Source organism: Schistocerca americana, chromosome 2 (genome assembly GCF_021461395.2).
Source record: "Schistocerca americana isolate TAMUIC-IGC-003095 chromosome 2, iqSchAmer2.1, whole genome shotgun sequence".
NCBI classification, from domain to species: Eukaryota; Metazoa; Arthropoda; class Insecta; order Orthoptera; family Acrididae; genus Schistocerca; species Schistocerca americana.
Window position 1 is genome coordinate 12,497,243 of NC_060120.1, and position 144,179 is coordinate 12,641,421.

At 43.0% G+C, this 144,179-nt stretch overlaps 1 protein-coding gene across 1 annotated transcript; it reads right to left on the reverse strand.

Moving 5' to 3' along the window:
• Positions 1 to 35,775: 35,775 nt before the first annotated feature.
• Positions 35,776 to 118,134, reverse strand: LOC124596632 (UDP-glucosyltransferase 2-like). Its single transcript, XM_047135861.1, has 7 exons — positions 118,107 to 118,134; positions 100,890 to 101,068; positions 97,290 to 97,468; positions 60,563 to 61,022; positions 55,516 to 55,738; positions 47,242 to 47,461; positions 35,776 to 36,061 (listed from the first exon to the last, which is right to left on the reverse strand). The coding sequence occupies exons 1-7, from the start codon at positions 118,132 to 118,134 to the stop codon at positions 35,776 to 35,778; spliced, it is 1,575 nt and encodes a 524-aa protein (XP_046991817.1).
• Positions 118,135 to 144,179: the final 26,045 nt, after the last annotated feature.

Consider the following 144,179-nt stretch of genomic DNA (forward strand, 5'->3'; position numbering starts at 1 on the left):
ATTAGTGAAGTTCGGTGGCAGGAGGAACAAGACTTTTGGTCAGGTGAACACAGGGTTATAAATACAAAATCAAATAGGGGTAATGCAGGAGTAGGTTTAGTGGCGAATAAAAAAATAGGAGTACGGGTAAGCTACTACTAACAGCATAGTGAACGCATTATTGTGGCAAATATAGACACTAAGCCCACGCCAACTACAGTAGTACAAGTTTATATGCCAACTAGCTCTGCAGATGATGAAGAAATTGATGAAATGTATGATGAGATAAAAGAAATTATTCAGTTAGTGAAGGGAGACGAAAATTTAATAGTCATGGGTGACTGGAATTCAAGAGTAGGAAAATGGAGAGAAGGAAACGTAGTAGGTGAATATCGATTGTGGCTAAGAAATGAAAGAGGTAGAATTTTGCGCAGTGCATAACTTAATCATAGCTAACACTTGATTTAAGAATCATGGAGATACTAAAAGGAATCAGATAGATTATATAATGGTAAGACAGAGATTTAGGAACCAGGTTTTAAACTGTATGATATTTCCAGGGGCAGATGTGGACTCTGACCACAATCTATTGGTTATGAACTGTAGATTAAAACTGAAGAAACTGCAAAAGGTGGGAATATAAGGAGATGGGACCTGGATAAACTGAAAGAACCAGAGGTTGTACAAAGTTTCAGGGAGAGCATAAGGGAACACCTGACAAGAATGGGGGAAAGAAATACAGTAGAAGAAGAATGGGTAGCTTTGAGGGATGAAATAGTGAAGGCAGTAGAGGATCAAATAGGTAAAAAGACGAGGGCTAGTAAGCTCTTGGGTAACAGAAGAAATGTTGAATTTAATTGATGAAAGGAGAAAATATAAAAATGCAGTAAATGAAGCAGGGAAAAAGGAATACAAATGTCTCAAAAATGAGATCGACAGGAAGTGCAAAATGACTAAGAATGGATGGCTAGAGGACAAATGTAAGGATGTAGAGGCTTACCTCACTATGGGTAAGATAGATAATGCCTACAGGAAAATGAAAGAGACCTTTGGAGAAAGGAGAACCACTTGCATGAATATCAAGAGCTTTGATGGAAACCCAGTTCTAAGCAAAGAAGGGAAAGCAGAAAGGTTCTACACAAGGCGATGTACTTGAGGACAATATTATGGAAATGGAAGAGGCTGTAGATGAAGATGAAATGGGAGATATGATACTGCGTGAAGAGTTTGACAGAGCACTGAAAGACCTGAGTCGAAACAAGGCTCCCAGAGTAGACAACTTTCGATTAGAACTACAGACAGCCTTGGGAGAGCCAGCCCTGACATAACTCTACCAACTGGTGAGCAAGACGTATGGGACAGGCAAAATACCCTCAGACTTCAAGAAGAGTATAATAATTCCAATCCCAAAGAAAGCAGGTGTTGACAGATGTGAAAATTACCGAACTATCAGTTTAATAAGTAACAGCTAAAAAATACTAACGCGAATTCTTTACAGACGAATGGAGAAACTAATAGCAGCCGTCCTAGGGGAAGATCAGTTTGGATTCCGTAGAAATGTTGGAACATGTGAGGCAATACTGACCTTACGACTAATCTTAGAAGAAAGATTAAGAAAAGGCAAACCTACGTTTCTAGCATTTGTAAACGTAGAGAAAGCTTTTGACAATGTTGATTGGAATACTCTCTTTCAAATTATGAAGGTGGCAGGGGTAAAATACAGGTCCGAAAGGCTATTTACAATTTGTACAGAAATCAGATGGCAGTTATATGAGTCGAGGGGTATGAAAGGGAAGCAGTGGTTGGGAAGGGAGTGAGACAGGTTTGTAGCCTATCCCCGATGTTATTCAATCTGTATATTTACATAGCAAAAAGGAAACAAAAGAAAAGTTCAGAGTAGGTATTAAAATCCATGGAGAAGAAATAAAAACTTTGAGGTTCGCCGATGACATTCTAATTCTGTCAGAGACAGCAACGGACTTGGAAGAGCAGTTGAACGGAATGGACAGTGCCTTGAAAGGAGGGTATAAGATGAACATCAACAAAAGCAAAACGAGGATAATGGAATGTAGTCGAATTAAGTCGGGTGATGCTGGGGGAATTAGATTAGAAAATGATACACTTAAAGTAGTTAAAGGAGTTTTGCTATTTGGGGAGCAAAATAACTGATGATGGTCGAAGTAGAGAGGATATAAAATGTAGACTGGCAATGGCAAGGAAAACGTTTCTGAAGATGAAAAATTTGTTAACATCGAGTATAGATTTAAATGTCAAGAAGTCGTTTCTGAAAGTATTTCCACGGAGTGAAGCCATGTATGGAAGTGAAACATGGACGAAAAATAGTTTGGACAAGAAGAGAATAGAAGCTTTCAAAATGTGGTGCTACAGAAGAATTCTGAAGATTAAATGGGTAGATCACATAACTAATGAGGAGGTATTGAATAGAATCGGGGAGAAGAGGAGTTTGTGGCACAACTTGACTAGGAGGAGGGATCAGTTGGTAGGACATGTTCTGAGACATCGAGGGATCACCAATTTAGTACTGTAGAGCAGCGTGGAGGGTAAAAATCGTAGAGGGAGACCAAGAGATGAATACACTAAGCAGATTCAGAAGGATGTAGGCTGCAGAAGGTACTGGGAGATGAAGAAGCTCGCACAGGATAGAGTAGCATGGGGAGCTGCATCAAACCAGTCTCAGGACTGAAGGCCACAACAACAAACAACATGACATCCTGGAATGGTAAAGTTTTATCCTTTTCCGCTTCCATTGTGAACTGTATAGTGGGATGGAGCGAGTTCTGCTGCCAGAGAAACACAGGTAATGCCTCTATTCCGTGGGGCAACACCACAAACGTATCGTCTACATACCGCCAGGAGCAAGAAGGTTTGACTTGCGAACTACAGTGCTTTTCGGTCAAAGTCTTCCACGAAATCACGCGACTCAACGTACTGTTAAGATTTAATTCAGATTTTAGCCACACGAGAGTCCGGCAGCACAGTCATTGCCCACGCCGCACGCGCGGAAGGCCTTTCTGCGGCTCCCACCAGAGGGCAGCAGGAGCGTCGCTTTCCTCCGACGGCGAGTGTCTTCCCACGCACGCGGAGTGCCTGTTCCTGGCGTGATAAATTTCGACGCCGCTGCGCGATTATCATCAGTCGCTCCTTGCTGCAGCGACAGTAGTAACTACCACCACTTGAAGATGTCGAGTAGTTCCACCGATGAAATATTGTGCGATTTACACAATACAATCCAGCGGCAAACCAAAGAATTGTACTTGCAACGTTTCCTCATTCACCACCAAACACACGCATGCCACCGTATTCCCTTGCCTACATGTCGGTGCTTATATTCAGAGAGGAAAAGTCACTCTCTCACTTAGTTTCATATTCAAAGCTACTGTTTAACGTTGGTTTTACACTTTAGAAATCATTTTCTTGTGGGATGACAGGAATTTATAAACATGAGGAGATACTGATGAAAGCATTTACATTGTTAATACATACCTGACCTTTGTGGTAGCTCCCCTTCGAATAGTACCTTCTCGAGTTGAAAACAAGCAGGCGGATTGGGTTATTTACTAGTAAATCTTTCAGTGGACATTTGGTGTTTGGAAGCTACGTGCAGCTGTAAGGGACAGGAACATCTCAAAGCACTTATTGGGGACAGAAAGCTAACCCCCCTCCCTATAATTTATGGCATCGGTGTGCAGGCAATGCTTTCGGCCAAAGAGGCGAAATACTGCCTACCTGGCTCCACCTGTTAGGGGTTTCTAAGCACGGCAGGGACAGGAGCGCAGGAGAGAAAGTAGATCCCGTGCCAAGGCGTTTCGACACTGTCGTAAACGCCCGTTGTGTAATCGGCTATATCCATACAAATCTGTGAGTTTCCACGTTCACCTCGGAACAGACGCTATGGCTGATGTCGTCATTTGGTGCCGCTTTTTTAGGAAGCCTCAGGCCTTCAGAAGAACTTTAGGATGGAATGCAACATTTATGGTGGATCTGAAATGGTCTCTATAGGGAACCCTGGTCAGACATGCTCTATTTGTTTATTTATTGTTTCGTGGGACCAAATTAAAGAGAAGTCTCCATGGTCATGGAACAAGTCAATACATGAAATTACAACATGACAGTAGTAACAGATAAAATGAAATATAAATAACATATTCAGGTGACAATTCGTAAGTTTAAATAAAGAAAATCAACAATGTAACACTGGAATCTGCTTAATTTTTCAGCTCTTCCAGGTGCTCCTGGACAGAATAGAAGGAGTGAGCCATGAGGAAACTCTTCAGTTTAGACTTAAAAGTGTTTGGGTTACTGCTAAGATTTTTGAGTTCTTGTGGTAGCTTATTGAAAATAGATGCAGCAGAATACTGCATTCCTTTCTGCACAAGAGTCAAGGAAGTGCATTCCACATGCAGATTTGATTTCTGCCTAGTATTAACCGAGTGAAAACTGCTAACTCTTGGGAATAAGCTAATATTGCTAACAAACGACATTAAAGAAAACATATACTGTGAGGGCAATGTCAGAATTCCCACACTATTGAATAGGGGTCGACAAGAGGTTCTCGAACTTACACCACACATAGCTCGAACATCCCGTTTTTGAGCCAAAAATACCCTTTTTGAATCAGAAGATTTACCCCAAAAAATAATACCATATGACATGAGCGTATGAAAATATGCGAAGTAGACTACTTTTCGTGTTGAACTGTCACTTATTTCAGATACTGTTCTAATGGTAAATAAAGCAGCATTTAGTTTCTGAACAAGATCCTGAACATGGGCTTTCCACAACAGCTTACTATCTATCCGAACGCCTAGGAACTTGACCTGTTCCGTCTCGTTTATAATATGCACATTCTGTCTGATGAAAATATCGGTTCTTGTTGAATTGTGAGTTAGAAACTGTAAAAACTGAGTCTTACTGTGATTTAGCATCAAATTATTTTCCACAAGCCACGAACTTATTTCATGAAGTACATTATTTGATACTGTTTCAATATTACACATGATGTGGACTGCTAAGGCAGCCAGTCCACAGTGACGGGTAGCCGAAAGAAAGGCACGCGTACACACACGCCGACTGGCGTGAAGTCTGGAACAGGATAACTATTGAATGCTGATAAGAAAAGTATGCAGCTCCTCGAATACTTAACTTTAATTCTTTGTTGGCTTATAACGTTCTTCTTGAGACATGTATACGATAATTATCAAACAATGTAAGGCTAATGGCGCCTTGCTAGGTCGTAGCCATGGACTTAGCTGAAGGCTATTCTAACTGTCTCTCGGCAAATGAGAGGAAGGCTTCGTCCGTATAGTCGCTAGCAATGTCGTCGTACAACTGGGGCGAGTGCTAGCCCGTATCTCGAGACCTGCCTTGTGGTGGCGCTCGGTCTGCGATCTCACAGTGGCGACACGCGGGTCCGACATGTACTAAATGGACCGCGTCCGATTTAAGCTACCACCTAGCAAGTGTGGTGTCTGGCGGTGACACCACATTCCTCCCCCGCAAATCGGAGAACGGTCGTGTTATAAGGCTTCCGCCCGCCGTGGGGAGGACCCCATGTTGACGTACGCGATGAGGTGGGGAGCCTAACAACAGGCGAGGCTGTGCCACCCGCACCCGGCCATTCGGTCCGAGGGGAGCTAGGAAATGCCTGAAAAACTAGTCCAGGTTGCACGTCAACATGCGTTGTATGCGCCCGTAATGAGACAGGAGGGGCCGAAGGGTCGACCTCCATTGCGTCGGGGTACCCGACGCGCGATGACGTCATGTGGTCCGGAGCGGGCAAGAGTTCCATGGCGGAGGACAGCTGGTCACGGGACGCGATCGGCGGCGCGTGACCGAGGGAGGCGCTTGGCGGCTGCAGCGAAGCGTCCACTGCGGGCGGCGCCGGCGGGAGAACAGGCGGCGGCGGCGGCGGCTGAGGCGGCGCGTCGCCATGGGGCAAAATGGAAGGCATCGTCGGTAACACCTGGGGATGAGTCGAGCCAGTAGATGGGTCCCCAGGGCGCTGACCGGACGGCACCGTCGCTGAAAGCAGACGGGGAGCGGCAGAACCCGTGCGACGACAGAGGCGCAGCTGATTGAGATGCCGACGCACCTCACCAGAGGCCCCCAAAACCAAATACATCGCGCGGCCGAGGCAGCGAAGAATGCGCCCTGCGAGCAAACGCCGTGAACCTCGATAGTTGCGATAAAATACAACGTCGCCTGGAGCAAAAGCAGGAGTCTGCCGCTGCACAGGAACCTGATGCGGCGGGTGCAGCAAAGACATCAAGGTTCGATGAAGACGACCATGGAGCAACTCAGCCGGCGAGCGACCATCTCGGGGCTGAGAGCGATACGATCACAAAAAGAGCAACAACGCGTCCTCCCGAGAATGCGACTCTTTCAACTTCAACATCTGTGACTTGAAAGTCCGGACCAATCGTTCAGCGGCACCGTTTGACTGAGGCGAAAACGGCGCGGATGTCAGATGTTGAATACCATTGGCCTGGCAGAATGACTGAAATTCTGCGGACATGAATTGTGGGCCATTATCGGAAACAATAGTCTGCGGAAGACCTTCATTGCAAAAAATAGCAGACAACGCTTGGATGGTGGCAGAGGACGTCGTGGAAGACAGCCGGACAACAAAAGGAAAATTACTGAAGGCATCTACCAGAACCAACCATCGAGCATTCCAGAATGGACCAGCAAAATCGATGTGCAAGCGTTGCCAAGGGGAAGTGGCTTTTGGCCATGCAAAGACTTTCCGCGGCGGTGCGGATTGTTGTTCGGCACACGCCATGCAAGAAGAGCACATATTCGTAATCGCAGCAACGATTCCGAACCAAGTACAGCGCTGACGAGCAAGTTGTTTCGTTTGCACTATACCCCAATGTCCTTGGTGAAGAAGCCGTAAAACAGAGGACTGTAACGAACGTGGGACCACGACTCTGGACTGATCATTATCAGAACGCAACAACAAAACACCACGTCGAACAAAAAGTCCCTCCTTATCAGCAAAAAATCGGCGAACCAACGGATCCTCGATCCGAGACTTTGACAAGAGCCATTGCGTAGCAACAAAACGCAAAACGGTAGCAAGGACAGGGTCAGCAGCTGTGGCTGTAGCTACACGACGAAAATCAATCGGAAACGATTCGACCACTTCATCGGTGTCCGCATCAATGAACATGCAAGCAAGTTCGGAAGAATCGAATGCTTTATCCTCAGCAACAGGCAAACGGGACAACGCATCGGCGTTTCCGTGCTTAGCAGTGGACCGATCCACGATATCGTAGCGGTACTGCGAGAGGAAAATAGACCAGCGAATGAATTTCTGCGCTGTACGCGGAGGTACAGGCTTGTACGGATGAAAAAGCGATGTCAAAGGCTTGTGGTCTGTGATGATGGTAAAGTGACGACCATACAAGAAATCATGGAACTTAGTAACACCAAACACGAGAGCCAAAGCTTCTTTCTCTATCTGTGAATAATTTCTTTGCGCAGATGAGAGCAATTTGGACGCAAAGGCAATAGGGCGATCATGCGAGCCAACTTTTTGCGCAAGCACAGCACCGATCCCGAAATCCGATGCATCTACCATCAACAAAAGGGGTTTCTGGGGATCGAATGGCGTAAGGCAAGTATTAGAAAGCAACGCCGATTGCAACTGGCGAAAGGCGCGTTCGCATTCCGTCGTCCAGACGAACGGAACACCCTTGCGGCGTAAGCTATGGAGCGGAGCTGAAATAGAAGAGGCATTGCGCAGAAAGCGATGATAATAGTTAATTTTACCCAACACACTCTGTAGCTGTTTCACATTTTGTGGTGAAGGAAAATCTTGTATGGCACGGAGGTGCTCTGGACTCGGATGTATGCCTTGGGCATTGATGACATGGCCCAGGTATGGTACGCCACGAGCAAAAAACACACATTTATCCTTCCGCAAGCGAAGACCATTTTGTCGCAATACCTGAAATAATGTTCGTAGGTGTGCTAAATGCTCGTCTGCTGTCTTTCCGGAGATCACAATATCGTCCAGATAGTTCGCAGCAGTAGGGACCGACGCACAAACAGTTTGTAAATATTGCTGAAACAATGCAGGGGCGGATGCACACCCGAATGGCAGTCTTTTGAAGCGGTACAAACCAAGATGCGTGTTAACCACCAAGACGCGCTGGGATTCGACGTCCACTGGGATTTGCAAGTACGCATCTGCTAGGTCCAACTTGGAAAAGTATTTACCCGGGCACAGTTTATCAAAAAGATCTTCCGGGCGGGGTAAGGGAAAAGTTGCAGTCACTAGTTGTGGATTCACTGTTGCCTTGAAGTCCATGCAAAGTCTCAATTTCCCGGAAGGTTTTGGCAAAATTACTAAGGGCGGGCCCAGAGAGAAGCTTGCACACGTTCAATGACACCTTGTGATTCTAAATCGTGTAATATTCTTGCGACCTCATCACGCAATGCGTGAGGAACATTGCGCGCTCTGAAAAATTTCGGTTGCGCGTTTACTTTCAGTTCCAAATGAGCTTCATAGTTTTTAGCGCAACCTAGGCCCGGTGCAAAAATGTCTGCAAATTCTTCACATAACCGAGCAACACTGTCTGAAGGCACAGTCTGATTCACTGATAGGACCTGATTTACTATAGACATGTTAAACAACTGAAATAAATCTAAGCCAAACAAGTTCACTGCAGTAGACGAACGAAGAACGTAAAATGACACAAGTTTTGTTTGTCCCTTGTATGTTGCAAGAAGGCTGCACTGTCCTAACACAGGGATCTGCTGTCCTGAATAACTTTTTAACTGAGCATCTGCGGCACGCAACGGAGGTTTGCCCAGTTGTTTGTACGTGTCGTGATTGAGCAATGAAACTGCAGCTCCGGTATCGAGCTGGAATGGTATGACCTTGCCATTAAAGTCCAAATCTACTAAAAGTTTATTGTCCTGCTGACGACAAGAGCGACAGTTTTGTGCAATTTGAACTGATACAGGTACAGCATCACTTGTTAATGGACGTGATTTCCGGCGACGTCGACGCACACTTTTTGTGAGACGAACACAGTCACTGTTAGAGACAGTGGCACTGGACGAAGCGGAATTAACTACATGAATGTCCATGGGGGAGGTCCACGAGCCTGAGTGTCCTTGGTTCGATGCCGGCGCGAAGCAAAGGGCCTGGAATGATTAAGAGTGTCTGATCTGAGCTTTTTCTGGCAAACACTTTAAACATGTCCTTTCTTATTACAGAAAAAGCAAATAGCTTGGCGTGACGGGCAATGTTCACGCGAATGTCTAGTAGCACACCGCGGGCGTGATTTCACTGCATTTGTGTGCTGGCACGGCACACCTGGTTTAGAGCACAGCGGCAGCTGCGTCGAAGTGCGCGAGGGCAGGTTACCGGGCCTCGCAGCGCGCCCAGCGGGCCGGTCAATGTTACACACGGCTGGCGAAGTTTCAAAAGATTCCTGAGCACAGTCAAGTGTGTCTTGCCTATCCAATTTACACACGGCTGGCGAAGTTTCAAAAGAGTCCTGAGCACAGTCAAGTGTGTCTTGTCTATCCAATATGTCTATCACTTGCTGAAGGGAGGGATTAACTAGTTTCAAAATCTGTTCCCGTATGCGAATATCAGAAACGTTCTGTGCAATTGCATCGCGTACCATTGTATCTGAATAAGGAAGGCCACAGTCACATTCGAATGCACAATCCCTAGTAAGGCCTTGCAATGTCGCAACCCACTCCCTATTAGTTTGACCGGCCGTACGTTTTGTACGAAAGAACGTATACCTTTTTGCAACTACACTGACTGTTTCTTTGAAATAGGCGTCCAATGCCGACAAAATTTCATCGTAGGACAGAGTTGCTATGTCGCGTCGGGGAAACAATTTCACTATCACACGGTACGTTTGCACCCCTACACACGACAATAAATGAGGCTGCCGCTCGTTACCTTGACTTCTATAGGCGGCGAGATGAAATCCAAACTGGCGGGACCACTTGGTCCACGATTCCACGTCCGGGTCGTAGGGCCTAAAAGGCGGTGCAACTGCATGTTGTGGCTGCGGTAGCAGTGAAGCGGCGGCTGCCGCATCGGTTTGAAGGGCACGTGGACCCTGGATGAGCTGTCCAAGGGCATCCAGTAACGCCTGCATCTGCTGATTCTGCTAGCGATAAAATTCGGACAGTACATCTGGCGAAGCCATGACACAAGTAAATGTAAGCAATCAGAAAGAACACTTTTCCCTCGTCGCCAATGATGTGGACTGCTAAGGCAGCCAGTCCACAGTGACGGGTAGCCGAAAGAAAGGCACGCGTACACACACGCCGACTGGCGTGAAGTCTGGAACAGGATAACTATTGAATGCTAATAAGAAAAGTATGCAGCTCCTCGAATACTTAACTTTAATTCTTTGTTGGTTTACAACGTTCTTCTTGAGACATGTATACGATAATTATCAAACAATGTAAGGCTAATGGCGCCTTGCTAGGTCGTAGCCGTGGACTTAGCTGAAGGCTATTCTAACTGTCTCTCGGCAAATGAGAGCAAAGGCTTCGTCCGTATAGTCGCTAGCAATGTCGTCGTACAACTGGGGCGAGTGCTAGTCCGTATCTCGAGACCTGCCTTGTGGTGGCGCTCGGTCTGCGATCTCACAGTGGCGACACGCGGGTCCGACATGTACTAAATGGACCGCGTCCGATTTAAGCTACCACCTAGCAAGTGTGGTGTCTGGCGGTGACACCACAACACACAAGATCCTTCACTACCAAGCTGGTGTCATCAGCGTCTAACGTTCGGCCCGTTAAGATAATGAACCCTGCGGTAAATGTGTTGTTCACTTTAGACCTAAACGGAGACTCTCAAACATGCTACTTAAAGCGCCTGTGGGAAACACAATTCAGGAGGTAACGTCTCCTCCTTTCTCTGCAGAAATTTACAAGTCAGGGTCTGGCTGCCTCTCCAGCAAGGAAAGGAATAGTATTAACTTTGGTTAGGATTGGCCAGGAGGTAGAGCAGGTGAGCTACAAGGGACATTTGGAACTCATGGAGTCTAGCGATTTGCATGAAATCCGCATGGGGGAGTTGCGTTTGTGCACTTTTGGAGTTTACCGAATTAGGTTAGCTGGGGACTCTGGTGTGGACAGGCGATTCTGGTCTTGTCCCTTGTTAACAGTCAATTGTAATTGGATACTTGTCCTGAACATGACTTTGCACTGGTACTGGGGAGCCTGTGGTGAAGTCTCAGCTTTACCGACAGTTTAGAAATCAGTCATCTCGGTGACAAGGAGAATCTTAATCTTATCAAGTCTACCACCTTGATACACTCCTGGAAATGGAAAAAAGAACACATTGACACCGGTGTGTCAGACCCACCATACTTGCTCCGGACACTGCGTGAGGGCTGTACAAGCAATGATCAAACGCACGGCACAGCGGACACACCAGGAACCGCGGTGTTGGCCGTCGAATGGCGCTAGCCGCGCAGCATTTGTGCACCGCCGCCGTCAGTGTCAGCCAGTTTGCCGTGGCATACGGAGCTCCATCGCAGTCTTTAACACTGGTAGCATGCCGCGACAGCGTGGACGTGAACCGTATGTGCAGTTGACGGACTTTGAGCGAGGGCGTATAGTGGGCATGCGGGAGGCCGGGTGGACATACCGCCGAATTGCTCAACACGTGGGGCGTGAGGTCTCCACAGTACATCGATGTTGTCGCCAGTGGTCGGCGGAAGGTGCACGTGCCCGTCGACCTGGGACCGGACCGCAGCGACGCACGGAAGCACGCCAAGACCGTAGGATCCTACGCAGTGCCGTAGGGGACCGCACCGCCACTTCCCAGCAAATTAGGGACACTGATGCTCCTGGGGTATCGGCGAGGACCATTCGCAACCGTCTCCATGAAGCTGGGGTACGGTCCCGCACACCGTTAGGCCGTCTTCCGCTCACGCCCCAACATCGTGCAGCCCGCCTCCTGTGGTGTCGCGACAGGCGTGAATGGAGGGACGAATGGAGACGTGTCGTCTTCAGCGATGAGAGTCGCTTCTGCCTTGGTGCCAATGATGGTCGTATGCGTGTTTGGCGCCGTGCAGGTGAGCGCCACAAACAGGACTGCATACGACCGAGGCACACAGGGCCAACACCCGGCATCATGATGTGGGGAGCGATCTCCTACACTGGCCGTACACCACTGGTGATCGTCGAGGGGACACTGAATAGCGCACGGTACATCCAAACCGTCATCGAACCCATCGTTCTACCATTCCTAGACCGGCAAGGGAACTTGCTGTTCCAGCAGGACAATGCACGTCCGCATGTATCCCGTGCCACCCAACGTGCTCTATAAGTTGGAAGTCAACTACCCTGGCCAGCAAGATCTCCGGATCTATCCCCCATTGAGCATGTTTGGGACTGGATGAAGCGTCGTCTCACGCGGTCTGCACGTCCAGCACGACCGCTGGTCCAACTGAGGCGCCAGGTGGAAATGGCATGGCAAGCCATTCCACAGGACTACATCCAGCATCTCTACGATCGTCTCCATGGGAGAATAGCGGCCTGCATTGCTGCGAAAGGTGGATATACACTGTACTAGTGCCGACATTGTGCATGCTCTGTTGCCTGTGTCTATGTGCCTGTGGTTCTGTCAGTGCGATCATGTGATGTATCTGTCCCCAGGAATGTGTCAATAAAGTTACCCCTTCCTGGGACAATGAATTCACGGTGTTCTTATTTCAATTTCCAGGAGTGTATTTGATCTCATTGTGTCCAGTGCCGTCTAAGAGAGTGAAATTGTTCCATGGTATGACCAGCGAACGGAGTGTCACACACTGTTCATTAGAGCGTAATTGGGATCCATCGAGCAGATCGCCTGCCCACGATTTTGCTTATTTCATGCCCACAATAACGAATTACAGGTGCCACACATGACTATTCTGCAGGCACCTGTGTCATGACCATCAACTAAGACAACACTATACATCGAGAAACGGATATAGGTTTTGCTCCTCCAGCTTGTTAGGGCAAATGGAATCAGCCTCGCCACTTATTCTCAACTGCACCAACATAGTTTAACTTGTAAGTAGGCTGTTTATGTTTCCTTATTGGCAATGTTACGTAGCACTCTGTATGAAAATCACTGGCTGTGCTGTGTGCAGTCTGTGGCTTGTTTGCATTGTTGCCTGCTATTGTAGTGTTGGGCAGCGGCAGCTGGATGTGAACAGCACGTAGCGTTGCGCAGTTGGAGGTGAGCCGCCAACAGTGGTGGATGTGGGGAGAGAGATGGCGGAGTTTTGAAATTTGTCATGAACTGCTATATATATTATGACTATTAAGGTAAATACATTGTTTGTTCTCTATTAAAATCTTTCATTTGCTAACTATGCCCATCAGTAGTTAGTGCCTTCCGTAGTTTGAATCTTTTATTTAGCTAGCAGTAGTGGCGCTCGCCATATTGCAGTAGTTCGAGTAACGAAGATTTTTTTGAGGTGAGTGATTTAGTGATTTGTGAAAGGTATAGTTTAATGTTAGTCAGGGTCATTCTTTTGTAGGGAATTTTGAAAGTCAGATTGCGTTGCGCCAAAAATATTGTGTGTCAGTTTAAGCACAGTCTTGTATAATTGTTCAAAGGGGACGTTTCATATGGCGACCCTGCCAGGATTCCTCACTGGAATCTTCTGATTTTTTTCTTGTAGTTTGTGTAATTAGTGTAGCTTTTGTTTATTGCTAGCATGTAATTATAGCGAGAATTTCCTTTGTAGTTGTAGTAAGACTCCACGGGGTGCAATAACAGCGCCAGAGGGACATGGTATGGAATCAATGCTGGCTTAGATATGCTGCTGGGAAACGTATTGCAACGCTGTTTGAGGATACGTTCACGAAGTATCGACAGCGGTTACGAGAGGTTTAACAAACTCAAGTGGCAGACTCTGCAAGAGAGGCGCTGTGCATCGCGGTGTAGCTTGCTCGCCAGGTTTCGAGAGGGTGCGTTTCCGGATGAGGTATCGAATATATTGCTTCCTCCTACTTATACCTCCCGAGGAGATCACGAATGTAAAATTAGAGAGATTAGAGCGCGCACGGAGGCTTTCAGACAGTCGTTCTTCCCGCGAACCATACGCGACTGGAACAGGAAAGGGAGGTAATGACAGTGGCACGTAAAGTGCCCTCCGCCACACACCGTTGGGTGGCTTGCGGAGTATAAATGTAGATGTAGATGTAGAGGTCTAGCATGAACAAGTTGCCGACCGACCATATCCCAGACGTTTTCCGTGAGTGACATGTCAAGCGAACATGCGGGATATGGAAGGAACGATACCTGTCGTTCTTCGAGATATGTTTACACATTCCACACCACATGTGGCCGGACATCGTCCTGCTGAAAGTTTGGTGTGTCGCGCTACCTGCATCTTGGGTTGTTCTTCGGGCTCTAAAGAATCTCTGGTGTTTACACTGCCCTCAACACGTAAGGGCCATCAGTGGAGAAGCGCTGGTACCGTCAGAAACGGCTGATTGTTCTTATGTGAACTAACTGGCCACTGATGCTCATGTAAATGAACTGCACACTTATTATGTTTATACAAGCGTAATTTATGACTAATGGAAACAAATTGCTCACTTGTGCACTAGTTATCTCCATACGAAATGCTTTTATCCTAATCTTAATTACCACACTTAATGATTCATAAAGCTGCCTTATCCCACCTCTCTCCCACTTACGCTCTTGGGTTTATACAAATCTAAATATATGACAAAATGCTATCATCCTAATCTTAAATACCATAATTTTTGATGAAGAATATGGCCATCCTCACTCTGTTAGTTTGGGGGCGTCATCCTATTTATCGGATTTGACCTGCAACACCGGTGTTCCCTACTACTCAACGTGTATGGTAGGCGACGTCATGAGACTCATCGCTCATGCTGTTTACATCAGTCGCACACGACGTAAAATTTGTGAAATGATCGACTCTGGCAGTAGCATTTCGTCAATTAATCATACGTAGTACTGCGGGCATAAACAAACAGCTGGGCTGTCGGGGTTACAATCCGTTTAGGAAAGCTATCGCTCAGTTTCCAACAATTATTAGAACTCGTCGATGAAGTACGCTTCAGACTCTGGATCATCAGTTTTACCTGGCCACTAAATATGTTGGTAGTCATAGGACACACTGTGGAGTTACTCTCAGGATGTCGTTTTTGATGTCCACGCGCTGTGTGCTACGTTATGGTAAAAAAAGACAAATCATCGAGTAAAACTGAAGTGATATCAGGTGTTCCCCAGGGAAGCGTCCTGGGGCCTCTACTGTTCCTGATCTATATAAATGACCTGGGTGATAATCAGAGCAGTTTTCGTAGGTTGTTCGCAGATGATGCTGTAATTTACCGTCTAGTAAGGTCATCCGAAGACCAGTATCAGTTGCAAAGCGATTTAGAAAACATTGCTGTATGGTGTAGCAGGTGGCAGTTGACGCTAAATAACGAAAAGTGTGAGGTGATCCACATGAGTTCCAAAAGAAATACGTTGTAATTCGATTACTCGATAAATAGTACAATTCTCAGGGCTGTCAATTCAACTAAGTACCTGGGTGCAAAAAATACGAACAACTTCAGTTGGAAAGACCACATCGATAATATTGTGGGGGAGGTGAGCCAAAGGTTGCGTTTCATTGGCAGGACACTTAGAAGATGCAAAAAGTCCACTAAAGAGGCAGCTTACACTACACTCGTTCGTCCTCTGTTAGAATATTGCTGCGAGGTGTGGGATCCTTACCGGCTGGGATTGACGGAGGACATCGAAAGGGTGCAAAAAGGGGCATCTCGTTTTGTATTATCAGGTAATAGGGGAGAGAGAGTGGCAGATATGATGCGCGAGTTGGGATGGAAGTCATTAAAGCAAAGACGTTTTTCGTCGCGGCGAGATCTATTTACGAAATTACAGTCACCAACTTTCTCTTCCGAATGCGAAAATATTTTGTTGAGCCCAACCTACATAGGTAGGAATGATCATCAAAATAAAATAAGAGCAATAAGAGCAAACAGAAAGGTTTAGGTGTTCGTTTTTCCCGCGCGCTTTTCGGGAGTGGAATGGTAGAGAGATAGTATGATTGTGGTTCGATGAACCCTGTGCCAAGCACTTAAATGTGAATTGCAGAGTAGTCATGTAGATGTAGATGCATTCTGAGTTGCTTCCTGGGGAAAAGTTTAAGTTTTGTAACCATGGAGTTCTGTTTCGTATGAGTAATGTTCAGACAAGGGTTCGATATACGGCATTTGGATGGGCTCGAGGCCGGCCAGCTTGTGAAATTAGTTTCCTGAAGATCTGACAGATAGCTGGGGGTTACTAACAAAATCCAATACGAGAACAGGTTAACGGATCAGGTACTGGTGAGGCAGGCAACCTACTGAGTCTCAGCACCTAAGAAGAGGCAGCTCAGAAAGACAGTGGAGAGGTTGCTCAAAGATTAGGACATAAGGGCATCCGTTTCTCGTTACGCAGGACCCATCTACCTTCCGAAACCCAACAGTGGGGGATTTAGATTAGTTGTCGATTACCGGCCGTTAAAACAAAAGGTGGTCTTGGAAACGGTTCCTGCGACAGACCTACACAATTGTTTTGCCTGGTTCACTGGTACCAGTTCTAGGCGCTTCAGTCCGGAACCGCATTGCTGCTACAGTCGCAGGTTCGAATCCCGCCTCGGGCATGGACTTATGTGATGTCCTTAGGTTAGATAGGTTTTAGTACTTCTAAGTTCTAGGGGACTGATGACCTCAGATATTAAGTCCAATAGCGCTTAGAAGCATTTGAACCATTTTCAATGGTGCAAGCATCTTCACTCTGCTCGATCTGAAACAGTCCTCATAGCAAATACCGCTTGCAGGAAGTTCCAGACTTTTAAGTGCCTTTTTTACGAACTACATCTGTTCGAAAATAGTAGAGAGCCCTTTCAGCTGTCCACCAGAGCGGCCATCTCATCCCGGCTGTTGGGTTCTGTGTTAGTTCAAACGGTTCAAATAGCTATCAGCACTATGGGACTTAACATCTGAGGGCATCAGACTCCTAGAACTTAGAACTACTTAAACCTAACTAACCTAAGGACAGCACAAACATCCATGCCCGAGCCAGGATTCGAACCTGCGACCGTAGCGGTCGCGCGGTTCCAGTCTGAAGCGCCTAGAACCGCTCGGCCACAGTGGCCGGCTTCTGGGTTAGGCTGCATGCAATTCAAGTGCGTTTGTTTAGATGACATAGTCATCTATATCGTGAGCTTTGACACATATTTTCAGCACCTCAGGTAGGTATTAAGACGTCTGAGAGACGCTTGCTTGACAATCAAACCGACTAAGGTCACACTGGGCCTCATAGAAATATCATTTATGGGCATACTATATCTGATAAAATCGTGAATCTGTCCTGTCTATAAGTTCTCGGTGCTAACTCTGCCCAGCTTGCTCCGCTGCTAAATCAACTATGGCGGAAAGGGGAGGTGTTGCCTTAAAGAGTACACTCAGTAATGAACTTACTTTGTGGATTCCCGATTTTAATAGTCCAGACCGACGCTTCCAACTTTAGAATCGCAAGGGTCTTTCGACAGTAATAGAAAGCAATACGTCGTCTTCTGGCATACGTTTCGAGCGTGTAGTCTGGCCCCAAGTTCAATTAGTCTGTGTATGAGCTTCAGGCAATGGGCATGATTTCACCCTAGAGGATTTCAGATTCTACCTTGAACACAGACGCTTCAAGCTAGAAACCTATAAAGATTTCCTGACATGGGTGCTGGCTAGACCATGCAAAACTTGCTTAAATAGCACGCTGGCCCGTGAGAATTTTCGCCTTCCAGTTTGATGTAGTACATATACGAGGAGCGTAGAACCAAGCAGCAGACCCACTCAGCTATTTGGTCAGCCAGGAAGGGAAAGATGTGGCAGGACGGAAACAGGGAGCGTTGAATTCAGCTAGGCTGGCAGAGGTGCCGGGTTTCCAGGTGGCCGCCATCATCTTAACCGAGATTCCTGAATTGTTTAGCGATCTCGAAGAGACGCAGTAAAAGGACAGCGAGTGTGGGATTATCCGAAAGCATTTGGGGCACGGGCATCTGTTAAGTGGCTATTAGTGGGAAAAGGGGTATTATATACCACACTCGATAGACTGAAAGTTGAAAATAAGTCACCCTAAAATTTCTAAAAGCTTAGTGGAAGCAGTGTTTATTTATTCCCATAAGTTCTTAGGGCTACAGAGAATAAGACGAAAGTCCGTTAACGTCTAACCTGAGAAGGTATGGCTGCTGAGAAACAGGGGTGTCGAGAGTATAAACTGAGGAAGGGCTTTCTGCTATCCGTAAGGGAGTTACGACCCTTAGACAACCTCTTCGTGCTCTACGTAGAACTTCTAACCCGAACCTACACCGGGAATGGCTTTGTCTTTGTCGTCGTTGACGAAACAAGGCGCAATAATTCAGAAAAGAAGAGTTTCGTTTATAATCTCAACTTCAAAAATATTGGTTATGTAGAAAACCTTTTTGTGTTATAAAAAATATTTCACGATCTCATGGAACGTTGAGCGGGAGGGTTTCTGGCGCCAGGCGATATCGATTCTTACTTCCATCTTTGATCGTTCTCCCCGTGCCTTGTTCTCTTTGCAACTTTGAGGCAGGCTATTTATGGTGGCGCGCGTGTGCATGTTGTCGTTGTGGGGAGTTGACGACACCATGTCAAGTGTCACGTCCGTATGCCGTGAAGACCAGTTGAGTTGGAGCAACGAAAAAGAATGTGCCGCTGCCGGAAAGTATGAAAGTTGTGTTGACACGGCTGGCCAGTGGCTACCAGGATTTGCTCATACCTCGAGAGCTATGTGGATGGATGGCGTGTGAATTTCACATGAAGAAGAAGAAATAATGAATCGCCAAGCTTTCGTGGTAGGTCCCTCCTTCTATATACAGGGTGTTACAAAAAGGTACGGCCAAACTTTCAGGAAACATTCCTCACACACAAAGAAAGAAAATATGTTATGTGGACATGTGTCCGGAAACGCTTACTTTCCATGTTAGAGCTCATTTTATTACTTCTCTTCAAATCACATTAATCATGGAATGGAAACACGCAGCAACGGAACGTACCAGAGTGACTTCAAACACTTTCTTACAGGAAATGTTCAAAATGTCCTCCGTTAGCGAGGATACATGCATCCACCCTCCGTCGCATGGAATCCCTGATGCGCTGATGCAGCCCTGGAGAATGGCGTATTGTATCATAGCCGTCCACAATACGAGCACGAAGAGTCTCTACATTTGGTACCGGGGCTGCGTAGACAAGAGCTTTCAAATGCCCCCAGAAATGAAAGTCAAGAGGGTTGAGGTCAGGAGAGCGCGGAGGCCATGGAATTGGTCCACCTCTACCAGTCCATCAGTCACCGAATCTGTTGTTGAGAAGCGTACGAACACTTGGACTGAAATGTGCAGGAGCTCCATCGTGCATGAACCACATGTTGTGTCGTACTTGTAAAGGCACATGTTCTAGCAGCACAGGTAGAGTATCCCGTATGAAATCATGGCGGTGAATCGAGGAAGTACAGTACATACTGACGAAACTAAAATGAGCTCTAACATGGAAATTAAACGTTTCCGGACACATGTCCACATAACATCTTTTTTCTTATTTGTGTGTGTGGAATGTTTCCTGAAAGTTTGGCTGTACCTTTTTGTAACACCCTGTATAGTGAATATTATTGTGTACTTAACGACTGTTGACTGTTGCAGTTGCTCGTGCTAGTGGCCTGTGTAACATTCACTGCGGTGGTGGCGAGGAGAGCTATGTTCTGGAACCCCCATGAAATTATGTTACTAAAGTGGCTAGAAATAGCGCCTCGCATTTGTAAGTTTGGATTTGGTGCTCAGTGGCACGCTAAAGGCAGCTGGTTCACGTGAACGTCATTTCTTAATTTAGTTATTGATTTAGAATTTTCTGCTTTTACGAATTAGTGGTAGTTGTTGTTTCTTAATAATTTCTTGTGCGTATGGAAAGCTAGTGGCCGTGATAAATATAGGTCACATTGTGTTTTATGTACGGATAGAGGCAGTGTGAATTCTGCCTGTGGCCATAGTTGCCGTGCTTATTGCATTAGCGACCTACTGAAGTGACATTAGTTTTCTATTGCAGTTTCAAATACCTATCTGTAGGTTTATTGTCACGTTAGGTACTGCACGTTTGATTTACGTGGTGTCAGCCATTCAGCAAAGATGGATTATCTTGTAATGTGGACCTTAAGTCATTGGGTGTGGACTGACACATCTTTTCACGTAGTATCTAAATGTTTTTTGGATCAAAGGAAACTATGTGTGTGTGTGTGTGTGTGTGTGTGTGTGTGTGTAACTTTTATATACTACAGTGTGTCTGCCGCTCATGTTTTCCTGTTTTCAGAAACGTGTATAGTGGTCGACGCGAGCAAACCTCGGCCCTGGAACTTGCAGTGTGACGGAAATCTCAGGATTTGAACTCAGGGCCGTCCGGACCCAGTTAACGCGCGATTTCTCTATTCTTCAACGAGAGCCTTCTTTCAGGTAGATTTCCTACTACCGAAAGTTGAGTATAAGTTCACCCTTTTGGATCGTGTGTTTGTGAAATCGTAATAGATTAACGTTTGCTCGTGTCCATCACATGTTCATCAAATGGCTCTGAGCACCATGGAACTCAACTTCTGAGGTCATCAGTCCCCTAGAACTTAGAACTACTTAAACCTAACTAACCTAACGACGTCACACACATCCATGCCGGAGGCAGGATTCGAACCTGCGACCGTAGTGGACGCGCGGCTCCAGACTGTAGCGCCTAGAACCGCTCGGCCACCCCGGCCGGCGCATGTTCATCAAATTGACGTTTTGCCTTAAGCTTGCATTAAGTCTAGAATCTTCCGGACGTTGAGTGTAGTAGAATGCTACGTGTAAACAGAACAATTAATAGTACCCTTCAGGTCAGATAGCGTCAAATTAATTTTACCTTTTCAGTAAATGTAAAACTGAATGAGAAAGGCAATAGCCGGCCATTGTAAACATTTGGTTATCTATTTCATCTATCATTTTGGTTGTTGTTACCGGCAAGTAAAGGGGCCGTTGTCATAAGTATGACGGTTAATGTTGTAAATACTAATTGTGGATAGGGCCTAGATATGCTGATGTTGTTAATTGATTAGTACTGCTCATGAATTCATTTGTATGTGTAATCAATAAAGAAGTGTTGCAACTACAAAATGGTTGTGTTACTAGTATACAGGGTTAGAGTGTGCAATCGCCGCACCAAACGTATACAAGGTGACTTTTCAAGGAGATTTTCTTCCACCGGGTACAAACTCTAGGGATTCATGAATGAGAGGATACCGAACAAAAAATGTCTAATGCGTTTATGTAAGAAAGTGCATGATTTTCATGAGGGAGACCATTTTTTCAATCACACTTTCTTACAGAGACTGCTGTCTAATACGCTCTATACCATGCAGCTACGGTTACAGTATGCATCGTTTCCTCCTAGAGGGTCGTACTGTTCCCCATATGCCATACCATAGTGCCCTCTCCTGCCATAGTAATTGTTAATGTTGTGTCCGATTCACTCCTCTTGATGACTCACCTTGTAGTGGATGTGACACAGCATTGTACACAATAGCTCCGTATTTAAATCGAGAGCTTGCCGAAACTGTTTACTTATGGAAAGGCAAGTGGCAACGGACGGCAGGCAGCAAGGTTTTATCAGAAGACCTATCCCCGCCGACAACAGCCTCTGCGTTCAATGTTTGCAACAGTGTTTCGTCGTTTCAGAAAGCAGGAAATCATTAAGGACGTGCCCGAAATGTTCGGGTACCAGACTTGGACAAAAATGTGATTAACACTGTGTAAAGTGACCACATGTCAGTACCAGGCAGCTGGACCACCGGTACAGGTATGGCATACGACGGTGTGGAACATTCTCTGTAACTACTTTTACTACGCTTATAACTTACAATATTACTATATACATACCACTTATTTTATATATATAAATCGAAATTTCGCGCCGTTATCCTGTAAGTTGGAATGCGTGCTAGAAACAGCTTGCAGAATGGCCTGTAGGTGGCAGAGTAGTGCAGATGCACACACACCGTCGCAGTATCAGTATAAAGATGGCCGCCCCACTTGCGACTTGCACCAGGGAAGAACAGCGTTCTGTTATTCGGTGCCGGCCGGAGTGGCCGAGCGGTTCTAGGCGCTTCAGTCTGGAACTGCGCGACCACTGCGGTCGCAGGTTAGAATTCTGCCTCGGGAATGGATGTGTGTGATGTCCTTAGCTTAGTTAGGTTTAAGTAGTTCTAAGATGTAGGGGACTGATGACCTAAGATGTTAAGTCCCATAGTGCTCAGAGCCATTTGAATTTTTGTTATTTGGTATTTGCTTAGTGAAGTTCTGAAACCTATTGAAATTCAACGACGAATGAAGGTTCAGACGGTGATGCATGTTTGTCACAACAGCAAGTCTACGTATGGAGTAGGAAGTTCGCAAATGGTGTGACTTCAGTGGAAGATGCTCCTAGTCCAGGTCAGGCACAACGAGTTGTGACTCAACAGAACATTACAGCAGTTGAATCCATAGCGAAGGAAAACCGCCGAGTGGCACTGAATGACATTGCAGCATGTTTACAGATTAGTTTTGAGTCAGCACATCACATTCTGCATAATACGCTCCAGTTTCACAAAGTGTGTGCAAGATGGGTGCCACGGCAGCTGACTCCAGAAATTAGAGAACGACGTGTTGATGCTTATGAATAACTTCTTCGGCGCTTTGAACGAGAAGGTGATGGCCTCCTTGCAATAATCGTTTCTGGGGACGAAGCCTGGGTTAACTTCCACCAACCGGAAACGAAGAGAGCGAGCAAGGAATGGCGCCATTCCTCATCACCAAAACCAAAGAAGTTTCGAACAGAACCATCAGCAGGGAAGGTTATGCTGACTCTCTTTTGGGACGAAATTGGCGTCATTTTGGAGCATTACATGCCTAGAAGGATCACTGTCACTACTGCATCATACACACATCTCCTAAACAATCATTTGCGGCCTGCAATCAAATCAAAGCGACGTGGATTGCTGTCAGCAGGTGTCCTTGCAACATGACAATGCAAGGTCGCACACTGCCCGTACAACAGTTGCAACAAACACAGACCTGCATTTTGAGTGTCTTCCTCATCCACCATACACACCAGGCCTTGCCCCAAGTGATTTCCATATGTTTGGAGCACTCAAATACGCAATGAAGGGAAAGAAGTTCCGTTCTGATGAAGAGGTACACCACGCGGTGCATGAGTGGTTGCGCGGACTACCAAAAGAATTTTTTCTAAAGGAATTTATGCACTTTGTAAGAGGTGGAGGACTTGCATTGAGCGTGGGGGAGAGTATGCGAAAAGTGATACAGCTTTGTTCCACTTCTGCACAATAATTAATATTTCAAAAAATATTTAATGTTCCCATTATACTCACCCTTATATACAGGGTGTTACAAAAAGGTACGGCCAAACTTTCAGGAAACACTCCTCACACACAAATAAAGAAAAGATTTTATTTGGACATGTGTTCGGAAACGCTTAATTTCCATGTTAGAGCTCATTTTAGTTTCTTCCACCTACGCTCAATGGAGCACGTTATCATGATTTAATACGGGATACTCTACCTGTGCTGCTAGAACATGTGCCTGTACAAGTACGACACAACGTGTGGGTCATGCACGATGGAGCTCCTGCACATTTCAGTCGATGTGTTCGTACGCTTCTCAACAACAGATTCGGTGACCGATCGATTGGTAGAGGTGGACCAACTCCATGGCTTCCATGCTCTCCTGACCTCAACCCTCTTGACTTTGATTTATGGGGGCATTTGAAAGCTCTTGTCTGCGCAACCCCGGTACCAAATGTAGAGACTCTTCGTGCTCGTATTGTGGACGGCTGTGATACAATACGCCATTCTCCAGGGCTGCATCAGCGCATCAGGGATTCCATGCGATGGAGGGGGGATCCACGTATCCTCGCTAACGGAGGACATTTTGAACATTTCCTATAACAAAGTGTTTGAAGTCACGCTGGTACGTTCTGTTGCTGTGTGTTTCCATTCAATGATTAATGTGATTTGGAGAGAAGTAATAAAACGAGCTCTAACATGGAAAGTAACCATTTCCGGACACATGTCCACATAACATATTTTCTTTCTTTGTGTGTGAGGAATGTTTCCTGAAAGTTTGGCCGTACCTTTTTGTGACACCCTGTATATATGCACGAGGGCTATTTGGAAAGTGAGAAACGATCGGTCGCGAAATGGAAACCACTGTGAAAATTCGACGAGACTTTTCACAGACGTTTCGGGCAGTGTCTCTAGTATGCCCGTCGTTCGTATCAAGACGCTCTTTTCGGTTGTGAGTGCACTGTGAGCGAGTAAAGGTGCCTAGAACAACAATGTTCCCGCCAAGGAGAGGGCCTGCTGGGAGGCTTCGCCTTAATGAATGCAGCCCACCTCACACAACTGCCACGCACATCCTTCTACGTGGCAATTCTCAGCCACACCCTGCAGGGGCAGTGAAGACGCTCCTGCAGCCTTTTCGATAGGAAGTGTTCGATCAGCCACAACACAGCCCTAATCGGCTCGTCCTGAGTAGCATCTCTGTTCACATGAAATGCTGGATACGAAGACAACACTTGGGCGCACGCTACGCGCTATAGACTAGCGTAGAGAATTATCGGAAAGCACAGGAGGCTGCCTTCTATGATGATGGTGTTGGAAATTTGGTATAACGCTCCCACAAATGTGTAAGTCGGAGCGGCGACTATGTAGCTGTGGTTTCCATTTCGCGACCGATCGTTCCTTGCTTTCCCCCCTTGTATAAATAAACAGTTCCGTCAGGATCCTCTACTCCGAGGATGCTGACAGAACTGTTTCACAGTGCAAGTACTGAAGGTACTGACAGTGTCAGGACTAGCACTGTAGCACTGTAAAACAATTGTCAACAGTTGTCTCCGCATCCTCTGCTGCGATTAGTCGGAAGCATGGTGGGAATCTGCTGCACTGGCTGGATGGATTAAAGCCCCATCAACACATACAGGAGCTGGCACAACCAGTTTCCCCACCAGCTGACGATTAATAAGATGCACTGCACAGCAACAGTCGACTTCAGTTTTATTCTCAGAGCACTGAAAGTAGTAATTATAGAGTGTCATTTTTCCAGATCACTGATGAAGTTGCAACAAATCTACGTTGCTCGGATGGTGATGAGTCACAGGTATTTATAGAGAATACTGTGTGCGTGTGTTTTGCTGCAACCACGACCAGTTCTCTGACTGTGGGCTCCCAGAACGTAGCCTCTCCACTCACTCCCCAGGATTTGCATCAGGTTAGCGCCTAGGATAAAAATACAATGCCTATCCGAGATATCTTTCCTCACAGTGAGGAAAGATATTGTGACCGTGGTTGCCATCATCACGCATGCAACCATTTGAAACTCCTACTGCCAGCCACAGAGCGGGAAGAGCACACATTAGAAGCAAACACCTGGGCGTACAGAACGACTGTGGCTGCTGTGACGATGGCTGGAATTCGTTGCTGCGATAGGCATTGAGGTTGTTGGTACCCCTTGGTGACCAGCAAACTACAAGTCAGTATCATCTGGAAGGATGGAGCTCATGTGGAGCAGTCTTGCACATGGCAAGAAGACACTGTTTGGATTTCACCAACTGGACTCGCGGACACTCGCATTAATTGGAAATCCAGGTTTGATCCTGATCCAACACAAGATTTTCGTAAGTCACTTTAGGTACTACATCTATACTTATCGCAGTTAAGATAAATTTCAAGAGTTTTAATCGTAGTTAGTCATGAAAAGTAAGTACATACAAAGGCAAAGATGGGACTGTTACGTAATTGACAACAATGGTCCATGACTTCTCGTTGTTTTGATTCCAAAATCTGCATGTGAATCATGAACTGTACAAGTCTGGTAAATGAAATGATAATCTATGAGGAGGAATAGACACGTGTGTGACACATGGAAATTTGGGTTGGTCCAGAGAGTATGTTCAGATAGCCTAAGTGCTAAGGTGACTGCTCATGTTATGCATGAAATACGGGTTTGATTCCTAGTTCAGCACCTATTTTCATATGTCACTGTAGGCGGTTCAGTCCAGCAAATTTGAATTTCATGAATTAATTTCAATATATGAAGCTATAGATCGTCATAAAATATAGATAGCTGCATCTGTGTCCAGCATCACTGTGGTTCTGCCACAAAAGCATGTCGGAGAGCACTGAACTGTGTTTTCTAAACACTAAGTGGTGTTTAAATACTATCATGAGACACCAGTAGTGAAATACCTCGGTATGCTCTAAACTAGGATGCAAATAAGGGAGAATTCTACATGGTAGGAGATGGATAAATAAATACGGGGTATGGTTGCCGGGTGTAAGGCTTGTGCACTGAACATACAGAATACCAGGGCTTTTCATGTGTTACTGGGGTCTTAAATGACTGCAGAAACGATTGCAAGGCAGTACATCGATTACGTGTGCCCGTTACCTTGGTCATGAGAGGGCATCAGCTACATGCTCTTGTGTGTAAACTCTTTTCCGTGGTTCTGTTGATTGGTTAGAAAGCGGAGTATGACGTCCTCAGATTAACATCATGTCCTTTAATACGATCTTCGACAGATTTCGGCCACTTTTGTTACTCGTTGCTGATAACATCCCGAATTTCACCTTGACGGTCTGTCGGATTTTTGTTTCGAAGAAGAAATTTGCCATACGTCTATCAACCAGTTTTATCAGCATCCGTCGTTCACAGAGAGGCTTAATCGTAATCTGCATGCCACACTCGCCACGTATTACCATGCAGACCATACTCAGTAGTATATGCTTTTAACACAGCATTGAAAGAATCAACGAAGCAGATTCCTGTCGCTCTCATATTTTCTTTCAAACCCAACAGGCCCCACGCACATTTGTGGACACTGAACGACTTACTGCTGGAGAGAAGTGATGCTGCACAGATTAGAGACAGTGGAAAGGTGCAAGTAAAGATATGAAGGTCGTCTCTTAGATAATGTAACAGTATAACAATGCTAGGATGTGTCCTACCTACTGCAGCTAAGGGACAGAATGGGGATTAGGAACTTTGATGGAGAGAGCAGGGTGTCAGTAAAGAGTCATGGGGAAATTTCTATGTAGGTTCTTGGGTCCAACACAGATTATGCATTTTGTGATGATGGTAACCTTGGTCGCACAGGTTCTAAACAGTAAGCACATCTTGAGATTACACCTGTCCCAAGTAAAAGCAATCCAGGAGGGATCCGTCGCCAATGAGACATAGATTTTAGATTTTGCACCCAAATGGGCTGGGATAGAGGAAGGGGGGGGGGGGAGGGAGGGAGCCCATTCTTTAATAATGTCTTCAAGGTGGAAGTGAAACCTTCCTTGTCTTTCATGTTAGCTTAAGTTTTGTTGTCTAAGGAAATTGAAGTCACTGACAGGTGTCTTAATACAGCGTCCTTGTTAGTACATGTTGAAAAGTCCCCTTAGAAAAATTAGACATGTCTATGCTTAAACTGACACACAATATTTTTAGCGCAACGCAATTTCACTTCCAAAAATCCCTACAATGGCCCTGACTAACGATAACCTATGCCTTTCACAAATCACTTACCTCACAAAAATCTTCGTTACTCGAACTACTGCAATACAGCGAGCGCCACTACTGCCAGCTAAATAAAAGATTCAAACTACTGAAGGCACTAACTACTGATAGGCATAGTTAGCAAATGAAAGATTTTGATAGAGAACAAACAATGTATTTACCTTAATAGTGTTCAAAAGTCATTATATATATAGCAGTTCATGACATCCAGTTTTACAAATGTACTGTCTCTGATGGACACACGTCCAGATCATCCACTCTCAAAACTCCGCCATCTCTCTCCTCGCATCCACCACTGCTGGCGGCTCACCTCCAACTGCGCAACGCTACGCGCTGTTAACAGCCAACTGCCTAACACTACAATAGCCAACAGCAATGCAAACCAGCCACAGACTGCACACAGCACAGCCAGTGATTTTCATACAGAGCGCTACGTGGCGTTACCAATAAGAAAAACCTATACAGCCTACTTACAATGTAACCTATGGCTCGTCACGTGTTTCAATATTGGCCTGACGTTTTCGTCTACGACGTTCTCCCAGAATCAGTGTCGGGGGTGAGGGTGGGGGGAGAGACGGGAGGTGGTGTCCCGATGCAGGCAATCTATTCACGCTCCACAACATTTGTGGTAATACAGGCTTTACAAAAGAATAGAAATTAATATGTACATCAGTGTTACATGAATTATGACATAATTAATACATAAAAGATCAGAATAACTTTCGAAACATCAACTTCACTCATGAGCATTAAAACAACACAGAATAAATAATGTCTAAACATCTTTAAAAAGTAAATAACATAGTATTAGAAAAATTCTACGACATAACTCTCATCAGATAAACACATAAAGACAGGAAGAACACAAATACACAAGGGTACACAAACACATAGCGGAATAAGACAAAAGGAAAGGACAGGGTTCGTTTTACTGCAGTATTTTCCAAACAAAACTTTCTTTGCTTCTTGGAGATTTCCCTTCATTCATCATTATTCCCAAAAAGTCCTATCTATACCTGCTTTCTGTACTTTTTTCGTGTAACTTCTCAATGCATTTCTTCCAATTCATCGCAACTCATTCTCTTATATAGCCTACGCCCTCTTAAGCTAACTTAAATCTCCTGAGCTCAGATGCTAAACTAAGGGACGAGGCAATGCAGCAGCACTAATAAACAGAAACAGCAACGACAATAAACGCAAATTGGCAAAGCTAGCAGCAGTAAATCTAAATTAGCAAAGCAATTGCAATATTACAACTTATATAAGGCACTGTGCAGCAAACAAGAAAAATAAATCATTAGTAAAACTGGCTTAACAGATTAATACAAAGTGAAATTCAGTAGCACTATGCCTGGCAAACAGCAGCAGCAAATGCAATAACTTATACCTAAACATGATAAAGCTCAAGCAGAAAGAATATTTCAGTAAAGATATGGAATGTCTAATACCTATGTCAGATCTTAACACTAGAATGATGCATCACCTTAACTTACACTACTAAAAAGTTACCAGTCATTGACAAAAATTATGTATGCAATTCCTGTGAGAGGAAATGTCTTTTTGTGCTCCCTCGTTTTTTTTTTAAAGTAGCTCATAAAGTTATTATTTACTGGATCTGTGGGCATAAAATATCCATATTAGTACATCTATCAAATTTTAATCTAACAAATGCTGCAGTGCAGTTAGAAACTAGATATTAAACAAAATGAGTAATCTCTCAACTAGAAAGACAATAGATGTAAAATGTTTCTCATCATTTCATTTGCATTTTACTAAATATCATAAATTAAGAGCTCCACAGTGTAATCATACGTTTTCAAGTTTGAGCGTGTTGGGATTTGGAGACCTAACTTCTACAAATTCATCTTGTCGAGAGGGCCCTGCCTGTTTGAATCCCGCCAGTTCTGATGCAATTCAAGTCTGTCGTTACGATCATATCGTCTGTCGTCATGTCGGTAGATTCCATAGTTTGTTTCTTGTCGGTCACGTGGTGGAGAATTTCTCCCTGAATCGTAACTCCGCGCTGGACCGTTGCGTCTGAAGTTATTCTGTCTTCCTTGATAATAATTGTGACAATCGTGAATGACCGATCACATTCTTTCAGCTGGTTCATTCTCTAAGTAGCCACACATAAATTCTAATCTGTGCTACAATGACCAGTTGGGAGGAAAACAATGAGAGAATCGATGGAGCCACGCTTGTGGATGAATGTCGTTAGCAGAATTCTTAAATGTTTTGAAATTACGTGTAGTAATGAACAGCTTATAGTCAAAATCATCGTGTCGGCGAGTCGCATATCGGTCATTGTTACGTCGTGTCGGCGGTTCCATCTCAAAATTCGGTGCACCTCGCCAATTTCTTTCATAATTTCCGAAATGCCCTGTGTTATTATTTTGCGGCTTTTCCGTATTTCTAAGTCCCTCTTCCCGTGTTGGAGAGCGAGTTCAAGTTGTTCAAATGGCTCTGAGCACTATGGGACTTAACATCTATGGTCATCAGTCCCCTAGAACTTAGAACTACTTAAACCTAACTAACCTAAGGACATCACACAACACCCAGTCATCACGACGCAGAGAAAATCTCTGACCCCGCCGGGAATCGAACCCGGGAACCCGGGCGCGGGAAGCGAGAACGCTACCGCACGACCAAGAGCTGAGGACGGAGCTCGAGTGTCCTCTGAAATATGCGATTTTTGTATTACTTGTTCCAACTGATCTTGTACTTCCCGGATTTCTCTTTTGTGTTGAGTGTTAATTTGATTCTGATTTTGTTTGAATTTCTTAATTTGTTCATACTCTTCTGTGTCAGTGATGGCTACAGGTCTTGTGTCATTCATATCTACCTTTGTAGATAAGTTAGTGAACTGATCCGAAAGTTTGGCTACTTTCTCCGATAGTGAACTTATTTCCTCAGTGTGTTTTTCTGAACCAAGTTTCAGAGTGTACATTTGTGTTGAAATCGTATCTACTGTGTCCTTTAAGTTTTCCTGAGTTTTTGCAAGTTGCGTAACCGAATCGGTAGATGCAAGTGAGTCAATTTCAGCTTGCAAGGTCTCATGATTTTCATGAACAATAGTTTGCAGTTCTTTTATGGCTGCTTCGTGATTCCGTAATGTATACTCATGCCGCGAAAAAATAGGTTGGAAATGCTCACAAATTTGTGTTTTTACGTCATTACAGACTTTTTGACATTTCGATTCGATTTTATGTAACTGAGTAGTTAAAGCGTGGTATGAAGATTTTATTCCATTGCGTCTAACTGTTGCTGTGTTTGTCTCTGATGTTGTTCCATTGTGTCTAACTTTTGAAGATTTTGTTCCATTGTGTCTAACTTTTGAAGATTTTGTTCCGTTGTGTCTAACTTTTGATGCATTTGTCCCATTTGTAACATTAATTGTAATAACAACTCACTGGTGTCTGAAACATGTTCTTCAGTGCTATTCGGCAGTGCATTTGAATCGGCAATATTCGCATTTTGAAAAGCAGAAAATGTGTCTTGACTTATTTGAGAAAACGGTGAGGACGCAAAACCTGAATCTACAGTATTTGCAAGATTGTGTCCTGTCATTTCGGATTCCTGAGGCGAGCTGTTGCCGACCGATCTATCGATAATGCTTCCCTGTTCACTATTTGTTTCACAGTCTACGCCGTTATTTGCCGCCCGCTCCACTTCCCTATGCACAATTACCAAATTACAACTCTGAATGTCTGTTAATTCATCACACAGTGGTGCTGATAAGCTACGCTCGTCGTCACTATTATTTCTCAGTTTACTTTGGAGCCTAGTGTTACGTTTTTCACACGCCATAATAATCAGGTATTTCACACGATAACACAGAAAAGCACACTTTTAAGAGCAAACTAAGAAAACACATTAACATAGCACTGAAAATAATATCTACTTAATTGCAAGCGCAGCTGTGAAATACTTGGTGCAAATCTGCATGCATGCCACAACTGTTTTACTGTACAACAATGAAAAACTACAACTACAAAGGAAATTCTCTCTGTAATTACGTGCTAGCAATATACAATAGCTACACTAATTACACAAACTACAAGAAAAAATCAGAAGATTCCAGTGAGGTATCCTCATCTAAGGATCGACATATGAAACGTCCCCTTAGAAAAATTATGCATGACTGTGCTTAAAATGACACACAATATTTTTTGCGCAACGCAATCTGACTTCCAAAAATAACCTATGCCTTTCACAAATCACTTACCTCACAAAAATCTTCGTTACTCGAACTACTGCAATACAGCGAGCGCCACTACTGCCAGCTAAATAAAATATTCAAACTACTGAAGGCACTAACTACTGATAGGCATAGTTAGCAAATGAAAGATTTTGATAGAGAACAAACAATGTATTTACCTTAATAGTGTTCAAAAGTCATAATATATATAGCAGTTCATGACATCCAGTCTTACAAATGTACTGTCTCTGATGGACACACGTCCAGATCATCCGCTCTCAAAACTCCGCCATCTCTCTCCCCACATCCACCACTGCTGGCGGCTCACCTCCAACTGCGCAACGCTACGCGCTGTTAACATCCAACTGCCTAACACTACAATAGCCAACAGCAATGCAAACCAGCCACAGACTGCACACAGCACAGCCAGTGATTTTCATACAGAGCGCTACGTGGCGTTACCAATAAGAAAAACCTATACAGCCTACTTACAATGTAACCTATGGCTCGTCACGTGCTTCAATATTGGCCTGACGTTTTCGTCTACGACGTTCTCCCAGAATCAGTGTCGGGGGTGAGGGTGGGGGGAGAGAGACGGGAGGTGGTGTCCCGGTGCAGGCAATGTATTCACGCTCTCGATCATTTTAAACTCCCAATGTTGCACACAGTGTGGGAAGAGCAGCCCATTAGAAACAAATACGTGGGCCACCAGAACGCCAGGGGGTGTTTCCACACTAGCTGGGGTCCATCAGTAGGACATTATTTCAAATATTTAAGTTACAAGTGAGACTGTATCCCAAAAAATTGGTAGTCTACAAAGAAATGATGGCGGCCGTGACGTCATGTGATGATGCAATTACACTTATCCAAGACGGCGTCAAACAGTGTGTTCACCACAAGGTCTGCACTTAGTACTCAATACCACCACCAGAGAGCGCTGTCGTCCGTTTCGTAACGTAACCCAAGATGGTGGGCGTAAATGGCGGGAAAACGACTCTGCCTGTGCTGAACATGAGTTTTTATTTTTGAGGCAGTGTCTCCACCATGAGATCTAGACTGCCAACTGAAAAATGTAAAGGAAGGGCAATTTTTATCTTAAACTATCTGAGTACCTGGTTTTGCCCAGGTGTGTACTTACTCCAGTCCTCTATTAATTTAGGTCCTCTGTTCCCAACATCTGTCCATCTCCTCCTCATCAACATGTACTCATTTCGTCCTCCCTACTCCTTCTGACCACCTCTCCAATTTCCCCCCCCCCCCCCCCCCTGTTCCCGTTCTCTGTTCATCTCCTGCCCAACTCTCTGTACATCTCCTCTTATCCCATCTCTGTCCAGATGCTCCGTTCCCCTCTCTGTCCTTCTGCTCCTCCACCCTCTGTCCATATGTTCCCTCTCCCATCTGTCCATCTCCTTCTCACACTGTAAGTCTATATCCCCCTCCCATCTATCCTCTCCTCACAACCTCTGTCTCCTTGACCACCTTCTCCCCTCTCTCTGTCCTTTCGTCCTCGTCCCTTTCTATCCATTTCCCCTCTGCTCTCTCTGATGATCTCATCCTTCCCCCTCCCTAACTCCTTCTCCCCCATTTACTCTCCACATCGTCATCCCCACACCAATAGGAGGTTGCTAGTTCTTACGCCTAAAACGTTTCTTCCTAGATAGTAAGTAATATATGTACCAGATTTGTTTGAAATCTATGCAGGAGTATTTTACCGGTATGCACATTTCACATATATTTCACACTCATTCAGCATAACTCACACATATTTGTACACCACATTTCACCCAGTCTTCAGTTACACGCTGTAGCTACGCAAGGCGGGTGACCTTGAACGGGACTTAGTCGCTGAGCGAGGCAGCCGCAGTATCAGGCTTAGTTTTAACTAAGCGCGATCGGCTGGAAAAGCCTACTTCCGGCGCCGCCATTGCTCTAAACCGGATGGGTACTGTCGCCCGACCGGAAGGGCGTTGGCTCTTATCAGTGCCCGTTTTCGCTTCTGAGGCCGCTGCAGGCTCATTCGACTCGTAGCAGCCGCACAGTACAGACAGCCATGCCTTACCAGAGGAGAAGATACAGAAGAACAAGACTGCCAGTTTACAAGAATGTAGACACGTTTGACATGAAGCCAAAGCAGACAGATCAACATCAACTACTTGGAGGACCTGTTACTTTTGTAGGGTGTAAGATAAATTTTTCTTGCACTACTACAGAGGATGTGAGTGGTAATTCTTGGCTAACTATTGCTGTAGTACGAGGAGGAGATACAGCACTTGCAGGACTTGAGAGCTATAATGAGAGAGATATTATCAGTTATCGTACATTTCTATTGGTGTAATTCCAAACAAAAGTTATGGTAGTTGTGTAGTAACTACAGACAAACCATTTTCATTGTATACGAGGAACAGAAGGAAGATTAATGCCGATGAGAGACTAAATGTATGCCCGCGAAAGGCAAAGGTCCCGAGTTCGAGTCTCGGTCGGGCACACAGTTTTAATCTGCCAGAAAGTTTCATATCAGCGCACACTCCGCTACAGAGTGAAAATCTCATTCTAGATGTAAATATTTTTATAATGTATATGGATGTCGAAATACTGCAATGGAGTCAATTAGACAATAAAGTCTTGTATTGAATAAGATCCTGAAACTCATTGCGAATGCTAATTATCTCTTGCCTATTGTCAGGCTAGACAGTATAACATTTCCCTTTACGTTTTGGTCATTATCTGGTAATACATTTCCCTTTACGTTTTGGTCATTATCTGGTAATAACGCGGAAGAACTAATTAAGGTTTTATTTCTGTTTTCCAAACTAAGATCTACTAGAGCAAGGGAGTTATAGGCAGAATACCTGTGGTAAACTGCAATTAATCTTTAAAATATTCTGAGGGACCAATTCTAATGGCAACCTGGCCTGTCGTTATTGTTGTTAATTTAATATTCACTGAAATCAAATGTGTTCGTATGGAAAGAGAGAGAGTTACAACAAAACTTTTGTATTTGATTTCGGAAGTACAAATTCAAAATCATCAGATAATCATACAAAATACTGTAGCTTGTAAAAAATGAGTGAATATTGCAACAGTACTGATACATAGATTCATATATGCAGTAATATCTTTTAAAATGCTTCTATAAATATCTTTTTGTTTTTCAGGTATAATTTTTATTTGTTTGCAGTTTATTTTGCATTCGAAACTTTCAATACCTAAATTAGAAATTCGTTTATCCAGTACAATCCAGTTCTGTATAAAGGGTATAAGAAAAAGGATATTGACGAACATTGAAAGATTGTGGAAGATTCCTTAAGGAACAAATTGAGTATCAGAAGCCCATGTCAGGGGACGAGATCCACAGCGCTACAGGGCTTTGTCACACAAGGGCGAGTGCCGGTTGCAGGTCAACCATTTTACACTACAGGCTCGCCATGGCGTTTCGCCGTCTTTACAGCGTTACTACGTCAGCAGTGGATGCTTTCGAAGCCGTCTGACGTAGCGAATGCACTCAAGCCAGCTGCTAGAAGTCGAGGTTGCGGTCCGTCAACGTCCTGTGACGCTAGAGGATGTTTCGTGACATGGATCAATGTCTTTATGTTCCTGAAGACACTCTCCGCAATGCTTTCGAAGACTGTCGGTATAGTTTTGTTACACCGAATTACCCATCTCTGTGTGTGGAAGCGATGGACGAGCACAGCTGGACACCACTTATAACCGCTGCCAGATTGCTATCAGGAGATGGCTGAGTTGCACTTTTGATACATATCAGCGTAACTTCGATAGTGTCGTTCCAATGGTGGAACGAGAATCATACCACTCCACAGAAATGGCGTCTCCACATCAAACCAACGTATCTGTGAGGATACGGCGATAAACGTTCGAGGCCCAAGTTCAGATAATTAGAACTGTCTGCACTGCATTTTCAGTGCATCACTGTTTCTTCTGCTTCCGTTTCTGCTTGTTGCCTTTGAAGAAGGAGACTGCCCGCCGCGTGACGAAGTAGACGAGGCAGAGTGTGAGGGCGACGACCGCCAGCAGGAAAGCGACCACGTCGAGCAGCAGCAGCTGCCACCAGTGCAGGTCGAGGGCTGCGCTCCGCAGGTGAGGGGCCCCCCTGTGGCGGATCACGTACTCGATCCACCACACGGCCCGCTCCAGAGAGTCCGCCCTGTGCTCGCAGAACACGGCCGACAGTCGCTTCATGTTATCCTTGTACCTGCAGATAGATAACGGTGATTTTAACAAATGCACATATGTTGAGGTGACAAAATTAATGGCAATTATCTGACTCTGAACGTACACTACTGGCCATGAAAATTGCTACACCACGAAGATGACGTGCTACAGCCGCAAAAATTTAACCGACGTGAAAAAGATGCTGCGATATGCAAACGATTAGCTTTTCAGAGCATTCACACAAGGTTGGCGCCGGTGGTGGCGCCTACAACGTGCTGACACGACGAAAATTTCCAACCGATTGCTGATACACAAACAGCAGTTTACCGGCGTTGCCTGGTGAAACGTTGTTGTGATGCCTCGTGCAAGTAGGAGAAATGCGTACCATCACGTTTCCGACGTTGATAAAGGTGGGATTGTAGACTATCGCCATTGCGGTTCATCGTATCTTGACATTGCTGCTCGCGTTGGTTGAGATCCAATGCCTGTTAGCAGAATATGGAATCGGTGGGTTCAGGAGGGTAATACGGAACGCCGTGCCGGATCCCAACGGCCTCGTATCACTAGCAGTCGAGACGACAGGCATCTTATCCGCAAGGCCGTAACGGATCGTGCAGCCACGCCTCGATCCCTGAGTCAACAGATGGGGACGATTGCAAGACAACAACCATCTGCACGAACAGTTCGACGACGTTTGCAGCAGCATGGACTATCAGCTCGGAGACCATGGCTGCGGTTACCCTTGACGCTGCATCACAGAGAGGAGCGCCTGAGATGGTGTACTCAACGACGAACCTGCGTGCACGGATGGCAAAACGTCATTCTTTCGGATGAATCCAGATTCTGTTTACAGCATCACGGTGGTTGCATCCGTGTTTGGCGACATCGCGGTGAACGCACATTGGAAGCGTGTATTCGTAATCGCCGTACTGCCGTATCACCCGGCGTGATGGTATGGGGTGCCATTGGTTACACGTGTCGGCCACTTCTTGTTTGCATTGACGGCACTTTGAACAGTGGATGTTACATTTCAGATGTGTTACGACCCGTGACTCTACCCGTAATTCGATCCCTGCGAAACCGTACATTTCAGCAGGATAATGCACCACCGCATGTTGCAGATCCTGTACGGGCCTTTCTGGATACAGAAAATGTTCGACTGCTGCCCTGGCCAGCACATTCTCCAGATCTGCCACCAACTGAAAACGTCTGGTCAATGGTGGTCGAGCAACTGGCTCGTCACACTACGCCAGTCACTACTCTTGATGAACTGTAGTATCGTGTTGAAGATGCATGGGCAGCTGTACCTGTACACACCATCCAAGCTCTGTTTGACTCAATGCCCAGGCGAATCAAGGCCAGAGGTGGTTGTCCTGCGTACCGATTTCTCAGGACGTATGCACCGAAACTGCGTGAAAATGTAATCACATGTTAGTTAATATATTTGTCCAATGAATACCCGTTTATCATCTGCATTTCTTCTTGGTGTAGCAAGTACCAGTAGTGTACACAAAATGGTACTTGGTGCTAGACTCATAGCATATTCCATTTCCGAAATGGAGTAAAATTAGTGAAATAACCACAGAAATCAGTGTGGGACTTACGGCGGACGTATGTGTTAGGCCAGTGCAGAGAAATTTGGCCTTAATACGCTATAGCAGCAGACGACCAACGCGAGTGCCTTTGCTAACGAGACGACATAGCCTGCAGGGCCCCTCACCTAGGCTTGGCACCATATCGGTTGGATCCCAGACAGCTGGATAATCGTAGCGTGGTAAATTGAGAAGAGCTGATGGTAGCATTTGTGTGTGGCGCAGAACCCACAAAGCCATGGACCCAAGTTGTCAAGTTGTCAACAAGGCCCTGTGCAAGCAGATGGCGTCTCCATAAAGGAGTGGGCTCTGTTTACATGGAATGGATTGGGTCCTCTTGTCCACTTGCACCGATCGATGTCAGGGAATGTTTGAGTTCGGCTACTCTGAGATCATTTGCAGTTCCCAAACAACAGTAGTTGTTCTCAATGGAGAGACGTCTACAGACGTTAAAGTAACCTCTGGCGTGCCACTAGGGAGTGTTATGGGACCATTGCTTTACACAATATATATAAATGACCTAGTAGATAGTGTCGGAAGTTACATGCGGCTTTCCGCGGATGATGCTGTAGTATACAGAGAAGATGCAGTATTAGAAAATTGCAGCGAAATGTAGGAACATCTGCAGCGGATAGGCACTTGGTGCAGTGAGTGGCAACTGACCCTTAACATAGACAAATGTAATGTATTGCGAATACATAGAAAGAAGGATCCTTTATTGTATGATTATATGATAGCGGAACAAACACTGGTAGCAGTTACTTCTGTAAAATATCTGGGAGTATGCGTACGGAACGATTTGAAGTGGAATGATCATATAAAATTAATTGTTGGTAAGGCGGGTGCCAGGTTGAGATTCATTGGGAGAGTCCTTACAAAATGTAATCCATCAACGAAGGAGGTGGTTTACAAAGCACTCGTTCGACCTATACTTGAGTATTGCTCGTCAGTGTGGGATCCGTACCAGGTCAGGTTGACAGAGGAGATAGAGAAGATCCAAAGAAGAGCGGCGCGTTTCGTCACAGGGTTATTTGGTAAGCGTGATAGCATTACGGAGATGTTTAGCAAACTCAAGTGGCAGACTGTGCAAGAGAGGCGCACTGCATCGCGGTGTAGCTTGCTGTCCAGGTTTCGAGAGGGTGCGTTTCTGGATGAGGTATCGAATATGTTCCATCCCCCTACTTATACCTCCCGAGGAGGTCACGAATGTAAAATTAGAGAGGTTCGAGAGCGCACGGAGGCTTTCCGGCAGTCGTTCTTCAGGCGAACCATACGCGACTGGAACAGGAAAGGGAGGTAGTGACAGTGGCACGTAAAATGCCCTCTGCCACACACCGTTGGGTGGCTTGCGGAGTATAAATGTAGATGTAGATGTAATATTTTTATGGATGACGCTGCCCTGTGTCACCGGGCCACAACTGTTTCTCAATTGATTTGACGATTATTCTGCACAGCTTGAACGAATTATTTGGCTACCCACGTAGCTCTACATGAATGCCATCGACGTAATCGCCAGGTCATTTCGTGCACAACATAGTGCACCAGCAATACTTGCGCAATTATGGACGGCTATAGAAGCAGCATGGCTTAATATTTCTGCAGGGGAGTTCCTGCGGCTTGTTGAGTCCATTCCACGTTGAGTTACTGCATTAGAACGGGCAAACGGAACTCAGACTCGATATCAAGAGACATTCCATGGCTTTTGTCACCTCAGACTACTAGCTGAAACGGACTTCGGTATTGTCACCCTGTATATTGCCTGTTGAAGCTATACAGGGTGAGTCACCTAACGTTACCGCTGGATATATTTCGTAAACCACATCAAATACTGACGAACCGATTCCACAGACCGAACGTGAGGAGAGGGGCTAGTGTAATTGGTTCATACAAACCATAAAAAAATGCACGGAAATATGTTTTTTAACACAAACCTACGTTTTTTTTAAATCGAACCCCATTAGTTTTGTTAGCACATGTGAACATATAAACAAATACGTAATCAGTGCCGTTTGTTGCACTGTAAAATCTTAATTACATGCGGAGATATTGTAACCTAAAGTTGACGCTTGAGTACCACTCCTCCGCTGTTCGATCGTGTGTATCGGAGAGCACAGAATTACGTAGGGATCCAAAGGGAGCGGTGATGGTCCTTAGGTACAGAAGAGACTGGAACAGCACATTACGTCTACATGCTAACACCTTTTTATTGGTCTTTTTCAGTGACGCACATGTACATTACCATGAGGGGTGAGGTACACGTACACACGTGGTTTCCGTTTTCAATTACGGAGTGAAATAGAGTGTGTCCCGACATGTCAGGCCAATAGATGTTCAATGTGGCGGCCATCATTTGCTGCACACAATTGCAATCTCTGGTGTAATGAATGTCGTATACGCCGCAGTACATCTGGTGTAATGTCGCCGCAGGCTGCCACAATACGTTGTTTCATATCCTCTGGGGTTGTAGGCACATCACGGTACACATTCTCCTTTAACGTACCCCACAGAAAGAAGTCCAGAAGTGTAAGATCAGGAAAACGGGCTGGCCAATTTATGCGTCCTCCACCTCCTATGAAACGCCCGTCGAACATCCTGTCAGGGGTCAGCCTAGTGTTAATTGCGGAATGTGCAGGTGCACCATCATGCTGATACCACAAACGTCGACGCGTTTCCAGTGGGACATTTTCGAGCAACGTTGGCAGATCATTCTGTACAAACGCGATGTATGTTGCAGTGCTCTCCGATACACACGATCGAACGGCGGAGGAGTGGTACTCAAGCGTCAACTTTAGGTTACAATATCTCCGGATGTAATTAACATTTTACAATGCAACAAACGGTACTGATTACGTATTTGTTTATATGTTCAGATGCGCTAACAAAACTAACGTGGTTCCATTTAAAAAAAACGTAGGTTTGTGTTAAAAAACGTACTTCCGTTTATTTTTGTATGGTTTGTATTAAACAGTTACACTAGTCCCTCTCCTCACGTTCGGTCTGTGGAATCTATTCGTCAGTATTTGATGTGGTTTACGAAATATATCCAGCGGTAACGTTAGGTGACTCACCCTGTATACACCTTATGAGAATGCACATTATCAAGAAAGTGTCTTACTACCGGAAGGAAGCAAACACAAAAAAGAAGAAAACAATCCTGTATAAAATGCCTTCCTATCAAATGTACATGAGAAGTTTGGACAGTACGAATTGTAAGACTATAAACTGACTTGGTGTGATAAAAGTGAAACAATAAGAGCTGTAAATATATTTTTTTCCACCGTGCACCAAGTCTAGGCATTACAATGTTCGCAGGAGAGCTTCTGTGAAGTTTGGTTGGTAGGAGACGAGGTACTGGCAGAAGTAAAGCTGTGAGGACGAGGCGTGAGTCGTGCTTGGGTTGCTCAGTGGGTAGAGCACTTGCCCGCGAAAGGCAAAGGTCCCGAGTTCGAGTCTCGGTCCGGCGCATAGTTGCAATCTACCATTAAGTCTCAACTCCAGCTCATTGACCAATGAGGTGATACGGAACAAAAATGATCTAATAAACTTATGTCCGAAATGCGTAGTTTCCATGCTAGAGGCCATTTATTCAGTCATACTCTGCGCTCTGACACGCGCTGTACCATGCAGCCAACGCATGGTTTCCTCCTAGAGGTTGGTATTGTTTCTCACGTGTCATGCCTTAGCGCCCTCTCCTGCCACAGTAATTCGTAATGTTGTTTCCCATGTACTTCTGTTGCTGACTCACGTTGTAGTGGATGTGATATAGCGTTGTACACAATGGTTCCGTATTCGAACCGAGAACTTGGCGGCATGGTATTTACTTACAGAAAGGCAAATGGCAGCGGGCGGTGGGCCTCAAGGTTGCATCATGAGTGCTGTCCCCGACCACAACAACCACAGCATTCAATGTTTGCAACAGCGTTTCGCAGTTTGTCTGATACAGGGTCGTTTCAGCAAGCAGGAAATCATCATGGACCTACCGAAATGTTCGGACAACGCGCTTGGAGGGAAATGTGGTTTACACTGTGGAAGGCCTCCGCCGCGTCAGTACCAGGCAAATGGCCCGCCATTACATGGTACGCCAGACGATCGTGTTTAACATTCTGCATGACAGTTGTTACTACTTTTATCACTTAAAGCGTGTGCAGGGCTTGCTAAAGAGAGACTTTCTACATCAGGAGCAGTTTTCTTACGGGTTTCTTCACCACGCAACCACGATTCCAGGATTTGTGTCATTCATCCTACTCACAGATGTGGCCACTTGTACGCGGAGTGGTATCGTACACTTTCATAACAGTGATTTGTGGGATAGTATGCAGAACCCCCATGGTCTGCAGACACCGAACCATCGGCGTCGGTGCATCCGGAATGTGTGGTCCGGCATAATTGGTGGCCGTATTTTGGGGCCAGCCTTACTTCTACGTCTACATCTACATCTACATGGATACTCCGTAAATCACATTTAAGTGCCTGGCAGAGGGTTCATCGAACACCTTCACAATTCTCTCTTATCCCAGTCTCGTATAGCACGCGGAAAGAATGAACACCTATATCTTTCCGTACGAGCTCTGATTTCCCTTATTTTGTCTTGGTGATCATTTCTCCCGATGTTAGTCGGTGTCAACAAAATATTTTCGGATTCGGAGAAGAAAGTTGGTGATTGGAATTTCGTGAGAAGATTCCGTCGCAACGAAAAACGCCTTTCTTTTAATGATGTCTATCCCAAATCCTGTATCATTTCTGTGTCACTCTCCCCCATATTTCGCGATAATACAAAACGTGCTGCCTTTCTTTGAACTTTTTCGATGTACTTCGTCAGTTCCATCTGGTAAGGATCCCACACCGCGCAGCAGTATTCTAAAAGATCACGGACAAGCATAGTGTAGGCAGTCTCCTTAGTAGGTCTGTTACATTTTCTAAGTGTACTGCCGATAAAACGCGGTCTTTGGTTAGCCTTACATTTTGTATGTGATCCTTCCAATTTAAGATGTTCGTAATTGTAATACCTAGGTATTTAGTTGAATTTAAGGCTTTTAGACTAGACTGATTTATCGTGTAACCGAAGTTTAACGAGTTGCTTTTAGCACTGATGTGGATGACCTCATACTTTTCGTTATTTAAGATCAACTGCCACTTTTCATACCATTCCGATATTTCTTCTAAATCGTTTCGCAGTTTTTTTTTATCTTCTGATGACTTTATTAGCCGATAAACGACAGCGTCATCTGGAAACAACCGAGAACGGCTGTTCAGATTGTCTCCCAAATCGTTTATATAGATAAGGAAAAGCAAAGGGCCTATAACACTACCTTGGGGAACGCCAGAAATCACTTCTGTTTTACTCGATGACTTTCCATCAGTTACTACCAACTGTGACCTCTCTGTCAGTTAATCACACATCCAGTCACATAATTGAGACGATATTCCATAAGCACGCATTTTCACTACGAGCCGCTTGTGTGCTACAGTGTCAAAAGCCTTCCGGGAATCCAGAAATACGGAATCCATCTGAAATCCCTTGTCAATAGCACGCAGCTCTTCATGTGAATAAAGAGCTAATGCTGTTTCACAAGAACGGTATTTTATAAACCCCTGTTGACTGCGTGTCAATAGACCGTTTTCTTCGAGGTAATTCATTATGTTCGAACACATATGTTTCAAAATCCTTCTGCATAACGACGTTAACGATATGGGCCTGTAATTTAGTAGATTACTCCTACTACCTTTCTTGAATATTGGTGTGACCTGTGGAACTTTCCAGTCTTTGGGTACGGATCTTTCGTCGAGCGCCTAACAAGCCGGAACTATCGGCGTTTCTTGCACGTGACTTTGCCTCCCGCACTGGAAGAAGTGCCATTGATGATTCGAAGGAATATGTGGCTGTTACATGATGGCACTCCAGCCCACTTTGCCTTAACTTCGCATCCCAATCGTGTCTGCCGTGGTAGATGGATAGGACGAGGGCTCGTTCACCGGATTATTATCGTGTATGCAGGGCCAATTCCAGATGTGGAGACACTGGAGTAGCGTATTCGTCCTGCCTTTGACACTGTTCGTCTGCAGCCTGGCCAACGTGAACGTGTGAGACAGAAAATACTACGGAGCGTATACTATGTGGATCTGGCGATAGCAGCTTAGTTCTGTCGAAAGTAGTAATCCAGTGTACATACACGTGATGAAGCAATAAAAAATTCATATGAGAAACTTTCTTTATATTGAATTAATTGATTTCTCTCCAGACGACAGTGTCGGTTATTTATAATTGTTGTACTTCTTCTCACGCCGATCAGCTGAAGTATCTCTTCTGTTACCCATGGTTTTCTCGCAGTTACCTTCTTTGTACCCCCGTTTTTCTTTCCAACTTTTGTACTTGGTCATTATAGGATCGTTCACTCCTCTTCAACTAAATTGCCTACTGAGCTGATCATCATCGCAGTATCTATAGCCTCAGAGAACTTGATCCATACCTCTTCATTGATTAGTACTTCCGTATCCAACTTCTTTGCACACTGATTCTTCCTGACTAGTCTCTTCATCTTCTGCCTACTTCAGCCTACTCTTATAATAATATCAGTTTTATTACTAGCGGTACGCACATGTCTATCATAATAGAACGGTTTTTCTCAACTGCAATACGTTATACAATATACTAACTGAATGGCGTGGCAGAGGTAGGAATAACGCAAAGGTAGGATTTAATTTGCCATTGGTAGTAGGAATTACGGTATTGAAATTTAGTGGAATAGTTACTGAGAAAGACGAAACAAGGTGTACAGAAAAAAAAGAGACAGATGAACAGACGGATGGAGAAAGTAGAGAGAGACGTCAAAAATCAAATACATGCCTTTCTTTGCTGCTGAACAAGAAGAAAGCAAGTCTATGTTTCGGGTTTTACAGCTGTTCTCAACAATAAAGTTACAGACTAAAATTTCAGTCACTGTATAAGTAGTGGATCCAGATCTGTCTGGGTTGTTCACAATGTTCTGTAGGAGAGAAACGCGGATGCAAAGCGTGTGCCGCACATCTTGACTCCCGAACAGAAAAAGGCGCATGGACGCCTTGACTGAAATGGAAAATATTGACATTTATTTTCTGCGAAAAATCATTAGTGGGGACGACGCGTGGTATAATTGATACGAAACCAAAAAAAAACGACAAATTCCCATATGGGTCCCTCACGGTTCGGCAAGCACGAAGAAGTGGCCAGTGTGACACGCAATTCGAACAACCTTCCAAAGAAGGACTTACATAAGTATCACGTGGCTGTGTGAACATTCTGTGCGTTGTACGCCAGTGGGGCGAGACTACGCATATCACCCGAAGCTTTAAAATACCACATAAACGTTTCTTTACTGTGTATTAGTCGAGTCTCGAGACGTTTTGGTGCAAATGCAAATGGCTGTGAGCACTATGGGACTTAACATCTGAGGTCATGAGTCCCCTAGAACTTAGAACTACTTAAACCTAACTAACCTAAGGACATCACACACATCCATGCCCGAGGCAGGATTCGAACCTGCGACCGTAGCGGTCGCGCGGTTCCAGACTGAAGCGCCTTTAACCGCGTGGCCACACTGGCCGGCCGAGACGTTTTGGGCTGGCGAGGTAATTGTTGCGTATTTCCATGCTTCGACTCGTAGCAGTGAGATATGGAATTTTAATGCAAGAATAATTCAAAACAGACGATTCCTCAACAGGAAATGAAAAGATGCCGGTTGTGAATCGCTATTATATACAGGGGAGTTATCAACTGGGTCACAAAAGACTGGATTAGATGACAGTATTAACTGTTATGTATATTAAATAGAGGTGTCACGGAAATGCAACAAGGCAAATGGCTGCTAAATAAACGAAGGAAATTCATTGTCTGTTTCCAAGACATGACACAGAGACGACGACATAATGGAAGGAGATTAAGTGACATTAGAAAACACGCTGCGGCAGTACATACGTACGAGTGGGTTTCGAAATGTTAGTTGCACATCTCATCCCACGCTAGGACCATTGCGTAGAAAGCATGGCGCGTTGCCAGCGGAGCGAATACATGCTGCGGATTTCCTGTAGACACAGTTCTGCTGCGATACGGTTAACAGGCGCATTACATTGTACGAGTGATACGGGGCGGCGCTCGGAATGTTGTCATACTTAAGCGTCTAAATCGCACATAGATCCACGGCCAAACTCTGGTCGCTTATGGACCAAATGCAATGTCACGCCGACCCGTATAAATGGTGTCAATAATTTAACCGAAGTCGTAGAGATGTGAATGACGGTGATCGGGAAAGAAAGAAAGTCTACATCAACAGCGAACGACAATGTCCAGGCAATCGTTGAACTTGTTCGCAGCAGCCACACATTATCCGACGACGAAGACGTTCACACGATGTTTTTGGAATGGCTTCGTGAACACTGTACATCTACATGATTACTCCGAAATTCACAATTAAGTGACTGACAGAGGTTTCATCGAACCATCTTCAAACTATTTCTGCACCGTCCCACTCTCGAAGAGCTTACCGGAGAAATGAACACGTAAATCTTTCAAAGCGAGCTCTTACTTGTCTCGTTTACTATGACCATCATTTCTCCCTAAGTAGGTGGGCGCTAACAAAATATTTTCACACGGTTATGAGAAAGTTGGTCACTGAAATTTCTTGAGATGATCCTGCCGCAACGAAATCACTTTTCTTTTTAATTATTGCCACGTCAGTTCACTTATCATACCTGTGACACAACTTCCCCTATATCGTGCTAATATAAACCGAGCTGCCCTTCTTTGGACATTTTTTATGTCCTCCGTCAATCCTGACTGACTTTCCATCAGTTATTACACTGTGACCTATCTGACAGAAAATCACGAATCCAGTGGCACAACTGATACGATACTCCACAGGTACGAAGTTCAGCTACAAGTCTCTAATAAGGAACGGTGTCAAAAGCCTTCTGGAAACCTGAAAATACGAAATCAATTTGAGATCTTCTATCATTAGTACTCATTACTTCGTGAGTGTAAAGAGCTTGTAGTGTTTTGCCATAATCATATAGTCTGAATCCGTGTTTTTTAGTAAACCGGTTTCTTCGAGATGACTCATGACGTTTGAACTCAGTATATGTTCCAAAATTCTACTCATCAGTATACCCTGAAAGGAATCTGACTGGCACACAGTCTGAACAGTCTGCCTTTGTTAAGTTATCTAAACTGCTTCCCTACACCGATAATCTACTTTCAAGTTACTCACGTTCGCAGTTGTTCTTGGTTCGAATAATTGAATATTTATTTCATCTTCTTTGGTGGTGGTGTACCTGAAACTGTGGTCAGTAATTCTACTTTAGTAGCTCTGCCATGGGTAACATCACCATTATTATCACACAATGAAGGTATTGTCTTCGCTTTTGTGCGGATTTATACCGTCGAGAAGCTGAATGTTTGGTAGAATGTCCTGGCCGTCACCTGCACAGACTTGGAACTGTGCTGAAAAAGTGTCATGTAGTTGCTTCATTTCTGTAGTCTAGCATTGAAAAAAAAAAGTTACTTGGCCTGCAATGAGCGCAGAAGACTAGAGATGGCTGTATACAGAAAACAATTTTAAATTGGCAGTAACGATTGTAAAACGTTACTCTGACTTACTTCGTGTCTTCGAGGATCGTACGTATGGAACGTAGAAATGTGTCTTTTGTGATGTCTCGAAGCTCCAGCCAAACGCCGATCTGCGCTTGCACAGCCTTTGCAGCGTTATGCTGTTGGTCAGCGAAGAACGGGATGACCATTAACGGAACCGCGTGGAACACAGCCTCGTTCATACTCTGGAGGCCGCCCTGAGTTATGAAAAGGCGGACGTTGGGGTGAGCTGCAGGCAAAAGACAGCGCGTTAATTCAGACACAGATACAGACTACACAAACATTACTGCATGTGTTCAGCGACATACAAATATTGACTTCCCACTGCGATAGCATCCTAACAGGTATGACTGTGGACTCTTAAGATAAGAAAACGTCGCGTCACGAAGGAATTACCCGAATGGCACAGAAATCGGTAGATGTGATGCACCGGGTGATCAAAAAGTGAGTATAAATTTGAAAACTTGATAAACCACGGTTTAATGTAGATAGAGAGGTAAAAATTGACACACATGCTTGGAATGACATGGGGTTTTATTAGAACCAAAAAAAAAACAAAGTTTACAAAATGTCCGACAGCTGGCGCTGGACAGCAAAACGTCAGTGACTGCGCATGACAAACGTGTATAAAAGGAGCTGTAATGAGAGAGAGAATCAGATGCGCCAGCAGTCGCAGCATTTTGACGTTACCTGAAAAGGCGCTTTCAGTGAAGCTGTATTATCAGAATGGGGAATGCGCTAGTTCAGCGTTGCGATCCTATCGCCATAGGAAGGCGATTCGAACGGGCAAAGGTCCGTTGACAAATGCAGCTGTGGCGAGAATGATTTCGAAGTTCGAAGCCATGGGTTGTTTAGACGATAGACCCCGTAGTGGCCGACCGAGCACAAGGCGTAATGCTGCTGAGACAGTTCAGGAAGAAATGGAGACTGTAGCGGGTTTGTCCATGCACGGGGAGGTCAGCGCTGGTGCAGTCGCATGTCGCACCGGCATTCCATACACTACTGTTTGGTTGGCACTTCGGCTTATCCTCCGATGATATCCGTACAAAATCCAGCGGCATCGTGAACTGTTACCTGCAAATTTAGTGAAGCGGAGCGCATTTGCGATGTGGGCATTTCAAAAGATGGTGGAAGATGACGATTGCTTGAGTAACGTGTTGTGGACCGACGAAGCTCATTTCACGCTCCGAGGGTCTGTCAACGCCCACAACTGCAGAATTTGGGCTACCGATATTCCTAGAACTGTCGTGGAAACTCCATTGCACGACGAGAAAGTCACGGTAAAGGTTGGATTTACTACATCTACCGTTATCGGGCCTTTTTTCTTCGAGGAAATGCGTGATTCTGGTTTTCTAAGTGCTACCGTGACGGGTGGAAGGTACGCCGATATGTTACAGAATCGCATCATCCCCAGCCTCGCTGATAAACACCCGCTGGAACGTACGATGCTTATGCAGGATGGCGCTCCACCCCATATTGCTAGACGCGTGAAAGATCTCTTGCGCGCGTCGTTTGGTGATGATCGTGTGCTCAGCCGCCACTTTCGTCATGCTTGGCCTCCCAGGTCCCCAGACCTCAGTCCGCGCGATTATTGGCTTTGGGGTTACCTGAAGTCGCAAGTGTATCGTGATCGACCGACATCTCTAGGGATGCTGAAAGACAACATCCGACGCCAATGCCTCACCATAACTCCGGACATGCTTTACAGTGCTGTTCACAACATTATTCCTCGACTACAGGTATTGTTCAGGAATGATGGTGGACATATTGAGCATTTCCTGTAAAGAACATCATCTTTGCTTTGTCTTACTTTGTTACGCTAATTATTGCTACTCTGATCAGATGAAGCGCCATCTGTCGAACATTTTTTGAACTTTTGTATTTTTTTGGTTCTAATAAAACCCCATGTCATTCCAAGCATGTGTGTCAATTTGCACCTCTCTATCTACATTATTCCGGGATTTATTCAGTTTTTAAATTTATACTGACTTTTTGATCACCCGGTACATGTACAGACAAATAAATGATTGCAGCTGCCAAAAGATGGATGATTTATCGAGGAGAAATATCACGTTGATCCACCTATGAGATTTATGCAAATAATTATTCGGCCTCGTGTTTATTGACAGAGTTGTTGGAGATCCTCCTGAGGGATATTGCGCAAAATCCTGTTCACCTGGCGCATTACATAGTCAAAATCTCGATCTTAAAACGTTCTCAGCTGGGGAGAGGTCCGGCGATATTTCTGGCCAAGGTGGGTTTGACAAACAGTGGAAACTCTCGCCCTGAGTGGAACGACATTACTTTGCTGAAAAGTAAGCACAGGATGGCTTGCCATGAAGGGAAAGAAAACGGGGCACAGAATATCGTCGACCTTCCACTGCCCTGCAACAATGCCGCGGATGAGAAGCGGATGAGAACCAGGGGGATACTGGTATGAAATGCAGTAGCACCTCCGACAATCTGGCTGTACGTGGGGAGACAATAAGGTTGATATCCCAACGCGTCCGATAAGTCCCCAGACACTTCTCCGCTGGTCATCGAGGTTCAGTTCTAAGCGGGACTCATCACTGAACAGAATTCTACTGCATTAAATGAGATTCCAGAGCCCAATGACCAGCGATGACGGCAGACAGCGGTGGGACGTCTAAGTGATTGTCACCTGCCATGCCACCTGACAGCCAGAATTGGTGGTCTGGAATGGTATTTCATTTCATAGCAGGACCACTTTGGTTATCACTGCGGCGGTGTTAGACCACAGCGGTACGTCTTCAATACTCTGTGCCCACTTTTGTTGACCTCAATGGCAAGCTTTCCAGGGCTTTCGTTTCTGCATGATAATGTCTGCCCACATACGGGAACAGTTTCTACTGCTTGTATTTGTGCCTGCCGAACTGTGCCTTGGCGAGCAAGGTCGACTGGTCTCTCCTCAGTTGAGAATGTTTGGAGCATTATGAACAGGGCCCTCCAACCAGCTCGGGATTTCACTATTTAACCTTGCAACTGGACAGAACTGGACACGATATCCAACAACTCTGTCAATCAATGCTTGAATAGAGGCCAGAGGTGGGCAATGTGTTGCTGACTTGCTCAATTTCTGAAGCTCTATCTCTTCAATAAATTATAAAATTTTTGTGAAATCGTAATCCTCTGCTTGTCTGTAGATCTGCGTCACATACCGATTTCCCTGACATTCGAATAACTCCTTCATGGTTTTTCTTACTTTTCTTTTTTGCTCAAGGCGTATTTCATTGTAAAACAAAAAAATAGTTCTCAGTCACATGTTCAGGTTAATTCATTGTTGTATTAAGCCAGTATGGCATACGTTATTATTGAATTGATTGTTTTTAGAGTCTTCCCAATATTTTAAGGGGATACGGAATTCCCTATGCCCGCAATGTTAAAATATGCCTACTATACAGAACATTTTCTCACAAACTATTAGAGACAGAAAGATAAAATTTTTACTGTATGTACATTGATATGTTATAACAATGGTGAAACAACAGTTTATTGTCAAAGTATTTTCTCACAGAGATATTTTTTATTTTTTTTTATTTTTTTATTTTTTTAATTTTTTTTATTTTAAGTAAATTTTTTCCATCACTTTTTACTAGTGTATCCCCCCTAAGTCTTCTGTAAATCAAGTAATTAAAAAATCCTTGTTTCAGTGTGTAAAAGAAACCCATGTGTCTAAGTCATAAAAATTTCAGACTTCTAGTTTCACCAGTACCTGAGATAATGTTCGTAGAAGAAGTAAAGAGCAAACTTATGGGAAACGGAGAAAGAATATTAAAACATTCCTGATCCATTGTTAATACCCCCTACATAGTCTTCATAATCATCGTCAAGTCTTCTTGTGACACCCCTCTGCACCTGTCTTGTTTCTTTCACTAATGTCTTGATTATATTGTCAGCATGCCTTAGTCTGTGCTGACGTAAAGTCAACATAGCACGTACTGTGTGGGAATCCAATTTTTGAAAGACCTGGCATTTAGTTATATTCTATAGATTGTAGGTTGCCACAGCATCATACACACCAAAATGTAGTGTATTAATTCCGACAAACACTGTTTTTGGGAGACGATGTCATATCATACTATTCAAGCACTCGCTGGGGTTCTGCGTTTCTCCATGAAGACATATCATCAGAAGACTTCTGTCTGAAAATGAGCTTTATTTCTTCCATGATAGCTAATGGTACTGTGGTGGTGAATGTATTTCTCTCCCGTTATTAGTCCCCTATTCTATTTACACCAGCTCTTTTCACCTTTGGGGCACAAACCATGTTCTGGATGCTCATCTGTGGATGCGGTGTGGAAATACAAAGCCCATATTTCTTCATTTCTTCAAGATTGCCTGTATTTTGCCTGACTGCAAGGCCATAGCAATTCTGAATGTGGTCTATTATGGAATTAGTCTTCCTTTGCCATGCAAGTTTTTGCCACCATCTACTTTTTCTCTCTTTCGTAACTCATTTTAACCTTCTTAGCCTGGCACACATTCTCTTCTGCACATGTCCTATACATTCAAGTTTTCTTATATTTACACTATTCCCATATGGTTTGCTTTCCACGAACATTATACCACTCTGAAGAGCGATGAGAATTTTTTTTCACCCCAACAGCCTCATGCCACCACTACTACGACAATAATCAGCAGCACAGTCATCGCTATGTTCATTTTTCAGCCTGTCTACAGTATTTAGACATTATTGCAACATCAATAACCTTGCCAGTGTCAACACTAGCTGCTGTTACAACACCATTGTTGGAGGTGTGACCCCCTTTTCGCCACGTGCCATCAAAAGCTGGTGTGAGGTCACGACTGCCATCATTTTCTTTCACTGCTTCTTCCACAGCTACCTGCATTGACTTCTGTGCTACATCTTCAAGTGCAGATCTTAGTACATAGTTGTAAGCATCAAACATTGAAGGTACACTTGGAAGGTTTAGAAGACCACATAGCATACCACCAGCTGCTTTGCCCTTACCAGTTGCTCGCAATCCATAAACTAACCTAATATTTACAATATAAATTTCAGTTTTCTTGTATCCATTATTTACAGTTACTGAAACAGAACTTCGAAACTTACAACTGTACTTACAAACACTGCATATTAAATTAAACTGGGCAGCCAGGCCAACATGGGATTCTACTTTCGGAGAAACGTTTCCTTGACATTTTTTTGCAGCTCACACTGTTTTCAAGAGCTTCGCACTATGTACTCGTATCAATGAGTTCTAAAACTTCTTTCCCTTTATCAAGTAGATTATATTTCTCTTCAAAATCTCTTAGTTTTTTATGAGAAGCAGTGTTTTCATTTGGAGTAAGTTCGTCCGGCAAATCAATAGTAAGTGGACTCACATTTTCCAACAGTGATTATGAAGCACTGCTTTGCTTTGCTAATGCCAGTTCACACGCTCTTTAAACACTTTTGCTCTAGCTCTAGGCATTTTCACTGCGAAAAATGAAGCACTAAATACGAAATAACTCGACAAGAACAACTTTCATATAGCACACTGTTTACAAAAAATCCCGTCACAAAGTCAAAGAGTAACTTGAGGAAACCAGGGGGAAACATTTTCGGACAAATATACACTAAAGAGTCGGTGGAAATGGAGATATTTAAATTCATGTCACATAAATGTACTGCCAAAAAGTTTATGGTCAGCCATGAGAGACATGTTTTACTAAAGCGCAATACCCGATCTCACAAAGCTATAAAAACAAAATAGTTATAATTCTAGTAGAGCTATGTATGATACGTCATTTTAAAGAGGAAACTTGATAGAATATAATACGTCAATAAAACAGAAACCGATTTTTTAACCCAAAATCCGATTCCGTACCCCCACAAGTGCCTTTTGCTCCTTCAATATGCTGCCTACAGAAACTACAAAATTTTACTCCGCTATGGACGCTCCCAGAACTGCACTGTTACTTTGTTACTTACCCGAGCCTTTTATTAATGGATTTCAAGGGTGCTAGTACAGAAAATATGAGAAAGGGTGCCCAAAAAATTAATTGAAGAACAGTTGCAGATGTTTCCTGTTGAGAAGAGGGACAAATGAAACATTTTTTCACAAAACAGAACACAACTTACGAAGGGATTACAGTTCTTGAAGAGAAGAAAAGGAAACAGAAGTCAGACAGAATTAAGAGAACTAAGCAAAAACGTTCATAAAAGTTTACAGTAAGATGTCAGGATAACATGCATAATTAGAGGAAATGAAACAGGTACTTATTTTTACAATCACACCAGAATATCATACGTCTACATCTACATCTACATCCATACTCCGAAAGCCACCTGACGGTGTGTGGCGGAGGGTACCTTGAGTACCTCCATCGGTTCTCCCTTCTATTGCAGTCTCGTATTGTTTGTGGAAAGAAAGATTGTAGGTATGCCTCTGTGTGGGCTCTAATCTCTCTGATTTTATCCTCATGGTCTCTTCGCGAGACATACGTAGGAGGGAGCAATATACTGCTTGACTCCTCGGTGAAGGTATGTTCTCGAAACTTCAACAAAATTCCGTACAGAGCTACTGAGCGTCTCTCTTGCAGAGTCTTCCACTGGAGTTTACCTATCATCTCCTTAACGCTTTCGATTACTAAATGATCTTGTAACGAAGCGTGCTGCTCTCCGTCGGATCTTCTCTCTTTCTATCAACCCTATCTGGTACGGATCCCACACTGGTGAGCAGTATTCAAGCAGTAGGCGAACAAGTGTACAGTAACCTACTTCCTTTGTTTTCGGACTGCATTTCCTTCGGATTCTTCACAGCAGAAGAAAGGACAGGCATACATAGCCTCCAATCACATTCTGCCTGCCTGCTGACAAAGATTCCACTGCTGTTCTTATGAATCGTGGTGACAGTCCCCCTCTGCCAATGCTCTGGCTCTGCCACCAAGAAACTGCAAGAATGATCCCATTCCAGAAGTTCAACTTAACCTCCAGTCCATGTTGAAGCGTGACACCCTCCTATGCAATAATGGTTATCGTCCGTCTAGAGCGAACTTCCCTAACCTCCAAAACCCTGGTCTATGCAGGTTCATTGATGATATCTTCACAATCTGGTCTCAGGGCTAAGGCATCCTATCCTCATTCCTTCACAAGCTCAACACCTCCTGTTCCACCTGATTCCTCCTCCTCAACCCAGCTCGACACCTACGTGAATGATGAATGATGACCACTTCCTCTCTGATGGCTCCATCCATGTCTTTGTCCACATTAAAATCATCAACCAACAACAGTACCTGCATTTTGGGAGTGGCCATCAGTTTTGCACCAAAGAATTTATCTCAAGCAGCCAGGCTCCACTTGGACAGCATATCTCCGGCGACAGTGACTCCTTTGCCTAGCATGCTGAAGGTCTCATAAAGGCCATATTGGGCAGGCACTATCCATCTGACATAGTGCGCAAACAGATTTTCCATGCCATGATCTGACAAAGCTCTATCCTCGCCTCACACCCAAGAATTAGCTCGAAAGGAGCGTACCCTACATCACTCAGTACCGCCCCAGGTTGGAAGGAGCCCTTCCTCAGGGCTTTATCTACTGTCATGCTCTGAAATGTGGGATATCCTACCTCTTCTGATGTGTTCTTATGATGATAGAGACAAATATCTGAATGACGAAATAAATATATATCCCTGATGATGTTCTTCTATTGGCATGGAAGTAGTTTAATCATAAATAGATATTTATGATACAGCGCAAGTGGTCTTTTTCATCGTGATTCATTACTAAAGCTGTGGATGCCGACGTTACAAAATTTTTTTGGCTACTGAAGTGGAGTCCTGTCGCCCCGCCAATCTCCAAAACATGTTAGTCTTTTCTTAGGCCATTCACATACCCAACCCCTTGCAACGTGGATCTTTCTTCCAGGTAAAAGACCTGCTGAGTCCACCACTGCATCATTTCCAACCCCATTCTTGTCACGGGCTTATCCTACTGCAGCACAGGCCAGACCACCTGTCACGGTAGCTGTGTCATAGACCTGCTCTGTCGCAATTATTGCACAGCATTTTATATTAGTATGATTACCAAGCATAAGTCCATCAAGATGAATGGCCATGGCCAAATTGTGTGCAAGAGCAAAGTGCACTACCCGTTGGAACAGCATGCAGAAGGACAGAAAAATTAATGACAATAACGTATTAATAATACTATGTTCATGTTGATAGAATGCAGTGCAGAGTAAATGAGTAAAATTAAGTATGCTTTTGGGAGTTCAGGATATATATGGTACAGGAGGACTCGAATTACTGACAGCTTACCCAGCACAGACGGCTGCTGCAGCCACTTTCGGGTCATGACATTCTCTGGCTGAGAAGGCAGCGAGTCGCTCTCCCACTTCCAGAGGACACGCTGTGGTAGCTGTCTGAATACCTGCAGAATGTCCTGGATCATCTCAGGTGCGAGATCTTTGCTTCGCACGTTCGAACCGAGGCTGAAGTAGATCACGCCTTGCTCTGCTCCATCCAGGAACTTCTGGACATCCTACGATAAACAAGACCTTTGCTGAAACTGGTATATTTCTTTAAGTTTCTAAAGGTTTCTGACAGGAGAAGTTATCTGGTAAACTTATTTGTATTCTAAAATTTTGCCTCCATTGCTTGAGTGCTTGGTATCTGTTCATTCAGGCATGTCAGAAAGAAGAGGCATCATGGGGAATCCGCAGGTGTGTCACATGTAGTGTAAATTTAAGGTGGAGAGGGGAGAAAAAAAGGGAAAGAATTACTGATGTCTGCTGCATCAGGACTTTATGTGGGAATAAATGCACGTCCGAATGAGCAGACACGATACGTCCATCTAACTGATTCGCCTTGATGGGCCATGAATGCACCACCTTCAGTACGGATGCGCAATTACTTTCGACCCCCTGTGGCAACCACAAAGTAGTCAGCATGGAGGACATGGACGGCGACTGAGAATAGGTTGCTCTCGTTGTGAGCGAAGGTCATCTGGGAGGCGTACAGAGATAGTAAACGCTATTCTGATTAACACTATGTCTGGATGCCTCAGCGATTAACGAAACTGCCTAATCAGCAGGAAATCCTGGATTGGAGTCCTGATGCAGCACATATTTTCACTCGTCGCCACTGATCCTGCATTTAAGGCCTGATGCTGCTGACATCTGTAGGTACTCACCTTTCCTTCCCTTTCTTCCTCTCCACCTTCCATTTAATATCTGCTCTTACTCTCTCACTTTCGGCATTACTTTTTTTGTTTGTGTCATCACACTTCTGATAGGTTTCATGTGGCAGCATTTGCATTTACGTCCTCAATTATATGCAGGCTTTATTCCAAATCTGTCTTCCCCTACACGTTTTACCCTCTAGAAATACCGCTACTACCAAGGATGTTATTTCTGACGCCTTAGCACTGGTCCCGTCATCCCTTGCTGTCTTTATGTTACTTTTTGCCATCTGTGGAGAATCTCCTCATTCCTGATCTTATCGGTCCACATGATTTTCAAGATACTTGTGTAGCACCACATCTCAATCTCTTCTATTCTCTTCTGTTGCCTTTCTCCCGTGTCCATGATTCATTAGTTTACAATGCTGTCCTCCAAATGTACATTCTCAGAAACTTTTTCCTAGTAAAAGCCAATATTTGATACCAGTAAACTTCTCTTAGCGTGGAATGCCCTCGTTGCCTGGTCGAATCTGCTTTTTATGCCCTTATTTCAAATGGTTCAAATGGCTCTGACCACTATGGGACTTAACATCTGAGGTCATCAGTCCCCTAGACTTAGAACTACATAAACCTAACTAACCGGCCGGCCAGTGTGGCCGAGCGGTTCTAGGCGCTTTAGTCTGGAACCTCGCGACCGCTACGGTCGCAGGTTCGAATTCTGCCTCGGGCATGGGTGTGTGTGATGTCCTTAGATTAGTTAGGTTTAAGTAGTTCTAAGTCTAGGGGACTGATGACCTCAGATGTTAAGTCCCATAGTGTTCAGAGCCATTTGAACCATTTGAACCTAACTAACCTAAGGACATCACACACATCCATGCCCGAGGCACGATTCGAACCGGCGACCGTAGCGGTCGCGCGGTTCCAGACTGAAGCGCCTAGAATCGCTCGGCCACACCTGCCGGCTGCCCTTATTTCGTTCGTGATGGGATAGAAGAATCCCTTAAGCTCGTCTGCTTCGCGACCAACAAGTTTCTCGCTATTCTTATTTCTGCTACTTCTCATTACTTTCTCCTCTTTCGCTTTGCTCCCCAGTACATGTTGTACACTCATTAGACTGTTCATCCCATACAAAAGGTTCTGTGATGTAAATTTCACTAAGGATAACAATGTCATTAGCGAATATTGTCACCGATATCTTTTCACCTTGAAATTTAATCCCACTCTAGAACCTTTCTTATAGGCTATTTTCGTCAATGCTTCTTCTATGTAGAGATTGGACAGCATGAGCAAAAGACTACATCCCTGCCATACACAGTTTCTAATACGAGCACTACTTTCCTGGTCTTTCAGTCTTTTTGTTCCCACTTGGTTGTAGTACATACTGTATATCACCCGTCTTTCTCTGTAGCTTGCGTCTATTTTTCTCAAAATTCCACCATTCAAAAAACTGCACCATTTCACATCGTTGAAACTGTTTTCTAGATTGACCGGTCCTATGAACGTACCTGGATTTTTTTCAGTCTTGCTTCGATTATGAAGTGCGAAGTCAGAACTGCCCTTCTGATGGCTTTACCTTTCCTAAAGCCAAACATCGTCATCTAACGGATCCTCAGTTTTCTTTTCCATTCATTCCATGATCACCACTAGAGAGATAACAGAAAAGGGAAATTTATCTGTTCGCAAGGACAAGGGAAGATTCTGCTGTAGCCACATTTAAAATTACGAAGGAGAGTCATTTAAAATAAAGGAACCTGCACATTGAAACAGAAATCAGTAGTTCAGACAACTGAAGTAAGTCTATATTGAACGTCGTTAAACAAGGGATGGGACAAAAGTTGACAAAATGTGATAAAGTCACTATTAATTTATGTGGTATGACTGTAAATTATCAGTTACAGTTAGGAAGTGCGTTTAATAAATATTCTTATATCTACTAGTAGATACTGTAGTTAGCAGTTCGAGAGAAAAACAAAGCAGTATGTTGAAAAGGTAATCGATATGTATTTCAGTCACATGTAAATAAGAAAAGTATAAATTTATAGGCCTACATTTCCTTAAAATAATAGTGCATCTGGATATGATGGTGTTATCCTGAAAGCACTGAAAATTCGTTCCCTTGCAATACTAATCGTCCATTCCCAAGTAACTCCGGATATTTTTCCAGAGATATTGAAATACGCAATTGGTTAGCAGCTCTTGCAAGAAAGGAGACAGGAGAAATGTCAATAACTACCGACCCCTGTCACTACTGACACCATTTTCCTAAATCTCTGAGCAGATGACGTAATCCAAAGTAATACCGCACCTGCACAATAATACACTGCTAGCCATTAAAAGTTCTACACCAAGATGAAATGCAGATAAATGGGTATTCATTGGACAAATGTATTATACTAGAACTGACATATGATTACATTTTCACGCAGTTTCGGTGCATAGATCCTGAGAAATCAGTACCCGGAACAACCACCTCTGGCCGTAATAACGGCCTTGATACGCCTGGGCATTGAGTCAAACAGAGCTTGGGTGGCGTGTACAGGTCCAGCTGCCCATGCAGCTTCAATACGATACCTCAGTTCATCAAGAGTAGTGACTGACGTTTTGTGACGAGCCAGTTGCTCAGCAACTATTGACAGACGTTTTCAATTGGTGAGAGATCTGAAGAATGTGCTGGCCAGCCATGCGGATAAGATGCCTGTCATCTCGACTGCTAGTGATACGAGGCCGTTGGGATCCAGCACGGCATTCCGTATTACCCTCCCGAACCCACCGATTCCATCTTCTGTATCCAGAAAGGCCCGTACAGGACCTGCAACATGCGGTCGTGCATTATCCTGCTGAAATGTAGGATTTCGCATGGATCGAATCAAGGGTAGAGCCACGGGGCGTAACACATCTGAAATGTAACGTCCACTGTTCAAAGTGCCGTTACTGCGAACAAGAGGTGACCGAGACGTCTAACCAATGGCACGCCATACCATCACGCCGGTTCATACACCAGTATGGCGATGACGAATACACGCTTCCAATGTGCGTTCACCGCGATGGCGCCAAACAGAGATGCGGCCATCACGATGCTGTAAATAGAACCTGGATTCATCCGAAAAAATGACGTTTTGCAATTCGTGCACCCAGGTTCGTCATTGAGTACACCATCGCGGGCGCTCCTGCCTGTGATGCAACGTCAAGGGTAACCGCAGCCATGGTCTCCGAGCTGATAGTCCATGGTGCTGCAAACGTCGTCGAACTGTTCGTGCAGATGGTTGTTGTCTTGCAAACGTCCCCATCTGTTGACTCGGGGATCGAGACGTGGCTGCACGATCCATTACAGCCATGCGGATAAGATGCCTGTCATCTCGACTGCTAGTGATACGAGGCCGTTGGAATCCAGCACGGCATTCCGTATTACCCTCCTGAACCCACCGATTCCATATTCTGCTAACAGTCATTGAATCTCGACCAACGCGAGCAGCAATGTCACGAGACGATAAACCGCAATCGTGATAGACTACAATCCGACCTTTATCAAAGTCAGAAACGTGATGGTACGCATTTCTTTTCCTTACACGAGGCATCACAACAACGTTTCACCACGGAACGCCGTTCATCTGCTGTTTGTGTATGAGAAATCGGTTGGAAACTTTCCTCATGTCAGCACCTTGTAGGTGTCGCCCCCGGCGCCAACCTTTTGTGAATGGTCTGAAAAGCTAATCATTTGCATATCACAGCATCTTCTTCCTGTCGGTTAAATTTCACGACTGTAGCACGTCATCTTCGTGGTGTAGCAATTTTAATGGCCAATAGTGTATTACTTACCACCTTCGCTGATCCTTTCAATGGAATCCTCGGGGAACTGTTTGGTGACTGAAAGACCAGACACATTTTACAACTGACACAGTATCAGTGTACGAAACGTCCTAGTGTATTGAAAGTGTGTGTCGGACCGGAACATGAGCCATGACTCACGGCTTCTTCTGCGCTGCTATAGAAAAGTGGGGCAGAGGCTGTGGCTATGGCAGAGGTGGTCAGGATTAGGGCATTGCCTGTGGAAGGGAAGACTCCATCTTCTAATCTCTGTTCAGAATGCAGTTATAAGATTCAATACAACCACCAAACTTCAACGTGAAATATTCGTGACTCTGTGTGTTTCATTTGTTGATCTTACAAATAATCAATGTAACTCACCTCAGGTAACTGCTCGACTTTCGACGGTACGTGGATACCATTGATTTCAATGATGTTTGGCGTCAGTGGCCGTGGGTACTCCAGGGAAAAGTCGTTATTGATGATGAGGAGGCTGAAGTTGTACTCCGTCTCGTAAACTGATGGTGGTTCCGTTCCGAAGAATTCTCGCATCACAGCCTCCTGTTTTGGCATTACGTCACAGAACCACTTGTAATAGACACGTAGATAGAAGTACGTGTTGTACAGACGTTGCCAGAAGGTCATGTGATCGGAAAAGCCCACCCAGACTTCGGGCAGATAGGCAGGGTTCATGGGACTGCCCGAAGCATGGTATACGGGCGCGAGTTCAGACAGCGTCACAAATCCGACGAGAGGGGGCGATCCGACCAAGTGGGCCAGCCCGTAGTAGGCATGGTATTGCAGGCGCTCGATGATCACCAGGTCGAAAGTGTGGTTTCTCCTGCACAAATATTACACAGAACAATTCATTTTGATGTACATAACAGTCAAACCCAATTACATTTTCACACCCCAAATGTTAGATTAAAATGATCTATATATTTGTTGTAATGATTTTCAAATCCAACTATCACATTATTTCAGAAGTAAGTGACAGTATGAGAATAGATGGATCCGAGAAACGCACTATTCACTTGATCAAATGAGCTTTGCTGTAGCCAGATTTTGATTATGTATACGTGGATAATGGAATGTAGTCGAATTAAGTTGGGTGATGCTGTGGGAATTAGATTAGGAAATGAGACACTTCAAGTAGTAAAGGACTTTTGCTATTTGGGGAGAAAAATAAATTATGATGGTTGAAGTAGAGAGGGTATAAAATGTAGACTGGCAATGGCAAGGAAAGCGTTTCTGAAGAAGAAAAATTTGTTAACAGCGAGTATAGATTTAAATGTCAGTATGTCGTTTCTGAAAGTATTTGTATGGAGTGTAGCCATGCAGCTTCATGGAAGTGAAACGTGGACGATAAATAGTTTAGAGAGGAAGAGAATAGAAGATTTCGAAATGTGGTGCTACAGAAGAATGCTGAAGATTAGATGGGTAGATCACATAACTTATGAGGAGGTATTGAACAGAATTGGGGAGAAGAGGAGCTTGTGGCACAACTTGACTAGAAGAAGGGATCGGTTGGTAGGACATGTTCTGAGACATCGAGGGATCACCAGTTTAGTATTGGAGGGCAGCGTGGAGGGAAAAAATCGTAGAGGGAGACCAATAGATGAATACACTAAACATATTCAGAAGGATGTAGGCTGCAGTAGGTACTGGGAGATGAAGAAGCTTGCACAGGATAGAGTAGCATGGAGAGCTGCATCAAACCAGTCTCAGGACTGAAGACCACTACAACAACAACATACCTCTGCTATCTGTCTATATTAAACCTCTGTCTCACGTATCCTGCCTGATGCCGTCACAAGGGATTCGGAATACCCTGTGGGCCATGGTATTTTCACTAAAGTACACTCCTGGAAATGGAAAAAAGAACACATTGACACCGGTGTGTCAGACCCACCATACTTGCTCCGGACACTGCGAGAAGGCTGTACAAGCAATGATCACACGCACGGCACAGCGGACACACCAGGAACCGCGGTGTTGGCCGTCGAATGGCGCTAGCTGCGCAGCATTTGTGCACCGCCGCCGTCAGTGTCAGCCAGTTTGCCGTGGCATACGGAGCTCCATCGCAGTCTTTAACACTGGTAGCATGCCGCGACAGCGTGGACGTGAACCGTATGTGCAGTTGACGGACTTTGAGCGAGGGCGTATAGTGGGCATGCGGGAGGCCGGGTGGACGTACCGCCGAATTGCTCAACACGTGGGGCGTGAGGTCTCCACAGTACATCGATGTTGTCGCCAGTGGTCGGCGGAAGGTGCACGTGCCCGTCGACCCGGGACCGGACCGCAGCGACGCACGGATGCACGCCAAGACCGTAGGATCCTACGCAGTGCCGTAGGGGACCGCACCGCCACTTCCCAGCAAATTAGGGACACTGTTGCTCCTGGGGTATCGGCGAGGACCATTCGCAACCGTCTCCATGAAGCTGGGCCACGGTCCCGTACACCGTTAGGCCGTCTTCCGCTCACGCCCCAACATCGTGCAGCCCGCCTCCAGTGGTGTCGCGACAGGCGTGAATGGAGGGACGAATGGAGACGTGTCGTCTTCAGCGATGAGAGTCGCTTCTGCCTTGGTGCCAATGATGGTCGTATGCGTGTTTGGCGCCGTGCAGGTGAGCGCCACAATCAGGACTGCATACGACCGAGGCACACAGGGCCAACACCCGGCATCATGGTGTGGGGAGCGATCTCCTACACTGGCCGTACACCACTGGTGATCGTCGAGGGGACACTGAATAGTGCACGGTACATCCAAACCGTCATCGAACCCATCGTTCTACCATTCCCAGACCGGCAAGGGAACTTGCTGTTCCAACAGGACAATGCACGTCCGCATGTATCCCGTGCCACCCAACGTGCTCTAGAAGGTGTACGTCAACTACCCTGGCCAGCAAGATCTCCGGATCTGTCCCCCATTGAGCGTGTTTGGGACTGGATGAAGCGTCGTCTCACGCGGTCTGCACGTCCAGCACGAACGCTGGTCCAACTGAGGCGCCAGGTGGAAATGGCATGGCAAGCCGTTCCACAGGACTACATCCAGCATCTCTACGATCGTCTCCATGGGAGAATAGCAGCCTGCATTGCTGCGAAAGGTGGATATACACTGTACTAGTGCCGACATTGTGCATGCTCTGTTGCCTGTGTCTATGTGCCTGTGGTTCTGTCAGTGTGATCATGTGATGTATCTGACCCCAGGAATGTGTCAATAAAGTTTCCCCTTCCTGGGACAATGAATTCACGGTGTTCTTATTTCAATTTCCAGGAGTGTAGTTTCGACAGATAGTAAATCAAACCCTCTGTCAGTACGATGCCTAACGCTTTAAATATTTCGTTTAGACGAAAATGCTCGCATTACTGACGTCTTTAACCATGTACCAAATTTTATTTTTAGATTTATTGGCTTTTCACCTAATGTACAGCACATATCACCAACAGCCATCAAACCTGCAGTTGCGTGTCTTGACTAAAGGTATCTAAAGACCACTCTGAAGAAGTAAGTTGTATTGGATTTTGCTTCGCCCGCCACTGCCGGTACGTTACTCTGCCAGAATATCTAATCTGATTTTCTTTTTCGCTTTTTTCTTTCAGTCATCAGTCTTCTGATTGGTTTGATGTCGCCCGCCATGAATTCCTCTGCTGTGCCAACCTCTTCATCTCACAGGAGCACTTGTATCCTACGTTCTCACTTATTTTGTGGACGTATTCCAGTCCCTGACTTCCTCTACAAGTTGTCGACCCAACAGCTCCCTGTAGTACCATTCTCCCTCTAGTACCATGAAAGTTATTCCCTCTTGACTTAAAAGATGTCCTACCTTCCTCTCCTTTCTTCTTGTCAGTGTTTTTCACATATTCCTTTCCTCTCCGATTCTGCTCAGTATCTCCTTATTCCTTATCTTTCCAGTCCACGTAATTTTCAAAATTCGCCTCTAGCACCACATCTCAAATGCTTCGATTCACATCTGTTCCGGTTTTCCCACAGGCCATGTTTCAATATCATACAATGCTGTGCTGCAAACGTACGTTCTCAGAAATTTCTTCATCAAATTAAGGTCTACGTTTAATACCAGTATACTTCTCTTGGCCAGGAATTTCGTTTTTGCCAGCTCTAGTCTGTTTTTGATGTCCGTCACTGGTTATTTCGCTGCCTAGGTAGAAGAATTCTGTAACTACTTCGTGACCATCAATCCCGATGTTAAGTTTCTCGCTGTTTTCATTTCTGTTACTTTTCATTACTGTCGTCTCTCTCGGATTAACTCTCAATCCATATTCTGTTCTTAATAGGCTATCCATCCATTCATAAGATCCTGCAATTCTTCTTTACTTTCACTGAGGATACGAATGTCATTTGCGAATCTTGTCATCGATATCCTCTCAGCTTGAATTTTAATTCCACTCTCGAACTTATTTTATTTCCATCATTGCTTCTTCGGTCTATAGATCGAGCACTTGAGGTGAAGGACTAAATTCCTCTCTTACACCCTTTCGAATCCGAGCATTTTGTTCTTGGACTTACATTCATATTATTCAATCTTGGTTCTTGTACATACCGTATACTTCCCGTCTCTCTCCCTATAGCTTACCCATATTTTCCCCGACGTTTCAAACAATTTGCACCATTTTACGTTGTCGAACGCTTTTTCCCAGATGTCAAATTCTACGAACGTGTTGATTCTTCCTTAGTCTTGCTTACATTATAAACCGCAGCGTCAGATCTGCCTCCCTGGTGCCTTTAGCTTTCCTAAACCCAAACTGATCGTCATCTAGCGCATCCTCAATTTACTTTTCTATTCTACCGTATATTAATCTTGTCAGCATCTTAGATGCATGAGCTGTTAAGCTGATTATGAGATAATTCTGGCCCTTGCCAGCTCTTTCAGTATTCGGAATTTTGTGGATGATATTTTTCCGAAACTTAGATGGTATATCTCGAGACTCATGCATTCTACACACCAACCTGAATAGTTGTTTTTTTGCCACTTACTTCAATGATTTTAGAAATTTCTACGGAATGTTGTCTATTACTTCTGTATTATTTGCTCTTACGTTTTTTCAAAGCTCTTTTGAACTCTGATTCTAATAATGGATCCCCTATCTCTTTTAAATCGATACCTGTTTCTCCTTCTATCACATAAAACAATTCTCCTCCTATCCGCTCTCTCCTCTGCATTTAACAGAGGGGCGTACTGAGATTCAGGGCACACTCTTTTCCCTGGAGCGCCAAACTATGTCTAAAAGGCTGAAGAATAAGAAATGATCAACAGCATGAGGGTGCAGAAGGCAATGAAAACCAGTGCATTAACGGCACATAATGAGTATGCGCAGGACATGTTGTCTGTAAATGAATAAATGTCATGATGATCTCTCCATTGGCAAAAGATACCGGAAGAATTCCCATTCCGATCTCCGGGAGAGGACTGTCACGCAGGAGGTGACCATGAGAAAAAGTTTGAATAACTAGCGGAAGGATAACGTTCTACGAGTCGTGGCGTGAAACGTCGGAAGTTGGAACGTGGTGGTGAAGCTAGAAAATCTGGAAAATGAAATGCAAAAGCTGAATCTAAATGTAGTGGGTATCATTGAAGGTAAATGGAGAGAAAACTAGCATTCCTGGTTAGACAAGTATAGGGTAATATCAGCAGCAGCAGAAACTCGTATAAATATACCAGGATTCTGTATGAGTAGGAAGGCAGGGAAGAGAGTGAGTTACTATGAACAGTTCAGTAACAGAATTATTCACACCAAAATTGACAGCAAATCCACACCGACAACAGCACCTCAGGTGTACATGGCGACCTAGGAAGGAGAATATGAAGACACAGAGAACGCATATGAGGATACTGAACAGTTAATTCAGTAGGTAAAGGTAGATGCAAATCTAATAGTCAAGAGCGGTTGGAACGTTATTGCAGGGAAAGGAATAGAGGAAATGGGCTTGGTGATGAGACTGAGAGAGGAGAAAGACTAATTGAATTCTGCAATAAATTTCAGATTGATTGTAATAGCGAATACTCGCTGCAGGAATTACAAGCGGAGATGGCATACTTGCGAAAGGCCAGGAGACATGGGAAAATTTCAGTTAGATTAAATCATGGTCAGGCAGAGATTCCGAAATCAGATACTGGATTATAAGGCGTATCTAGGGTCAGATACAGACTCAGGTCACATTTTAATAATAATGAACAGCAGGTTGAAGTTTAAGAGAAGAGTGAGGAAGAATCAATGGGCAAAGCAATGGGACACTGACATACTAATAAATGATGAGATGCGCTTAAATTTTTCTGAGGTTATCGATACTGTGATAAAGATAAGCTCAGTAGGCATCTAACTTCAAGAGAAATAGCCATCCCTAAAAAGGGAAATACAGAATGTGGAAACAAAAATGTTGATACTAGGACGGTAACTGCAAAGAAAGCATAGGTATCGAAAGTAATGTTTCAGTTGATCAACGAAAGAAGGAAACACAAAAATGTTCAGGGAATTTCGGGAATAGCGACGCAGAGGTCACATAGGAATGAAATAAATAGGAAGTTCAGGGAAGGTAAGGGGAAGTGGTTGCAGGAAGAATGTGAAGAAATCGAAAAAGAAACGACTGTCGGAAAGACTGACTCAGTAGAGAGGAAAGTAATTAATAGCAAGGGTGGTAGCAATAAGAGTGCAATGGGAATTCCACTGTTAAATGCAGAGGATATAGGTGATAGGTGGAAAGATTACATTAAAGGACTCTATGAGTGGAAGATATCATGACGTGATAGGAGAAGAAAGAGGAGTCGATAGGGAAGAGAGGGGATCTAGTAGTAGAATCAGAATTTGGAAGAGTTTTGGATGACTTACGATCAAATAAGGCTGGAGAGATAGACGACATTCCATCTTAATTTTGAAAATTATAGGGGAAAGTGGCGGGAAAACGACTATTCACATTGGGGTGTGGAACTTATGAGACTGGTGATTTGTGATCAAAATTGCGGAGGAACACATTCCCGAAGATTCCAAGAGCCGACAAGTGTGGTAATGGCCGAGAGAGCTCTACTGGTATGAAACACATGCATTAATTACAGGAATAAATTTCTGAGAATATGTGATTGGAGCACAGGTAGTGAAACATGGATTATTGGAAAACCGCAACAGAAGAGAACCGAGCTTAACAGCCCAGATGCTGACAAGAATTATCCACTGAAGAATGGAAAAGAAAAGTGAAGAACTATTAGATGACGATCAGTTGGGCTTTAAGAAGGCTTACACGAATCAGAGAGGCGGTTGTGATGTTGGAGTTGATAATGGAAGAAAGATTGAAGAAATATCAAGACATTCTCTTTGGGTTTGTCGACCTGGAAAAAGCGTTCGACATTGTCAAACGCAGCAAGGTGTTCGAAATTCTGATAAATGTAAGGGTAAGCTATAGAAAAAGATGTACAAGCGTCAAGAGAGAACAATAAGAATGGAAAACCAAGAAGGATATGCTTCGATTAATAACGATGTGAAACAGGGATGTTAATGTACACATCGAAGCAACAATGACGAAACTAAAATAAAGGTTGTGAAATGGCACTAAAATTCAGGGTGCAAGCATATTAACGAAGATTCGCTGTTAATATTGCTATCCTTAGTGAAAGTGAAAAAGCGTTATAGGATGTCTCGAATGGACTGAACAATTTTATGAAAACAGAATACAGAATGAGAGTAAATAGAAGACGAAGGCAAAAGTTATGAGAAGTACCAGAAATAAGAACAGTAAGGGACTTAACATCAGAACTGGTGATTACGAAGTAGATGAAGTTAAGGAATTCTGCTACCTAGCCAGCAAAACAATTCATGACAGACGAAGAAAGGAGTGTTTTCTGTAGTATAGGTGAGGAAAGGAATTTATACAAAACATTGACAAGATGAAGGGACAGGATGGAAGGATATGTGTTAAGCCTTCAGGGAATAACTTCCATGGTAGTGTAGGGAAGCAGCCTACTCACGGCATAGTAAATTCACATCAGTCTTTCCATTGTGTGCCAGCCAGTCCGCTGTAACTAGCTCTGACGTCATAAATGTTGCACAATAATTTAAAAATTAAGCAAATAACCTGAAACGGTTCTAGCCTGTCAGGAGTAATACTAAATTAGTATGTGTTGAATATCAGTTCGATAACTTTAGCCATTTTCGAAATTTGGACGTTTTTCTGTAAAAATCATTGGCGCAACAGAAAAGAGCTAGAGACTTCAAAATTTATAATTAGATTCCTTTTTCATAAATATTTAATAGAAACAGTCTTCTGGATCTCACAAATTAGGATTTTAGTTGAAATTCATGATTTTCTGGTTTTCGTCTTAAAACTTAAGGAAGCAAGATAGATTAAGTAGGCTAGCAAATAAGGCTAGGATGTTTATATATAAGTAGAATGGAGATCCGCTATCACCATAAGGATGTGAGAAGTTTCATTTGAATACCTATAAAACTATAGCGATAGCGTATCTCCAAAGGGCCAGTTCAGAGCTCGTCTACTGCGTGCAGTGTAATTAAATTAATTCTCTCGCCCAAAATATTTAACTTAGCCACGTCAAACTTTTATTATGATTACTTACCTGTGTGCTGAATGCGCATTTAAATTGAGAGCTTCATCCGCCATCAGCAAAAGAAGCTATGATTTATTCAATAACTTAATGTGGTGCATTACTAGCCCAGCGGCTAGTCGGGAGAGCCAATTTGATCAGGCATTCCCTTAGCCGTCCGCACCGCGGCTTTATATATAAGAACGCTGCGCCAGGAAGCAAGGCCCCAGTTCTCTCCAGACGCTGAATAGCACGTCATATGTGTCGGGAGTCGCGTCGCGTCGGTATCATTGCTACAAACAGCCTCAGATGCTGTATTAAGTTACTCGAGATACGCGTAACCATGAAATCATTTTCGAGTGAAGTGTTAATTCTGGGATGATTTTCATTATCTATCTTCAGTTGGCGTATGTCGTATTTTCACGTGCCGTCGTGGGACAAACATTCTACCATTATTTAGCGTGGCGTTTGATGAACCTTATCATCAAATTATGGCGAGCATTCATTTAAATATTCAATTTGGACAATTATAGTTGCATCAGTGCATTAGACTCTGAACTGCTCTGTTACTTAGGTTGTGTGGATTCATTTGTTTTTTTTTCATCTGTGACTTTCAGAATATACTCAACTATTTTAGAAAATCGTTTTTGATTATAAATCCCGGACAATCTCCTAATTCCTCAGAGCTATAAGCTGTAACTATAAGTTGCCCTCAGCTGAAGTGGGCACTAGGAATTCTAATTACAGGCTTCACGTTTTGCTAATCACTTTCTGGTAGCCAATATTGTAGTTAGAGAGACAGTGTTGAGAACGGCAAACAACAGCAAAAATAATAGGAACATTTTTAAGAACAATAATTTCACCCGCCGCCGCACATATGGTTAATCGGCCGGGAAGTGTTTCTACATTCTACAAACATTTATACAACAACATATTTTCCCCACCCGCCGCCGCACATATGGTTAATCGGCCGGGAAATGCAGTGTTTCTACATTCAAATATTTATACAACAGTAAATTTTCTAACCGCCGCCCCACATATGGTTAAACGGCCAGGAACTGGTTTTACATTCTACAAACCTTTTATATAAACAACATATTTCCTACCAGCCACCCCACATATGGTGCATTGGCTGGGAAGTGTTTCTACATTCTACAAATATTTATATAACAGCAACATATTTTCCCCACCCGCCGCCCCACATATGGTGCATCGGCCAGGAAATAAACTGAGTAAAAGTGAAAGTGATTTTTAAATATTCAGATTCGCGAGTGAAATGCGACACGCAGATGAGTATAGAACAGTGAATGTGTTACGTGTGCATGTGGACGACGCAATTGGATTAACAACGCCTCTGGATTGAGGGAGCTGGCACTGAGTCTAGCGGCGCTGCCGGCATCGAGAGAAGCCAGTTTCGCCTCACCGCAGTCATCCGCCGGAGCAGCCAGAGCCGCGCCTGCAGTTGCGGACCACGCAAAGACACAACAGCCGTCAGCGTGCCGTCGGCAGTTCAGCGCGCTGCGGCGCATCAGTAATCCCGGTACGCCGCGCAGACAACGCCATACGTCGTGCAGAAGGAACTAAGTTAAGTGAAAAGCTGTTAAAAATTTTACTAACCTGCACTAAAAGACTGTCGGCGATGGAACCGCCAAAAGAAACTGAGGTTAAACTTATATCAGAACCCATGCCTGTTGAGGAAACTGTAAATCCAGACAACGATTCAAGTGTAAATATGCATGAAAGTAGTAATGTTAAAGTGAAATATGAGGTATTGTCTCCTGACAGTAGTGTGAGAAGGGGCAATGATTCAATAATAGAGACCCCTGTGGTAAATCAGAAATTGTTAATTTATTGGATGATAGTTTCTCTGATGAATTAAAAATGAAACAGTCATCAGAGATGGTGGAGTTTAAAAAGGATAAGTTAGATATAACTTGTCAATCAGAAGTTTCATTTAGTTTTGGTGATTCTGGTGTTGGAGCTAGTTTTTCGTCACCTGAGTGTGATAAAAAGCCAGCTAGTGAGCAACCCAAAGATACTGGGGCTATTGATTTAAATGTTGTATTACAAGCAATAGCTGCCAGTAATCCAAAAATGTCAGCCAGTAACGCTAAAATGACAGCTGAATTAAAGTCTGAAATAAGTGAACAGGTCAAAAGCAGTAATGCTGAATTAAAATCTGATATAATTGAGGTAAATAACAGGATTGTGGCCAGCCAAACCAATTTTAATAAACGATTGGAGGTAATGGACGATACCTTCAAGGCTGGTTGCAATAAGTTGAAAGAGGATCTGGACAGTTTGAATTATAAAATTGATTACAACCATGAGGATATTAAGAAAAAGGTTGCTCAACAGTTTTCTGAGATGTATAAAACAGTAAAATCCGAAGTTGCTGAGGTTCGCAGAGACTTCCAAATGGAAGATGCGAAGCTGGAGCACAAGTTAACAGAAAAGATCGAGGCGGAATCTGAACTGTGCTCAGATAGATTTAAAGATGTTAATATAAAGGTAAACGTATGTCAAGCAGAAGTAAATGCAATCAAAACTGATACTACTCATATTGTGCAAAGATTAGATAATGTTGAAATGAAAGTAGAAAATATCAGTACTAACATTGCTAACATTGAGAGTAAAGTAGTTTCAGTAACTTCTGGTAATGATAGTATGCGACAAATTGTAGCTGCAAACGCCGCTTTTATCGGATGTCGGCAGTTCTTGCGGTTCGATCCAGACAAAAATATCCACCCGCTAGATTTCTGGAACGATTTTGAAGATGTGATTCCACCAGCTTGGTCTGAACGAGAGAAAATCTCATTTATCAGAAGCCATTTAGCAGGTGACGCCATGCGTTGGTCAGCTGATGTTATGTTGAAGTGTAAAACATTAGCGGAGTTTAAAACAGCTTTCATTAATAAGTATTGGTCCAGCAATAAGCAAAATGAAGTGTTGAGAGAATTTTGGAGTGGAAAACGCTTCAATGCAGGCAAGGAATCTATTAAAGAGTTTGCTAGGTCATGGATTTCACGTTTGTCACATTTGGCGGAAAAGCTAAAACCGGAAATGATTATACTAGGTCTTGAAGCCAAACTGCCATGGTATTGGCAAACTAGAATTATATCTGCCCCTAGAGACAATCTGGATCGTTTCATTGAATATTTGGAACGTGTAGAACGTATTGCTGCCAATGAGGAGCAAGCGCGTAATAACAGAAATGCTAATAACAATAGTAGTAATTTTAAGAACGAGCAGAATGGCAACGTAAACATCAGAACAGTAGGTGTTCGTCATCCTAAGAGAGGTAGGAATTGGAGATGTAATTATCAGAACCAACAATGGCATCCAAATGATAATAATTTTGGGCCAAACAAAATTATGCATGTAAACCACAGTACGGAAAGCCAGTTAACTATAATGAAAATAAAGGAAACAGTAGTAGGCCGAGGCAGGAAAACTTGTTCCCGTCTATGAGGATACTGGCGCTCACCAGGCGGTTACTTTTCCTAAGCCAGTAGTTACGGGAATTGGTAAGACAGATCAGAATACTCAAACTGAACATGTGGATGAAGAGACGGTAGCACCTAAGAATACAGCAGAAATATTAGATCACTCACAGTATTTGATAGATACCGTGTTAGAGACGCTAAGTGGGAAGAGAAAGAGAAGGCGCAGCAGTGTAACGATAGGGAGGAGCTACAAAATACTGAATTGACAGGTGAAGAAGCAGAAGAAATTCATGCTTATATTTACGATGAGGATGATGTGCTCTTATCTAAAGTGACTGTGCAGGATGTTGATACTGTACTAATAGATTTAGGACAGGAGATAAGTGAGAATGTAGAGGGTAGCCTGTTGGGGGTCGATGAACCCAGTAGCTGTGACCAGTTGTCACTTGAGAAGGAACCCGACGATAATGGTGAAAGTGGTTTAGCTGTAACTAGTGTTATGCCTGGTCTGGAGGCGCAGAATCGCCCAGACTACAGTAATTTGGGTCATGTTCAGCAAACTAAATGTAATGAAGTCGTGCGGTGTTTCGATTTGAAATTAATAGACCGACTGGAAAAGGCAGCTGAAAATGTAATTCAGGAAACCCCTACACACTGTGACCTAAATGTTATGAAGACAGATGTCGATCACTTTAGTTGGAGACAAATCCAAAAGGAACTACTAGATGAATTTGAGGAACCACCTGTACAACCTAGAATAAGCCACCCTATAATAATAGTGAATATGTTGGGTATCAATGTACGTTGTCTCTTAGACAGTGGAAGTGAGGTGAGTGTGATATCTCAGTCCTTCTTTGATGCATTACCTGGTAAAGACAATCTTACAGTAATGAGGGTATCAGGACTAAGAATAATTGGTGCTACTGGCAAGGTGTTAAAAACGGTAAAGCAAGAAGCTTTGCTGCCCTTTAACATTAATGGTAATTTAATTGATCATCCATGTTTAATTGTAAACAATCTCAGTATTGAGGTTTTAATTGGCATAGATTTCTTGTCAAAATATCAGAGTGTTGTTGACTTTGAAAGAAGCCAACAACTGGAGTAATTACAGAATTACAGTACCTTTTAGTGATAAACATGTAGTAACTAATGATGAAACTTGGGAGCTGCCTATACGAGTTCTGAAAAATAGGAGATATTGGGACGAAAGTGTTAATCTTAGTAACAGTAAGCTAAACACAGAAGAAGATGAAGCAATTTTTTTGGACAAAATAGAAGCTAAATTGCAGGAAATCGATAAAATTCCCACTAATCAGAAGGAAGAACTGAGACGGGTTATAAAAGGGCATCATAAGGTATTTTCAGATCAACGTGGCGTGGTCAAAGGTTATGAATGAATACTGTAGGGAGGAGGTTGTTCTGTAACCTGTACACAGTGTGGCAGCTGTGCAGTCCCAGCTGTGTGATATCTTCTTTCCTTTTCAGGTCTCACTCATTCTTCATCTTTCCTGTCCACAAAAATTTCGACCCCTTCTTTCCAATATAAAAATTTTCTGAAACTAATGAATGATGTAGGGAGGAGATTGTTCTGTAAACTCTACACAGTGTGGCAGCTGTGCAGTCCCTGCTGTGTGAGATCTTCTTTCCCATTTCAGGTCTCACTCAATCTTCATCTTTCCTGTCCCCAAAAATTTCGACCTATTCTTTCCAACGCATTAAATTTTCCGTTATGGTTATCAAGCCAGCATTAAACAATGAATGCTGTAGGGAGGAGGTTGTTCTGTAACCTCTACACAGTGTGGCAGCTGTGCAGTCCCAGCTGTGTGAGATCTTCTTTCCCATTTCAGATCACACTCACTCTTCATCTTTCCTATCCACCAAAATTTCGGCACTTACTCTCTAATACAAAAACTTTCCGTCATGGCTATCCAGCCATGAGTTCTGTAAGCATTCTATCCACCGATTAGTGAAGAAAAATACCTAATGTGATAAACCTAGTAGTGACAAACAATAGAGAAGTATGACGTAATTAAGATACAAATGTATTTGAGTAACAATTATATATAAAACCCTGGTAATATAGTAAATACAAAGTGTTGTTTAATTGGAAATGGTCCCACAATAATATTTTAAAAATATATACAAATTCGTGTACAAGCAGGATCTGAAGTGGCAGTGAAACCTGTTGTATGCTGTAGAGCTAACGAATTAATAATAAAAGAGATTGCTTAGTGTTATGAAAAATATGCAGATAAGTTTTAAGAATAAACTCACCTTGTGTAGCAAGGAATGGCAGTGTAATAGAATTGAGTAGTGTTTGTGGTTGAGACGTGAAGGACACGTCCCTGAAGTATTTATAAAGTTGGAGCTGGCCATTATTTTGGTGTAGTGTGTGACAGGACACACCTACACGTATTGAGGTTATGGCTTGGAGGTGTGAATGCGACCATAGGTACCCTTATGTTAGATGAGACAGAGCAGCTCATGGTGTCCTATAGGTTTAAGGAATTTAGCATTACGCTCGTCCATAATTACTTGATGCACTTTATTACTGGAACAGGAGGGGAAAATTGCTGCCCTTCAGGCTGAATTAGACAAGGCCAGGGGAGATCTTGACAGGTTAAGGAGGGAGAAGGGTAAAGAGAGGTGGGAAGTGGCAACAGGCAACAGGAGGAACAGGCCTAGAACTTTGTCTGACAGCTTTATGGCGAATGTGGAAAATAGATTTGACCTGTTGCTTCAGTTAGAAGCTGGTGAGCCTCAAGCAGTTGCAGGTGTAGACAGGGCACAACAAACTTTCAGCAGCAGATTGAAAAGTAAGAATGTAGGGAAATCAGAAAAGAGAAAGAAAGTGTTGTTGTTAGGTAGTTCCCATGGAAGAGGTGTTGGCCAACTCTTGCAGGATGATCTAGGATCAGAATACCAGGTCACAAATTTTTTTAAACCTAGTGCTGGTCTGGAGCAGGTGACAGAGGATTTAGGATCACTTTGCAAAGATTTCACTAAGTAAGACACCGTGGTTATAGTGGGTGGGGCAGGTAACAGTATTGACAGAAATCCTGGGTACAGTATAGAGTGTGACCTGGCGAAGATTGCATCAGCATCGAAGCATACTAGTGTTGAGTTTGTATCTGTTCTTGGGCGCCATGACCGACCTCATTTGAACTCTTCTGTCAAGAGAGTTAATTTGGAGCTGGAACGGCTGCTCATGTCGGGTGCGGGGTCACACATTGGTGTGGTTCATGTTGATTCTCTCAGTAGGTGGGATTATACTAGGCATGGCCTTCACCTCAACAGGAAGGGGAAGGGTAAATTGGCTGGGGAAATAGCAGGAAAGTTAAAGGGGGGAGGCACTGTCATGAGTGGTAAAATACCAGTGGTTATAGGATTCAGAAAAGACCCTTTTTTAGGGTAGGGAGGACAGAAAGAAAGCAAATTTTAAGAGAGGTTAGAACTGAGACAAACCTTCAGTTTGAAAAAGAAATCAAAAAACATAATTCCAGCTTATTACATCAGCATAAACAGCCATTGGTTAAGAATTTTCAACTGTCAGCAGATATTTTAACTCCACCCAATTTTAACTCAGACAATGTGAAATGTCAGCTATCTTTATTGCATCAAAATATTCGAGGACTGAGAAATAAAATTAATGAATTAACTATATGCATAGATGAATTAGAGTCTTCAAACCCAGCTGACATAATCTGCCTCTCTGAACATCATGTGACCACTGGTATAGAACTTTTAAGTGTTACAGGGTTTAGGTTAGCATCTCACTTTTGTAGATCAGAAATGGAGAAAGGAGGAGTTGCCACATTCATCAGGAACCGTCATAAATTCAAGAACATAGACATTCATAAATTTTGCCTAGAACAGCATATGGAAGCATGTGCAACAGAATTACATTTTCACAAAAAATCTTTCATAATATTAAGTGTATATCGAGCACCTGCAGGTAACTTTAATCTGTTTGTAAACCACCTTGAAGCTGTACTGGCCCATTTAATAACCAAAAACATAGAAATAGTGGTTGCTGGTGATTGCAATGTAGATTTCCTTAAAGACTCTCCGAATAAGAACTTATTTGAGTTAGTAACATTATCATTCAACTTAATTCCCACAGTAAAGTTCCCCACTAGGATAGCCACTTGCTCACAAACAGCCATTGATAATATCTTTATAGAAAAGTCCAATGAACAAAATTATATTACAAAACCAATAGCCAATGGCCTCTCAGACCATGACATGCAGTTCCTTCTGTTAAATGTTAATACTGAACAGGATATAAAATCTGTTAAATCTGAGCTCAAGAGGGTAATCAGTAAGCCAAAAATTGATTATTTTAGGACACTCCTCAGAGACATTCACTGGACTGATGTTTACAGTGCTCATGGCATGAATGAAAAATATAACATTTTTGCTAATAAAGTGCTTACCTTATTTGAACACTGCTTTCCCCCAAAACTTACCAAGGTTAGAGGAAAATCTACAAAGAAGCCATGGATTACTCGAGGAATAAGGGTATCTTGTAAAACAAAAAGAAAACTGTATCTGTCAATCCGAAACATTTCCAATGTTGATGCTATAGCACATTATAAGAAATACTGCAAAATATTAAAGACTGTAATATGGATGTCAAAGCAAATATATTACAAGGAAAAGATAGTCATATCAGATAACAAAATAAAGACAATATGGGATATAGTGAAGGAGGAGACCGGTAGGACCAGACATGAAGAGGAACAAATAGCATTAAGAGTAAATGATACATTGGTGACAGATGTGTATAGTGTTGCAGAACTTTTTAACAAACATTTTATAACTGTTACTGAAAAGATGGGGTTGTCAGGTTCGGTAGATGCTGCTATGGATTACCTTAGACCAGACATTTCAAGTAATTTCCATAATATGAATTTGACCCTCACTACCCCAACAGAAATAATGTCCATCATAAAATCTTTAAAATCAAAAACATCTAGTGGGTATGATGAAATATCAACAAAGTTAATTAAAGAATGTGATTCTGAGCTAAGTAACATATTAAGCTATCTGTGTAACCAGTCGTTTACCAGTGGAATATTTCCTGAATGGCTGAAATATGCTGAAGTTAAGCCACTGTTTAAGAAGGGAGATAAAGAAATAGCATCAAATTTCCGTCCAATTTCACTGTTACCAGCATTCTCAAAAATTTTCGAAAAAGTAATGTACTGTCGTCTTTATAACCATCTTATCTCAAATAACATACTGTCAAAGTCACAGTTTGGATTTCTAAAAGGTTCTGATATTGAGAAAGCTATCTTCACTTACAGTGAAAATGTGCTTAATTCATTAGACAAAAAATTGCAGGCAACTGGTATATTTTGTGATCTATCAAAGGCATTTGACTGTGTAAATCACAATATCCTTTTAAGTAAACTAGAATATTATAGTGTAACAGGAAATGCTGCAAAATGGTTCAAATCTTATATCTCTGGCAGGAAACAAAGGGTGTTATTAGGAAAGAGCTTGATACATGTCTATCAGGCATCATCCAACTGGGAACTAGTTACATGTGGGGTCCCACAAGGTTCCATTTTGGGGCCCTTACTTTTTCTTGTGTATATCAATGACCTTTCATCAGTAACATTACCAGATGCCAAGTTTGTTTTGTTTGCCGATGATACAAACATTGCAATAAATAGCAAATCAAGTGTAGTCTTAGAAAGATCAGCCAATAAAATATTTGTGGACATTAATCACTGGTTCCTAGCCAATTCTTTGTCACTAAACTTTGAAAAAACACACTACATGCAGTTCAGAACTTGTAAGGGGTGTCCCAAGAGTATATGTCTAACATATGATGACAAGAAGATAGAAGAAGTGGACAGTGTTAAATTCTTGGGATTACAGCTTGATAATAAATTCAATTGGGAGGAGCACACCACAGAACTGCTGAAGCGTCTTAACAAATCTCTGTTTGCAATGCGAATTTTGTCAGACGTAGGGGATATAAAAATGAAAAAGCTGGCATACTATGCTTACTTTCATTCCATAATGTCATATGGGATTATTTTTTGGGGTAATTCATCAAGCCAAGCTAAAGTTTTCCGGGCACAAAAACGTGCAGTAAGAATTATATGTGGTGTGAACTCAAGAACATCCTGCAGAAGCCTGTTTAGGGAACTAGGGATACTAACTACAGCTTCCCAGTATATTTATTCCTTAATGAAATTTGTCATTAAAAATATATCACTTTTTCAAACCAACAGCTCAATTCATGGAATCAATACTAGAAATAAGAATAATCTTCACAAGAATTTAAAGTCACTTAGTCTTGTACAAAAAGGTGTGCATTATTCAGGAACACACATTTTCAATAACTTGCCAGCAGCCATAAAAAGCTTAACAACCAATGAAATTCAGTTTAAGAGAAGCCTAAAGGATTTATTGGTGGCCAACTCCTTCTACTCCATTGATGAATTTCTTAGTAAAACCAACTGATTTGTATATAAGTACAACATAACTTCTGCACAATTTCAGTGCAGTAATGTGTTCACTGAAAATTTGTGTGTGTGTGTGTGTGTGTGTGTGTGTGTGTGTGTGTGTGTGTGTAAGTATAATCTAACTTCTGCACCATTTCAGTGCAGTAATGTGTTCATTGTAAATAAGTATTACAGTAGTTGTATTACATGTTTATTACCTTATAAATAAATAAAAAACGTTTTTTATTTCAAATTCAGTGCATTAGTATTTGTAAAATGACTCTTAGTGTTCATTAAAAATGACGATCATTCCACTTGGGACCTTTGGAATGGTACATTAGTTTATTTGTTTTAGTTGTAAATATTTGTCATGTATTGTTGTTTTTCTGACATGTTCCACATCCAGGAGGACCTCCTCACTACGGATCAATTGGAATGAAAGTAAATCTAATCTAATCTAATCTAATCTAATTGGTAGGTCGAGAGAGACTACCTGTGGTTTCAGCGTCCGATCGAGTGGAAATGGATTGCCACGTGAGCAAACTAATCAGCTGCAATACACTATAGATATGAAATAAATGTGGTATCCTCTTCTTTAAATGGTAATAGAGTGAGTATTACATAAGTTCATACACTAGCAAAGTAAATAAGTAACATAATGACAGACGTGAAACATTATTGATAGCTCAGCATAAATACACTTCAAAGTAAGTAAGTGCATAATTGCAGATGTGGAACTGACACAGCAGCAGAGAACCAATAAGTGGATTTTGTAGTCAACTAAACGTAGTGTGTTTTGAACACTCAGAACTGTACTATTACCAAAAGTTACTCACATGTACAAAGAAGCTGAGAAAACAACCACTAATCATACTCATACTATCTCTAAGAATAAGGTAATCAAAGATGAGTCAGCTAAGTGAATAAAATACAGATTTGTCAGGAATGTACCGAGCATTGGTTCAGTGTTTCGGCCCAGAAATAATAAATTGAAATTAAATAGGATTCATGATGGTATGCCTTGAGCATAAATTTCTCTAGTAAGTGACTAACGGCGGTTTGAGCCATTTGTTTACCGATTTTACGACAGTCAAGTAACCGTGAGGGTAAAATTGAAAAAATTCTGATAACTTTGTTCCAGCAACATATTAAAGGATAAAATGTATATATCCCCATTTCATTGTGACCCACCCTTAGATATTAAGTGAACAGAGTCTGAGGCACTCTTCTTATTTGCTCTACAGGACAAACCAGATAGTGGGAGCCTGGTTCAAAAATGGCTCTGAGCACTATGGGACTCAACTGCTGAGGGCATTAGTCCCCTAGAACTTAGAACTAGTTAAACCTAACTAACCTAAGGACATCACAAACATCCATGCCCGAGGCAGGATTCGAACCTGTGACCGTAGCGGTCTTGCGGTTCCAGACTGCAGCGCCTTTAACCGCACGGCCACTTCGGCCGGCCAGTGGGAGCCTGGTAGCTGCGTGAAAGCGTGGAGTGACTTGGACACAACTCAAAGTACCCCTCCCCTTTCCCCATGTAATTTAGAGTGAACATGAAGGACGCACACCATAGCAACTTCCCCTCCTCTACCCTTTTGAATGGAAGTGTAGGACGCCAACCAAAGCGGCTACAACCACGTGTGTAAAAATTATTTGTGAAATTTTCTTTCAGGTTTAGAAAAGACTGCTAAGATATAATCATCTGTTTATGTATCATGTTATTTTCTTTGAATTTGTGTACGTAAAAATGTATTTAATGGATTTAAGATTTTCATAATTTTACATAATTTTATGTGTTTGTTTGTCTAAGGCAATATGTATGCCAAAGTGTTTCATGGACTTTGCTTAAAAAAAAATTTGAGTAATAATGCTGCTTAAGAGGCAGTGAACATGCCCGCAATTTAAATAATTAAAGTAGGTAATCAGTTTTCTTTTAATGTTTCTACATGTTTACATTTCAATTTTAATTTTTCATAGGAAGTTAAGCTGTACTCTTGCTTCCCTTTTTGTAATTAAATTTTTTTTCGTTCACTAACATTCATAAACAAAAAATTTAAGTAGAGGGTGATGTAGGGAAGCAGCCTACTCACGCCATAGTAAATTCACATCAGTCTTTCCATTGTGTGCCAGCCAGTCCGCTGTAACTAGCTCTGACGTCATAAATGTTGCGCAATAATTTAAAAATTAAGCAAATAACCTGAAACGGTTCTAGCCTGTCAGGAGTAATACTAAATTAGTATGTGTTGAATACCAGTTCGCTAACTTTAGCCATTTCGAAATTTGGACATTTTTCTGTAAAAATCATTGGCGCAACAGAAAAGAGCTAGAGACTTCAAAATTTATAATTAGATTCCTTTTTCATAAATATTTAATAGAAACAGTCTTCTGGATCTCACAAATTAGGATTTTAGTTGAAATTCATGATTTTTCTGGTTTTCGTCTTAAAACTTAAGGAAGCAAGATAGATTAAGTAGGCTAGCAAATAAGGCTAGGATGTTTATATATAAGTAGAATGGAGATCCGCTATCACCATAAGGATGTGAGAAGTTTCATTTGAATACCTATAAAACTATAGCGATAGCGTATCTCCAAAGGGCCAGTTCAGAGCTCGTCTACTGCGTGCAGTGTAATTAAATTAATTCTCTCGCCCAAAATATTTAACTTAGCCACGTCAAACTTTTCTTATGCTTACTTACCTGTGTGCTGAATGCGCATTTAAATTGAGAGCTTCATCGGCCATCAGCAAAAGAAGCTATGATTTATTCAATAACTTAATGTGGTGCATTACTAGCCCAGGGCTAGTCGGGAGAGCCAATTTGATCAGGCGTTCCCTTAGCCGTCCGCACCGCGGCTTTATATATAAGAACGCTGCGCCAGGAAGCAAGGCCCCAGTTCTCTCCAGACGCTGAATAGCACGTCATATGTGTCGGGAGTCGCGTCGCGTTGGTATCATTGCTACAAACAGCCTCAGATGCTGTATTAAGTTACTCGAGATACGCGTAACCATGAAATCATTTTCGAGTGAAGTGTTAATTCTGGGATGATTTTCATTATCTATCTTCAGTTGGCGTATGTCGTATTTTCACGTGCCGTCGTAGGACAAACATTCTACCATTATTTAGCGTGGCGTTTGATGAACCTTATCATCAAATTATGGCGAGCATTCATTTAAATATTCAATTTGGACAATTATAGTTGCATCAGTGCATTAGACTCTGAACTGCTCTGTTACTTAGGTTGTGTGGATTCATTTGTTTTTTTTTCATCTGTGACTTTCAGAATATACTCAACTATTTTAGAAAATCGTTTTTGATTATAAATCCCGGACAATCTCCTAATTCCTCAGAGCTATAAGCTGTAACTATAAGTTGCCCTCAGCTGAAGTGGGCACTAGGAATTCTAATTACAGGCTTCACGTTTTGCTAATCACTTTCTGGTAGCCAATATTGTAGTTAGAGAGACAGTGTTGAGAACGGCAAACAACAGCAAAAATAATAGGAACATTTTTAAGAACAATAATTTCACCCGCCGCCGCACATATGGTTAATCGGCCGGGAAGTGTTTCTACATTCTACAAACATTTATACAACAACATATTTTCCCCACCCGCCGCCGCACATATGGTTAATCGGCCGGGAAATGCAGTGTTTCTACATTCAAATATTTATACAACAGTAAATTTTCTAACCGCCGCCCCACATATGGTTAAACGGCCAGGAACTGGTTTTACATTCTACAAACCTTTTATATAAACAACATATTTCCTACCAGCCGCCCCACATATGGTGCATTGGCTGGGAAGTGTTTCTACATTCTACAAATATTTATATAACAGCAACATATTTTCCCCACCCGCCGCCCCACATATGGTGCATCGGCCAGGAAATAAACTGAGTAAAAGTGAAAGTGATTTTTAAATATTCGGATTCGCGAGTGAAATGCGACACGCAGATGAGTATAGAACAGTGAATGTGTTACGTGTGCATGTGGACGACGCAATTGGATTAACAACGCCTCTGGATTGAGGGAGCTGGCACTGAGTCTAGCGGCGCTGCCGGCATCGAGAGAAGCCAGTTTCGCCTCACCGCAGTCATCCGCCGGAGCAGCCAGAGCCGCGCCTGCAGTTGCGGACCACGCAAAGACACAACAGCCGTCAGCGTGCCGTCGGCAGTTCAGCGCGCTGCGGCGCATCAGTAATCCCGGTACGCCGCGCAGACAACGCCATACGTCGTGCAGAAGGAACTAAGTTAAGTGAAAAGCTGTTAAAAATTTTACTAACCTGCACTAAAAGACTGTCGGCGATGGAACCGCCAAAAGAAACTGAGGTTAAACTTATATCAGAACCTATGCCTGTTGAGGAAACTGTAAATCCAGACAACGATTCAAGTGTAAATATGCATGAAAGTAGTAATGTTAAAGTGAAATATGAGGTATTGTCTCCTGACAGTAGTGTGAGAAGGGGCAATGATTCAATAATAGAGACCCCTGTGGTAAATCAGAAATTGTTAATTTATTGGATGATAGTTTCTCTGATGAATTAAAAATGAAACAGTCATCAGAGATGGTGGAGTTTAAAAAGGATAAGTTAGATATAACTGATCAATCAGAAGTTTCATTTAGTTTTGGTGATTCTGGTGTTGGAGCTAGTTTTTCGTCACCTGAGTGTGATAAAAAGCCAGCTAGTGAGCAACCCAAAGATACTGGGGCTATTGATTTAAATGTTGTATTACAAGCAATAGCTGCCAGTAATCCAAAAATGTCAGCCAGTAACGCTAAAATGACAGCTGAATTAAAGTCTGAAATAAGTGAACAGGTCACAAGCAGTAATGCTGAATTAAAATCTGATATAATTGAGGTAAATAACAGGATTGTGGCCAGCCAAACCAATTTTAATAAACGATTGGAGGTAACGGACGATACCTTCAAGGCTGGTTGCAATAAGTTGAAAGAGGATCTGGACAGTTTGAATTATAAAATTGATTACAACCATGAGGATATTAAGAAAAAGGTTGCTCAACAGTTTTCTGAGATGTATAAAACAGTAAAATCCGAAGTTGCTGAGGTTCGCAGAGACTTCCAAATGGAAGATGCGAAGCTGGAGCACAAGTTAACAGAAAAGATCGAGGCGGAATCTGAACTGTGCTCAGATAGATTTAAAGATGTTAATATAAAGGTAAACGTATGTCAAGCAGAAGTAAATGCAATCAAAACTGATACTACTCATATTGTGCAAAGATTAGATAATGTTGAAAAGAAAGTAGAAAATATCAGTACTAACATTGCTAACATTGAGAGTAAAGTAGCTTCAGTAACTTCTGGTAATGATAGTATGCGACAAATTGTAGCTGCAAACGCCGCTTTTATCGGATGTCGGCAGTTCTTGCGGTTCGATCCAGACAAAAATATCCACCCGCTAGATTTCTGGAACGATTTTGAAGATGTGATTCCACCAGCTTGGTCTGAACGAGAGAAAATCTCATTTATCAGAAGCCATTTAGCAGGTGACGCCATGCGTTGGTCAGCTGATGTTATGTTGAAGTGTAAAACATTAGCGGAGTTTAAAACAGCTTTCATTAATAAGTATTGGTCCAGCAATAAGCAAAATGAAGTGTTGAGAGAATTTTGGAGTGGAAAACGCTTCAATGCAGGCAAGGAATCTATTAAAGAGTTTGTTAGGTCATGGATTTCACGTTTGTCACATTTGGCGGAAAAGCTAAAACCGGAAATGATTATACTAGGTCTTGAAGCCAAACTGCCATGGTATTGGCAAACTAGAATTATATCTGCCCCTAGAGACAATCTGGATCGTTTCATTGAATATTTGGAACGTGTAGAACGTATTGCTGCCAATGAGGAGCAAGCGCGTAATAACAGAAATGCTAATAACAATAGTAGTAATTTTAAGAACGAGCAGAATGGCAACGTAAACATCAGAACAGTAGGTGTTCGTCATCCTAAGAGAGGTAGGAATTGGAGACGTAATTATCAGAACCAACAATGGCATCCAAATGATAATAATTTTGGGCCAAACAAAATTATGCATGTAAACCACAGTACGGAAAGCCAGTTAACTATAATGAAAATAAAGGAAACAGTAGTAGGCCGAGGCAGGAAAACTTGTTCCCGTCTATGAGGATACTGGCGCTCACCAGGCGGTTACTTTTCCTAAGCCAGTAGTTACGGGAATTGGTAAGACAGATCAGAATACTCAAACTGAACATGTGGATGAAGAGACGGTAGCACCTAAGAATACAGCAGAAATATTAGATCACTCACAGTATTTGATAGATACCGTGTTAGAGACGCTAAGTGGGAAGAGAAAGAGAAGGCGCAGCAGTGTAACGATAGGGAGGAGCTACAAAATACTGAATTGACAGGTGAAGAAGCAGAAGAAATTCATGCTTATATTTACGATGAGGATGATGTGCTCTTATCTAAAGTGACTGTGCAGGATGTTGATACTGTACTAATAGATTTAGGACAGGAGATAAGTGAGAATGTAGAGGGTAGCCTGTTGGGGGTCGATGAACCCAGTAGCTGTGACCAGTTGTCACTTGAGAAGGAACCCGACGATAATGGTGAAAGTGGTTTAGCTGTAACTAGTGTTATGCCTGGTCTGGAGGCGCAGAATCGCCCAGACTACAGTAATTTGGGTCATGTTCAGCAAACTAAATGTAATGAAGTCGTGCGGTGTTTCGATTTGAAATTAATAGACCGACTGGAAAAGGCAGCTGAAAATGTAATTCAGGAAACCCCTACACACTGTGACCTAAATGTTATGAAGACAGATGTCGATCACTTTAGTTGGAGACAAATCCAAAAGGAACTACTAGATGAATTTGAGGAACCACCTGTACAACCTAGAATAAGCCACCCTATAATAATAGTGAATATGTTGGGTATCAATGTACGTTGTCTCTTAGACAGTGGAAGTGAGGTGAGTGTGATATCTCAGTCCTTCTTTGATGCATTACCTGGTAAAGACAATCTTACAGTAATGAGGGTATCAGGACTAAGAATAATTGGTGCTACTGGCAAGGTGTTAAAAACGGTAAAGCAAGAAGCTTTGCTGCCCTTTAACATTAATGGTAATTTAATTGATCATCCATGTTTAATTGTAAACAATCTCAGTATTGAGGTTTTAATTGGCATAGATTTCTTGTCAAAATATCAGAGTGTTGTTGACTTTGAAAGAAGCCAGTTAAAAATGGTCTTGCCAACAACTGGAGTAATTACAGAATTACAGTACCTTTTAGTGATAAACATGTAGTAACTAATGATGAAACTTGGGAGCTGCCTATACGAGTTCTGAAAAATAGGAGATATTGGGACGAAAGTGTTAATCTTAGTAACAGTAAGCTAAACACAGAAGAAGATGAAGCAATTTTTTTGGACAAAATAGAAGCTAAATTGCAGGAAATCGATAAAATTCCCACTAATCAGAAGGAAGAACTGAGACGGGTTATAAAAGGGCATCATAAGGTATTTTCAGATCGACGTGGCGTGGTCAAAGGTTATGAATGAATACTGTAGGGAGGAGGTTGTTCTGTAACCTGTACACAGTGTGGCAGCTGTGCAGTCCCAGCTGTGTGATATCTTCTTTCCTTTTCAGGTCTCACTCATTCTTCATCTTTCCTGTCCACAAAAATTTCGACCCCTTCTTTCCAATATGAAAATTTTCTGAAACTAATGAATGATGTAGGGAGGAGATTGTTCTGTAAACTCTACACAGTGTGGCAGCTGTGCAGTCCCTGCTGTGTGAGATCTTCTTTCCCATTTCAGGTCTCACTCAATCTTCATCTTTCCTGTCCCCAAAAATTTCGACCTATTCTTTCCAACGCATTAAATTTTCCGTTATGGTTATCAAGCCAGCATTAAACAATGAATGCTGTAGGGAGGAGGTTGTTCTGTAACCTCTACACAGTGTGGCAGCTGTGCAGTCCCAGCTGTGTGAGATCTTCTTTCCCATTTCAGATCACACTCACTCTTCATCTTTCCTATCCACCAAAATTTCGGCACTTACTCTCTAATACAAAAACTTTCCGTCATGGCTATCCAGCCATGAGTTCTGTAAGCATTCTATCCACCGATTAGTGAAGAAAAATACCTAATGTGATAAACCTAGTAGTGACAAACAATAGAGAAGTATGACGTAATTAAGATACAAATGTATTTGAGTAACAATTATATATAAAACCCTGGTAATATAGTAAATACAAAGTGTTGTTTAATTGGAAATGGTCCCACAATAATATTTTAAAAATATATACAAATTCGTGTACAAGCAGGATCTGAAGTGGCAGTGAAACCTGTTGTATGCTGTAGAGCTAACGAATTAATAATAAAAGAGATTGCTTAGTGTTATGAAAAATATGCAGATAAGTTTTAAGAATAAACTCACCTTGTGTAGCAAGGAATGGCAGTGTAATAGAATTGAGTAGTGTTTGTGGTTGAGACGTGAAGGACACGTCCCTGAAGTATTTATAAAGTTGGAGCTGGCCATTATTTTGGTGTAGTGTGTGACAGGACACACCTACACGTATTGAGGTTATGGCTTGGAGGTGTGAATGCGACCATAGGTACCCTTATGTTAGATGAGACAGAGCAGCTCATGGTGTCCTATAGGTTTAAGGAATTTAGCATTACGCTCGTCCATAATTACTTGATGCACTTTATTGGTAGGTCGAGAGAGACTACCTGTGGTTTCAGCGTCCGATCGAGTGGAAATGGATTGCCACGTGAGCAAACTAATCAGCTGCAATACACTATAGATATGAAATAAATGTGGTATCCTCTTCTTTAAATGGTAATAGAGTGAGTATTACATAAGTTCATACACTAGCAAAGTAAATAAGTAACATAATGACAGACGTGAAACATTATTGATAGCTCAGCATAAATACACTTCAAAGTAAGTAAGTGCGTAATTGCAGATGTGGAACTGACACAGCAGCAGAGAACCAATAAGTGGATTTTGTAGTCAACTAAACGTAGTGTGTTTTGAACACTCAGAACTGTACTATTACCAAAAGTTACTCACATGTACAAAGAAGCTGAGAAAACAACCACTAATCATACTCATACTATCTCTAAGAATAAGGTAATCAAAGATGAGTCAGCTAAGTGAATAAAATACAGATTTGTCAGGAATGTACCGAGCATTGGTTCAGTGTTTCGGCCCAGAAATAATAAATTGAAATTAAATAGGATTCATGATGGTATGCCTTGAGCATAAATTTCTCTAGTAAGTGACTAACGGCGTTTTGAGCCATTTGTTTACCGATTTTATGACAGTCAAGTAACCGTGAGGGTAAAATTGAAAAAGTTCTGTTAACTTTGTTCCAGCAACATATTAAAGGATAAAATGTATATATCCCCATTTAATTGTGACCCACCCTTAGATATTAAGTGAACAGAATCTGAGGCACTCTTTTTATTTGTTCTACAGGACAAACCAGATAGTGGCAGCCTGGTAGCTGCGTGAAAGCGTGGAGTGACTTGGACACAACTCACAGTGACCCCTCCCCTTTCCCCATGTAATTTAGAGTGAACATGAAGGACGTACACCATAGTAACTTCCCCTCCTCTACCCTTGTGAGTGGAAGTGTAGGACGCCAGCCAAAGCGGCTACAACCATGTGTGTAAAAATTATTTGTGAAATTTTCTTTCAGGTTTAGAAAAGACTGCTAAGATATAATCATCTGTTTATGTATCATGTTATTTTCTTTGAATTTGTGTATGTAAAAATGTATTTAATGGATTTAAGATTTTCATAATTTTACATAATTTTATGTGTTTGTTTGTCTAAGGCAATATATATGCCAAAGTGTTTCATGGACTTTGCTTAAAAAAAATTTGAGTAATAATGTTGCTTAAGAGGCAGTGAACATGCCCGCAATTTAAATAATTAAAGTAGGTAATCAGTTTTCTTTTAATGTTTCTACATGTTTACATTTCAATTTTAATTTTTCGTAGGAAGTTAAGCTGTACTCTTGCTTCCCTTTTTGTAATTAAACTTTTTTTCGTTCATTAACATTCATAAACAAAATATTTAAGTAGAGGGTGATGTAGGGAAGCAGCCTACTCACGCCATAGTAAATTCACATCAGTCTTTCCATTGTGTGCCAGCCAGTCCGCTGTAACTAGCTCTGACGTCATAAATGTTGCGCAATACTTTAAAAATTAAGCAAATAACCCGAAACGGTTCTAGCCTGTCAGGAGTAATACTAAATTAGTATGTGTTGAATATCAGTTCGATAACTTTAGCCATTTTCGAAATTTGGACGTTTTTCTGTAAAAATCATTGGCGCAACAGAAAAGAGCTAGAGACTTCAAAATTTATAATTAGATTCCTTTTTCATAAATATTTAATAGAAACAGTCTTCTGGATCTCACAAATTAGGATTTTAGTTGAAATTCACGATTTTCTGGTTTTCGTCTTAAATCTTAGGGAAGCAAGATAGATTAAGTGGGCTAGCAAATAAGGCTAGGATGTTTATATTTAAGGAGATTGGAGATCCGCTATCACCATAAGGATGTGAGAAGTTTCATTTGAATACCTATAAAACTATAGCGATAGCGTATCTCCAAAGGGCCAGTTCAGAGCTCGCCTACTGCGTGCAGTGTAATTAAATTAATTCTCTCGCCCAAAATATTTAACTTAGTCACGTCAAACTTTTATTTTGATTACTTACCTGTGTGCTGAATGCGCATTTAAATTGAGAGCTTCATTGGCCATCAGCAAAAGAAGCTATGATTTATTCAATAACTTAATGTGGTGCATTACTAGCCCAGCGGCTAGTCGGGAGAGCCAATTTGATCAGGCGTTGCCTTAGCCGTCCGCACCGCGGCTTTATATATAAGAACGCTGCGCAAGGAAGCGAGGCCCCAGTTCTCTCTCGAGACGCTGAATAACACACCATCTGTGTCGGGAGTCACGTCGCGTCGTTATCATTGCTATAAACAGCCTCGGATGCTGTATTAAGTTACTCGGGTTACGTGTAACCATGAAATCATTTTTGAGTGAAGTGTTAATTCTGGGATGACTTCAATTATCTATCTTCAGTTGGCGTATGTCGTAGTTTCACGTGCCGTCGCGGGACAAACATTCTACCGTTATTTAGCGTGGCGTTTGATGAACCTTATCATCAAATTATGGCGAGCATTCATTTAAATATTCAATTTGGACAATTATAGTTGCATCAGCGCATTAGACTCTGAACTGCTCTGTTAGTCAGGTTGTGTGGATTCTTTTGTTTTTTTCATCTGTGACTTTCAGAATATACTCAACTATCTTAGAAAATCGTTTTTGATTATAAATCCCGGACAATCCCCTAATTCCTCAGAGCTATAAGCTGTAACTATAAGTGTATTCTCAGCTGAAGTGGGCACTAGGAATTCTAATTACAGGCTTCACGTTTTGCTAATCACTTTCTGGTAGCCAATATTGTAGTTAGAGAGCCAGTGTTGAGAACGGCAAACAACATCAAAAATAATAGGAACATTTTTAAGAACAATAATTTCACCCGGCGCCGCACATATGGTTAATCGGCCGGGAACTGTTTCTACATTCTACAAACATTTATACAACAACATATTTTCCCCACCCGCCGCCGCACATATGGTTAATCGGCCGGGAAATGCAGTGTTTCTACATTCAAATACTTATACAACAGTAAATTTTCTAACCGCCGCCCCACATATGGTTAAACGGCCAGGAACTGGTTTTACATTCTACAAACCTTTTATATAAACAACATATTTCCTACCAGCCACCCCACATATGGTGCATCGGCCGGGAAGTGTTTCTACATTCTACAAATATTAATATAACAGCAACATATTTTCCCCACCCGCCGCCCCACAGTAGGTTGTCGAGATGAAAGGGCTTTTGGCAGACTAGAGGAATTCGTGGCATGCTACATCAAACAAGAAAAAGAAATATTTAAGCGGGAGGTTTGGTTTGGGTCATGAGCGTTGGTTAGATGTCACGCCCTCCGCGCACAATTGAACGACTTCGGGCGCGCTCCGGAATGGGCCTAAGGGGTGGCATGTTGGCTACTTGTTACAAAGAGTTCCCTTCGGTGAAGTGTTGTGCCCTCGGTTCCGCCAATAATTCTTGACAAGCGGATGGGTCGCACTGAGCTATCAAAAATTCAAAGGTGGGCGAACGTGACGTTAGTTTCACTCCTAACGTACAGTTGCTTATTGCTCGTATTTGCGCTCGTGCATCGTAAACTGTAACTGATACAATGAAGCACAATACGCCATATTAAACAGGGAAGCATCACGGTTCTACTGACGTGCAGATTTAAAGTTGTGATCACAATACGTAAAATGTTGCATTGTTGAGAAATTTATTGTCACCTAAATCTGCAAATTTTTCGTAACTTTTTCATTATTTAATGCACAAAAAAGATCGGAAACCCAGTCTATAGCTCTCAGTCGGGCGATAAGATTGATATAGTCAAAAGGATTTGCTGCATAATTATTTAGACTGTGAGATGCATTGAAATTGTAATTTAGTTAAAAATTTATATAATATCTGATACAATATAATTGGAGGGTGGGAACCAATAATGGGCTTAGTGCCAAAAAAATATTTTTTTGAGTAATATCCGAAGAACCAAGCTAAGTGTCGCTGCCAACAATCTGAAAAGCGGGCTAAGCACTACGAGCATTTCTAGTAGTACACGTAAGGCGCGAAAAATAGTATGAGTGGTGTGTGCCGGCCCACTGCTGAGGCCAAAGGGAGCTAAGTAGCACAAAGCTTTGTAATTGTGTGCAGCGTGTGACATAGATGTTGTCCAGATTGAAGACGTAAGAGACTGGAAGAACATCAGAGTATCACGTAAAACTAATGGAAAAGGCGACACCTAACAAGTCATTTGTGGTACCTATGCTCGAGCATAAGGACCTATTTTTTATCTTAAGAAAACAGCTGATAGATATACTAACACAACAAATGAATTTGGATTCAAGTCAAAGTTTCATGTGGTGTCGTCAAGATTGGAACAATGTTTAACGAACTTAAAGGCAGGAGCACCTACAAGATTTTCAAGGAAGTGACTACCGTGTGTTGGAAGACAAAAGTTTTTTGGGTCGTTGGTAGTGGGACAGCAGTACTACGTGCAAATTCACTGTAGACTAAGAGGTCTACAGCTCGGCGACGGGTGCCCGTTGGAGATAAATAACATTTTACACTCCACTGGCGTGAACTTCCTGAAGGTAAACACCCTGCACCCATTGTCTGAGGGGTCCAGGACACAGGAGGGAGGAGTAACTTCCGGGGAGTGGGATCGTGACTGTTGGTTGTTGTTGGTTGATTTATGGGAGGGTACCGAAAGGCGAGATCATCGGTTCCACTGGATTAGGGTAGGGTGTGGGACGTCGGCCGTTGTCCTTTCAAAGGAACCATCCCGGCATTTGCCTGAAGCGATTAAGGGAAATCACGGAAAACCTAAATCAGGATGGAAGGACGCGGGCTCGAACCGTGGTGCTCCCGTATGCAAGTCGAATGTGCTAACCACTGCGCCATCTCGCTCGGTGGCTTCGTGGCATTCCTAAGCTGATCTCATCATTCTGGAAGGCGCAATGGGTCAACACAAGTACGTCCATGCTCACGTGATGTTTGTTTTCCCTCGGCACCATGGCATCTACCAGCAGGACAATGCGACGTGTCTGACAACTTTTAGTGTTCGTGCGTGGCTAGACGAGCACCAGGATGAGTTTGCCTCAGCTGACTCATCACCAGATTCCCCCATTAAGAACCTGTGGGGTCACATGGATCGGGTTGTACACACCACGGATCCTCCGCCGAGCTGGCAACGGCACTGACGTCGGTGTTGCTCCACATCGCTTCCGGCACGCTTCCAGTAACTCATTCACTCGCCTCCTGTACGTTTCGCGGCGGTCCGCGCTGGAAAAGGTTAACTCAGACTTTTGGCAGGTGGCCATGTTAATGTGACTGGAGAGAGTACATTCAGATGTTCTGTATCGTAATAGATTAATCTGTGTCAAGCATTTTAATTAGATTTTAATTTAAAATTGATATAAAATCTGACGCTAGGCAAGTGCACATCCAGCAGGACTGTGTGCATTGTTGGAGATCGATACACACTACATTCTATCCTCAGTTATGTCCGCCCCGATAGCTGAGTGATCAGCGTGAGGGATTGACGTCCTACGAGCCCGCCTGGGTCGGGAATTTTCTCCGCTCAGGGGCTGCGTGTTGTGTTGTCTTCATCATCATTTCATCCCCGTCCGGCGCGCAGGTTGCCCAGTGTGGCGTCGAATGTAATAAGACCTGCACCAAGGCGGCCGGACCTGCCCCGCAAGGGACCTCCCGGCCAATGAGGCCAAACGCTCTTTTGCATTTCCATCCTTGGTTATTAAGATTTGTAATTTTTATTGGGTGCTTTATTAACTTCCTTTAAAATAGCATTGTTTTGCCCATATTTCGTGACGTGTTACAGATATCTCAATTCTGAATAGTGCACTGGGAAGAAGTGTACAGATCTGATGAGGATGCGGTGTCATATCTGTAATTGCAGTTTTTGACGGTGAGCCGTGGTAGAAATTGCTGTTTTGAAGAGCGCGCCGCAGCGCGTAGTGTGAAGCAGTCGCCCTCCGTTTCTGGCGGTGGCGCCGCTGTGGCAATCGCAGCTTTGCTGTCTCCCTCTGGTGGGAAAGGGGAAAGGTTGCCTGTTCACGTGCATTTAAGGGCCGCTATGATCTCGGCAGTTGGCGAGTCTGGGGTCAGTCTCTCGTCTCCAGCTTGCTACGCTGTCTCTCGTCCGAATTTGTGGGGCAGTTAGTGTCTGTCTGTCGTCCGGAGTGTTAGTATGTCTTTCGTGAAGATCAATCTTTAAAGCCGGATAAATGAGAGCCTTTCCACTCCACAAGAGAATTCAGCTAGTGGTCGTCCGGTCGGGGCTTAGTTCCTGCATCTGAGTCTGCGCGTTAGGCCGCCAGTCTGCTCGAGTTGCTCAGGCAATGGTCATTGGCGGTTGGATCGATCGGTTGGTTCGTCGCACACTGAGACACAAGATGGACTTGTCCGCCTTGAGCGTCGGCGCATGTGAGGTCGCCACGTGAGTCCAGTGGGCCACGCCGTATAGCGAGGGGTAGTGGCTTCGCGGCCGACACGAGAGCAACAGAGATTAGAGCCCATACAGGAGCATACCGACAATCCTTCTTTCCACGAACAATACGAGAGTGGAATAGAAGGGAGAACCGATAGAGGTACTCAAGGTACCCTCCGCCACTCACCATCAGGTGGCTTGCGGAGTATTGATGCAGATGTAGATGTAGAACAGGAGTCAACCCACGACATCGGTCTGGCCGGCGCGAGCTGCGACGCCGTGAGACGGGAGATCGGCGCGCCTTCCTGCGTCCGTTGAAGCGGCTGGCAGCGGACGGTTTGGGAGAGCGATTTGGGGGTGCTGCGCCAGGTCTTCTCGAGAAATCACAGTTTATTAGAAGTTGAGTGATTGGTGATATGTTGTTTCATTTACTTGTTTTCTTGTTGAGGCCACCAGCCCCTTTGTTTTGGGGTCGTCCCACCATTCTTCTCCGTTTGCCCACCCGCGGGAAGGTGGTTATTTATGAATTGGGTGGTGCGTTTTTCCCTTGTGGAGTATGGGTGAGTTAGAGCAACCTGCCGTTCGGGTTGTTCGGTAATCTCCCCATCAATCTGCTGTACGTTAATAGCTGCCTCTGTCATGTTTGTCGGATTCGATATGTTGATGAATTTATTGCTTGGAGTGTAACGGCCTAGTTTCTGAAATATGTTTTTATCTTGCCTATCACCTTGAGGGGCGGTATCTGTGTACTGTAGAGCATGTTAACTCGTTTGGCCAACCTTGTATAATTTTATATAAGATTGCTTTTCATGGGCTTCTATTTAAATGGTCATTTCAGTATATAAAGTTGCCACCCTTCTACCGTAAGACTTTTCTTAGAAGTTAAAATCAAGTTGCAGCTTCGGTGGCAAGTTAATCTTTTAATTTTAGTGTTTCGTACCATTTTCATCCCCCCTACGGGGTGCATAGTTTGTGTGCTTGTGCGAATTGTTAAAACATTTACTTTAAGGTAATCCGGCGTGTTGCAGATTTGCACCTGTGTAGTCTTTCAGAGGTTGTTGTGAGCGGTCGTGACTACGGCCGTGTCAAAAGGGAGCGGCAAGGTTCTCGGCCCGAAAGCTCATGAACTCAAAAATTTGTTTCATTCTGCCTCGGAATAAATTGTAACTTGATATTTAGAGGGTGCTTTCTGCTTATAATTTTAAATCTGTTTCTCTAAAAAAAAAGGCTTTTAGCAATAAAATTCCCATTTGTTAAAAGCAATTTGATTTTGATTTCATCAGTTACTCCCTGGCAACTACTTCCACGCTCACATAGTGTGATAAAATGTGTTAATCTTCTTGATGAATCGCAAGTAAATAAAGTAAATTTTTAAGAATATTGTTTGAAATTAAATCCACGATTCAGACGGCATGAAGAGTATGAACAGGTTACGAGCACTACAAGTAAGCTTTGCAGTTATTTAATCTTAAATACAGAATGAAATATTGCACGTAAAATTAAATGTAAAATATCGATACGAACCAGAATTTTGGCGCCCATGTAATGCTACAATGAGGATGTTATTTATGTATCAACGGGTGGAAGTTAAGCTGGTGAAACTATGATGCTCGTAAGTGACGTAGGTATTGCATTATTCGGGAACGGGTGAACCGAGGCTATAGAAATACTGTGGCCATCTTGCTCGAGCAAAGTGTTCGGAACCATTTCGTTGGCCCAGATCTATGTGATCCTCAACGTTGTCCGGCCGCGTGTTGGAAGTCAGAAGTTTTTTGGGTCGTTGGTAGTAGGACAGCAGTACTTCGTGCAAATTCACCATGAACTAAAAATAATTCGGCACTAGTTTGGATTATGATTATTTTCTGCTAGCGGATCGGCTGAGCTTGTTAATTTATCGGCTGAAGTAGGTTTGGGAGTCTGATTCTGTACACTGAGGTTGGACTTTGACTCAGGTTGGACTGTGACATAGATTTCTTTCTAATCGACGCTTGGGTTGTAGCGTTGCTTGTCGGTGTGACCCTGTTTAGATGTGAGAAGATACGCGATTTATCTTCATTTAGGCCAACCTTTAGCTGTGAACACAACATGCGTTTCACGAGCTGTTTTAAATTCTTTAATTTTATACAATAACTATTCCCTAATAGCTTTACTGGGCTCTCGACTCACTTTCTAACGACTGAATAGAGCAGTTGGTTTCACCACTCATCGAATTATTGTTGATATTTTGAATGCATTAAACATTATTAGGAACAAAAGACTGTGCTGTGACTCGGTATTTATCGTAGTTTGTTCCTAAGTACAGCACAGTTAACAAAACGGTTCAAATGGCTCTGAGCGCTATGGGACTTAACATCTATGCTCATCAGTGCCCTAGAATTTAGAACCACTTGAACCTAACTAACCTAAGGACATCACACAATACCTAGTCATCACGAGGCAGAGAAAATCCCTGACCTCGCCTGGAATCGAACCCGGGAACCCGGGCGCGGGAATCGAGAACGCTACCGCACGACCTCGAGCTGCGGACAGCACAATTAACATTTGCATTACTGATCAGTATCATTAGGTGAACATTTGTTTATTTGTTTTAATTTTAAAAGGCACTTAATGGTAAAGCGACTAAATTCTATCCCCATTAAAGGTAACAAGGGCCATCGTCCGTGTTTTGACCCCTTTTTGTCACAAAGAGAAGCATCCCACTGCACCACTATGTGATGATCAATGGCCGTATGGCCTTATGCACCGAAAGCGGTCACTTCGTGAATTCTGCAAATATGACTGCAAATGTAGTGTGTGTAACAGATTCAAGACTGCTGAATCTCTTCACATAATTTGCGTCCTGAATCTGTTTTTGGTTTTACTTATTTATTTGACGGATTCCGTGGGACCACGTGATAGAAAACGTCTTGGTCATGGAAGGAGTCTGTGCATAGTTTGTAGTATACTGCTCAGAAAATTTTCAAATAAAGGAATGGAATAATTAATAAAACACGAAAGATTGTGAGAGAATATAAGAATAAAAAAATGTGATGTAAAAATTTCAATGGTACTGTGGCGCTGTGATGTACAGAATAGAAGGAATGTGCAAAGATTTTTATCTTCAGACTGCTGGAAACTCCTAAGTAGAACATATCGTTTTGTAGCACGCTTAAGAAAGGGTTATCCTAGTGCATATCGTTTTTCCGTCCAATTTTTCGGAGTTTCTTTCTGACTGAGTCAACAACAACCGAATTATGGAATATGCGTAAAGGGTAAACAGAGTTGAAATTCGGAGACTCCTAAACAAAAACATGGACGAAGCTTGACAGCTGCCAACACAGATTATCCTGACTACCCTTTCCTGGACTAGAAATATTCTTGGTGCGCTCCATGAGTTGCTACAAAATATAACATCATTCGATATAATAGACTGAAAGTAAGCAAACAGATCTTCGTGTTTCAGTGTCACAGACAGCGGAGATCGTTCTTACAGAGATGATAGTAGTATTCAGTTTCTGCATGAGTTCTTGAGGGTGATACTACCAAGAAACAGGTGTTCTAGTTCAATATGTGTGGAAAAGACGTACCTTATAAAATCCTGTACCACCGGCTCACTCAATTGCATTCGAACCGCGTCATCTCCTAAGTCCATAAGCAGGTTCAGAGTTTCCACGGGTGACATGTAAGCCCAGAGCACAAAATTAATCTCCTTGGGAACTTTGTAAGTTGCAGATAGGTCAATTTCCGTGAGATTCTCGTGAGATACCTGCAAAGAATGTACATATGCCTCACAAAACATTGAAATTAACACAAACTTCTAATCATCACAACCGTATGATGTCGCTGTCAACTTCTCAGCAATAGCAAATTTTTATTTCACCCTTGGAGCTCAACCCCGATTTTGTGGTTTCGTTATCACCTCCGACACCTCCCCCCCCCCTCTCCCTTGCCTGACCAACCTTACAGTTCTTTCAGAAGCGTACACCTCAGTAGATCCGAAACATAAACCCATGGTTCGTTTCCATTTTTGTACAAGTTTTACTCTACAATGAAGAACATTAGTTTTTTATTGAACTACTCTGGTAGGGTCACATAATCGTTGCCACTAACACACCTACCCCTTACCCAGTGGCAATTACCGTCAATTTCTTTTAGGTTCTGTAATTCAGTATATTACGAAAAAAATGGCTCCGAGCACTATGGGACTTAACTTCTGAGGTCATCAATCCCCTAGAACTTATAACTACTTAAACCTAACTATCCTAAGAACATCACACACATCCGAGGCAGGATTCGAACCTGCGACCGTAGCGGTCGCGCGGTTCCAGACTATAGCACCTAGAACCGCTCGGCCACCCCGACCGGCAAATTAAGATGTTAATTCACATTGGATCTTAATGCATTACAATTTTAAAATATCCAAAACAGCAGATGACTGCTCAGCGTGGCTAACCGACATGTAGAGGACCCTGGTTGGATTCCCTGTTGTGCCAGAGATCTTTTCTTTCCTTGATGGGACGACTGACACTCGTGAGTTCAACTGACACGCCACTTGAATGCGAAGTAGGAGCTCCACGTCAAGAAAACTGACAAAGGGCGAGAGAGACGTGTGCTGTCCCCACGCCGTCCATGCAGCAGCCAGTGACTCCGTTGGCAGAGGATGACATGGCGGTCAGTCGGTGCCGATGGGCTCGCTACAGCTTGTGCATGGAATTCACCTTTAAAGTCTTAAAATATGCAATTTTTATTTTAGTAAGGATTGATTCCTGTGTTTTTGTCTTTAACAAGTTAAGTACCTGGGATAGCCAGCGTATGTGTTTATTCTAATCTTCTATTAGTCCACCTCTTCGTTCCCTTCGTCTCTGCCCATCTCCATCACCCCCTGTCCCTGTTCAGCTCCTCTACACCCCCCCCCCCTCCTCTGTGCATTCCCTCCTCCTTCTCTGTCTGCTCATCTGCTCCCTCACCTCTTCGCCTGTCTCTTCCTCCACTCTGTCGGTATCTTCTTCGCTTTCCTATCTCTGTCCATCTCCAGCTCTCATCTCTCTCTGTCCATTTCCCCCTGTCCTCTCTGTCAATAGGAGACTAGCGGTTCTTATCCTGATCAGCAGATGGGGACGTTTGCAAGACAACAACCATCTGCACAAACAGTTCGACGACGTTTGCAGCAGCATGGACTATCAGCTCGGAGACCATGGCAGCGGTTACCCTTGACGCTGCATCAAAGACAGGAGCGCCTGCGATGGTGTACTCAGCGACGAACCTGGGTGTACGAATGGAAAAACGTCATTTTTTTGGATGAATCCAGGTTCTGTTTACAGCATCATGATGGTCGCATCCGGGTTTGGCGACATCGTGGTGAACGCACATTGGAAGCGTGTATTCGTCATCGCCATACTGGCGTATCACCCGGCGTGATGGTATGGGGTGCCATTGGTTACACGTCTCGGTCACCGCTTGTTCGCATTGACGGCACTTTGAACAGTGGACGTTACGTTTCAGATGTGTTACGACCCGTGGCTCTACCCTTCATTCGATCACTGCGAAACCTTACATTTCAGCAGGATAATGCACGACCGCATGTTGCAGGTCCTGTACGGGCCTTTCTGGATACAGAAAATGTTCGACTGCTGCCCTGGCCAGCACATTCACCAGACCTCTAACCAACTGGAAACGTCTGTTCAAAGGTGGCCGAGCAACTGGCTCGTCACAATACGCCAGTCACTTCTTTTGATGAACTGTGGTATCGTGTTAAATCTGCATGGGCAGCTGTACCCGTACACGTTATCCAAGCTCTGTTTGACTCAATGCCCAGGCGTATCAAGGCCGTTATTATGGCCAGAGGTGGTTCTTCTGGGTATTGATTTCTCAGGCTCTATGCACCCAAATTGCGTGAAAATGTAATCACATGCCAGTTCTAGTATGATATATTTGTCCAGTGAATACCCGTTTATCATCTGCATTTCTTCTTGGTGTAGCAATTTTAATGACCAGCAATGTATATATGAAGATGGTATCTGTTCTTTCGAACATGTTCGAAAGTACAGATACCATAGGTGACCATGCTGCTAGAAGGTCTCATTGTCAAAAGCTGGATGTCTAAAGTAAAGGCATTCACTCATCGTGGGCTATACTACTCTTTCGTCGCCAACCAACCCCTTTGATAGGTTGGTGGTTCTTACCAACGCAGTGATTTTTTCCAGATCGACAATCTATGTAGAATACTTGGATGTCTATGGACGACTTAATACAGTTCTGCCAACACTGAACGTACTGCACTCTGCAGAATAATCGTCAGTTTATTTTGCATCGAATTTAAGGCTTTTCATCGCACTCTCCACATGTAATACGAGGAACTTCCAAGTGTGGTCCCATTCTTATCAGGAACGTCTGGTGAGATAATATCAACAACTGTGGCAATGCGCCATAACAGATCTTGCAACGTCACGGAGACAAGAGAAATGAATACTTTGCCTTCGATGAAAATCCACTGAAGGATAATACACACTAAGGGATTTGACTTCTGAGATTGTTTGCTATTAATTTAAGACCAAACTAGCAATAGGGCAATATTACAGATATTTGAGCGTGATTCTGCCTAAATGGAAGCATGGAGGCAGTGTGGTTCAAATCACGTCTTGCCATTCACTTTGGTATCTTTGCTGCATCGATAAAGGCAGATTGAGGGATAACTACTTTGAAAACAAAGCCAGTCGAGTTCCAGACCCATCATACTGCATTCTTAACCTATGCTCCATCTGTAATGACGTTGTCATCAGCGAAACGTTCAGACCTAACCTTGTATTCATCCTCTGCTAAGATGTTTTATATCTGAGTGCCCAGAAATCAAACTTCCTGAATGTCACTCACACTTCCATTATCTTGCTTACGTTGCAGGTTTATCAAAATGGTTCAAATGACTCTGAGGTCATCAGTCCCTTAGAACTTAGAACTACTTAAACGTAACTAACCTAAGGACGTCACACATATCCATGCCTGAGACAGGATTCGAACCTGCTACCATAGCGGTCGCGCGCTTTCAGACTGAAGCGCCTACAACCGTTCCACCACACCGGCCGGCGCTGATTTATCATACATAAGATGTTACGGGACTAGATTCTCTACAGGATATCACTACGGTAGACTATACTGCAGCTTTCTTAAAACGAATTTTTATGCAAACTTACCTTTAGAGGATTCGGAGTGAACAAAGTGATCTCGTGACCTCGTTGAAGTAAAGCCTCAGTTAGGATATGAAACGGTTTCTGGTGACTTATGGACGGCGACGGAGCGATGACCAGTATCTTGGAAGCGAAGGACCTGTGCGCCAGTACCAGCAGCAGCACATACGAGAGAACCCAGCAATCTGAAAGAAATCGGAACTACATCTAAAGCTTGCACACCAGTATACCTGGGTCGAAAACTTAATAGCTACATTTATAGTGCAGCTGAAATCTGCTTGGCAAACAAAATATGAAACTGCATAATGCTACTCAAGTAAACAGCTTTATCTCACAATAGCTTGGTGGCAAGCGACTAAACGAAAAGGACGAAAATGACATTTATTTTGGCATCGAAACAGGTAAGATACTACAAATCATCTACAGCAATATGAGTATGGGATGCTCTATTCCTGTTTCCATAACTGTGGTGCAATACCTGAAAGACTTCGACGTGCATCACCTACTATCTTCACCTTCTTACGTAGAGCAGGTCACTATTTAACATGTTGTATCTATTTTCTTTCAGTCTACTTTGATGAATGTCATACATCACATCGTACTATGTACAGGGTGTTTCAAAAATGACCGGTATATTTGAAACGGCAATAAAAACTAAACGAGCAGCGATAGAAATACACCGTTTGTTGCAATATGCTTGGGACAACAGTACATTTTCAGGCAGACAAACTTTCGAAATTACAGTAGTTACAATTTTCAACAACAGCTGGCGCTGCGGTCTGGGAAACTCTGTAGTACGATATTTTCCACATATCCACCACGCGTAGCAATAATATGGCGTAGTCTCTGAATGAAATTGCCCGAAACCTTTGACAACGTGTCTGGCGGAATGGCTTCACATGCAGATGAGATGTACTGCTTCAGCTGTTCATTGGTTTCTGGATTCTGGCGGTACACCTGGTCTTTCAAGTGTCCCCACAGAAAGAAGTCGCAGGGGTTCATGTCTGGCGAATAGGGAGGCCAATCCACGCGCGCCTCCTGTATGTTTCGGATAGCCCAAAGCAATCACACGATCATCGAAATATTCATTCAGGAAATTAAAGACGTCGGCCGTGCGATGTGGCCGGGCACCATCTTGCATAAACCACGAGGTGTTCGCAGTGTCGTCTAAGGCAGTTTGCACCGCCACAAATTCACGAAGAATGTCCAGATAGCGTGATGCAGTAATCGTTTCGGATCTGAAAAATGGGCCAATGATTCCTTTGGAAGAAATGGTGGCCAAGACCAGTACTTTTTGAGGCTGCAGGGACGATGGGACTGCAACATGGGGCTTTTCGGTTCCCCATATGCGCCAGTTCTGTTTATTGACGAAGCCGTCCAGGTAAAAATAAGCTTCGTCAGTAAACCAAATGCTGCCCACATGCATATCGCCGTCATCAATCCTGTGCACTATATCGTTAGCGAATGTCTCTCATGCAGCAATGGTAGCGGCGCTGAGGGGTTGCCGCGTTTGAATTTTGTATGGATAGAGGTGTAAGCTCTGGCGCATGAGACGATACATGGACGTTGGCGTCATTTGGACCGCAGCTGCAACACGACGAACGGAAACCCGAGGCCGCTGTTGGATCACCTGCTGCACTAGCTGCGCGTTGCCCTCTGTGGTTGCCGTACGCGGTTCCCCTACCTTTCCAGCACGTTCATCCGTCACGTTCCCAGTCCGTTGAAATTTTTCAAACAGATCCTTTACTGTATCGCTTTTCGGTCCTTTGGTTACATTAAACCTCCGTAGAAAACTTCGTCTTGTTGCAACAACACTGTGTTCTAGGTGGTGGAATTCCAACACCAGAAAAATCCTGTGTTCTAAGGAATAAACCATGTTGTCTACAGCACACTTGCACGTTGTGAACAGCACACGCTTACAGCAAAAGACGACGTACAGAATGGCGCACCCATAGACTGCGTTGTCTTCTATATCTTTCACATCACTTGCAGCGCCATCTGTTGTTGAAAATTGTAACTACTGTAATTTCGAAAGTTTGTCCGCCTGAAAATGTACTGTTGTCCCAAGCATATTGCAACAAACGGTGTATTTCTATCACTGCTCGTTTAGTTTTTATTGCCGTTTCAAATATACCGGTCATTTTTGAAACACCCTGCATGTGTGTGTGTGTGTGTTTGTGTGTGTGTGTGTGTGTGTGTAACAGAAAAATTGGTTGATAGCTGTAAAGTTGTGAATTTACGTTAAGTATAGTGATATTTGTAAGTAAACTAAAGTCTTCATGAGGGAAAGAAGTTCCAAACCTACCCTTTTACAACATAGGCTATACCGTCATTATTTGCTGTGCATAATGTTTCTGAGATTCCTAGTTCAAATGGCTCTGAGCACTATGGGACTTAACAGCTGTGGTCATCAGTCCCCTAGAACTTAGAACTACTTAAACCTAACTAACCTAAGGACATCACACACATCCATGCCCGAGGCAGGATTCGAACCTGCGACCGTAGCAGTCGCGCGGTTCCGGACTGCGCGCCTAGATTCTTAGTTATGTGTCCACTCCGCACAGCTCGGGAGATAGCGACTCATATTTGTCACAACAATAAGATACTCCAGAACAAGGGTTGCCGAAATTTCTGCTCGCCAAGGGGCTCGGCCTGGCTTCACATTTCCCACATCACCACGCCTCGCTGTCTGAGCGCTAGGAGGGGGAGAGGGGAAAACAGTTAAAGCGCCATATTTAAGTGGCAGTACAGTTGCAGCGCCTACGACATGGTTTCATGTGTCACATTTCTCATTAGCACAGGTCACAAACAAAACAAGTTTCCAGTGTTAATTAATTATTTTTGGCACCCTGAAGACAGAATATAATTTTATTTGGCACAAACAGACGGCATACTGTTGCCACGTAATCTTGACTCTTTAGTTTCATGGTCGAAAAAATGTCTTTCACACAAATATATGGATCGAAATATTGCGCCATTTTTTCAGCCTCTTTATGGAGAGTTGAAAAATCGACCTGAGGAAAGCAATGTTGAGCTCCTGGACAGTTTTAACATAAAAAGATTTCTCATTAAAACTGGACTTCCCACGGAAGTCAGTCAGCTGCATCTGCACATGCACTGGTGCTCTTTCAACTGATATGGGAAACGGTTTCTAGAACAGCTCGAAAACAGACGTTAGACTGACAGTGTCCTCAAAACCTTTAAAAAACTATCCTTGTAATTTTTGCAAGGTCACAATGAATTCTTCAGACCGCATGCTTTCTTTAACGTCAGTGAGCTTAGGAAGCTGCACTGTTTTGATCAGAATGTGTCCCTTCCTCAACGCGATTTTTTTAAATCATCCCCCATCAAATCATAAAGAAGCTACTTTGCAATGTCTCACTGTGGACAGCGTACAGCCAAGTCCATTTAAAATGCGAAATAAGCAGTCCATTCCGCATGTTCCAGTTTTCGATCTGCACTCCTTTTTCCTTCACAAATTTAATAATAGCCAGTTTTAAATCAAAAAATCGTTGAGGCATGCGAATTGTTTTAACCAATGCACTTTTCAGTAATGTATGAGGTCTCCATACTCTTAGGGCTACAATCTGCTCCTGTTTTCAATGCAATAATGTGTGTGACTCAAAAGATTTTACTATTTGTACTAACAATTTCTTCAAGTACTCCATGGCTGCAAATTTAGCACAAAGCACTTCTTGATGAACAAAGAAACCAGTCTGTCAATAGTCGTAATTTTTTGCTGTTCCGTAGTCATTTAACGCCTAAATTCTTTCTACATGGTGCTGTAAAATCGTTTCATAGCAATAGACGTCGCTATGACCATCGATCAGCAGACTACCTCTTTTTGTGCCAACAGCCACTGGACCTGAACACGTACTTCAGCTGTGAACATGTAGCGAAACGTAAAGAGTACTCACACTACGACTCTGCCGTATTCAGAGAGTTGTGCTGAATGGAAAATGCCGCACCGCAGTGCTAAGTGAAGCGTCGCGATGTTTTAGGTGCTTCCCAAAAGAACCGAGAAAAGCCAAGTGACAGGCCGCGCATTGTCTCGCACGTGGCCCACGTACGCTGCATGCGTAAAGTTTGGTACGTCGTGCGTTGTAGACCCTGCTTTACAATATTTGTCCAACCACTGGACATGGTAGGGAGCTTGGGAGTGGGGAGTTAATGGTGCTAGTGGTTTTACTAGCCAAATATGAATTCGTCAGTTAATAATAAAACACCAAATCTAGACATTACACATAATTATAAACGTAACTTTACTCTGGTTGATCGCAACAGTTTGATCTCAAAGTACACCTTACAACAATTGGCCATAAGACAAGAAATGTTAACAATAACTTGTCGATATTAAATATCCAGAATGAGGTTTTCACTCTGCAGCGGAATGTGCACTGACTTGAAACTTGCTGGCAGATTAAAACTTTGTGCCTGCCCTAGACTCGATCTCGGGACTTTCACCATTAGCAGACGAGTGCTGTACCAGCTGAGTTACCCAAGCACGACTCCTAACCCCTTTCACAGCTTTAATTCCGCCAGTACCTCGTCTCCTACCTTCCATACTACACAGAAGCTCTCCTGCAAACCTTGAAGAACTAGCACCCCTGGAAGAAAGGATATTCCGTAGGGCTCTGATATAAACTTCCTGGCAGATTAAAATAAATATGAAATATTCTTAATGACATTTAACCAGAACAAAATGAATATTTGACCTTAGAAGTTGTAGCAAAGTATGCGCATCTGCAAAGTCTCATGCACATTATACATAATATACAACAAAACTCAGGTGCCCATACTATTTAGGCACATTAATTAAGCAATGGTCCCAATACTGAACGCAAAGGATTAATATGAAACCAAAGACTGTCATGACAGATATTCAGATCTACAGTTAGTGCAACTACGCTACCAGTAATACTTTCTGCTTATGAATCATGAATGGAATTTACAGCAAATCACCAAATTCTTTAATGTAAATGTTCACAATAAAGCTTTACAGCATAAAAATACAGGTAACTCACGTACATCAATCAGATTAACCTTACTGCAACTGGTGCACTAAACCTTACAGAATCAAGTGGTGTCACATGCACAAACAGGCAAGATATTCTATAGAATAAATATCGAACACGAACGCAAAATCCTGAGGATTGGCTAAAATTTACAGACGCGCGAAATTTGACACGGACTTCAATGCGAGCTGCCTTTAATAGGTTCCACAACGAAACATTGTCTCGAAATTTGGTAGAAAATCCGAAGAAATTCTGGTCGTATGTAAAGTACAGAATCGGCAAGACGCAGTCAACACCTTCGCTGCGCAGTGCCGATGGTACTGTTACCGACGACTGTGCCGCTAAAGCGCAGTTATTGAACGCAGTTTTCCGAAATTCCTTCACCAGGGAAGACGAATGGAATATTCCAGAATTTGAAACACGAACAGCTGCTAGCATGAGTTTCTTAGAAGTAGACACCTTAGGGTGTGGCAGATATGATACGCGAGTTGGGATGGAAGTCATTAAAGCAAAGAAGTTTTTCGTCGCGGCGAGATCTATTTACGAAATTTCAGTCACCAACTTTCTCTTCCGAATGCGAAAACATTTTGTTGAGCCCAACCTACATAGGTAGGAATGATCATCACAACAAAATAAGAGAAATCAGAGCTCGAACAGAAAGGTTCAGGTGTTCGTTTTTCCCGCGCGCTGTTCGGGAGTGGAATGGCAGAGAGATAGTATGATTGTGGTTCGATGAACCCTCTGCCAAGCACTTAAATGTGAATTGCAGTGTAATCATGTAGATGTAGATAAGAGAGGACAAGTTACTCTCTCACCTATTTTTCGTATATAGAAAATTATTAAAGATTTTATGACAACCTGACGCTCCATGAGTGACACTCTAGACAGTCAACGGCCTGAGCAGATGTTGATGGAGCCTGGTAGGGCGCTAAAGGCATGAGGTATTTTTATGGTTCTTAGCTCGTAGAAATGGCATGTTGGGAGTTGGAAGCAACTGGAGGGAAATCTTGCCGGACAGGCCCACAGCCGTACAGGGCAGACAGAGCAGCCTCTTGTAAAGACAGGTCAGCAGAACTATGCTGCTATAATGCTGCTATACCGGCACTGGCGCCAGCCGAAGGCTGGGCTGGGGCGACAGACTGAAGGGACACGTCTAAACAGTGGACGGGTAAACCAGGCATTGTGTGCAGCGCCATGCATAATAAAAAATCACAAGTTTTCGTGTTCGGCAATACTGCAAATATTCCTGTGACCCAATTCCAACGGCCGCCTAGGTTGTATAAGAAACTCCGGCGTCTGAGAAACGCTTAGATACAGAATCTTTATATCACCTCATAACTATGACTAATAAGCACCAAGGGACAGACGATTTAGATAAAGATATTTAAGATGGTATCTGTCCGCTTGTTGACTCGGGAAGCGACTCGACTTCGGAGAAAAACATCTTCCCCCTCTGTGAAAACTTGAAAAAGCCAGTAATTGGCGGTTTATTCTTTCTCCAGAGACGCAGGTTTCTTATCTCTTGCCCTGGTTCGACATACGTTTGTGCTGTCGTGTGGGAGGGGAGATTTAGCGCCTCTAGAGCCCTATGATTGGCTCAAGACGTGGAGAATGCGGTGTCGTTCGTGCACTTTGTGGGAAAACGGATTTTTTTTTTTTCTGGAGAGGTGTGAGGCTCTCAGGTGCTGGACTTTGGTAAGATGACTTCTGGTCGATGCTCTTACACGCGTGGTCGGTGCTTGGAACCTGTTCGGAGATTCACTTCAATTGGGAGTATCATAGAACTGGGAGCCTGTGGTGAATTTCTTACTGTACCGACCGTGTGACTTCAAACGTCTCGGACTATTCATTTGCCAAGTGCACACTTATTCGTTTTTGGTTTAGCAGTCTTGACGTTTGGTATCCTTGTGCGCTCTGTCGTGTTGGTCGCTGGCACAACCAGCGAACGGGTGTGTCACACACTTAAATCTACCGTGATTTCAGGGCTCTGGTAGAGAGTAAATTGCGATCTGTCCGCCTGATCGCTAGACCGTAAGAGTTTTGCATTTTTACCGTGGCCGCGATCGATTCATGTCTCACACCCACTGCACAAATCTCGCCAGCTACAAGTTACATCACTGCGTGAAGCAAACAGGGTAACGTACTGCCACTCCAGCCTTGAAGAGTGTACAGATCTCAATCGCCACTTGCTCTCAGCACCTATATTGAAAAGCTTTGTAGATTATCAATCAAAGTCCGCTGAGAGACAGATCGGTTCAGATTGTGTTATCTCCTTTTTTAGGGCCAGAGTACTTGACTCACTTCTGCCACCCAGTTGTTTACAGGTTACAATAAAACTTGTTTAGTATAACTTATGTCTGTCTTTGTTTTGGGAAAATAAATGTTGTTAGTAAACTAAATTTTGCATACATTCTCTATCCTTTTTGTATAGTCATCCCCACGGGTTACCTTTCAATGACACTCTGCAAAAAGGAACATACATGAGATGTATATCAATCATCTTGACACACATCCAAGTCAGTCTTGGCGCAACTGGTGCATTAAACCTTGCAGAATGGAACGCTGACAACCTTAGATCAATAGCCTTACACATATGGAACCATACGACAGACAACCTCAGCACTACCAGCGCAGTAAATATTTAAAGTTACTGATACAGCGAGAAGTTTCACAATTTAACCTCTCAATGAAACATAACAGTCCTTTGCAGCACGTAAACACGTAATTCATACGCCGATACACAAACGAGAACCAAAGATAAACACTAACTTCAACCAGCAAGGGGAAACAAGAAAAGGAGTTTTCATATTCGAAAACAGGTTGGGTGAAAGCCTCACACATTGAGTTACACAGTTTAACAACGTTATCTCAGGCATCGCTAACATAGCTCAATGAGCAAGACAAACATGACATCAAACGCTCTAGAAAAAATATCCTGTACTGAAAAAAAATGTACGAACCACAATGGGCAACAAAACAATATTGCTCACACATATGCTCGACCTCTTACAGTCGCAGCTGAGCAAAATGCCAATCTGATTCCGTCACTTCAGCATCCACACCAGCATGGATGTATCAGGCCTTAGTATGTACATGTCCGCCGTATCCCTCACACAGCAGTGAGAATGCGGTAAGCTGACAGCTCACACGGTTGCCAGTGTGTCAGCAGCATTCATTTGAGCATTACATTTGGCATATGGCACTGAAGCAGCGACAGGCAGACGTCCCACACTCAAAGCCGGGTACGCCGCAATATCCGTAGGTATGTCTGCTGCATGGAAACAGGAGAAGTTGAGAGTGTAAAATTCTTGGAATTACAACTTGATGATAACTTCAGTTGGGAGCAACATACTAACGAACTGCTAAAGCGCCTAAACAAGTCTGTGTTTGCAATGCGAATGATGTCAGACATAGGAGATATGAATATAAAAAAACTCCATTATGTCATATGGTATCATATTTTGGGCTAACTCCACAAACAGAGAAAAAATTTGTAGAGTTCAGAAGCGTATAATAAGAGTAATGAGTAGTGTAAATCCAAGAACATCATGTCGAAACCGGTTCAAAGAAATGGGCATATTAACCACAGCTTCTCAGTATATTTATTCCTAAATGAAGTTTGTTGTAAATAATACATCTCTTTTTCCAACTAACTGCTTAGTACACAGAATCAATACTAGGAATAAGAACAACATACATAAAGATTTAGAATCACTTATTCTTGCCCAGAAAGGAGTCCAGTATTCAGAAACGCATATTCATATTTTCAATAAGTTACCAGCAACCATTAAGAGTTTAAAAAACTTCCTGGAAAATTAAAACTGTGTGCCGGACCGAGACTCGAACTCGGGACCTTTGCCTTTCACGGGCAAGTGCTCTACCAACTGAGCTCCCCAAGCACGACTCACGCCCAGTTCTCACACCTTTACTTCTGCCAGTACCTCTTCTCCTACCTTCCAAACTTAACAGAAGCTCTCCTGCGAACCTTGCAGAACTAGCACTCCTGAAAGAAAGGAAATTGCGGAGACATGGCTTAGCCACAACCTGGGGGATGTTTCCAGAATGAGATTTTCACTCTTCAGCGGAGTGTGCGCTGACATGAAACTTCCTGGCAGATTAAAACTGCGTGCCGGACCGAGACTCATTCTGGATTAAGAATTTATAGTTTCAGACAAGGCACAATTTAAACATAATTTAAAAGAAGTTTTGGTGGCCAGCTCCTTCTACTCCATCCATGAGTTTCTCAACAACTGCAATAGACCATTTTCAAAAAAAATTATTATACTTTAATTTTTGGCAATGCTTGGTGGTAACAGCCAAGAAACTAGCAAATGTCTGAATGATGGATTTAACGAAAGCAGATGTAAGTATTTAACCTGTAAATATTAGAAGTTTAAATTTAATTCATGTACATAATTTTACTGTTTATTAACTGAGGATCGTTAAAATTAATGAAACTTAAGTTTTTCTAATTACATTTTTGTAATGTGTTTATCTGACATGTTCCACACTCAGGAGGATTCCCTCTTCTATGGGTCTATGAAATGAATAATTAATCTAATCTAATCCTAATCTGCATGATTGACACCGAGACGTGGCAGACAAACAAACAGCCTACACTCAGCGGACATGATTCATATCTCCCCACTTCGCTTACCGTCGTGACTACAACTCCCGAACACAATCCCAGTGATACCTGAAGAACCCTAGCAGACCATGTCGTCCCTTCCTCATCTGTAGGTCGACTCCATACTGTGTGTCCGTACCACCCAACGCTGCTGCACTTCTGTTTCAGCCACAAACAAGTCCCACACTGCATTCGCAGCAAGTCTCTGCAGAGACATGTTGACGTGGCTGTCTCACAGCATTTAACTTGAATATGGGTGCCCAAAGAACTGTAACCTAACAGACCTACAAACAGACCAATCTTGTCAACAAGAACCACACGTACAAAACGGCGGCAGAAACCAACGAAGACCACACTGCACAAGAACTTCGCAACAAATGAGGGAACACTACAGTAATTTGTGCCATACAGCACCACACTACACGAAGATGGCCATTAACTTGACCAAACTCAAGCTAGGCTTTTATAATCACAATAAAAACGATTTAATGTTTTAATTGCTGTTCAACCCCCATTTACAGCCACTTTTCACTACTACTGAAGTAATAGGGAGTTGGTGGGGCGACTAGTAAGGTGATGGGCCAATAAAATGTTACCAATAATTCATTAACATTGAGGATCACCAAATAAACAGATGGTAAATGCTTAATGTGGAAGCCCTTATGGTTCTCGAGCAATAGCCTTGGAAGGCAACATAAATACATTAAAAATCGATTACAAACAGCCTTGACCGTGGTAGAACATATATTTCCGATGGTAACCGGTTTCAGAATGTGACCATCTGTAGACCATGATGGTAGGCGACGGTGGTGAATGGAGCAACTGTCGCGGCTTCGCGAACGTCAGTATTTTGCAGAACATTAGGAAGTGTATTCCTATTTAATGTCATTTATGTAACCATTTAGATAGGTAAGTTATTTCTCTGTTTCGTCTGAGTAGCTACGTGCCAATACAGTTATTGCAACTTTTTTTGTGTAGGACTTATGGTGTATAAGTTAATGTGAATTTTGAAAGTTATTGAGCAATTTGTACGAAAAATGAGAGTTGGAATGAAAGTTATGTCATGAATTGTCTATCGAAAGATTATGTCTGCACTGCATGGACCACGTTAGTTAAATTCCGTTTCGTTAAAATAATTCGATATGAAGTGACACAATGAACAAATCATTATAAAAGAATTTAAATTTGATTGTTAATTATTACTCTTACACTTTGCTGTCATGGAATGGTGATTTACAAAGCGCATTCAGAAAATAGGGTCTGAAATGGAGACCACTGTAGAAACCAGATGGAACTTTGCACAGAGGTGCTGGGCAGTGCCTTTAGTGTGTCTGTCGATCGCTTCACGTAGCTCTCTTTCAGTTCAGAGCGCAAAGTGATCACGTAGAAATATTTAAAAATAGTGCCTTCTGCCAAATATGTGTATCTGGTGAGAGATTTCGCCTGAAGCTATGCAGCCCCCATAACATAAATGTCATGCGTTTCTTTCTTCGAGGCAATTTTTAGCCGCATTCTACAGGCTCAATGAAGACGTTCAAGCAGCGTTTTCGATGGGAAGTGTTTTATCACCCACAATACAGCTTTAATTGACTGCCTCTGTTGTTCATCTCCGCTCACATGAACCGCTGGCTACGAAGACAACGTTTTGGCACAAACAACGAAAGGCCGACCAGCGTAGAGAATTGGCGAAAGGCACAGGTGTTTGCTTTCAATGATGAGGGTAATGGAAAGTTTGTACAACGCCATGGAAGATCTCTAAGTCGGACCGGCGACTATTTAGAGAGGTAGCTGGAAGGTGTGGCTAACTGTTTCACAGTGGTTTTCATTTCGTGACCGATCAGACCTTACTTTCCGAACAGCCCTCGTAGATAGTGGGACAGTGAGAAAAGTCTGAGTCTACAATTAGATAAATATGGATGTATTGTTATTGTTCTGAAATAATTGATTGCGTTCCAAAAATCATCATTGTCATTTATGTTTACATGAAGTCTGTCACGTAATATTTAGTTCTGATGTAAGTAGTCACTGATGTGTTGAAGTTAGTGGCTACGAACAGATAAATATAACTTCATCATCATCTGAAACGTAAATTTTGCAACAGATGACTATCATAATATCTGTTGTACGTCAAATGTCACTTCCTAGACACGAATAACAGATTCAGCGCTTTCTAGTCAAAATAAAGTGTTCGTCTGTTTCGTGCACAGTCTCAGTGAAGAGTATACTCGTGTTTTATGATGACAACTGGTACCTTTCTGTACTTTCGATGACCTGATTTCTCGTCCTGACAGTATATCTTCTTAGTTGATCTTCTGCTGAATTTTCAATTCTTGGTTCTTGTCTTCTTACTTTTCTGTCTTCTCTTCTCCGTTGACAGTTTCGAAAAATCTCCTCTCACATTTTGATATTGCACTGCCACAATGCTGCTATGATAATTAGCTGGCTACCTCTTCGTTTTGCCTCGTCTCTGCGCGTTCAGACTGTCTCCACTCTCTCTGTATTGTAATTCTCTTCTCCACCTTACACCTTTCGACTATTACTACAAAGAAAACATTCTCTTTTCGAAAATTTATCAGTTATTTCAAAATAAAACGATACGTCTCCTCTGCCCCCTTTTACACCACCAGGTCCCTGTTTGAACTGTTCTTTTTCATTTGTCACTTCTTTCTTAGGAGAAGTTTGTACAGATTACATTTCTCCTAACGGACCAAAGCATTCTCTTTTAATTATTGATATGCGAACATTTTTATCGAAACTGCCACTCGTCATTGTCAAACTTGATCCAAAATCAGTGCCTATTTCCACAAATCAAACCAAGTAATACACACAAATTGTAAACTTTGTTTTTGATACAATGGAACTTATGTTTGGAAAGCACCCTGTCCTGTAGCAAGAACAGTTGACGACACTTTAAACGAATGTTTCATAGCTTTACGCACATTTGGTCACTGTCTTGGGGTAGTGATTTTGAATAGCAATCAAAACATCCTGGAACTCTGTTCGAGTACAACCGTTGCTTAAATTCTGAATAAAATAATCAACAATGGCAGCCGATGAGTTGCAGTGTAGGGAGTCGCACTCGCTCCGCCAAAGGCCTAGTTAAAAATGTCAGAGGAGTGGGCAGAGATGTGAGGCACCATCTTGCAATGTGGCTGGGGAATAGGCTCCAACAGGCGGAAGAACCAGCAGGAGGCAGAAGGTAATAGAAACCACTGCTTTAAAGACACACTATGTGTACATGTTATTGTACAAGTTTGCTGATTGGTAAATACCAGAATTTACCGGTAAAACCTAACATTTACTATCATGGCGTGGTAGTAGTCCAAAATTTCGTTTAAATGTGTAGATTTCGAACTTTTACCGACAGACATTGGTAGATCTTAGGATTTGCCCATACGAGCTGGTAAAACTGTATTCACTAAAACAATCACTTCTATAATTATTGAAGTAGTTTGTATTGGATTTAAAATTACCTTACTTGAATATTCTTGCGTTCCAATGAGATTATAATGAACAAAATTCCATGGGAAACCAATGGAAAACGTTATATAAAAAAGTTATTAAAAACTACTGCATGGTTTTCTGTTGTAACATTTAGAACCATATGACATTGGAGACGCTTTTTAGCTAAACACTTTTTTAAAAAATCGCACGTTTGAACCCTCGTCCTCCAACGAAAGACAGTTTGACAACCAGTTACCTTGTAATAAATTCTTCTCTTCCTACTTCTATGACGCTGTTAAAATTTTCTGTGCACTGTGCAGATTATTTCCTAGTGTACAATATCAATTTGCCACCTTTGAATCGGAACTGATGAAATTTTTCATCCTGAAGATGTGTCACCATTAATGACTTTGTATCAATACGGTACTTCCATTTTCACAGTCTATCCAACTGAAGCTTTTGTAGTTTTGTTACATCGGGCTGATTTCATTTTCTTTGCTTGCAGCTGGAGGTCTTCTTTGGAAACCTCTCGGACCCACTTCACTTTATTAACACTTGGAAGTTGTCAACGTCGCGTCACAACTCGCTGGAACCGCACTTTCCACCACAGTTACTTCTTTTCCAGTATTTGATTCCCTGGAATCAATTCCCTTGGCCATCATCTTCCCTGCCTTGTGCTTCAGTCGTTGTAGTGCTCAGCATTGTTTCCAGATCTTCATCAGGTTTAACATTTTGTATTAAATCACGTGGAATAACGAAAATGGCAATGCCCATTTTCATTGGAACAGCAAACATGGCCTCATCTGATTCCTTCACGATGAAACCTGATGTTCATTGCCTGCAGAAATCTATACCCTTCGGACTATTTGGAAGGTTTATTTGTTTTCGTCCATTTTGATAATATATTTTCAGTGTCTTGATTTGTACTTTCGACTTATCCCTCAGACTGACTGTGAGATACTTAGGGCACCGAAGGTTGTGAAAATATTAGAAAGATGAAGCGATACTTCATAGCGCTTTTCGAATTTAGTGCTTGGAGGATAACAAATTTTGTCAAATGATCCTTGTATGCAAATGTGAACTTTGACTTATTTCCTGAGTTTGCCTGGATATAGATTAAGTCAGTTTGGTATCGTGAATTCATTTCTCTGTGATATGTTTCACTACAGTAACCCTTTCAATTTTTTTCATATAGTTCAAACAACCTCAGATACGTAACTATTGATTCAACAGGCACGTACTTATGACTCAGTTCCACATTCATCGAAGCTCGGGTGCCCACGGCCCGTAGCAACGTGGGTCTCCCGCATTACGTTAAAGAATTCATCAACACAAAAGGAATGACGATTTGCTTCTTTTTCAGCAGACACTGGTGCTATGAGTGTCTCTTTAACTCCGATGATGAACACATCATATCGCTTCAAACGTCTGTAGTGACAGTTTTTTTTCTTTTTGAAAATGGTTTTTGCATTTTTCACTTCACTTAACAGAATATAATAGTTTTCAAAACTTACAATGAAAATTCTAGTCCTTCTTATTCGCTAATTCACTTAAAAGTTCATAAGATCTGTTACGCATAACATCAGTCATTCTGCTGCAAAGTTCTGCAAAGTTGCACAAAACACACCACCACTAAAACGAGTCGCCAAGATGACCGTACATGCCCGCAACTTACACGACACAGACTGAAATTACCCAGCGGTCTGAGAACAAAGTATTGCCGACAAAGAAATATGTCTGAACCTGCACGGCGGAGGTGTGGGTGTCTTCGATCCAGCTTTTAGCAGTTCACATCGGTAAATCCTGCGATTACCAACGTCTCTTGGTAATCGTCCGAAATCTGTGCATTTAATAAGAAATTTCGTACTTTCACCTAACCTCTAGGATAAATGTTAGGTTTTATTGCTAAATTCTATTACTTACCAGTCAGCTTACTTTCACAATAACACATCCACTGTGACCGTCTGCCCAGTGCAACCATTAATGCTTCGTACGATCCTTTAATGTATCGTGAAATTAGGAGCTTTTAATGATACCAGTTGTGATAGTGTGATTCGTAATCTGTTGTCTATAGAATTTCGATACATTATACTGAAGAATGAGAAAGAGAACTGTGGATGCGTTAGATGACGATGTGTTTGGCTTTCGGAAAAATAAGGGCGACGATGGAAGCGAGACTTAAGAAAATTCAAGACACATTCAAACGACTTCATGACCTGGAAAATGTGTTCGACAATTTAAATGGTGCAAAATGTTTGAGATTCGGAGAAGAATGAGTGTAAGCTACAATATGTACAAATACCAAGAGGGAACAGTAGGAAAAGAAGACCAGGAACGAAGTGACTGGGTTGAAAGGGGTGCATATTTTCGCCCCTTTTGTTCAATCTGCACAGCGAAGGAGGAATGATGGTAATAAAAGAATGGTTAAAGAACGTTATTTAAAATCTGGGTGAAAAGATATCAGTGATAATATTCACTGATGACATTGCTCTACTCAGTGTAAGTGAAGAAGATTATATGACGTCTAGAAGGGAATCAACATTTTAATCTGCACAGAATATGGATTGCGAATAAGCCAAATAAAGACGAGACTGTTGGAGACTATGATGGGAAATTTAACATCCAAATGGGGAACATGAAATTGAAGGAATTCTGTTACCTTAGAAGCAAAATAACACAATATGGATGAAGCAAGGAAGACGTGAAGAACAGACTAGCACAGCCTAAAAGGCTCTCCTGGAATATACTGGTGCCAAGTAGTATTAAACATCGCCCTTAATTTGAGGGAAGAATTTTCAAGAATGTACGTTTGGAGGAAAAAAGTGTGTGGTATTAAATCATGGACTGTCCGCACTAGCAAAGGAGAGAATCGAAGTGTTTGAGAGGTGATGCTAAAGGACGTTGAAAATTACGTGTACTGATACGATAAGCAATCAGGATACTTATTCAAGAACCAGTTAGAGGAGACTTATGGAAAACATTCACACTAAGATGGGACATTTTAGAAGTGTCAGGGAATACCTTCCATTTTACTAGGTGGACCTATAAGAAAAGACTTCGATTAGAATATTTCGAATAGACAATAGAGAATAGAAAAAAGGTTCTACATAACGCACTTTACTCTTAATTGGCACTGAAAATGCCAAATCCTAGAACTAATTTCCTACATGCCATGGCAAATTACGTACTCACTGAACTTTAATGTTTCATGTCATCAAGATGGCAGGTAGAGCAAAATTTAAAATTCCAGGGTGGCGCAGGAAGGAAATTTAATAACGTAAGATGTTGAGAAATTAAAAAACGAATAAAAAAGATTCAAGACTGCAGAACTCTACCAATTGCGCTTTTAATCCCTCCTCCTCACCTCCTCACGAATTTTCTCATTACTTTAGAGGCCACTAAAACGAGACAGCCAATCGCATGACATGGTTTGAAAGGAAAGATGAAGTTAATAACCTAGGATAGGGGCTACGTAGATCAGTATAATGTTTGGCTGACTCAGATATCAGTTTCAGAGACGGATTTTTCAGACGTGGTAGCAAAATTGTTTACTTTGGTAATTGTCATCGGCTAGAGCCAGAGTATCCGGAAAGTTACATCAGTAGTAGCGCTCATGTGTGGTTTGCAATGTTATAGGACACATTTTCATCTATTTCGAACTATCGAACTATGGTCAGCTACTAACATATAGTTTATTTGTGAAGGACTAATAAGAGATATGCTCATACTTTGACTAGTGATACAGACAATATAAGTGAAGAAAGATTTAAAGTCCATCATGCTTGCAAAGTGTGGCATAACAATCTCACTTAGTTCGTTGACAAACGCAGTTTAGCCTGTAAGTTGTATCAGTTGACTTAATATTGCAATCCATGACGTTTTTTAATGAAGCTTTATAGAACAGTTAAGGAACGACGGCAGTGCCAAATGTACTTTGTACTAGAAATCTTTATGTATTTTGATAAATAATAGACAATTTTAGACGATCGGATTTTCGTATGTGATCGGAGTGTTTTAGTTATACTTCAGTGTTATGATAAGTGATCTGCAAGTGTTTTGTGTTAAAAAAATTTTAATTGTCTTTGTAAATAATTTTATTTTGGCGCCGAGCTCGTGTTTTCGAAGAATCGAAATTACCTTTTTCTCTCCAACCTTCTTCCATCATCGTCTCTAACTGCGTTCCCATTAATTATCGTATTTGGTGAATTACAAAGTTATACTTGCTTATTATGAAAATACGTATTTTGAGTGATGCACAGTATTAAAGATCTCGTCAAAACGAACCACTGTTATTTAGGCTAGTCGTGGTAAGTTGTTGAAAAACATAACGTCGGTGAATCCACATGCTACAGCAGGTACATTCACGATAAAAAATAATAAAAATTAAAGCTATATTAGCCAATCAATGACAATGTCTATTTCTTTTCCTGTATTATTCTCCTCCTCCTTCCCTCTCCCCCAACAAGATAAACATAATCACATTTAGGTGCCAAGTGTCAACAGTTACTGCAGCACGGTTTTTGTTTCTTTTTTAGCAGAACACCTTTATTTTACATAGTTATAGAACAACTTAGATGTTAAAAATAGCGTTGTGGCATATAATCTGATTCTCTACAGTTATGCTTTAGGAACCATACACACTGAGTGAGTCAATATTTTGCCTGAGTCTCCAATTCTGGCACTACCTCCTGTGATTGACCACTGGTTAGTGTGGTGCGACACTAGAAGAGCGAGTGCTCATCTGCCAGGACAGAAGGTTGAGGGACAGGTCTGTGAGTGGAGCAACGAGTGCTGACGGTTCTGGTCGGGGATTGATTGTTTGGCCGTAAGTCAAAGGCAGGTGCGTGCGTGTGTGTGTGTGTGTGTGTGTGTGTGTGTGTGTGTGTGTGTTTCGCACACAGGGCAGTAATTGTGTAATTGTGAACCTGCTGAGAGGATCACTTGAGATACTGATATCCGTGGCTTATACATATTGGCTGTATCGCATTGGGGTTCCTTGCATGACACGCAAACGAAGAACACTGAGTTTATAGTGTGTATATATCTAGCTGCACCAAGAAGTATTATTTACTTAGAAGGTTTTGTTATCTGATGTTTGCTTAAATCAACGTTATCAAAAAACTAGCTACAGACAGTGCATCGCTATACTGTGTTAATAACTGATGACGTAATTTGGTTGCTCTCAATTTATTATGTCTGTCGTGTACAATATAGATTTTGTACCAATCGTATCTTATCAGTGTGACAATAGATTTGCTAGTTTTTTTGTATGTTATGATCTTCAATGCTATACTGTTGCACCGTGAGTAGCTTATGTTACTGATAGAGTAGTACACGTTTGTTTTATGTTTTTAATACTGAAATGTTTCAGATTAATTTCTGTGGTAGTCAGATACTCAGGAAAATACAGGCTGTGGAATTTTTGGACTCACAGAGCGATGCCTTGTACGTGTAAATGTGCACTGAGGGGTCTGTTTATGGCAGTTTTCCAGCAGAAAACACAGATGGTGCTCCAAAAAGAAAGCCAATGTTATTGACAGTTGTTATATTTATCGCAATTATTTTCTCTTTTACTCAATATGTTGTTAATTTCCCTTGTACCTCCTCGAGGTTTTATGCTGTTCACGTTTTAATTACAATGTATATACATTTAAAATTTGTTCAATCAGTGTCTATTTAAAAAAAAAAACTGTTGCCGTTAGTAATATAATTTCTGAATCCAATGGTCGTAGTCAGCTCCTTAATTTTGATACTAAAGTCGTCAAATTTTAATTAATCTGAACCTATAATAACAATTTATTGCTTTATTAATATCTGATCTTGGAAACATTCTCTTTGTGAACTCTGTAGTTCTAGCAGGTTGGTCTGATCATGTCAAAGCTGTACTTGCATGATGCTATTTATTCACGTTATCAATAAATGTATAAACATTGTACCGGTAACACTCAGTCTGTCGATTCCACCCTTTAACGAGGAGGGTCACAATGCAAGTACCAAACAGCAGCGGAGTGACCTCAGCTGATTGAGTTAGGGTGGATATTTTCTGTATTAAGGTATTTTCAGTTGTGTTTACACTAGTTTCATATTTTATTAATTCCTGGTCAAAGATCAGGTTTCACTGAGAGGAGGTGAGCTAACGAACGAACTACAGAGAAGCAACCTTGAGCCTCAAGATACTGCTCAGGAGCTGGTTGAACAAGTATGCCAAAATAGTCATGTAAAGTTAGTCAACAGATTACCTAACCCAGTGAAGTAAGGCAGGCCGCTGCCGCAATTTCTGCAATATTTGAAGAAGTGTTGGAGGTTATGGCATGTGGGGGTTGTTTTATTTCTAATCAGGTATGAAGATTGCAGGCCGATTTTAACCACTAAATTGATAGAGTGATGTAGTGTGTGTTGACAAGAATGTTGATAAACGTGTAGTAACACTACTAATGAAAGGTTCCAGACCAGTAATAGAAAAGTGACTGATTTTGGTAGAGAAGTAAATGAGAGAGCTATAGTAAAGAGCCTAAAGAGCTTGAGCAGATTATCCTAAATACTCTGTTTACAAAGTTGCAGAACATGTCAGAGAATTTTTTGAATGGATGTTCTCATTTATCTCAGAACTCAGTTGACAGTATAATCTGAAGTTTTGTATTTTATGGGGGAGTTTCAGAATGGACTATGGGCCATATACGAGGTGCATTCAAGTTCTAAGGACTCCGATTTTTTTTTCTCTGGACTGGAAGGAGATAGAAACATACACATTGTTTTAAAATGAGGGCACATTCACTGTCAATACGTCCCAGAGATGGCAGCACCGTACAGCAGATGGAATTTTACTGCCAGCGGCGAGAATGAGAACTGTTTTAAATACTTAAAATGGCAACGTTTTCCTTACTTGAACAGCGTGCAATCATTCGTTTTCTGAATTTACGTGGTGTGAAACCAATTGAAATTCATCGACAGTTGAAGGAGACATGTAGTGATGGAGTTATGGATGTGTCGAAAGTGCGTTCGTGGGTGCGACAGTTTAATAAAGGCAGAACATCCTGTGACAACAAACCGAAACAACCTCGGGCTCGCACAAGCCGGTCTGACGACATGATCGAGAAAGTGGAGAGAATTGTTTTGGGGGATCGCCGAATGACTGTTCAACAGATCGCCTCCAGAGTTGGCATTTTTGTGGGTTCTGTGCACACAATCCTGCATGACGACCTGAAAATGTGAAAAGTGACATCCAGGTGGGTGCCACGAATGCTGACGGACGACCACATGGCTGCACGTGTGGCATGTTGCCATGCAATGTTGACGCGCAACGACAGCATGAATGGGACTTTCTTTTCGTCGGTTGTGACAATGGATGAGACGTGGATGCCATTTTTCAATCCAGAAACAAAGCGCCAGTCAGCTCAATGGAAGCACACAGATTCACCGCCACCAAAAAAATTTCGGGTAACCGCCAGTGCTGAAAAAATGATGGTGTCCATGTTCTGGGACAGCGAGGGCGTAATCCTTACCCATTGCGTTCCAAAGGGCACTACGGTAACAGGTGCATCCTACAATGTTTTGAAGAACAAATTCCTTCCTGCACTGCAACAAAAACGTCCGGGAAGGGCTGCGCGTGTGCTGTTTCTCCAAGACAACGCACCCGCACATCTAGCTAACGTTATGTAACAGTTTCATCGTGATAACAACTTTGAACTGATTCCTCATGCTGCCTGGCTCCTAGTGACTTTTGGCTTTTCCCAACAATGAAAGACACTCTCCGAGGCCGCACATTCACCAGCCGTGCTGCTATTGCCTCAGCGATTTTTCCGTGGTCAAAACAGACTCTTAAAGAAGCCTTCGCCGCTGCCATGGAATCATGGCGTCAGCGTTGTGAAAAATGTGTACGTCTACAGGGCGATTACGTCGAGAAGTAACGCCAGTTTCATCGATTTCGGGTGAGTAGTTAATTAGAAAAAAAATCGGAGGCCTTAGAACTTGAATGCACCTCTTAAATGAGTGATTTGATGCAATTAGATTAACTGTTGTAAAAGTGAAGAATTATTTATGTGGAAAGGTATCGCATACCATATGGGAAGTTAGGACTCTGAAACAATTTGGGGCTACAGTTTGCCAAATAATTCCTCCCAGAGCTCTGCAGGTGTTAATCTTTCATCAATATGGCCAAGAACAAAGGAGCCACAAATCATTACTGTAGTAAGTAGAACGAGTTAAAATGAGTGTGGTAGCCTTGGAACTGGCGTATACTGAAGAGCAGGTAGTGAATCATACTTTTGGTGGGTTAACACCTGAGAATAGAGACGAAACGGTATTTTATCAGATCAACAAAACGTCCACGCAATTAGAAGTAGTCTGGAAATTCCAGACTGTGGAATTTGTGGATTCACAAAGGGATAGCTGGGAGAGTAAAGGTTTCGATGGGGGAAAGAGGGGGTAAGATCATAATAGAAAGGACACCGTGGAAACATTAATTCACGACTGTATACGTCAAAGGCTTCATCTAAAGCATTGTTAGAAATTTAGTGAGGTTTTACACGTAAGATGGGAATGTGTGTCAGGGCCGTTTAATTAATGTGACTAAGGGTAAAGGTACTCCACATTTTTTTGTACATGTGACACTGAACAATGGGCCAGTGTGCACATTTCTTGATTTAGGCAGTGTGATGTGGCAGTAGATTATAAATAGGTCTGTGAACATTAAACGATCAGTAAGTGGAGAAAGTTGTTAGTAGATGTGTTGCAAAATGTGAGTGAAGATAAATCGAGTTTCATTGTTAAACAGAGTTTATAAATCAAACTCACATTTGGGGATTTTTTGGAAGGTTGACATTAAGGTTATGGAAAATTTAGCCACTAAGTATATTTCAGGGACGAATTCTGTTGCTAATTCTGCGGGACTGATATTGAGTTGGGCTGGGTAACTGTTTTATTTTAAATAGAAGTCAAAAGTAGAATTTCAGTTTTGCTGGCATGGGCCAGTATTGTGTGGGGGTGTACAATAAACCCACTAAGAAAGCAGGTACAATGGGTGAGTTAGACATTAGGTGAACAGTTAGTTCCTCTAGATGAATTTCTGTAAACAAATGTCGAAGCCATGAATGCTGAATTCCTGGATGTCTTAACTGATGAACTGGGAGTTGCTGGATTGCTGAAATACCGTATTGAACTAACTGTTCAGGGTCTGGTTAAGAAGCCACGCTGCAGATTTTCACCACCGAAGATAAAGATAGTAAGGGAATGCGTGTAAGAGCAGTTAGTGATTTGGCACCTAAGTCTTCTTACGCTTCTCCAGTGTTATTGGTTCCTAACTCTAACGGCATATATTGCAAGGTAGCGGACTACTGTGAATTATAGGTAAAGGTACCATTGAGATCAGCGCTCCTGCTGGATTTGTATTAGTTTTCATAACCGAATGCAATGTATTTGAGTTTAACTATGTCCTCTTTGGATTGGATACTGGCGTCACTATCCGTTGTAGCAAATGTATGCCATATTTCTTCATATAAATTTAGGTACATTTACCATTGTGTTAATGTCCGCCCCCGGTAGCTGAGTGGTCAGCGCGACAGGCTGTCAATCTTAAAGGCCCAGGTTCGATTCCCGGCTGGGTCGGAGATTTTCTCCGCTCAGGGACTGGGTGTTGTGGTGTACTAATCATCATTTCATCCCCATCAACGCGCAAGTCGCCGAAGTGGCGTCAAATCGAAACACTTGCACCAGGCGAGCGGTCTACCCGACGGGAGGCCCTCGTCACACGACATTATATATTTATTGTGTTAATGATTTGGTGGTGTATAGAAGCTCGATTCAGGAAAATATACAGCATCTGCATTGGATTCTGGAGCAATTAAAAAAAAGCAAGCCTCACGGCTAACCCACAGAAAGTTCTTTCAACACATTCCTCTATCAAGTTTCTAGGCCATATACACTCCTGGAAATTGAAATAAGAACACCGTGAATTCATTGTCCCAGGAAGGGGAAACTTTATTGACACATTCCTGGGGTCAGATACATCACATGATCACACTGACACAACCACAGGCACATAGACACAGGCAACAGAGCATGCACAATGTCGGCACTAGTACAGTGTATATCCACCTTTCGCAGCAATGCAGGCTGCTATTCTCCCATGGAGACGATCGTAGAGATGCTGGATGTAGTCCTGTGGAACGGCTTGCCATGCCATTTCCACCCTGCGCCTCAGTTGGACCAGCGTTCGTGCTGGACGTGCAGACCGCGTGAGACGACGCTTCATCCAGTCCCAAACATGCTCAATGGGGGACAGATCCGGAGATCTTGCTGGCCAGGGTAGTTGACTTACACCTTCTAGAGCACGTTGGGTGGCACGGGATACATGCGGACGTGCATTGTCCTGTTGGAACAGCAAGTTCCCTTGCCGGTCTAGGAATGGTAGAACGATGGGTTCGATGACGGTTTGGATGTACCGTGCACTATTCAGTGTCCCCTCGACGATCACCAGTGGTGTACGGCCAGTGTAGGAGATCGCTCCCCACACCATGATGCCGGGTGTTGGCCCTGTGTGCCTCGGTCGTATGCAGTCCTGATTGTGGCGCTCACCTGCACGGCGCCAAACACGCATACGACCACCATTGGCACCAAGGCAGAAGCGACTCTTCATCGCTGAAGACGACACGTCTCCATTCGTCCCTCCATTCACGCCTGTCGCGACACCACTGGAGGCGGGCTGCACGATGTTGGGGCGTGAGCGGAAGACGGCCTAACGGTGTGCGGGACCGTAGCCCAGCTTCATGGAGACGGTTGCGAATGGTGCTCGCCGATACCCCAGGAGCAACAGTGTCCCTAATTTGCTGGGAAGTGGCGGTGCGGTCCCCTACGGCACTGCGTAGAATCCTACGGTCTTGGCGTGCATCCGTGCGTCGCTGCGGTCCGGTCCCAGGTCGACGGGCACATGCACCTTCCGCCGACCACTGACGACAACATCGATGTACTGTGGAGACCTCACGCCCCACGTGTTGAGCAATTCGGCGGTACGTCCACCCGGCCTCCCGCATGCCCACTATACGCCCTCGCTCAAAGTCCGTCAACTGCACATACGGTTCACGTCCACGCTGTCGCGGCATGCTACCAGTGTTAAAGACTGCGATGGAGCTCCGTATGCCACGGCCAACTGGCTGACACTGACGGCGGCGGTGCACAAATGCTGCGCAGCTAGCGCCATTCGACGGCCAACACCGCGGTTCCTGGTGTATCCGCTGTGCCATGCGTGTGATCATTGCTTGTACAGCCCTCTCGCAGTGTCCGGAGCAAGTATGGTGGGTCTGACACACCGGTGTCAATGTGTTCTTTTTTCCATTTCCAGGAGTGTAGTTAAGGTGAAAGGATTCAGACTGATATCAAAAGAATGGACGGCACCGTTCACTTCTCAACCCTACAGAATGCCAAATACGTTTTCAGGTTTATTGGCATGGTCAACATGACTGAGACGTTCATTAGCAATTTTATGAGGAAGGCAGTTCAGCTTAACGAGTAATGTGGAAAAGGATCTGAATTTCTTTGGAGAGCTCTGCTGGATGTTTCATTTTTTACACTGAAGTCAGTTCTAGTGTTACCCCTACTGTCCATTTCATTGCAGATTCATTTCTAGATGGATGTGTTGGCTCTAGGAATAGGAGTTCTTTTGTTACAAGAGCAAGAAGGGATTTAGAAGGTGGCTGTTTATGACTCAAGGGGATTAAATGAAGTAGAGAAAGGTATCTGATGCATTAGTTGGAAGTGTGAGTAGTTTTGCTGGGTATGGAGAAGTTCATCCTAGAGAACAAAAACCAAGATCTCAGTTGTGCGTCAGCCAGGACACGGAAAACTGGTCATATTGCCAGATGAGCAATGGGAATCCTCATCTTTAAATTTCGGGTTACATGATACAAAGGGCTCAGAGAAAGTCGTTGCAGATAGGTTGAGTAGTATGTTTTATTGCTCTGAAAAAACTAAGGAGATGATTAGCATGGTGGTGGTGAATCCCAGTCTCATTCAGATTCCTTGTATATTTCACAACATTAGAGAATTCCAAAATCGGGATGGATGCGTTCGTGAAATTAAGCAGAGGCTTCAGAAAGCTGAAACTATAAAACCCCATGTTTTGTGGGGAAGGAAATATGTTGTAAGTCATGTGCAGGTAATGAGTTTAACGTAGTGTTTCCTCAGGAAATGGTTACACTGTTGTTCCTGATTATGATGAATTACCTGTATTGATGATGTCTAGGGGTGTTACGACACATGAGAATATCTGGCAGCAGTTTGCTTGGTCATGTATGGAGAAGGAAATTCGTACAAGAATGTAAATTTGTAATGTGTGTACTATTAGTAAACTTGGGTGGGGGTGACAAAGCGTAATAGGACTAGTTCCGCTATCTTAGGTTTCTTAAATGTTTTCGATTGTTTTAGATTCCTGCCACCTTGCTTTTTTAAGTCCACATCCCCCCCCCCCCCCAAATCCATGCAGGATTTTTAAACATTCCCCCATCCCTCATCTTGATGTCATGTGTTCAAAGTCAGTTATGATATAATAGCCCCTGGTATGTAGGCAACCACACCAACACTTGCTCTTTTCAAGATCATTTATGTGCAAAGCGGATCTGTTAGTACTTCGATATACTTCCGAAGATGATCCTACAACCTTGCTTTTTTAAATTTCCCCCTGAAGCTATGTGGAGCTTTTAAATATCGCTCCATCTGCCATCTTGGTGTCATGTGTTCGAAGGTAGCGATGAGGTAATTGTCCCTGGCATGTAGGCAACCACACACATGCTTGCTCTTTTCAAGGTCGTTTACGTGCAAAGTGGATCTGCTAGTACTTCCATATACTGCCAGTGGTGTTGAGTGCAGGTGCTAGTATGAGATGAAGAGTGGCGCAGGAGAGCGACATTCGTGGGAGTTTGCATCAAACCAGTCAGAAAACTGATAGTAAGAAACATTTCTGTCCTATTAAATTCTGTCGTTCATTATGGCAGTTTATCTCCACATAGAGTGGTTTAAGAGTGGCTCTGAGCACTATGGGACTCAACATCTTAGGTCATAAGTCCCCGAGAACGTAGAACTACTTAAACCTAACTAACCTAAGGACATCACACACACCCATGCCCGAGGCAGGATTCGAATCTGCGACCGTAGCAGTCCCGCGGTTCCGGACTGCAGTGCCAGAACCGCTAGACCACCGCGGCCGGCTTATCTCCACATACATCAGTCAAATGAAGGAGGTTCAAATAAATTTCATCAACCCATATTGTTTCACTAATTACTCTGTTTAACACTCTGAGTACTTCCTCTGGGGCTGGTAAGAAGCTTTAATGATGTGGGAACGCATTGCCCATTTTGTCTTTCAGTTTTTAATTCAGCACCATCTTCAGTAAGTTAGTTTAGGGTGAACCAGTACCACGTCCATCATACACCTCGTGACACATATTTCATTTGCTGTATGATTCCCAGAAAAAGTTGTTATTCCAGCTCATTGCTATAGTCCATAATACAGTTGCTACTTGCAACTGTATCACTGTGCAGTATCTGCTTACTTTACATTCTATTTTGGACCACTTAATTTAGTCCTCATTTTCTTCATCTCACAGTAGCATCTGCCTCAAACATTCTAAATTAATTGAGAAGGTATATGTTTTATACCAACAAACATCACTTTCTGAAGTCGAAGCTCATGTTTGATCTTCCAGATTTACTTTTAGGGAGGAACGCCCTCTTTATTTGTGCTAGTCTCTTCTCGTGTCCTCCTTGCTTCGTCTGTCATGTATCTTTCTTCCAAAGTAACTTCAAACCACTTCTTCTACTACATTGTAATTAATTGTGATCTGCTCCAGTACCCCCTAAAGTTCAGCACTGTTCCAAATTTCATTCCTAAATCGAACTTTGTAGCCATATAAACCGTGTACGCAACACAAAACAAGCGACAGTTGGGGAACATATGCACTCAGAAACAAATAACAGCCGACTAAGTCATAGCATTAGATTAACTTGACACGCATCATTCTCTGACATACGTTCTTTCGGAACGGAATACCTTCGAAACAAATTTTAGATCCTCGGGTTCATTGCCTTAGGATTGTCTACACGCGTTATTCAGTATGCGTGGATTATATTATTCAAATTTACATAGCAAACTGGCAAGCCGTTGAATGTGTCAGCCTTTAAGGAATATTATTCCACTATAGATACCGAAGGTCTGATAATACTTCGTTGGCGTGTTTTCCGTTATATATGCAACATCGCAAACAAGTCATCGACTCCTCACATGTTTAACCTGTGGAAGTCCTCCGTTCTAGGGGACGAGAGTTCTTCCTGCAGGGGTGGTAAGAAACTTTTGATTATCCTTACATTCAGAATATGAAATACTTTTCTGAACAGCTAACGGAAGACTGAAAATTATGAGTAAAAATTTCTCGGTGTACATGCCGCGTCAAATCAGAATAAATCTCCGAGCTTTCGACCACTACCTCCATGGTCGTCGTCAGGGCTAAAACTGACAGTCAGTTTTAGCCCTGACGACGACCATGGAGGTAGTGGTCGAAAGCTCGGAGATTTATTCTGATTTGACGCGGCATGTACACCGAGAAATTTTTACTCAGGAAATACGTCGCGAAAGACTTCGTAGCCAGACTGAAAATTATGTTTTCTATAAAGATATTTATTGTAAAACAGTTTAATTTTATTGCATCATAGCAATTATATTCAATAATATCTGAAACGTCAACCGAATAAAACTACAGGAACCTGAAGAAACTGCGAATTCATGTAGTTATTTAATCGGAATTGAGGTCTTTTTAAATGATTTTATAATTCGTGTTCAATTTATTTTTGAAACAATTGTTTCGAGTAGTACATAAATACATAAGAACTATGAGTACTACTTATATAAATAAGTTCTTAGTACCACTAATCCGTCGTTTTTTAGGCACACTTCAAGTCAACATAACCTAAATGGAAATGTCTTCTGCGGTTTTACTCACTCCTATTTTTTCTCCTTTATATCTGACAGAAGGACGAGAAGCTATTTGTTGTTGAAGTTTCATTCTAATGCTTGGTACTTACTGTTCATTGTGTCTGGTAATGGTCGGTGAAGTGCTGCCATGCTAGAACGGAAGACGATCACACTTCAGCACGGAAGATTCTGTCGCTACACGTAAGCCTTTGACGAAGGCAGGATGACACACTGTGCGTGCCGGATACAGAGCCGCACCGCATTTATTGATAAGTCTTATCTGTACTCCTCCAGCAGACGCCATATTTCACAACCTTGTGAAGTCAACATAATTCCCTGATAAGGCAGTGACAGAACGACTGACGCTAAGGAGGCGTGTGATACTGTGATGAAAATGAAGGACACGAACTTTGTAGCCACATTAGTCACAAGCCATAGCCATAGTGTTTGGTAAACGTTTTCTTTAATTTTTTTTATTTTTTATTTTATTTATTTTTTTTTTTTTTGGGTCATCAGTCTTCTGACTGGTTTAACGCAGCCACCCACTAATTCCTCTCGTGTGCCAAACTTTTCATTTCAGAGTATCAGTTACCACTACTATTATTCGCCGGACATATTTCATTCTCTATCTTCCTCCATTGCTTTTACCCTCTATTGTTCTCTGTAGAACCGTGGAAGTTACTCCCTGATATCTTAACAGATGTCCTTTCATATCGTCCCTTCTTCTTGTCAGTGTTTTTTTTTCCATATATTCCTTTCCTCTACGATTCTGCGGAGGACCTCCTTGTTCTTTACGTTATCAGTCCACCTAATTTTCAACATTATTCTGTACTTTCGATTCTCTGCTCTTCTGTCTTTTCACCAGTCCATGTTTCACTACCTTGCAATGCTATGCTTCAAACGAAAAATTCTGAGAAATTTCTTCCCCAAACTGAGGCCTATATTCGACACTAGTTGACGTCTCTGGGGCAGGAATACTGTTTTTGCCACAGCTTTTCTGGTTTTTTTTTAATGTCCTGTTTGCTCTGTCATCATGGATTATTCTCGTGCCCAGGTAGCACACTTCCTCAACTTCGTCTACTTTGTGATCCCCAATGCTGATGCTATGTTTCTCTCTGTTCTCATTTCTGGTACTTCTCATCACTTTTGTCTTTCTTCGACGTAATGTCAGTCCATATTATGTATTCAGTCACTCTTCATTCGGTTCAACACATCCTGTAATTCTTCTTCACGTTCACAAAGGATAGCAATGTCATCAGCGAATCTTGTAATTGATATCCTTTCATCCTGAATTTTAGTCCCACTCTTAAATCTTTCTTTTATTTCCGTCATTGCTTCTTGGAGGTATCCACCAACTATCTGCTCCATTCGGCGATTGTATCCTCACGTTGAAGCTTCAGGATTCTTCTGCAAGGGGAATCAGCGAATGGGCCTGCAGTGAGTGAAGAAACGTTTCACCAGACATGGGCGACTTTCGCAAGTAATGCACAGAAGTCGACGAATATAGATACATAGAGCTGAAGATACCACAGTCGACTGTTTTAAAGATCTTGAGGAAACGACTTCATCATTTTCGTGAATTCTTAAACAGGGAATTGAGAAAAAGATGGGTCGGTCGTGGAGGAGTTGATGATAAGCTATTCGTGTCATGGCCTCCACACTCTTCCGATCCAACACTATGCGATTTTTTTACGCCTCCTCTACCAACAAACCCTCCAGAGCTGGGAGATTACACGAACAGTCCTTTTGAGCAGATTGATAAAGTACAGAGCCGAACGTGGGAAGAACTTGACTACCGATATCTGACGAATCAGTGAGGTAGGGGGTGGGGGCACATATTGAGCACTTGTAATATCTCAAAAATACTTTCTGAGTTTTTGTATGTGTGTGCAAAGACCTGCTGATGTGTCAAATAACTGAACTGCAGCAAATCTGTGAAATAACTTCAGTCGTTTAGAATAACCTTGTAAGATTGAAACAAGTACGTGAATTCGCCGTTAATGTTGAGGATCTTACAACAACATTTTGTTCTTCATACTAAGTAAAAAATAAGAGTTTCACAATTTACATGTTCGCCCATCTTTCTGTGTTCCAAACAACAATAGATAACTCATTCAGTCAATATTACTTAACAGTTTACTTATACGAAACGCTTCTTTCTCTTATCAAGTAAAGTGATTTTAATGAAAACATCTCCTTAGGATGTTAAGGTACTCTACATTTAAAGATACACAGCGTTCTATATTGGTGGAAGTGCCAAATGTGAAACACATATTTTGCTTATGAATACACAATTTAATCCCTTAAACCGTGACTAATAACAGTATTGAAGCTACTGCGCGTCCTGCAGCAGAAAACAATAGAACCAACTCAAAAAGTTCAGATACATTTGTGTATACATTTCTTGTACTTAAGGAACGCATAGGCTGATGGAGGAAGTACAATACGTTCATTCTTTAGTCGGACAAATTCGAATGTAATGTGTGTTACTGACGGCTTTTCTGTTGCATAAAAAGCAATGTTTGCATTTTGTGGATCATATTTCAACGCATCTCAGGGAAAAGCGTAATGCAAAGCATTAGGATTTAGCTTTTTAACTGTTCTGTTACATATGGTGTAAAATATCTAGTTGAAAGTGTACACGTTAAAAGTGAGTTTCAAAACCATCCACATCAAGAAAGTACCCAGGAAATCAGTTTTGCAGCTAATGTCTAAGTACACTAAATAACACAACTAACGGATCACTTTTTCGAAAGGCCGTAATTATCTCTCATCACGAGGTATAAGATTGAATTTTGGTTCAAAGTTGGGTACAACGTTTCTCATGCGACGTCACCATCGGGTTCGGGGAACACAAGAGCCTGGTGTCAGGACTTTCGAAAAGAAGGGCAGCACCCTGAAGTTCACATGGGTTCGTGATGTCACACTGAGATGCGTCTGGAGGTCACTTTTGTAAGTTTTTCCTGAATACCTCGAAAACAGTGCCCCCACCGAAAACATATGCCAGTACAAAATTTAAAAAAAAAATAAATTTCTTACAAATAGGTGCGGTTTTTTTTTCTTTATTGTTATTTTGAAACCTGTATTACAGGCAGGCGATGCAGCAGCAGACGACGCCGCTCTTTAGCCGCAGAGAACACAAATATACAAATGAAGACATTGAAAGAAAAAACATGGTGGACATATAAACGGAGACAAACACTGTTTAAAATACAAGGTGCCGTTGACGGGCGGAGAGTCCAGGATAAAATTGTTCAGTTACTTCGACACAGACAGAGACGAAAATTGTCACACCTGAACGTAGGGGCACAAAACGAATAACACTGAATCACTGAAGCACAAAACGACGGCACACACAGAACACGAGGCGTTGATCTCCGGCGCGCGAATGTTCACTATCCGTGTACGAGTCCGGGGACCTGCCAAGAGAGGAGGAGGGGGGGTGGGAGAAGGAGAAGGGAGAGCAGATGCCATGGGCGGGGGAGATATGGGGGAGGGAGGAAGGGGGAGGGTAAGCCCAGGGGGAGAGGTAAGGAGGGAGGGGATGGGGTAAAAGGAAAGAGAAGCGAAGGAGGGTGCCTAATGGAAAGGACACAGAATGTTGGGGGGGGGAGGATCAAAGTTGATAGGAGGGGTAGATGGAGGGGAGGAGGATATCATCAGGGAGAGGGAGCTGGCGGAAGCCACCTTGGGAGAAGGTAAGAAGGGTGGAGAGATGGAGACCGGGTGGGATGTGGGAATACAGGCGCGGCAGCGGGCGGGGGTGGGAGAGGATCGGGGAGACAAGCGGGTGAGGAGGATTGAGTTTACAGGAGGTGTACAGGATCCGTATCCTTTCAAGGAAAAGGAGGAGGTGGGGGAAGGGGATGCGATCGTACAGGATCTCCGTGGGGGAGGGGAGATGGATGCGATAGGCGAGGCGGAGAGCATGACATTCAAGAATTTGGAGGGATTTGTAAAAGGTAGGGAGGACGGAGATCCAAGCTGGATGGGCATAACAAAGGATAGGACGGATGAGGGATTTATAGGTGTGGAGGATGGTGTAGGGGTCCAGACCCCACATACGGCTGGAGAGGAGCGTGCCTCGGCTTGGATTGTCCGGAGGTGGGGAGTCCAGGAGAGGTGACGGTCGAGGGTGACGCCAAGGTACTTAAGGGTGGGGGTGAGGGCGATAGGACGGCCATAGATGGTGAGATAGAAATCAAGGAGGCGGAAGGAAGGGGTGGTTTTGCCTACAATGATCGCCTGGGTTTTGGAGGGATTGACCTTGAACAACCACTGGTTGCACCAAACGGTGAACCGGTCAAGATGGGATTGGAGAAGGTGTTGGGAGCGCTACAGGTTGGGCGCAAGGGCAAGGAAGGCGGTGTCATCGGCAAACTGGAGTTGGTGGACGGGGGGCGACGGCGGCGGCACGTCCGCCGTGTACAAAAGGTACAGAAGGGGGGAGAGGACGGAGCCTTGGGGCACACCGGCGGATGGGAAAAAGGTGTAGGAATCTGTGTTATGGATGGTGACATAGGAAGGACGGCGGGAGAGAAAGGAACCGATCAGACAGACGTAGTTAATGGGAAGGGCGAAGGTTTGGAGCTTGAAGAGGAGACCGCAATGCCATACGCGGTCATAAGCTCGTTCGAGGTCCAGGGAGAGGAAGATTGCGGAGCGACGGGAATTAAGCTGTTCGGAAAGGAGATGAGTGAGGTGAAGGAGAAGGTCGTCGGAAGAGAAGGACGGCCGAAAGCCACACTGGGTAACGGGAAGGAGGCGGTGCTGGCGGAGATGCTGGTGGAGGCGGCGGGTGAGGATAGATTCCAGGACCTTGCTGAAGACTGAGGTAAGACTGATGGGATGGTAGGAGGAGACGGCGGACGGCGGTTTGCCAGGTTTAAGGAACATGAGGATACAGGAGGTTTTCCACAGGTCAGGGTAGTAACCGGTGGACAGGACTACATTGTAAAGCCTGGCCAGGGTGGAGAGGAAAGAGACAGGAGCTTCACGAAGGTGACGGTAGGTGACACGATCGTGACCAGGAGCGGTGTTGCGTTTTGTGCAGAGTGTAGCAAGAAGATCCTGTGTAGTGATTGGAGCATTGAGTTCCGTGTGTGCAATGTTGTCCAAGTACTGGAAACCAGGAGCGAGGGGAGGGACAGAGGTGTCAGTTCGATCGCGGATATCCGGGAAGAGGGAGTAATCGAACTGGGGATCATCGGGGATGGAAAATACATCGGAGAGGTAGGAGGCAAAGTGATTGGCCTTACTAAGGGGGTTAGGGAAGGGGAGATCATCATGGAGAAGAGGATAGTAGAGGGAGGGTTTATTTCCGGTAAGGCGACGGAAGGCTGACCAGAACTTGGACGAGTTGATAGGGAGGGTAGCATTTAAATGGGTGCATGTCTGTCCATCCAACTTATTCTTTCCATCTTCCGCCATGTCCAGATCTCAAAAGCCTCCAGCCTTTCTCTGTCTTTTTTCCTCATAGTCCATGTTTCAGCGCCATATAGAAGAACACTCCATACAAGACATTTTATGAGTCTCTTTCTGAGTTCTCTGTCCAGACCGCTGCAGAAGATTCTCCTTTTCTTATAAAACGCCTCTTTTGCCATTGCTATCCTTGTTTTAATTTCTGTGGTGCACTTCCAGTCGGTGTCTATCCTGCTGCCAAGATACTTAAGATTTTGCACCTGTTCTAGTGTTTCTCCATTCAGCACAATTTTTATTTCCTTATTTCCTGCTATTGCCAATACTTTTGTTTTATTTGTGTTAATTTTCATTCCATATTCTTTTACGTTAGTTGCAATGGTGTCCACCAAATCCTGTAATTCTTTTTCCCCTGTGGCTAGAAGGACCATGTCATCAGCAAATCTCAAGCACCCTACTCTTCTTCCTCCAATTTCTACTCCTTTGTCATCTAATGAGCATTGGTCAATCATATTTTCCAAGTACAGGTTGAAAAGAGTAGGTGATAAACGGCATCCTTGTCTTACTCCTTTCCCTAGTCTGATCCAGTTTGTACTTTCTCCTCTCACTTTAACTGAAACTTTTTGATTAAGGTGTAATGAGTTTATAAGTCTTCTGGTTTTCCAGTGCACTCTCTTTTCCCTCATAATAGTCGCCAGCTTGTCCCAAACCAAATTGTCAAATGCCTTTTCTAAATCGATGAAGCACAAATATAGGTCTCTTCCTTTTTCAATAAACCTTTCTCCCAAGATTCGTAGGAGCCCTATTGCATCTTTGGTGTCCGTATTCCGTCTAAAGCCAAACTGTTCCTCGCCGAGATTCTCCTCTATTACTTTTTCAAGTCTTTTATTGATTATTCTTAACATCACTTTGGCTGCATGTGAAATGAGGCTGATTGTCCTGTGCTCGCTGCATTTCTTGGTTCCTTGTTTTTTCGGTAATGAAATCATTACTGTTGTCGAAAAGTCCTCAGGCCATTCACCACTGTCATATATTTTATTACATAACCTCAATATTTCTCTTATTCCAACGTGGTTCAAGCATTTTAGTATTTCTCCCGGTATTGTATCTGTACCTACTGCTTTACCATTTTTCATTGCAGCAATGGCAGACTTTACTTCTTCCATTATGATGGTCGGTCCTTTCTCTTCATCACTTACACTGTTGTGTGATTCACGTTCGAGAGTTTCTGGTTTGCTATTTGTGTCATACAGCTCTTTTATATATTCTTCCCATCTCTGGAGGACATCGTCACGATCTTTGTACACTATCTCTTCGTCTTTACTCAAAATTTCCATAGTAGCACTACCTGCTCTGTTTTGTTCCCATGTCATAGTCTTTACTCTGTTGTATAGTAAGTCCTATCTTCCCTTCCTGTCCAGTTCTTCAATTTCATCACATTCCTCTTTTAGCCATTTTTTCCTAGCCTGCTCTGTTTCTCTACGCAGTTCGTTATTTAACCTTAGGTATATCTTTCTTGCATCTTCAGTGTTCTTGTTTTTCAATTTTCTTCTCTCCTCCATCTTGGAAATCATTTCTTGTGTGACCCATGGTTTTTTTGACCTTTTCCCTTTTACATATCCTATATTTTGCTGTCCTGCTTTAATGATTCCTTCTTTCAGCATATTCCAGTACTCGTTGGCATTATCAGGTGCTTCTATGTCTCGTAATGTGTTTAGAAAGTCCCGAGACAGCATTTCTGTAATATGTTCTTTGTTGGACCTTATCTTCTCTAGATCCCACTTCTTCACCATTGTCGCCTTTTTCAGTTTTTTCACTCTTATTTCTATTTCTGCCATAAGTAAGTTGTGGTCACTATTAATATCTGCACCTGGTAATGTGTGCACCTTCTTGATTCCATTCCTGTATCTTTCTTCTACCAGTACAAAATCGATTTGGTTTCTGTATTTATCCCCTGGTGATTTCCAAGTGTAGAGCCTCCTCTTATGGTTCTTGAACCATGTGTTTGCCGCTATCAGCTGCCTTTCCCTGCAGAAGTCAATTAACCATTCACCTCTGTCATTTCTCTTTCCAAGACCATGACTGCCTACTATGTTTCCCTCTTTCCCTTCTCCCACAATGGCGTTCCAGTCTCCCATTACTATTTTGCAGCATTTTTTATTTTCGTCCGTTATTCTCTCTATTACATTGTACGTTTCCTCTACAATTTGGTCATCATGTTCTGAAGTTGGCATATATACCTGGACAATCAGTAAATTTTTTTGTGCTCCTTTCAGCCTTACACCAAAAACCCAGTCATTTGCATAGTCTACATATTCCACACATTTAGACAATTCCTTTGTCATAATCATTCCTACTCCATTAATTCCTTTTACTTCTCCTCCTGAGTAGTAGAATACATATTCATCTGACTGCAACACTCCATATCCATTCCATCTTACCTCAGCAACTCCTACGAGGTCCATATGATTCTTTTCCATCTCTCTTTTAGGGTTTTCTAGTTTTCCTGCTTATAGCAGAGTTCTGACATTCCAGGTACCAATTCTCGTTTTGATTTTTTGCCTCCTTTCAAGTTGTCCCCCCCGGAGATCCGAGTGTGGGGGACTATTTTACCTCCGGACACTGATTTAACATGAGAGGAAGCCATTTTTTGTGCATAAAATGGAGACTGCATTATGCAGGGAAGATAACCTGCGGTGGTATTCCGTTGCCTTCCGCAGTTCTGGAGGCCGCCCCTAACATGGGATACAGACGCCTTTTGCAGCCTCCCGCTCCGGGTCAGACGCTGCATGAGAAGTATAGGTTGGAAAATGAAAGACCCCTAGCCCTCGAAACCTAATAGCGTCAGGGTCGGAAAAGAACAAGAGCTGGCCGAGGGTGGCCAGATAGGAAAGATAAAAGTGAGGAGCCTGGCATAAGTAAGTGGAAGCAATGCCAGGACTCAGCTCGGGGCCTCGTGGTCGCCAGCCACGTATCACTAGGTGTGACTCCCTGAGGAAAAGTACGTGGTATCACGGAAAATTCAGCCAGTGCGGACGGTATTTGCTTTGTGATACATTACCCGTATTAAAATGGACCGTTTACCAATTGCGGAAAAGGTCGATATCGTGTTGATGTATGGCTATTGTGATCAAAATGCCCAATGGGCGTGTGCTATGTATGCTGCTCGGTATCCTGGACGACATCATCCAAGTGTCCGGACCGTTCCCGGATAGTTACGTTATTTAAGGAAACACAAAGTGTTCAGTCACATGTGAAACGTCAACCACAATCTGCAACAATTGAGGATGCCCAAGTAGGTGTTTAAACTGCTGTCGCCGCTAATCCGCACATCAGAAGCAGACAAACTGCGTGAGAATCGGGAATGTCAAAAACGTCGGTGTTGAGAATTCTACATCAACATCGATTGCACCCTCACCATATTTCTATGCACCAGGAATTGCATGGCGATGACTTTTAACGTCGTGTACAGTTCTGCCACTGTGCACAAGAGAAATTACGGGCCGATGACAGATTTTTTGCACGCGTTCTATTTAGCGAAGAAGCGTCATTCATCAACAGCGGTAACGTAAACCGGCATAATATGCAATATCGGGCAAGGGAAAATCCACGATGGCTGCGACAAGTGGAACATCAGCGACCTTGGCGGGTTAATGTATGGCGCGGCGTTACGGGAGGAAGGATAATTGACCCCCATTTTATCGATGGCAATCTAAATGGTGCAACGTATGCTGATTTCCTACGTGACGTTCTACCGATGTTACTACAAGATGCTTCACTGAATGTGAGAAAGGCTATGTAGTTCCAACATGATGGATGTCCGGCACATAGCTCGCGTGCGGTTAAAGCGGTATTGAATAGCATATTTCATGACAGGTGGATTGGTCGTCGAAGCACCGTACCATGGCCCGCACGTTCACAGGATCTGACGCCTCCGGATTTCTTTGTGTGGGGAAAGTTGAAGGATATTTGCTGTCGTGATCCACCGACAACGCCTGACAACATGCGTCAGCGCATTGTCAATGCATGCGCGAACATTATGGAAGGCGAACTACTCTCTGTTGAGAGGAATGTCGTTACACGTATTGCCAAACGCATTGAGTTTGACGGAAATCATTTTGAGCATTTATTGCATTAATGTGGTTTTTACAGGTAATCACGCTGTAACAGCATGCGTTCTCAGAAATGTTAAGTTCACAAAGCTACGCGTATCACATTGGAACAACCGAAATAAAATGTTCAAACGTACCTACGTTCCGTATTTTAATTTAAAAAACCTACCTGTTACCAACTGTTCGTCTAAAATTGTGAGCCATATGTTTGTGACTGTTACAGCGCCATCTATCATAAAGCGGAAAAGGTGGTCCAACTAAAACACTCATATTTCTGTACGTACTACACGAATATGAAATAAAAATGGGGGTTCCTATTTTTAAAAAAGGCAATTGATATCCGTTTGACCTATGGCAGCGCCATCTAGCAGGCCAACCATAGCGCCATCTGGTTTCCCCCTTCAAGCTAGACAAGTTTCGTTCTTTGTAGTTTTTTCGTTTGACGCTTATTTCGTGAGATATTTGGCCCGGTCACGAATAATGGACACCTTGTGTATATTGGACTACGCCGGAAGCTCCTTGAGGCATTTTACAGACGATACTGCGGGAACACTGTAGTGAAATGCAGGAAGACAATCGGAGCATCGCCTACTGGTGCAGGGAAAGGCAGTTGCCCCTGATTGTAAGTAAGTGAATGTATAATATTGTGAGTAAACAGACGAAAGTATCCGTTACCATCAGATTAAACTATTGGTGGGGAATTGCTGAAAACAGTAATTACCGTAAATCACCTAAACGTAACAATCTGGCACCACCTAATCCAGAGTGACCACATAATTAAGTGCACGAAAAGGCGACGCCACCCTGAGGTTTAAAGGAGGAAATGCTACCCGTGGTCTAGGGTAGCGTCTTTGATTCATAATCAGAACGTCTTCGGTCCCGGGTTCGATCCCCGCCACTGCCTAAATTTTGATAAATAATCAGCATTGGCGGCCGAAAACTTCTGGCATAAGAAGTCAGCCACATTCTGCCAATGGCCTTGTCAAAGAGGGCGGAGGAGCGGATAGAGGTTCAGGGCACTCTCTTGTCCTAGGGGTGGGAAATTGCCCCTAACGGCGGAAGAATCAGCAATGATCAACGACATGAGGATGCAGAAGGCAATGGAAACCACTGCATTAAAGACACGTAACGTGTATCCACAGGACATGTGGCCTGTAATTGAAGAAGTGTCATGACGATCTCTCCATTGGCAAAAGATTCCGGAATAGTCCCCCATTCGGATCTCCGGGAGGGGACTGCCAAGGGGGAGGTTACCATGAGAAAAAGATTCAATAATCTACGAAAGGATAACGTTCTACGAGTCGGGGCGTGGAATGTCAGAAGCTTGAGCGTGGTAGGGAAACTAGAAAATCTGAAAAGGGAAATGCAAAGGCTCAATCTAGATATAGTAGGGGTCAGTGAAGTGAAGTGGAAGGAAGACAAGGATTTCTGGTCAGATGAGTATCGGGTAATATCAACAGCAGCAGAAAATGGTATAACAGGTGTATGATTCGTTATGAACAGGAAGGTAGGGCAGGGAGTGTGTTATTGTGAACAGTTCAGTGACCGGGTTGTTCTAATCAGAATCGACAGCAGACCAACACCGACATCGACAGTTCAGGTATACATGCCGACGTCGCAAGCTGAAGATGAACAGATAGAGAAAGTGTATGAGGATATCGAAAGGGTAATGCTGTATGTAAAGGGGGACGAAAATCTAATAGTCATGGGAGACTGGAATGCAGTTGTAGGGGAAGGAGTAGAAGAAAAGGTTACAGGAGAATATGGGCTTGGGACAAGGAATGAAGGAGGAGAAAGACTAATTGAGTTCTGTAACAAGTTTCAGCTAGTAATAGCGAATACCCTGTTCAAGAATCACAAGAGGAGGAGGTATACGTGGAAAAGGCCGGGAGATACGGGAAGATTTCAATTAGACTACAACATGGTCAGACAGAGATTCCGAAATCAGATACTGGATTGTAAGGCGTACCCAGGAGCAGATATAGACTCAGATCACAATATAGTAGTGATGAAGAGTAGGCTGAAGTTCAAGACATTAGTCAGGAAGAATCATTACGCAAAGAAGTGTGATACGGAAGAACTAAGGAATAACGAGATACGTTTGAAGTTCTCTAACGCTATAGATACAGCAATAAGGAATAGCGCAGTAGGCAGTACAGTTGAAGAGGAATGGACATCTCTAAAAAGGGCCATCACAGAAGTTGGAAAGGAAAACATAGGTACAAAGAAGGTAGCTGAGAAGAAACCATGGGTAACAGAAGAAATACTTCAGTTGATTGATGAAAGGAGGAAGTACGAGGGTCAGTCAAAAAGTAATGCCTCCTATTTTTTTTCTACGTTTAATTGTCAGGAAATTTAAATGCAATTACATAGGTTGAAAACCACAACATTGAGGATCATTTTGTCATTTTTCAATGTAATCTCCGCCCATCTCTACAGTTTTGGTCCATCTTTGAACAAGGGCATGTATCCCAGCACGGTAAAAATCACAGCTCTGCTTCCTAAGCCATTGACGCACGGATGTTTTGACGGCCTCCTCATCTTCAAAATGAATCCCACGATGAGCTTCTTTTAGTGGCCCGAACAGATGGAAGTCTGATGGTGCCAGGTCAGGTCTGTATGGGGGATGAGGCAAAACTTCCCATCCAATTTTGACAATCTCGTCAGAGGTGTGACGACTGGTGTGTGGTCTTGCATTGTCATGCAAAAGAAGAACATCTGCCATTGATTTTGTTGGGCGAACTCGCTGAAGACGTGCTTTAAGTTTGTTGAGGGTTGTGACGTATTGAACAGAATTTATTGTGCATCCCTGCTCCAAAAAATCAACCAGAATCACACCCTCTGTATCCCAGAAAACTGTTGCCATAACTTTCCCTGCCGATCGCACAGTTTTGAATTTTTTCTTCCTCGGCGAGCTTGTGTGACGCCACTCCATTGACTGCCTCTTTGATTCGGGTTCAAAAAAATGCACCCATGTTTCGTCCCCGGTCACAATTTTTTTCAGAAACTCATCTCCCTCCAAACGGAAGCGCTGCAAGTGTTGGGAGGCTATTGTTTTCCTTGCCTCTTTATTCTGATCGGTTAACATTCTTGGAACCCACCGTGCACAAACTTTTGAGTACCCCAATTGTTTAATAATCGTGATCACACTGCCTTTACTAAGAGAAATAATGCGACACACTTCATCCACTTCATCTGCAGTCACCCGACAGTCACCACGAATGATGTCATCAACTTGCTGAATGTTGTGTGGAGTCACTGCACTCACCGGCCTGCCGCTCCGCTTTTCGTCAGTCAACGGTGTTTGCCCTTCAGCTTCCTTACAACGACGAACCCATCGTCTAACAGTGCTGACATCCACTGTCACAACACCATACACCTTCTTCAGTCTTTCATGAATGCGTATGGGCGTTTCACCTTCTGCATTCAAGAATTCAATCACACAACGCTGTCTCAAACGAACATCGATGTCGGCCATCTTACAAACTTCTGCTGTGCTGCCACCTGTTGACACAGAAAGTTACTACTGCAGTGGATTGCAGAAGAAGGTTTGAGGAATGGCGCCAAATTCAAATTTTTCACTTAACATAATTTCTTTAAGTAGAAAAAAAATGGGAGGCATTACTTTTTGACCGACCCTCGTACAAACATGTTCCAGCAAAATCAGGAATACAGAAATACAAGTCGCTGAGGAATGAAATAAATAGGAAGTGCAGGGAAGCTATGACGAAATGGCTGCAGGAAAAATGTGAAGACATCGAAAAAGATATGATTGTCGGAAGGACAGACTCAGCATACAGGAAAGTCAAAACAACCTATGGTGACATTAAAAACAACGGTGGTAACATTAAGACTGCAACGGGAATTCCACTGTTAAATGCAGAGGAGAGAGCAGATAGGTGGAAAGAGTACATTGAAAGTCTCTATGAGGGTGAAGATTTGTCTTATGTGATAGAAGAAGAAACAGGAGTCGATTTAGAAGAGATAGGGGATCCAGTATTAGAATCGGAATTTAAAATAGCTTTGGAGGACTTACGGTCAAATAAGGCAGAAGGTATAGATAACATTCCATCAGAATTTCTAAAATCATTGGGGGAAGTGGCAACAAAACGACTATTCACGTTGGTGTGTAGAATATATGAGTCTGGCGATATACCATCTGACTTTCGGAAAAGCATCATCCACACAATTCCGAAGACGGCAAGAGCTGACAAGTGCGAGAATTATCGCACAATCAGCTTAACAGCTCATGCATCGAAGCTGCTTGCAAGAATAATATACATAAGAATGGAAAAGAAAATTGAGAATGCGCTAGGTGCCGATCAGTTTCGCTTTAGGAAAAGTAAAGGGACGAGAAAGGCAATTCTGACGTTACGGCTAATAATGGAAGCAAGGCTAAAGAAAAATCAAGACACTTTCATAAGATTTGTCGACCTGGAAAAAGCGTTCGACAATATAAAATTGTGCAAACTGTTCGAGATTCTGAAAAAAGTAGGGGTAAGCTATAGGGAGAGACGGGTCAATACAATATGTACAACAACCAAGAGGGAATAATAAGAGTGGACGATCAAGAACGAAGTGCTCGTATTAAGAAGGGCGTAAGACAAGGCTGTAGCCTTTCGCCCCTACTCTTCAATCTGTACATCGAGGAAGCAATGATGGAAATAAAAGAAAGGTTCAGGAGTGGAATTAAAACACAAGGTGAAAGGATATCAATGATACGATTCGCTGATGACATTGCTATTCTGAGTGAAAGTGAAGAAGAATTAAATGATCTGGTGAACGGAATGAACAGTTAATGAGTACACAGTATGGTTTGAGAGTAAATCGGAGAAAGACGAAGGTAATGAGAAGTAGTAGAAATGAGAACAGCGAGAAACTTAACATCAGGATTGATGGTCACGAAGTCAATGAAGTTAAGGAATTCTGCTACCTAGGCAGTAAAATAACCAATGACGGACGGAGCAAGGAAGACATCAAAAGCAGACTCGCTATGGCAAAAAAGGCATTTCTGTCCAAGAGAAGTCTACTAATATCAAATACCGGCCTTAATTTTGGGAAGAAATTTCTGAGGATGTACTTATGGAGTACGGCATTGTATGGTAGTGAATCATGGACTGTGGGAAAACCGGAACAGGAGAGAATCGAAGCATTTGAAATGTGGTTCTATAGACGAATGTTGAAAATTAGGTGGACTGATAAGGTAAGGAATGAGGAGGTTCTACGCAGAATCGGAGAGGAAAGGAATACGTGGAAAACACTGATAAGGAGAAGGGACAGGATGATAGGACATCTGCTAAGACATGAGGGAATGACTTCCATGGTACTAGAGGGAGCTGTAGAGGGCAAAAACTGTAGAGGAAGACAGAGATTTGAATACGTCAAGCAAATAATTGAGGACGTAGGTTGCAAGTGCTACTCTGAGATGAAGAGGTTAGCACAGGAAAGGAATTCGTTGCGGGCTGCATCAAACCAGTCAGTAGACTGGTGACCAAACAAATACAACTCATCCGCGAATGAAGTGACTTACGAAACATTTATTCGACCGATTCTTGAGTACCAGTCATCGGGCCGCGACCCTACCAAAAGCGGTTTCCACAATACAGAAAACGTCCAGCGAATCTCGGCGGGCCGCGGGATCGCTTAGCAGACACGAGTGCCTCATGGAGATGCTCAAACCACTCCAGCAGCAGCGCCGGCAATCGTTATAGGAGAGGGACCTAC

Coding starts and splice junctions, on each gene's coding strand:
- LOC124596632 (XM_047135861.1), bottom strand. CDS start 118,134: ATGATGGAAGAAGGTTGGAGAGAAAAAG. Junction 101,069..118,106: donor AGAAGGTTGGAGAGAAAAAG/GTAATTTCGATT, acceptor GATTTCTTTCAG/ATTGCTGGGTTCTCTCGTAT. Junction 47,462..55,515: donor GCAGCAGCCGTCTGTGCTGG/GTAAGCTGTCAG, acceptor TTTTGCCTGCAG/CTCACCCCAACGTCCGCCTT.